This window comes from Cervus canadensis, chromosome 17, assembly GCF_019320065.1.
Source record: "Cervus canadensis isolate Bull #8, Minnesota chromosome 17, ASM1932006v1, whole genome shotgun sequence".
In the NCBI taxonomy this organism is placed as follows: domain Eukaryota; kingdom Metazoa; phylum Chordata; class Mammalia; order Artiodactyla; family Cervidae; genus Cervus; species Cervus canadensis.
In genome coordinates, this window is record NC_057402.1 from 45,612,874 (window position 1) to 45,754,955 (window position 142,082).

The following is a 142,082-nucleotide window of genomic DNA, read 5'->3' on the forward strand; positions in this document are numbered from 1 at the left end:
GAAGTTTGGGGGAGAACAGATACATGTATAGGTGTGGCTGAGTCCCTTCACTGTTCACCTGAAACTCTCACAACATTGTTAATTGGCCATACCCCAATATAAAATAAAAAGTTTGAAGGAAACAAAAATAATACAAAGAAATGAAGTTGGCATGATTGAGACATTTTCTTTTTTTTTTTTTTTGAGATAGTCTCACTTTATGTAGAAGAAAAGTCAGTTCAGAGAACTGAACTGACCATTCTGTAGTAAGAGGATTTCTTGGGGTGGTCAAAAAAGTTACACTGAAGACTTGGGACAATTGCACGGCCAATTGATCCATCAGGCCCTCTACCCAAATGGTTGTTTCATGGAAGAATTAACCTTCTCTTAATTTAAGGGAGTAGAGGGGAAAACAGTTTGCACATATTGACAAGTTGTTTCTGACAATGATCAACTTGAGGCATTTTATGGTGTATTTTCTCATCTATCGGTGTTTTCTGAGAGATGACTTCAAAATATCTGCCTAAAGAAAGAATAGATCTCAGTATTTCCCCGGTGGTCCAGTGGCTAAGACTCTCCCTTCCAATGCAGGGGGTGAGGGTTTGATTCCTGGTCTGGGAACTAGATCTCAAATGCCACAACTAAACAAAAACAAAAACAAAAAAAACAGTGATGCTGCATGCCACAACTGAAAGATCCTGGGTGCCACAACTAAGACCCAGCAGAGCCATATTAATAAACAAAAAGAAAAAGAAAAAACAGACTTCATTTCTTTTTGCCAAGTTCCCACATGCAACAAAAACAAAGTAAACTAAAACCAAGCCTTACGCCAGAGGTGACTATGTAGTTGCATGGTCAGGTCACAGGCTCCAGCCAGGGTGAGGGCTTTGGTGAGCAAACTGGGCACATAGGCCCCAAGGTCAGGACACAGGGCACAGACCTGTTGCCACACCAAAGTCACAGCCCCAGAGGTCACACCAAAGGCGGTGGAGAGAAAATGCCAGGGTTCAAGGGCATTTCATAGACCAGGAAAGGACTGGAAAAGCAGATCTGAGCAGACAAGAGGTAGCTCCCTGACCTAGCTTGAGAATTAAGCTCCCCATGCACACAAATGCAATTTTAAATTATCTGGTAGCCATCTTAGGTCTTCCCCAATGACTCAGCTGGTAAAGAATCCGCCTGCAATGCAGGAGACACAGGAGATGCAGGTTCGATCCCTGGGTCTGGAAGATCCCCTGGAGAAGAGCATGGCAACCCACTCCAGTATTCTTGCCTGAAAAATCCACTGGACAAAGGAACCTGGTGGACTATAGTCCAAAGGGTTTTGAAGAGTTGGGCATGACTGAGACATCTTAAAAAGTGAAAAGAAATAAGTGAAATTAAAATTAATGCATTTTATTTAATTCAATATATTAAAAGTGTTATCATTTCAACTTATAACCAAGAGAACCAATAGCTTACATTTCTTTTTTCTCATCCTGAGTCTTCCAGGTCTAGCACGTATTTTTTACTTGCAGTATATCTCAGTTTAGACTGACCCCGTTTCAAGTGCTCCATGAACCTTATATCATTAGCCCTGGCTTAGAGAAAATCATACTCAGCATTATGACATTGAAGTATTTTGTCTATATATTTTTCTTTTCTTCCATTTTTTTTCTTTCTTTCCTTGAAAACATGTTAAATTAGGTAGGGCTGAATTGTGAAGGAAGTGAGTAAAAATTCATATTCTGAGACCCTCTAGTTTGAAATTTTAAATGTTTCAGGTACAGCTCTCCTGGAGGCTTTCCTGGTGGCTCAGACAATAAAGAATCAGCCTGCAATGCGGGAGACCTGCGTTCCATCCTTGAGTTGGAAAGATCCCCTGGAGAAGGGAACGGCTACCCACTCCAGTGTTTTGGCCTGCAGAATTCCATGGACAGGGCAGCCTGGCAGGCTACAGTCCATGGGGTTGCCAAGAGCCGGACATGACAGAGTGACTTACACACACACAGCTCTCTGAGTCGATTTTCTTTCTATCCCCGAGAGATGGCTTTAGTGTTTGTTTGTTGTTTGCTTAGCCCCAAGGTGCCCAGAATCCCTTGGGAAGCTAACGAAGCAGGGAATGCATGCAGGCGCCAGCTGCCAGATGTTCATTCCTTCTGTTCACTTGTTCGTTTCTTTCTTTTTGCTCTTAACAACAGTTACTAAACATCAACTATGGGTCGGTTGTGCCATGGGCTACTTTTACAGGCATATCCCCTAGCTTGTGAAACCTACAATGGTGCAGAAAAGCCAGGCAAACAAGTAAAATATTAATCAAATGTAGTAAATGTTGTGATAGGGGAAATATGAAGGGCTGAGTGGCTGCTTTCCCCTCTCAATCGCTCAGTCTTGTCTCTTTTGCATCCCTATGGACTGTAGCCCACCAGGCCCCTCTGTCCATGGGATTCTGCAGGCAAGAATGCTGGAGTGGGTTGCCATTTCTGACTCCAAGGGATCTTTACTTAGTAGAATAATTGGAGCCATCTTGGAGAGATAAGAGAAAGCCTTTGGGGTGGAGGAGGGGATAAAGATTGCCTAAAGAATGGCTAGGAAAAGGGAGAAGAGAGGGCTGGAAAACACTCGAGGCAGAAACAGCAGAGGTAGGGAAGGCCTGGCACCCTTCTATGGAACTGAAAGAAGTTGGGCACAGCTGGGTCCCCCAGGGTGAGAGGTAAGGCTGGTATGGCGCATTTTTCTCTGGGCAGTCTAGTTAGCTGCTGGAAGGAGTTGGAAGGCAGGATGTTGACAAATCTGGAATACGGCAGGCCCAGCCCAGGAAGTACTCTACCCCAAAAGTATTCCTCCACCCGTTCAGTTCAACTTTCCTAGTTACAGACTCACGTGGGTTAACAATCTCTTCTTTAAAAAAGCAAGAATTTCTCCTGCAGTGACTATTCTTTTTCCGGATTATATCAGGCCTTGAAACTGTACATTTGATTCAGATAATTGGGCATGATTGAAGTTCAATGTACCAAAGGACAGATAAAAGGACATATAAAATACGGCAGTGGAACTAATGAAGGCATGTTAATTCTGCCCCAGGGAGGTCTAAGCAGGCCTCACAGAACAGATGACACTTAAACAAGGTCTGGAAGAAGCAGGAGCTTTTCAGGCCTCCACGTGGAAGTACATCCTAACAGTGATAATTATTTATTATCAAACCAGTCACTCCCAAAGGAAATCAACCCTGAATATTCACTGGAAGGACTGATGCTGAAGCTGACTTTAGTTCAGTTCAGTTCAGTCGCTCAGTCATGTCTGACTCTTTGAGACCTGATGGAATCAGTTCTTCACATTAGGTGGCCAAGGTATTGGAGTTTCAGCTTCAGCATCAGTCCTTCCAATGAAGAGCAGACTCGTTGGAAAAGACCCTGATGCTGGGAAAGAGAGAGCAGGAAGAGAACGGGGCAGCAGAGGATAAGATGGTTGGATGGCATCATTGACTCAATGGACATGGGTTTGAGCAAACTCCAGGAGATAGTGAAGAACAGGGAAGCCTGGCATGTTGCAGTCCATGGGGTCAAAAAGAGGTGGACACGACTAAGTGACTGAACAGCAACCATTTATTTATTTGGCTGCACTGGGTCTTTGTTGCTGCATGTGGGCTTTTCCTAGTTTTGAAGAACAGGCTTCTCATTGCGGTGACTTTTTCCTGTTGCAGAGAGTGCAGGCTTGGTAGATGTGGCACACAGGCACCTGGGGAAATCCTCTCAGACCAGAGATTGAACTGGCGTCCCCTGCATTGCAAGGTGGGCTATCAACTACTGAACCACCAGGGAAGCCCCAATAAATATTATTTACTAAGTGTCAGATACTATTCTGGGGCTTCCCTGGTGGCTCAGATGGTAAAGAATCTGTCTGTAATGCCAGAGACCTGAGTTTGATCCCTGGGTTGGGAAGATCCCCTGGAGAGGGGCATGGCAACACACTCCAGTATTCTTGCCTGGACAGAGGAGCCTGGCGGGCTGCAGTCCATCAGGTCGCAAAGAGTCAGACACTTTGAGAGACCAACACTTTCACTGTTCTAGTGGTTTACATTAGCTCACTTGACCTTGTTTTTGGGTTGTGCTGAGTCTTTGTTGTTGCGCTTGGACCCTCTCTGGTTTTGTCGAGCAGTCTTCTCACTGCAGCGGCTTCTCCTGTCGCAGAGCATGGGCTCTAGGTGCACATGCTCAATCGTTGCAACCTCATAAGCTTAGCTGCCCCATGCATGTGAAATCTTTATCTTCATAAAAAAAAAAAAACAAAACAAAGACACACCTTGATACCACAATCCCTGTTTACAGATAAGGAAGCTGAGGCACAAAGAAGTTAAAATAACTTGCCTATAGTCACGTAGTTTGTAAAAGGTAAAGCAGTTTGGTCCAGAACTCACTTCATTAAGTGCTCTGTGATATTCTGGGGCAGCAAGTGTTTGCATAGGCCTGGATTATAGGGTGAAGGATTGGCAAGGAATCAGAGATGAGGGAGGCAGTGGCCAAAGCATACCATGTTTCAGCACTCACAGTAGCCTTTAGGTTAATGTTTTTTAATGCTTGAGTGCATGTAGAAATGATTGCTAATGATTATTTCTTTGCATGTGGTTACATTAAGTGAACATTATATTCAAATCCAAATTTACACAAACCACATTTCCAGTGGTGATTCATTGCCTCAATGGATTCCCACAGGATCCCTAAGGTACCAAGAGGAGATAACCCCTGTCATTAGCTACAAGATGCAAAAGCTCTAGAGATAATTCATCAGTGACAGAGGGGGTGGAAGCCCCAGTTAGAGGGAGGGGCTACGGTTGGCTCCCCCAGGCTACTCTTGTCGCTTCACACACAGGACCTCCACGTTCACAACGTAGCAGGACTTCCTTGGTGGTCCAGTGGCTGAGACTCCATGCTGCCAACGCAGGGGGCCTGGCTTTGATCCCTGGTCAGGGACTGGATCCCACATGCTGCAACTATGAGTTCACATGTCGCAACTAAAGATTAAAGGTCCTGCATGCCACAACTAAGACCGGGTGCAGCCAAATGAATAAATATTTTAAATGTGTGTGTGTACATATATGTATATATATTTATATATGTGTGTGTGTATATACATGTATATATATGTGTGCTAAGTTACTTCAGTCATGTCTGACTCTGTGACTCTATGAATTGCAGCCCACCAAGCTCCTCTGTCTGTGGGATTTCTTAGGCAAGATACTGGGGCGGGTTGTGGTGCCCTCCTCCAGGGGATCTTCCCAACTCAGGGATCGAACCCAAATCTCTTATGTCTACTTCGTTGGCACACGGGTTCTTTACCACTAGCACCACCTGGGAAGCACATTTATATATATAATAAAAAATTAAAACAAAACAAACAACAAAAAACCCATGACTTTCTCCTCACTAAGAACTAAAAAGCAAACAGCAAGGCCCCTTTCTCCTTTTAGCCAAAGCACAATGGCCAAACAGGAAATTGATGCCCCCCACCCCCCACCACTTGCACACACATACCAATCCGGAAAGCCAAGCTTCCTTCTCCCAGCTGCCCCTGCAGCTGTCCAGGACTTTTTAAAGAGAGCTCTCTGAAACTCACCCAGGGAGACTTGAGTGACCTTAGTAATACTCTCTACCCAGAAGACACCTTTGATTTGGGGGAGTGATACTTCTTCCTGATGCCTCATGTTATACAGAGCTACTTCATTACTATTTTTTAAAATAGTTACATTTACTTTATTATTATTATTGTTCATTTCTTTGGCTGCACTGGGTCTTAAATGCAGCATGTGGAATTTAGCTCCCTGACCAGGGATTGAACCCTGGGGCTCCTGCATTGGAAGCAGGGAGTCTTAGCCACTGGACCACCAGGGGAGTCCCAGCAGACACTTTGAAACCATAGTTTCTCATGTCTGTAGCCACTGGGTTGGTGGGCAGAAAGTCCCATTTCTTTAGCCTCTGACCCGATCTTGGGGCGGGGGGTGGATGGGTCCCCCTCAGCAAACCCAGATAGATCCTTTTGGGAGGTGGCACTGAGGAAGAGCTAGACATCCAGTGTGACCTGAGCACTAGCCTACCCAGTATGCCCGGGGCCACTTCCTTTCCTGTCAGGGTCACAGGGAGACCTTCTCCTTCTACCTACCACTTCCTTCACTGGGGGATGGTCAAGGAAATGTGGGTGAGATCATAGCATTTTTTTTCTTGAATAGAGTTTTCCAAAATGGCGTCACCTTTGCTTCTGCTGATAAACACCGTTGATTTGTATAGACATGACTTGCTGCTGCTGCTAAGTCACTTCAGTCGTGTCCGACTCTGTGCGACCCCATAGACGTCAGCCCACCAGGCTCCCCCGTCCGAGGTTCAGTTACACAATGACAGGCTTTCTTAGGTCTGAGCATTTGGATATCAGCTGAATCCACTTCCTGTTTTTAATAATTATTCGCATTTATTGCCCACTTACCATTTGTCATCCATTGTGCAAACAGCATTAGCAACATGTACGATCTTGTGTAATCTTCGAATGATGAAATGATTTTTATTCCCCATCTTACATGCCAGAAAAGTGAGGATAAAAATAGTTAATTGACTGGCCCAAGATCACACAGCCAGTGAGTGGATTAATTTGTGATTCAAAGTCAAGTGGATCTTGGACTTTTCTGGTGGTCCAGTGGCTAAGACTCTGCTCCCAATGCAGGGGGCCTGGGTTGGATCTCTGGTGAGGGAACTAAATACCACTTGCCAAAACTAAGAGTTTGAATGATCCTGCATGCCGCAACTAAGATCCAGTGCAGCCAAATAAACAAATAAAACCCCCCCAAACCAAGCAAACAAAAAACTAAATTGGCCTGACTTATACCCTATAAGGTGTTTCCTTCAGGCAGGCCAGCAGGATATATGTAAAGAAAAATACCAGACATGCCATTGTGATCGATGGGGTCCAGAAGACTTATGTGTTTGGAAAGATTGGCAGTCTGGTGAGCAGAGAAAATAGCAAGTCAGGGACCCGAATTTGGAAAAGTTCATTCCTGAGGCTTTACATCTTTATGTAGTGTGGTATCACCTGTCCTAAATATCTGAATTATTTTCATAAGAGGTACTGTTTCTATCCCAGCACTGCAGGGAAGCCTCATTAAGCCTTTCCAGATCCACCCAGTTTATATTAATCTCTCCAGGTCCTCTTCCTTCCTAACGGATTCTTTTCATCCCAATTATTTCTTACTGAGCCTCCCTTTTATTCAAAATGGTAAGCTCCCAAGGAATGAAAACTGGGAGTTAGCCATCCCCCCCCACCTAACCCCATTTCTAACCTGTGCTGGACATTACGCTTCCTTTATTACAATACAAAGCTGACCTAGCTGTGGTCCAGCTTCCCTCAAGAATTTCCTTTGACTAAGGCCGTGCCTGAAAGAGTCTTTCTTCTATGAGTTTCAATAGCATGTATAGGCTAGCAGTTATATCTAGCTTGTTTCCTTTCATAATAGATACCTTCTTCTTTCTCTGCTGCAAATCATACTGAAAACCCTTCAAGAACGAAGGCTATATCTTCTGTTTTGTTTTTTGTTTTTTTTTTAGCTATGCCATGTGACATGTGGGATCTAGCTCCCTGATCAGGGATGGAATCTGTGCCCCCTGAAGTGGAAGTGCAAGAGTATTTGGCATTTTTTTTTAGCTTTTTAATTTAATTTTATTTTTTTGACTTTTTCTTTTCTATTGGGGTATAGCTGATTAACAAAAAATGTTGTGATAGTTTCAGGTACACAGTGAAGGGATTCAGCCATACATATACGGAAGCATGGAGTCTTAACCACTGGACTACCAGGGAAGTTACCTATATCTTCTGCTTTTTATTTCAATAAATTCACTTTCAGCCTTGAGCACACACTGTGAATCTGAGGGAGGGTAATCCTATCCTTAAAGTTATCCTTGATCCCTCTGTCTCTGGAAGGGCTGGGCCTCCATTCATTCATTTGACAACCTCTCTTATGTGTTTGTTTCACATAAGAAGTTGGGAGTAAAAAGATAAGTTTTAAAGCTCTTGCCCCCAGGAAACTCAGAGTCTGGTGAGAACAACAGATACACAATGTTCAACTACACAATACACAAATGATGGTAAGAATGCAAATAGGAGAAGTGCAGTGAAGGCTTCCCAGAGAAGGTGGTGAATGAGCTGAATCTGAAAGGCAAGGAGGAATAAAAAGTGCTGGGGTGGGCTTCCCTGGTGGTTTAGTGGTTAAAGAATCTGCTTGCCTAATGCAGGGGACACATTTTGATCCCTGGTCTGGGGAGATTCCACATGTCCCCAGAGCAACTAAATCCATGTGCCACAACCACTGAGCCCCAGCTCTAGAGCCCATGCTCCTCAACAAGAGAAGGCACCGCAATGAGAAGCCCTCCTATGGCAACTAGAGAGTAACCGCGAATCAACGCAACTAGAGAAGACCCAGCACGGCCGAAAATAAATTTTAAAAAAACTTAAAAAAAAATAAAGTGCTGGGGTGAGATGGAGGAGGCATCTCTTTTCAGGCAGAGGCAACTTACACAAAAGTGAGAACATGTAGCATTCAGGGAACTACATGGTCTCAAATGCAAGGGGAGGGAGAGGGAGGCAGGGGCCAGATCACAAAGTGTCTTTTGTAGTATGCTAAGGAATTTGACATATCCTGTGAGTCAGGAGGATCTACTGAAAGATTTTATGTAAGAAAGTAAATCACCAAATTAACGGCTTGGATAAATCACTCTGGCTGCAGTGTGGAGGGTAGATTGGAGTAAGGCAAGACCTGGAGCAAGACTGCAGGTCGGAAAACAGATTAGGGCTTCACTGCAATAATCAGGATAAGTGAAAGTAGCATGAACCAAGGTAGTGACAGTGGGAATGAAGAAAGTGGTCAAAGAGAGATATTAAGAATGTAGGGAACTTCCCTGGTGGTCCAGGGGCTAAGACTCCACGCTCCCATTGTAAGGGGCCCTGGTTCTATCCTCAGTCAGGGAACTAGATCTCACATGCCACAACTAAGACCCAGCGCAGCCAAATAAATGAATTTCAGTGCAAAACCCAGGAAAATCAGGATAAGTTGGTTATCCTAGTCTAGATTCATTTTTTTCTCTCTTGGATCATTCACTCTGATAGAAGTTAACAGCCATGTTGTAAGCTGCCCTAAAGAGAGGTCCACATGGCAAGGAGACCTATGGGAAACAGCCAAGTAGGAACCAAGGCTTCAATCCAACAGCCCAGAAATAACCAAGACCTACCAACAATTACATGAGTGAGCATGGAGCAAACCCTCCCTCAGTTAAGCCTTCAGATGAGACGGCAGCCCCTCTGGATAGTTTGACTATAACTTTCAGAAGGACTTTGAACCTAAACCACTGGTAGGTGAGGGCGGTCTCAAATTTCTGACCCACAGAAACAGAGATAACGTTTCTTGTTTTAAGTTGCTAGGTTTGGGGGTGATTTGTTATACAGACATAGATAACAAACTCATCAGCTCAATGAAAACAAGGGGAAAGGGGTGTGATAGATTTCTAGGACCTACCATAGTAGGATGACTTTCTCTAGCAGCCCTAGGCAACTCTAGACAATGTGTTTGTCTACTTTATATGCCATGGATATTATGCAATGTCCAACAGCATCTGTTTCTTTCAACAATATCTTTTGATAAAGGAATTTTGCCAAAATCTTAGTTTTCTTACTGGGCTTTTAATCATTAACACTGTGACTGACTTTAAAAGCTTTTTGGCAAAAATGTGACCTGTCACTGTTTTGGCTATAAAAAGCACAGCTTCAAAGTATAGCTTTATAGTTTTGATCTTTAGCGAGAAATTTTATCAAAGTTATATTAGATAGTATTATTTTGTGGGGTTTTCTTCCTCTAGAAAAAATTTTTTTGATTATCAGATTGGCCATTAAAAAAAAAGGGACTAAAATCTCAGACTTAGTTGATACTGTTTTGACCAAATTTCATAAGCTATGGAATGAACCACACGTATGCACTGGGAACCAGGGGCAAATAGACAACCAGTTATCTTATTTATTTTTTAAACATTTTCATTAGAGTATAACAAAAATGTAAAACTTAGAGTATAGTTAATTTACAATATTGTTTGTTTTAGGTGTACAGCAAAGTGAATCCGATATGCATATACAACATACCTGTATCTACTCTTTTTTAGATTCTTTTCCTATATAAGTCATTAGAGTATTAAGCAGAGTTCCCTGTGCTATACAGTAGGTCCTTAGTAGTTATCTATTTTATATATAGTAGTGTGTACATAGCAATCCGCATCTCCCAATTTATCCCTCCTCCTTTCTTTTCCCTGCTTGTAACCATACGTTTGTTTTCTACTGCCAGTTTAATAAAACACACTTCTTAGAGGCTTATCACATGTCTATTAGCACTGTTCTTTTTCAGCTGCTCATCATAATTCATTACACTTGTGGGTTACCCAGTCCCAGTGCAGTCAGATTCTCCCAGTATATATATTTGCACTGGATTCCTGGGCAATATTTCATTTACAACTTTTTTTCTGAGTTTGAACATATTCAGCATCCTGATTTAATTAACTTTCAACTAACTGATTTGAATTAATGATCCATTTTTGTTAGTTGAAAATAAAATGTAATACAGTGAAATTTCAAATTTAACACATAAACTAAACACTTATGAAACAATACATTACAGTAACGGCATCCTAACAACTGAACATTAGCTGAGACAAACTATAGAGCCAACACAACCTAAAGAGTGAAATGACTATTGAGATGTAACATGATTTCTGAGAAAATCATAATTAGTCTGACATTTAAAGTTTATGAAGTAGGGGACTTCCCCAGTGGTCCAGTGGCCAAGACTCCATGCTCCCCATGAAGGGGGCCCAGGTGTGATCCCTGGTCAGGGAATTAGATCCCACATGCCGTGGGACAACTAATCCCCTATATTACAACTACTGAGCCCTCGTGCCCTCGAGCCCATGCTCCGAAACTAGAGTAGCCCCTGCTGGCTGCAACTACACAAATCCTGTGCCCAGTGACGAAGACACAGTGCAACCAAAAATACATCAAGTAAATAAATTAAAAAAAAAAAAATGGAGAAAGTTAGGTATTGTTAAGAAAGCTGGGGAGAGATGAATGGACAAGAAAAGGTCCTTGCCTTCAAGGAACTTATGTCTATTTTCCTCCACAGGCCTTTCTAATTTCGAGAAATCAGGGATTCATATTTTGACTCAATAAGTGTGGCTTACCTATGCACAATAGTTGGAGATTCCCAACACACACACATTTTAAATTCAACAAATATTTGTTGGGTGCTCAATGTTTGTCAGGTTGTGCATTCGCCACTGGAAATTTAACAATGAACAAGAAGTCAATGGTTCTTTTTTCTTTTTTGTAACAGCTTTATTGTGATATAATTCACATACCATACAGTTCACCAATTTGAAGCATACAATTCAGTGGGTTTTTTTTAGTATAGAGTTGTATAACTATCACCACAATCAATTTTAGAACATTTTCAACACCTTCCCCCAAAAAGAAACCCCATACCCACTAGCATCACCTCCCACTTTACCCAACCCTCCCAGCCCTGGCAACCACTGCTTTCTGTCTTTATGGATTTGACTATTCGGGACATTTTACATAAAATTCATGGTCTTTTGTGATTGGCTTCTTTCATTAAGAAGCAATGTTTTAAGAATCTAATGTTTTTAAAGGTTCATCTGTGTCACACTATTTCTTTTTGTTTTTAAATAATATTCAATTGTATGGATATACCACATTTTGTTCATCCCTTCATCAGTTGATGAATCCATCCGTCATCCATCAGGTGCTCAGTCGTGTCTGACTCTTTGGGACCCCGTAGACTGTAGCCCACCAGGGTCCTCTGTCCATGGGGTTCTCTAAGCAACAGTGGAGTGGGTAGGCTTTCCCTTCTCCAGGGGATCTTCCTGACCCAGGCATCAAACCCAGGTCTCCTGCATTGCAGGCAGATTCTTTACCATCTGAGCCACCAGGGAAGCCCCAAGGTTTGGCAGTTTTCTCCTCTTGTCTCCCTCTCACCTCTGGGTTTGGTAGTTTTCTAATCCTACCAGATTTCCTCTGTAACTAAGAGCTTCTTAAACTCCTGAAAGCTTCAGGCAGTGCTCTGAAAGTCACAGCCTCCGCCCTAACCCAACAGCACTTATGGAAATACCTCAGTGGTCAGTTTCCCGGAGCTCAGGACAAATCCAGCGCCACACCCAGACTCGCGGCCCCGGCTTGAACCGAGGCGGGCCACTCAGGGGCCGTTTCTGCCCCGCAGAGACACGGTTCCCTATTGGCCAGGCGTGAGCTAGGTCCCGCCTTCCGGAGGTTGCAGGGCGGTCTCCTACCTAACCCTGAGCGGCCGCCACAGTGTGGGGCCGCGAGGATGAGCGCGGGAAGTGGGCTTCAGTCGGCTCTCAGCAGACGAGCTCCAGGAGGTACGAGAGCCTCCTTCAGCGAGGCCAGGCCAGGAGGTTGGACTAGGACGGCCGGGAGTCCCTTTGTCCCCGTGTCGCGGCGAGGGGGCGGGGCCGCGCCGGTTCCACCCCGGAAGCGGAAGCGCGGGCACCGCGGGGTCCTGTCCAGTGTGCGCTTGGCCCGTGCGCCAGCCGTTCCTCCCGCCGGTCACATCGCGCCCTTTCTTCTTCCCGTGTCCACTCGCCGGCCCCGCCATGCTGTCTCTAGATTTTTTGGACGATGTGCGGCGGATGAACAAGCGGCAGGTGAGCTTGGCCGCCCACCGTTCCCCTTGTACCTTCCACTGTTGCCCCGCGTACCTCTGGGCCCCAGTATGAGGGCCTGAGCGGGTCTGACGCCTGGACTCTTCCATCTCTTTGTGGAGTCTGTGGCCAGAGATAGCTTTATCCACTCGCTGTTTTAGCCCTTAGTTGAGACTGGGCCTTCTCCGGGCGGAGCGGGAAGCCTGATCGTCACGTTCCATTGCCCATAATGAGGCAGGGAAGCAAGTGGAAACCGTGGGGCTCTTTTTAAGTGGGAGTTGGGGCTGCTTATTGTGTTAGACTGGGTAAGGCGGCAAACTTCAATCGCAGTGACTTCCGATGGATTGTGGCAACTGGGTTTAGCAGTCCACTGCTTCTCAGGCTTCTGGGATGCTCGGGGAGACGGTTATAGGCCCCACAAAAGCCATTCTACTTTGAGCCCGTTGCAACCTTTCTAGTACAGCTGGGCCCCAGCGGTCTGTACTGACTTCCTGGAACTACCTTCGAGTTCAGAGTTGAAACAGTTACTCTGCTTGCCCTCGAGTCCACTTCAGCGTTAGGGTGTACCTCAGAATATTAGTGGTACAGGGATCTTGAAACTTACATTTCCTGATTTTTGTCCTTAAACCTTATTCCATCCTGAACTTAGAGATCATATTCCGGATAGTCCTGTTGCAATTATTTGTTGTTGTTGTTTAGTTGTTTCTATCGTGTCCGATTCTTTTGCGACCCCATGGACTGTAGCCCTCCAGTCACCTCTGTCCAGGGGTTTCCCAGGCAAGAATACTGGAGTGTGTTGCCATTTCCTTCTCCAGGGTATCTTCCCGGATCAGAGATGGAACCCGTGTCTCCTGCATTGGCAGGCAGATTATTTATCACTGAGACACCTGGGAAGCCCTGTCATTGGGAAAAGTTGCTTCTTTTTGTCTTCGAGTTCAGTAGTGTCTGAAGAGCCTAGTTTTGCTTGCCTCGGACCTTTTTTTACAGTGTTTTGCTGTTAAGAAGGATCCTGATGTCACTATTAAAGGTTTTTCTCTTGGACTTCTGTTTTGCAGTTTATAATTACCATTTAGGGAAGAAAATATGCACCCTCCCCTTACTCCCCTTCAGACCTCAGCTAGCTCAGACCTCAGCTAGCTCTTAGAAATGTTTCCTACTTCCTTCAGTCATAATTGATCTTTCCTTTTCAAATTGCACGACTTTTATGTCTTTATAACATTTAAAATTCTCACCTGTATAGTGTTTTTTCATCCATATCTGAATTTCTAGGTGCCACAGACATTTCTCTGGAGAAATTCTTATTTGGGGCCTCTATTGTTCCCTGTGCTAGGTTCAGTGAGAAAAATGCAAAGATAAATAAGAACCACTTAGACTCTGGTCTAAGCAGGAGCATCAGTATGTAGAAAATGACTAAGGCAGAACAGTAACTATTTTGACCTCTTGCTATATATGGAGTGCATTATACACCTGTGAGGTAGGTCATTTTATGCCCATTATACAGGTAAAGAAAATGAGCACCCTACCAGAAATTGTTAGGAGGGGATGGGAAGGATTGGATTGCATGGGGATGGGGGTGAGGAAAAGTTAGAAATGAGGTTTTACCTGCACATAGTATCTGAGGAAAAAATTGATGGTACTGACTATAGGTACTGAGGGGTTTCCCTGGTGGCTCAGTGGTAAAGAATCTGCCTGCAATGCAGGAGACTAGGGTTCGATCCCTGGGTTGGGAAGATCCCCTGGAGGAGGGCATGCCTACCCACTCCAGTATTCTTGCTTGGGGAATCCCATGGGCAGAGAAGCCTGATGGGCTACACAGTCCATAGGGTCACAAAGAGTTGAACTCCACTCAAGTGACTAATTATGCACACATGCATTTGTACCGAGAGCTTACTAGATGAAAAGAGGGAAACTAGAAGTTTCATCAAATGTTTGATTAATTTGAGTTGTAATTATTTTTTAATAGAGGAATACTTTAATACAGTAAACTCCATCCATTTAAAGTGTATCAGTTGAGGGAATCCCCTGACAGGTCAGTGGTTAGGGATTTTCACTGCTGATGGCCTGGGATCCATCCCTGGTCAAGAACTAAGATTTCAGAAGACACCCGGCAAGGCCAAAAATAAAAATGTATCAGTTGATAAGTTTCTACAGTTATGTACATACATTACAGTCAAGATACAGAACATTTCTATCACCCACGAGATCCCTTGTAGTTCATCTCTCTAACACTTGGAAACTACTGATTTGCTTTTTGTCGGTATTGATGGGTTTGTGTTTTATAGAAATGGAACCAGAGTATGTATTCTTTGAGCTTTGAGTTTTAATTGATTTTTAACTTGCGTGTGCTAAATTGCTTCAGTCACGTCCAACTCTCTTTAGCCCTATGAACTGTACCCCTCCAGGCCCCCATGATTGTTTACTGTATGTAATTTTTTTTTCTGTCTGCTTCACAATTTTCAGAATTAAAGTGTTTCACTACCTTCATGGCATCCAATAAGCTGTTGCCAGATAAATGTCTTCTCTCCTGTCCTCAAACTTCAGTAGATCCTATTGTAAGTTAAAGTCCCAAGCCCGTTAGAATGGTGTTTGCAAGAAGTCTTAGTCATTTTACAGTCTGCTTTTTCTCTCTCTCTCGTAAACTGGGGTTTAATTTTCTTGCCTATTTCATTTCACTGTGTGTATGAACATGGTTCTGTTCAAACTTTGTGTACTTAACTGTCTTGAGAATGCCCCTTGTATTATTTTTGAGCCTTTGTGTACCGCCCTAGACTATTAGGTGATCTCTAAAGCCCTTTTAGCTGTTATATACTGTTTTATTTGTCTTCTCCTCTTTACATTGTGGCTCTTTTACTGTAATATCAGAGCACAGCTTTTCTGAGGCTTTCCTTAATCCACAAAGCCCTGATTTATAGTTTGCCCATTTCTGTGGTGTAAATACTTCCAACATGACCAATTTCAAGCTCCTGACATGACATCACTGAATGTTGAATTAGGAAGAAATGTAGTAGGCTGCAACTATAATTTCCACCTTACAAATAAAATTTAAAAAATAATCTCAAGAACATAGATAATGGTAAAATGTAATAAAAAAGAAACTGATGAATTTAGATTATTTGTTAACTTTGTTTTTAAAGTAATTGTACTAATTTTTATAACTCTTTGTTTAACAATCAGCTTGCAAGATTCCTCAGAATTTAGCAAGTTGGTTCCATCACTCCTCTGGTTGTAGGTTAATTTCTTGATGCCCATTGAGATAGCCTTTGTGTGCAGAAAAGCCTATTTAGAATTCTTGTATTTGGAAAAAAAAACACCTCAATTTATAAAGTCTAAAATTTAAAAACTCAGTTCTTAAATCTTTTAGAATCAGTTTTCAAATCTTGTCCTATTGAAAGTCTAGCAAGTTTTTTTGGCACACCATGAGGCCTGTGGGATCTTAGTTCCCTGACCAGGTATTGAACCCGGGCACTTGGCAGTGAAATCACAGGGCCCTGACCACTGGGCTTCCAGGGATTTCCCAGGTCTAGCAAATTTTAAGAGTCACTTTTAAGGGCCTTTGAATATTTAGGCTAATTTGTAAACAGACATCTTAAAAGTATTAAATTTGATTTATAAATTTAAACAATTTCCTTTTTAAGAAGGTTAATCAACAAACATCAGTTCATGCTTATGTAATTTTTATAAATTTGAAGCTTAGGTTCTCTCACATGTTTCAGCATTTGAATATAATATATAAATAGTAAGTTTTCTGATTAAAATATAAATCTATAATGATTGTACATTTTGAATTAGAATTGCAAACCTGACCTACTTTAATAGGTCAGATTCTCTTTAAATGTTACAAAAACTTAAGATTCCAAATATGCACAGAGTCCTTAACATAAGAGTCCTGGAGTGAAAAGATGCTTATTTGCTAAATAAGTATGTTATGCCAAATAATTTTTCTATTACTTTTATGTGTAATTCTCTGTTTGCTGAGAAGTTTTTGTTTTTTGCTGAGAATTCTTTTTTTTTTTTTCCTTTTTTTTTCTTCTTTTTTTTTCCTTTTCTTTTTTCTTTTCGCTGAGAATTCTTAATGACCAGAGGACTTTGGCCAGCCTAACTGGATCCGTGTTTGAGCCCTGATGGACTAGCCTGACTGTCACAGAATTTTCTCTTAGTGTCTCCTTAGGTCTTTTCCTTTACTTGATTGAACTTGGCATTTCTTTGGATTTTAATTATCTGTATGTTTTCCTACCAAAATCTGAAGACTTTAAGACTTGGCACAATCCTTTCTTTTGTTGTCTTTCTATTTAAAAAAAAATATTTTGGCCGTGCCCATGAAGCATGTGGGATCTTTGACGAGGAATTGAACCCCTGCTCCCTGCAGTGGAAGGGCAGAGTCTTAACTACCGGACCACCAGGGAAGTCCTTCTTTTTATATCTATCTCTTAGGATCACTTAACTCTTAATGGCTACTGTAGTGATTTCTGATTGAATTCCAGATATTTTTGTTAACTTTTTCTTTTTAATAAATTGGCTCTATAGTGAAGCACACAGAAGCCTAGATTCTTCTTAGACTTGAACCTAATATGAGCAAGTGTACTGCAAATAGGACGTATATACAACACCGAGGACAGCTCCATTACTTTTTTTGATTATTGAAAGCTAATCTGGTCTTGTTTAGGATTGGGAAAATCTTTATCACTAGCAGGGTATTAAATATAGAGAGTTGTCAACTGGTTAAAAGATGCTCAGCCACTAAAATGGGTAAAAGAGGACTCTTAAGGGGTTTAGAAATAGTGTGTACAGAAACCAGTAATTATGCCTTCTAGGTTAAGGGAGTCAACAAAGAACTAGCAGAATACCTCCCTCCAAGCCCCTTCCAATAACCTGAGATAACAGGCTTCTTTGGAGAGGGTGTGGCTGCCACAGGGACATGTAGTGACATTTGCCAGAGCAGTGAACTGGAACTGGTCCATAGAAGCGGCCTACTGAGAGGCTGAGAAATTTGCGAGTGTGTGTGGGCAGGAGCCAGTCTGTGATGGTCTCTGAGGTGTGCTCTCGCAGACCTCCTGTACTCAGATCTACTGGCTACCTGGTGAAATACAAACACTCCATGGGAAGAGAAGCCCTTCCCACTCTCTGTCATCTTGCAGCGGCCCTGCAGTGCCTTTGTTAAGAAAAACGTACATCCTTGAGGCAGTGGGAAAAGGTGCCCTTGTTTACAGGGCTCAGCCTAGTAACACAGAAGGATGGATTTGGTGCCGAAAGACAATAAATTTATAATGCCTACTCTTCCACTGTTCTCTCAGGCCAGCCACTTAAGATGATAGAGGACACATGCTGCTGCTGCTAAGTCGCTTCAGTCGTGTCCGACTCTGTGCGACCCCATAGACGGCAGCCCACCAGGCTCCCCTGTCCCTGGGATTCTCCAGGCAAGAATACTGGAGTGGGGTGCCATTTCCTTCTCCAATGCATGAAAGTGAAAAGTGAAAGTGAAGTTGCTCAGTCGCGTCCGACTCTTAGCGACCCCATGGACTGCAGCCTACCAGGCTCCTCCATCCTTGGGATTTTCCAGGCAAGAGTACTGGAGTGGGGTGCCATTGCCTTCTCCGACATATAAGACCAGTGAAATTCATGACTGTGTGCCCATGTGACTGTTGTGCTTTATTACCTGTAAAATAAGTTTTCTGATCAGAAGCAGTGCTGTATGGAATGTCATGATGAGTCATAAAGGCATTCTGTAAGTTCATGGGTGCTGGTTTTGATGGAAATACTGAAGACAAGGAAGACAGATCTGCGGCTGTGGTGGTTTAATTGCTAAGTTGTGTCCGACTCTTTGTGACCCCATGAACTGTAGCCCATGATGCTCTTCTGTCCATGGGATTTCCCAAGCAAGAATACTGGAGCGGGTTGCCATTTTCTTCCTCGGGATCTTCTGGACCCCGAGATCAGACCTAGGTCTCCTGCACTGCAGAGAGATTCTTTACTGCTGAGCCACTAGGGAAGCCCTCTGTTTCCAGAGTCTATTCTAGAAAGAAGAAATTACTGCCCCTTCCATGATGGAAGTAATCCAGCGTCAGGAATGGTGGCATTGTTGGTCTTTGCAGTTGGCAGTCTAGGCACTCATCACTGGCTAGAACCAAGCTGGTCCTGGTGAGTGAAAGTCCACGTTGCTAACCTTCATCTTGGCTGCTATAGCCATTTGACCATTAGTCCATTGGTTAAGAGACATGAGTGGCTAGGGAAAGAGGCTGACTGACACCGTGATACACTGCATTACAAGTTAAATTATGGTCTGAATCTAGAGAATCACTTCAGTGAGAAGAAAGGAGAGGACAGCAAGAGCCAAGCCAGACCATGGAAGGCCCTCTGTGCTTAGGGGTTCAGAAGTTAGCCTATAGGTGGTCAGAGAAGATTTTGAGAGGTGGTAAGAGAAGATTTTGAGCAGACAGCTCAATAATTTTATTTTCACTTTACGAACAATAATTATATATTGGTGCATGAATTAGAAAGATGTACTAGAGATAGAACTGTCAGACTGCTTCAGTAGTCTGGATAAGTGGAGATAAGATGTGAAGTAAGGCAGTAGTCATAGAAATAAAGCCAGTGGGTTGGATGTAAGAGATGTTGGGAGGGTAAAATTTAGAAGACTTACATGCATGGTGGGACTAATCACTAAGCTAGAGTATATGGAGGGAGGTAGAGGAAAAGGATTGAGTTCAGCTCTGTACGTGTTGAATTTAAAGTGTCTATGTAACACCTAGGTGATTTTCAGTAAATAACTGGATATACTTACCAATTGGATAGAACTGGTCTGGTCTGGAGAAGAGATTTGGGTGATATATGCTGATATTTGATAATTGAATCTATGAATAGATAAGACTGCAGGGTGGAAAGAGAAAAGGACAAAGGTTGAACTCCTAGAACACTTGCATTTAACTGGATATCAGAGAAGAGGTCAGGGTCTGAGGTTGGTGACACAGAAACCGAGAGATCAGGGAGTGAGAAAAAGATGATCAAGTGCCAAGTGTCTCAGAAAAACAAGGTAGTTAAAATAAGATCATGGACTCCCTCCTCCTGGTTTTTAATGAATAGTTTAAATAGTTAATATATTTACATTGTTCTCCTCCGCCCCCCACAAAAAGTGAAAGTCACTTTTTCCTATAGTCTTGCCAGCATTGTGTTTTCAGACTTTGAGATTTTTTCTATTCTAATAAATGAAAAGTGGTATATCAGGACAGCTTACTTGTATTTTGCTCATTATGAGTTTGGTTGAGCATATTTTCATGTGATTTTGGAGTTTATATTTCATTTTCAATGAGCTAGCAGTTCATAACACTTTGCTTATTTCCCTTTTGGATTGTTGTTATTGATTTGTAGGATCTCTTTATAGGACGATTAGTCTTTTGTATATATATAGTAAATATTTTCTCCCAGTTTGTCATTTGTGTTTTGATTTAGCTTACAGTATAATTTGCCATGCATAGTTGTTGGGTTTTTGGGTGTTTTTTTTTTTTGGTTATTTGCTCTTTAATATTGTTTTGGGGAGTCAAATTTACCATTTTTTTCTTCATGGCTTCTGGATTTCAGGTCAATTTAAAAAACTTCCCTTACTCCAAGGCTTTCGTACTTTTTTTTTTTTTTTTTTTTGTGGGTTTTTTTTTGTTGTTTTTATTTTTTTTTGGTGTGGACCATTTTAAAATCTTTATTGAATTTTTTGCAATATTCTGTTTTATTTTTTGGCCACAAGGCATGTGGGATCTTAGCTACCCGAAGAGAGATCGAACCCACACCCCCGTATGGAAGGTGGTTAAGCACTGTGTTAACCCTTGTGTTAACCTCTGGGCCTCCAGGGGAGTCCTGGCCTTCCCTCCTTTGTTTTCTTCTGTTACTTTTGTGAATTTGTGCCTTAAAAAAAAAAAAAACCACTTTATTGACGTATAATTCATAAAATTCACCCATTTTAAGTGTATAGTTCATGGGTTTTAGTAAATTTATATAGGGTTGTGCACCTATCACCACAATCCATTTTTAGGATATTTTCATCATCCCAAAAGATCCTTTGTGTGCTTTCAGTCAATGCCCATTTCCACTCCCTCCCTGCCCCAGACATCCACTAATCTATTTTGAATCTCTATGATTTACCTTTACTAGATATTTTTTTATTTTATTTAATTTTTTATCAGCAATTGGCTTTTAGTAAGTCAAAGCAGACATTGTACTTAAATGGAATCCTGTAAAATTCTACAAAATCCTTTTGTAGCTGGTTGCTTTCATTTCACGTAATTTTGTAAAATTGTGGTGAAATACACTTAACAAAATTTTCTATCCTAACCATTTTTACTTTGTTATTTTTTTTTTAATTGAAATGTAGTCAATTAACAATGTTGTATTAGTTGCAGGTGTATAGCAAAGAGATTCAGTTACACACACATATATATGTCTTCTTTTTCAGAGTCAAATTGGTTTGTTTTTCTTTGCTGTTTTTCTGTCTTCTATTTCACTTATTTCTACTCCTAATTTTAGTATTTCTTTTCTGTGAGTTACTTTGGATTTCATTTGCATTTTCCTAGTGTTTTAAGTTGGAAGCTTAATTTGGGAAATCTACAAATATTTGAAAATTAAACAGTGCATTTCTAAATAACTCATGGGTCAAAGGAGAATCACAGGGAAATTGCAAAATATTTTGAACTGAATATAAACCAAAACACAACTTGTAATTTGAGACCTTTCTGTTTTTCTTAACATAGGATTTACTGTTATAAAATCCCCTCTACATACTACTTTCAGTGCATCCCGCAGATTTTGAAATGTTGTATTTTTATTCTCTTTTGATTTCTTCTACCATGGGTGATTTTAGAAGTATCTTATTTGATTTCTAAACATTTGGGGCAGTTTTTCAGGTATCTTTCTGTTACTGATTTCTATTTTCTTTCTTTTTTTTTTTTTTTTTTTTTTTTTTTTTTTTTTATTTCTATTTTCATGCCATTGTGATTGGAGAATACTCTTTGCATAATTCAAATTCCTTTCTATTTATTGAGATTTGTTTTGTGGTCTTGAATATGGTTTGTCTTTCTGAATGGTCTGTGTGTACTTAAAAGGAATGTGTATCTGCTCTTGTTGGACAGAATGTTCTATAAATATCAGTTAAGTCAAATTGTTTGGTAGTGTTGTTCAAATCTTTTCTATGCTTATTGTTTTTTTTTTTAATTTTCTTGCTGTATCAGTTATTGAGAGGGGATATTGACATTTTGGACTATAACTGTGAGTTTGTCTATTTCTTCTACTCTTTTCCATTATGTTTTATCACAAGATATTGAATATAGTTCCCTGTACTATACATTAGGACCTGGTTGTTTATCCATTCTGAATGTAATGGTTTGCATCTACCAAGCCCCAAACTTCCAGTCCATCCCTCCCTCTCCTTCTGCTTCTTGGGGGAGAGTGTGTTCTTTATGTCTGTGAGTCAGTTTGTGTTTTAAATAGGTTCATTTGTGCCATATTTTAGATTCCACATAAAAGTGATATAATTTGATATTTGTCTTTCTCTTTCTGAGTTACTTCACTTGGTATGATAATCTCCAGTTGCATCTTGAAATAGTGTTTTATTACTATGACTTTAGTTTCACTAAACTTGTCTTTTGTGATGTCTAATCTGCTGTTATTCCATTTTGTGTGGTTATCAGACAAGATTCGGCACATGCAAGGCGGTATGGCCATAGCCAGCCTGTGTGGTTTTCATTTCAGATGTTTTCTTTTTCATCTCTAGAGATTTGAGTTGGGTCTTGGATATATTTTCTATCATCAAAGTCTCTAATGTGCTCAGTCTTTCCCCTACCATCTTCTTTGTTTTTAATTCTGGCTGAGCCACACAGCTTGTGGGATCTTAGTTCCCCAACCGGGGGTTGAACCTGGGCGGCAGCAGTGAAAGCGCTGAGTCCTAACCACTGGACCACCAGGGAATTACCGATTCAAGGCTTTTTAAAAAGGCTTTGTTAGGCAAGTCCACAGCAGCCTTTAGTCCACGGTTAATTTTTCACCACAACTAAACAGTAACTTTTGAGTATGCTATCCAAAGCCAATGTGTTATGAACATTTCCACTCTGGCCAATGGAAACAAATTATTCCTGCCCCATATGAGCTTTTAGAATTGTTCTGTTGCTCCTTTTAGATGATTCTTTAGATGATTAATTTCCCTTAAATGCATGTGCTAATCCTTGCTGATCATCACGCAGCTGAAGACTTGAGAAGAGAGGCTGCATAGATCTTTATATAGTTCTCATTTCTGTAATGCCTTACAATCAAAGCTGCCTTCGTCTCCCCAGACTCCCAGTTCTTTGTCATCAAGTCAGGAGACTTGTAGGCTCTGGCTACATTTGCATTTTGCCCTGTGACCTGGACACCATCCAGTCTGTAAGTTGGGGCAATTGTAGGGCTCACCTTGTTTCTCCTTTCATAATCCTATGCTACCTGGACACCGTCACATGTCCAGTGTCTGAAAACCTTTGTTCATATATTTTATCTAGTGTTTTAATTATTTCAGGCAGGAAGGTAAATTTGATCCCTTTTTCTCCAACTTGGCCTGAATAACATGTTTCTTTTTTTTTTTTTTTTACTTTTTTATTTTGTATTGGGGTATAGCTGATTAACAAACAATGTCGTGATAGTTTCAAGTGGATGGCAAAGGGACTCAGCCTTATATATACACGTATCCATTCTCCCCTAAGCTCCCCATCTATCCAGGCTGCCCCATAACATTAAACAGAGTAAATAGCGTATTTTTGAGATTCATCTATGTTGTGTGTTTCAATAGTTCATTCATTTCTATTCCTGAGTGGTTTTCCATCATTTGGAAATAATGTTGTAATTTATTTATTCACCTGTTGGTGGACATTTGGTGTTTTTTTTTCCAATTTGAGGCTATTATGAATGAAACTACTATACAAGTGTTGCATGGATATGTTTTCATTTGTCAGATTTTAAAGAAATTTAATGGATTTTTTAAAATGAAAGTCATCTTATGCCTGTTTAGACAAATCAAGAATTTTTGTTGTTGTTATCATTTAAGACCCTCACTGGGACTATCAGTGACTTTATATATTGGACCATAATAAGTGTCCATTCTAATTATGCTTCGGTTTTTCAGTGCTGTAAATTTTACTGGTAGCTGCTCTCAGTGTATCTGCTTCTAATACCCTAGTTTTTAATTGCTACTTCTATGAATTAGAAACCAGGGGAATTGTGATTATGAATTAATAAGTCTCTTAAGTTTGAGGTCTCAAAATAAGTGGAATTTAAGACTTAAGCCAACTGCTATTTTGTAGCTCTCAGACACATTTTTGCTTCCATGGTCATGTTTGTCTTCACTTGAGATTACTAGAAGTCTGAACTCCTATGAAAATACTCTTTGTTGAACTTCAAGTATCTCTTACGAGAACAGGAAATATAATAGTGTGTTTGATAACTAATAAGTGCAAGTATATAACTTCCAAATTTGTTGTTGTTTAGTCACTAAGTTGTTTCTGACTCTTTTGCAACCCCATGGACTGTACCCACTAGGCTCCTTTTTCCATGAGATTTCCCAGGCAAGAATACTGGCGTGGGTTGCTATTTCTTTCTCCAAGGGATCTTCCTGACCTAGGACTTGAACCTGCATATCCTGCATTGGCAGGCGGATTCTTTACCATTGAGCCACCTAGAAGCCCCAACTTCGGTATTAGAACTTGTTAAATTATAATATTTAAACTTACTATCACTGGGAAGACCCATAGGGATGGGATGGGGAGGGAGGTGGGAGAGGGGATCAGGATGGGGAACACATGTAAATCCATGGCTGATTCATGTCAATGTATGGCAAAAACCACTATAATATTGTAAAGTAATTAGCCTCCAACTAATATAAATGGAAAAAAAAGAAAAACAACAACTTACTATCAGCTTTATTTTGCTGAATTTTCTGTTGTAGGTTTTTCTCAAATTCTTGTTATTTATTACTTACTGTGTATTTTAACTTATGTAGATTATTCTAGTCATGGAACTTTTTTGGGAAGTCTCCACACACTACTTCCTAAAAGTGCAAAAGAAAAATAGCACACATAAAGCCTTATGCCATAGCTACCAAGAGATATTACATAGAGCTTTGACTGGTTTTTAATAACATTCTTTAACTTTGAACACTGAAGAACATAATGTTCCAGTCATTTCTTAGAAAAAATAATGGGGCTATTCAGTTCTGTGATTGTTACTCTACATATGTCACAATGTCCTATTAATAGCTTGCTTTGGCCAAATGGTATGAGGTTAGGTAGCTGCCACCTTATTTCTGTCAATACCCAAAATACCTCTTTCTCTACATTCATTCTGTACATTCATTAGCATTTAGATACAGTGGTGAAGAAAGCAGGGGCTTTTGAGTAAAGATTTTTGTCATGAAAAAGGGGAGAAGAGAGTGAAAAATACGGTACTTTCAAACTTTTGCTCAGGTAGAGTATTTGTTTTCGCAGATATGTGCTTCTGTCTAGGTTTTGACAGACAGTCACACACTGACTTAGAAGTGTACAGGCCGGCATCTTTTAAGGAACATTTATACATAGTGAGAGACTCGGCCTCTTTCTCTACTGTTGAGGTTGCTCTTGATGATTGGATACATGTCACAACAATGATTGTGTAGTTAAAATAGGATTACATGTCTGAGGAAAAAGAGAAGAATAATTGTAGTGACCTCCTTGCAGGAACAGAGAAAATCAAGATTTTTTAAATCTTTCATTTTTCTTTTAAAGAACACCTACTTTAGGGACTTCTGTGATAGCCTAGTGGTTAAGAATCTGTCCTCCATGGCAGGGGGCACAGGGTCCATCCCTGGATGGGGAACTAAGATCCCACATGCTACAGGGTGCAGCCAAAAAAAAAAGGAAAAAGCCCCAACCAGTTATTTTATTAGCTGTCTCACACCTGTTCTGACAATGCTACATCTGTGCCCTTCTGAAGACAGCTTTTCCTCAGCAAAACAGATTTGAACTGACTGACATGTAGCTATTTTTAGCTTTATTTATTTCACTGTGTTTTTTATGTTTTGTTGCAGAAATATTAATAGGCTTGACTATAGGATATTGCCTGCTCAGAGTGTTATGTACTATATGGTATGTTCCGGTATTACCTTTTCAAAATCTGGCAAATTCTGAATTATGAAGCCTTTCTGACCCCCAAAGGTTTTAAAAAAGAAATCATGAAACTATGTTTTGTAGTTTTTATAAGCCCCACAGCCCTTCCTTCAGTGACTCTGGATTGGGGCCCTTAATAATCTTTTGCCCTAACCAGTAGTATATATAGGTGACTTTCTTAGCATGGTAAGTTTGGAAAATAGAACCTCTAGCTGAATTCCTTCAGAGAAGGCAATAGCACCCCACTCCAGTACTCTTGCCTGGAAAATCCCATGAATGGAGGAGCCTGGTGGGCTGCAGTCCATGGGGTTGCTAAGAGTTGGACATGACTGAGCGACTTCACTTTCATGCATTGGAGAAGGAAATGGCAACCCACTCCAGTATTCTTGCCTGGAGAATCCCAGGGACAGGGGAGCCTGGTGGGCTGCCGTCTATGGGGTCGCACAGAGTCGGACACGACTGAAGCAACTTAGCAGCAGCAGCAGCAGCTGAATTCCTGACTGCCGATCCACAAGCGGACCACAATCACTTCTTAAAAGCTAGCTTTTCTATCCTTATCCTCTCTGACTCTGCTTTCTTAAATCTGTCTTTGGAATAAAAAGACTATTTTTTGTCTTTTCAAAAAATAATATGAAACAAGCGGTTTGGCTTTGACAAAGTCACTTCCTCTCTCTGAGACTGTTTCCTCACCTGTAAAATGAGGGCTCAGGTTAAATGCCATTGAATAGCCTGTAATTATCAAGGGCTATTTATTGTAGAAAAGTAAGTCCTAGAGGAGTTTCGAAGCACAGGTACATTGCTGTTGGCTGGTATGTGCCGTGAATGTGATGGAATTTAAGCTGAATGGTTGTGAAGCCCAAATGAAATAATTTATATGAAAAGTTCTGAAAATAATGTTAATCATATGAATGTAACGTGTTTTAGCAAACAAAGCAGAGCAGGATTCTTTGGGTGGCTTGAAGGGCTGTACTGGGATGTGCTCATGGGGTAATTACACGCACAGTTTGAAAGGCAGTCTCTGGGACTTCCCTGGGGTTCAGTGGCTAAGACTCTGCGCTCCCAGTGTAGGGGACCTGGGTTTGATCCCTGGTCAGGGAACTAGATCACACATGTCACAACTAAGACCCAGTGCAGTCAAAAAAATAAATAAAATTTTTAAAGGAGTTTCTGAACTTCAGGTGCCCTAATAGGACTACTTGAAACTTTAAAAAATTGATACTACTCTCGGTTGCTTTCCTCAGTCGGGCTAACTATGGATCTGATTTCTTCTCTTGTTCTTACAGCTCTATTATCAAGTCCTAAATTTTGGAATGATTGTCTCCTCGGCACTAATGATCTGGAAGGGGTTAATGGTCATAACTGGAAGTGAAAGTCCGATTGTAGTGGTGCTCAGGTAACAATTAATTTTTCTTTTCAAAGTATGGAGTTGCATGGCATTACTTGGGAGAGAAACTGAGATGTTGAATAATGGATATATCATTCCTTTAGACATTACTGTTGCCCAGAAGAGGACCTGGAAGAAAATTTGTTTTTCTTTCTCAGTTGTGAGAAATTCTCAACTTTGTCAGGCGCTTTCCATTCAGATCCCAAAGGGCTCCTGACTTTTCCATGAAATGTTTACCATATGAGCTTTATTTTTGGCACATCTGTTAAGGAAGTGTTTCAGTTTAGTTTATTTTCCCGAAATCTTTCTGTCTTATGTTTTTTTACTTTAGTCTATCAGGGCTGATGGTGGTTTAGTTGCTCAGTCATGTCCGACTCTTTGTGACCCCATGGACTGTAGCCCACCAGGCTCCTCTGTCCATGGGATTTTCCAGGCAAGAATACTGGAGTGGGTTGCCATTTTCGTCTCCAATCAGGGCTGATACTTAGTTGTTAATTTACAAGATCATATATCATCTTCATAAATTAAGAATTCTTCTGCAACATGTTCTCAGTGTCAGTACAGAAGCCTCACTAATTATTTCCATGTTTCATGCTGACCTTTAAATATCACTTCTAAATAGACTTCAGGAATTTTGAATATATTAATGCCATCTCTTAAAGTGACAAACATACTGATTTTTCCTTCCCTATCCTTGTACTCATATTCTTAATGATTTTAAAAACTTAATTTAGTAACTCATTATTGGAGAATTAACACTTAGTTATTTAATTGAATCATTATAATTTGGTCTTATTTGAAGCTTAATTATGTAAGCTGTCTCAAGTATTTTCTGGGGATAATAGAGTATAAATATAAAATAAATTGAATCATTAGCATTACCTAGAGTCTAGATAATAGTACATTAGTCTTAACAAGAAGAATTTGACTCTGACTGTTTACTAGGCTTTACTTCCATCAGTAAGTGGTTGGAAGCACTGGGTCTCCAGTATTTTCCTCCTCCCTTACTAATACTCATACGCACACCCTCGATCTGTCTTTATTACTAATCAAATGCAATTGTGATTTTAGAGATCCAGTGAAACGTGGATTTTGTTATTGGGGAAAGCACTTGATGTATTGTTCTAGGAGTATGGAGACTTGGGTCTTTAGCTCTTTCATTGTCTAACCTACAACCTTGGGCAAGTCTCTTACAGACTGAATCATAGCTTCCTCATCTATAAAATGAAGGCTAGACCTAGATGTTCCAGGTCTAAAATTGTGTGGCCCTAAGTTCCTGGACAGGTTTGAATTCAATGAGTGTTCAAACACTAGTGGAAGAAGAATCCACACTAATTGTCACTGTGGGGAAAAGCTGTAGAGAGAAGGCCCAGGGAGGCTTCTTTTGGAGATTCTTCTGGGATTATTTCAGATTGAGTTCCATTCAGTGGAGATGCTTAAGGACAGTCTAATTAGCTTTAAATTGGAAATGATAGAGTGAGTAGGGGATTGTACTAAACACCTGCTCCACACTTTAGTGGTCCTGAAAATATCAGCTGGGATTTAAAAGGGATGTTTGGATAAGTTTTTTTGGTAGCTAGGTTATTCATATATTAAACTTTTCTGATTGTCAATGTGGAATAAAGAAAAAAAATTAAAAGAGACCAGGTCAAGAGAGCATCTGGTTGAGACTGGTGGGAGTAGTCATTAGAGAAAAGGTAACTTACGTGATTTCATGAAACTTCAAGGAATATAATTTTTGCCTAGATCCAAATGTACCTCCAAGGACTTAGGCCACCTGAAAATCCACTTTTAAGACTTTTGTGAAACTATTGGGAATAAAGACAAATAATTATTATTTATTTTATTTACTGAAGTTTCAGGGAACATTCAAAACATTTCCCCCTTTGTGACACTGAAGTCAGTTTTATTTTTATTTATATATAAAATATGTTTATGGTTATGCTGCATGGCCTTCGGGATCTTTATTCCCTGATGGAGGATTGAACCGAGGCCCCCTACAGTAGAAGAGTTCTATCCATGGACCTCCAGGGGATTCCCCAGTTTAATTTGTATAAATTATATATGACCTCTTACAAAATTGATGATGTATCATATTTAAAAGTATAGTTTGATCAGATAATAAATAGTAAGAAGTCTACTAATTATTTAATTTTTAAAAAGTTTCTTTAATAATTATTTCTTTAATAATCCTTTTCACCACATGCTTTTTATCTGTTTTGAATTGCCATCTGTATCTGGATTCTTAAATCTCTTTTTTCCTCATCCAACTTTATCCCTTGAATCTACACTCTTGTTTTCGTCCTACGCTAACATCTTTACCTAGATGTTGACCAGGCACTTGAAGCTCCACCAATAAAAGTGAAATGCATCTCCCATTCCCAAAAACCTGTTCTTCTTCCTCCTAGTTCTGTGACTGTCACGACCATCTGCTCAGTTGCCAGTGTTAAAAACCTGAGTCATTCTTGTTCCCCCTTCTGTCATAATCCAACTGACCATCAAATTAGTTGTTTTCCCTCCCTCTATTCTGACCTTTTATCGCTATCCTCCCTGCCGTTTTCTGTTTCAGGCCCTCTTCATTTCCTGCTTGGGCTATTGTAGTGACCTTTAAAAAAAATGCTTTTATAATAAAAATTTTAAAAAAACTTAATATATCTTCATTATATGAAATTTTGAAAACACAAAAAATCTAGATGAAACTAAGTCACCTATAGTTCTGGGATATAATCACTATTAACATTTTAGTCTCTTTTTCATGTATATTATTTCTTACATAATTGAGGTAACTCTGCATGTATTCTTTTTTCAGTCTTTTCCCCTTATCCTTATTTTCCAGTGTGCATGTTTTAATAAAACTTAATAATTGCCAAGTATTCAGTTGTAGATAATACCCTGGACAAGTGGTCTCCCAATTTACCTTCTCATCTTTTCCATCTATTCATGAATTCAATAAATATTTGAATGTCTTCTGTAAACTCTGTAGCTTCTGACGTGATCTTTTTTTTTTAAGTGCAAATGTGATCATGATAACTCCCCACTTAAAGTTCTAGAGTATCTCAGAGGCAATTTAGCACAGTGAGAGTAGACTCCTTTGGTCTAATTCCCTCATTTATAATTTTTTTTTTGTTTTGCTAATAACTCTAGGCCAGTCTAAGCCTCAGTCTCCTTATCTATAAAGTTAGGATAATTATAGTACCTACATCATAGAATTGTTCTGAAGATTGTTTGAAATAAAGAAACACCACTTAGAATTAGCGCTTTGCATATAAGTGCTCGATAAAGCTGAGTTATTGAATCAGAATAACTCAACTTTTATGTTTTATTTATATAATTTTCAAGCAAGGTTTTATTTGAACCAAGGATGTCACTGATTTTTTTAAAAATCAACCAAAATAAAAACTTGAAAATTTCATGTCTAGAATACCTTCTATAATGTTTTCATCGAACACGTGTTTCATCTTTTGTCTGAACACCTTCCAAGAAAGGGAATTGATTGCCCCATGAGGAAGCTTAACAGAAGTTTTAAGAATAAACATTGTGCTGAAAAATCTATGTTTCTAGTGAGCCCCCAAATTTGCTCATGTTTGAATCACCTGGGATCTTTACAGACTATTGGTTTGATGCCTACTTCTCATCCTCAGACATTCTGATTTAAGTGGTTTGAGACATGACCTGGGCATGGGGATTTTTAAGTTTCTCAGATGATTCTTGTGTGCACCAGAGTTTGGGAGCCACTGCTATACTCCCTTATAAATATAGAAGACCAGAGTCTTCAAACAGAAGTGTTTGAACCTTGTCATTGTTCTTGTGTTGAATTTTATTCCTTGTCTATCCATTTTTTCCTTATTAAACTTACAGTTATTGAAAATTAGAGCTTGAGTTTCTGAAATACTGATGCACTATTTCATTATAGAAAAAAAAGTTTCATCAAGTAGTGCAAATATCTTAGGACCTTTGAAGGACGTGGTAAAAGGTAGAACAGGTGAAAGGTAAGAAGACACTCTAGAAGTTTGTAACCACTAAGTACCATGAAATTGAATTCTTTGCTCATTTTTGAAATTCTTAGGCAAAGATCTCTGCTTTTGTCCTTGGTTTTCTTTATTGTTTCTCTTCTTTAAATAAATCAATTGATAGCACAAGCATTATCTCTGTTGCTGACTGTCCTTGACTTGATGAGCTGTTTTTCCTTCTTGTTGGATTGAAACCATAAGGTCATCTTGCTCTGTATCTTTATAAATGGCAGAAGAAGATGATCCGGTTCTCATTTGAATATTTGAATATCTTTAGTGTTTTCAGATGGAGAATAAGGGCAGGGATTATAAAGTTCATTCTTTTATATTCTGTTTTGAAATTTTAAAAGGTTAAGGAATTAGTAACATTGCCCTTTTCAAAATTTAAGCTCCTTTGAATAGTAATGGTTGCAATGGAACTAGTTAACTAAAGGAAACCTTTAGTATAACTAATTAGTATAAAGAAACCTTTTTTGGAGGACAGTACACATGTTTGTTGATATATTTGTTAAGATATGTATATTCCAAAGGTGATAACTTTTGTTGAATATCTAACTTTGAAAATAAATTTAATCTCAGACACTCTTGTGTTCTTATATTCTTTTTTCCCTCCCAGTGGCAGCATGGAACCTGCATTTCATAGAGGAGATCTTCTCTTTCTAACAAATCGAGTTGAAGATCCCATACGAGTGGGAGAAATTGTTGTTTTCAGGATAGAAGGAAGAGAGATTCCTATAGTTCACCGAGTCTTGAAGATTCATGAAAAGTATGTGCAAACTATATCTTCTCTATTTTAAAATATGTTTGTGTTTTAGTTTTTGCAGTATTTCATTTTGATAGCCCAAAGATTTAAGAAATGGTGGGAAACTCCTAGGTCCTTCTTCCAGTCCATTTTTATGAACCTCTTTTGGTGACATTTGGAAAACTAAATACTTACTAATTCATCTATTTCTTGAGGGCTTTTCTGGAGGTTTTTCTTGGATCTCTTCTACGTCCCAACCAGATCAGTGACCCTATATATCATCCCAGAAAAAAAGGTCACATAAAGATTGATCCCAAACAAGGATCTTATACAATGGATGAGGTAGCCCTAATCTTTCAAAAGTAAACCTTTAAGGCAATCTCACAGACGTTGTAAGAATAAATTTATCAACTTTTTCAAAATTCCAAAGAAAACTATTGAAATCTTAAAATTATTTATTCTTGTAAATATAGAAGGATTTTAGAATTGAAAAGAACATATGTAAGACCTTTAGAATTCACTGGGGGTGGAGGAGGGGTGTAACAATGAGCAAAAGCTGTCACGTCCCAGGTTTCAGTTTCCCTGTCTGTGACAGAAAGAAGTTCAGGAAGATGAGCTCTGGGTTCTTAGCCTGTGCCCACTGTGCAACTACGTATCCTCACCCGTCCCTTCCAAATCTGTAATGTTCCTAGTTAGAAGGGAAAGACAGAAAGAAATGGAGGAAAAGGGAGTGTCCTGGAAAACATGAGAGGGAAGTAAAGCAGTGGGAGTGATGTAGGTCCTTGAGTATGAGGAAGCCCTAAATAAATCCTGCCTCATTCTTAAACCCTCTCAAATAGTTTATATTCTCCACTTACAATAGAGGGAACCGTCGCCTGTTGCTTTTTGAAGATCATTGTAAACATTCTAGCTTAGAAGAGTTCTTTCTTCATTGATGAAATAAAGATCTGGCCGTTCTTCTTTTTCTATACCTCAACATATTGAGAGATTATACTTTTTTGAAAGTATTTTTATTTATTTGGCTACACTGGGCCTTAGTTGCAGCAGGTGGGATCTAGTTCCCTGACCAGGGATGGAACCTAGACCCCCTGCATTGGGAACACAGAGTCTTAGCCCCTGGACCACCAGGGAAGTCCCAAGATTATAATTTTTAAATGGCATTCTATTAGTGACTTGGAAGGAAGGAATAACTTAGTTTTATTTATTTATTTTTTTTAAGAATCATGAAGGTTTATTCAGTACAGATAGTGTTTTCCAAATTCTCAAAGTGTATTTGTGTATTTTGTTCTCAGCACCGCCTTTTGTGAACAGATCAGGACCAACTTTCCCCCAGATTTATCAGAAAAAATCAGACCCTGCTTTGGGTAGAGCACAACTTGTACATTTTTATATGTGATCCTTTGAATGGAGTTTTTTATTTTAAAAAAGTTATCTTGGGTGGGAGGTTCTAGAGGAAGGGAGTATACATATACTTATGGTTGATTCATGTTGATATATGGCAGAAACCAACACAATGTTATAAAGCAGTTATCCTCCAAACATAAATAAAATTTTTTTAAAAAGAACTAAGAGGATAAAGCATGTGGAAACCCTTCTTGATTAAGCACTGAAGACAAAATCCTGAGGAAACAAATTAAAGAACTTAGAAATGCAAAAGTCATATGAAGATTAAGGATTATCATGGAATCTATAAAGGCTGTGTTAAAATTTGTGGAAATTATATTTCAGAATTAAAGTTGAGAATTAAAAAAAAAAAACACCAGAGATGTGCATGCAGGTAGTTGTATGTACTGTCATTTCAATTCAATTCAGTTGCTCAGTCGTGTCTGACTCTTTGCAACCCAGTGGACTGCAGTACTCCAGGCCTCCCCGTCTACCACCAACTCCTGAAGTTTGCTCAAACTCATGTCCATGGAGTCAGTGATGCCATCCAACCCTCTCATCCTCTGTCAACTCCTTCTCCTCCTGCTTTCAATCTTTCCCAGCATCAGGGTGTTTTCCAATGAGTCAGCTCTTTGCATCAGGTGGCCAGAGTATTGGGGAGTTTCAGCTTCAGCATCAGTCCTTCCAGTGAATGTTCAGGACTGATTTCCTTTAGGATTGGCTAATTGGATCTCCTTGCAGTCCAAGGGACTCTCAAGAGTCTTCTCCAACACCACAGTTCAAAAGCATCATTCTTTGGCACTCAGCTTTCTTTGTAGTCCAACTCTCACATCCATACATGACTACTAGGAAAACCATCACTTTGACTAGTCAGACCTTTGTTGGCAAAGTAACGTCTCTGCTTTTTTTTTTTTATGTCTCTGCTTTTTAATATGCTGTGTAGGTTGGTCATAGCTTTTCTTCCAAGGAGCAAGCATCTTTTAATTTCATGGCTGCAGTCACCATCTGCAGTGATTTTGGAGCCCCCCAAAATAAAGTCTCTCATTGTTTCCACTGTTTCTTATCTGTTTGCCATAAAGTGATGGGATGGGATGCCATGATCTTAGTTTTCTGAATGTTGAGTTTTAAGGCAATTTTTTCACTCTCCTCTTTACTTTCATTAAGAGGCTCTTTAGTTCTTCTTCACTTTCTGCCATAAGGGTGGTATCATCTGTGTATCTGAGGTTATTGATATTTTTCTCTTAGCAATCTTGATTCCAGCTTGTGCTTTGTCCAGCCTGGCATTTCACATGATGTACTCTGCATATAAGTTAAATAAGCAGGGTGACAATATACAGTCTTAACATACTTCTTTCCTAATTTGGAACCAGTCTGTTGTTCCATGTCCAGTTCTAACTGTTGCTTCTTGACCTGCATACAGATTTTTCAGAAGGCAGGTCAGGTGGTCTGGTATTCCCATCTCTCTCAGAATTCTCCACAATTTGTTGTGACCCACACAGTCAAAGGCTTTGGTATAGTCGATAAAACAGAAGTAGATGTTTTTCTGAACTCTCTTGCTTTTTCGATGATCCAGTGGATGTTGGCAATTTGATCTTTGCTTCCCCTGCCTTTTCTAAATCCATCATGAACATCTGGAAGTTCATGGTTCGCATACTGTTGAAGCCTGGCTTGGAGAATTTTGAGCATTACTTTGCTAGCGGGTGAGATGAGTGCAATTGTGCGGTAGTTTGAACATTCTTTGGCCTTGCCTTTCTTTGGGATTGGAATGAAAGCTGTGGCAATATGTAGTGTGGCAAACTGCAAAAAAACATCTTAATCCTTCTTAATCCTTAAATTCTTCTCATTCCCTCACCTGTTTCTTGTCTTCCATGTATTAGGAAAGAGGAGAGAGTGAAGTTGGTTTTTTAATTTAAAAGGTGAAAGGTAGCTATTAAATGTTATCAGTTGACTGAATTCTCTTGGATAGCTCTTTGTATTAGCCTGTGAGCAATTCTTAATACATTTTCCCCACTTATAAACTCTTTATCTTATATAGCCTGCTCTAATATGTATTTAGTAAGTTCAGCCTGTAGGTAGTATTATAATTTGATGATATTGAATACTGGCATGTGATAAAGAGTTTAGAAGAATCTGCCATGGGGGTGACTTAGTCCTTACTCTGCATTTTCGTGATGGTCTCTTGCAACTCACTATCCCCACCCCCTCACACACCTGTTTTCTTTTACCGTCCAGGATTTTTCAAACATTCTTTCACTTACTGAGTTGTCAACTACAGGTTATTTTTCTCTGTATATATTTGCATTTTTTATAATTGGAATCTCATTTTTAATGACACTGTTTGCACTTGAATGTTTTTAGTGTTTGCAACACCTCCAATTTAGTTCTATCTGCTGATGATTTAGTGTCTAGTGAGCCAGTTTCTGCCTTAGAATCTAAGTAGGTATTAGTGTGTAGGAGCTGAAGCTATTTTTCTTCTTTCTAGTTAAACTGTTAACTCAAACTCATTTGAGTTAGTTTTAAGATAGTCTTTGTCAACTGTAAATTTCTATTAATTTTAAGATTACTAGAAGCCCCATGGTTCTTTAGTATCACTATTATTATTTTTTAATTTATTTCATTTGTATGTGTATGTGCTTAGCTGCTCAGTCATGTCCAACTCTTTGCGACCCCGTGAACGGCAGCCTGCCAAGCTCCTCTGTCCTTGGGGATCCTCCAGGCAAGGATACTGGAGTGGATTGCCATGCCCTCCTCCAGGGGATCTTCCCAACCAAGGAATCGAACCCAGGTCTCCCGCATTGCAGGCGGATTCTTTACCATCTGAGCCACCAGGGAAGCCTGGTTCTTTAGTATTATTAAACTAATAATTGTCTAATCAAGTAATATGATGTTTATATAGACCCTGGCTTGTAAAAGTAGTATATGTTTGTTGGAGAGAAAACTTAAAACCCTATAGATAGCTGCTGTTCACACCTTGGTCTATCATTTTAGACCTTGCTTAGTATTTTTCTTTTTCAATTTTTCTTTTAATATGAGGATTTCTAGCATTCACAAAAGTAGACAAAACAGTATAGTGAACTTCCATGTATCAATCACCTAGTTCCAATAAGCTATAATTAGCAGCAGTTCAGTCAGTTCTGTCACTCAGTCATGTCCGACTCTTTGCGACCCCATGAACTGCAGCACAACAGCCCTCCCTGTCCATCACCAACTCCCGGAGTTTACTCAAACTCAAGTTCATCGAGTCAGTGATGCCATCCAGCCATCTCATCCTCTGTCGTCCCCTTCTCCTCCTGCCCCCGATCCCTCCCAGCATCAGGGTTTTTTCCAGTGAGTCAGCTCTTTGCATCAGGTGGCCAAAGTATTGGAGTTTCAGTTTCAGCCTCAGTCCTTCAATGGACACCCAGGACTGATCTCCTTTAGGATGGACTGGTTGGATCTCCTTGCAGTCCAAGGGACTCTCAAGAGTCTTCTCCAACACCACAGTTCAAAAGCATCAATTTTTCGGTGCACAGCTTTCTTCACAGTCCAACTCTCACATCCATACATGACCACTGGAAAAATCATAGCCTTGACTAGACAGACCTTTGTTGGCAGAGTAATGTCTCTGCTTTTTAATATGCTATCTAGGTTGGTCATAACTTTCCTTCCAAGGAGCAAGTGTCTTTTAATTTCATGGCTGCAGTCACCACATGCAGTGATTTTGGAGCCCCCCAAAAATAAAGTCTGACACTGTTTCCACTGTTTCCCCATCTATTTCCCATGAAGTGATGGGACCAGATGCCATGATCTTAGTTTTCTGAATGTTGAGCTTTAAGCCAACTTTTTCACTCTCCTCTTACACTTTCATCAAGAGGCTTTTTAGTTCCTCTTCACTTTCTGCCATAAGGGTGGTGCCATCTGCATATCTGAGGTTATTGATATTTCTCTTAGCAATTTTGATTCCAGCTTGTGCTTCTTCCAGTCCAGTGTTTCTCATGATGTACTCTGCATATAAGTTAAATTAGCAGGGTGACAATATACAGCCTTGACGTACTTGTTTTCTTATTTCAAACCAGTCTGTTGTTCCATGTCCAGTTCTAACTGTTGCTTCCTGACCTGCATATAGGTTTCTCAAGAGGCGGGTCAGGTGGTCTGGTATTCCCATTTCTTTCAGAATTTTCCACAGTTTACTGTGATCCACATAGTCAAAGGCTTTGGCATAGTCAATAAAGCAGAAATAGATGTTTTTCTGGAATTCTTTTGCTTTTTCGATGATCCAGCGGATGTTGGCAATTTGATCTCTGGTTCCTCTGCCTTTTCTAAAACCAGCTTGAACATCTGGAAGTTCACAGTTCACGTATTGCTGAATCCTGGCTTGGAGAATTTTGAGCATTACTTTACTAGTGTGTGAGATGAGTGCAATTGTGTGGTAGTTTGAGCATTCTTTGGGATTGCCTTTCTTTGGGATTGGAATGAAAACTGACCTTTTCCAGTCCTGTGGCCACTGCTGAGTTTTCCAAATTTGCTGGCATATTGAGTGCAGCACTTTCACAGCATCATCTTTCAGGATTTGAAATAGCTCAACTGGAATTTCATCACCTCCACTAGCTTTGTTCGTAGTGATGCTTTCTAAGGCCCACTTAACTTCACATTCCAGGATGCCTGGCTCTAGGTGAGTGAGCACACCATCGTGATTATCTGGGTCATGAAGATCTTTTTTGTACAGTTCTGTGTATTCTTGCTATCTCTTCTTAATATCTTCTGCTTCTGTTAGGTCCATACCAGTGCGTTCTCTTGGCAAAACTCTATTAGCCTTTGCCCTGCTTCATTCCATACTCCAAGGCCAAATTTGCCTTTTACTCCAGATATTTCTTGACTACCTACTTTTGCACTCCAGCCCACTATAATGAAAAGGACATCTTTTTTGGGTGTTAGTTCTAAAAGGTCTTGTAGGTCTTCATAGAACCATTCAACTTCAGCTTCTTCAGCATTACTGGTTGGGGCATAGGCTTGAATTACCATTATATTGAATGGTTTGCCTTGGAAACGAACAGAGATCATTCTGTCATTTTTGAGATTGCATCCAAGTACTGCATTTCGGACTCTTTTTGACCATGATGGCTACTCCATTTCTTCTAAGGGATTCCTGCCCACAATAGTAGATATAATGGTCATCTGAGTTAAATTCACCCATTCCAGTCCATTTTAGTTCAGTGATTGCTAGAATGTCGACATTCACTCTTGCCATCTCCTGTTTGACCACTTCCAATTTGCCTTGATTCATGGACTTAATATTCCAGGTTCCTATGCAATATTGCTGTTTACAGCATCAGACCTTGCTTCTATCACCAGTCACATCCATGACTGGGTATTGTTTTGGCTTTGGCTCCATCCCTTCATTCTTTCTGGAGTTATTTCTCCACTGATCTCCAGTAGCATATTGGGCACCTACTGACCTGGGGAGTTCCTCTTTCAGTATCCTATCACTTTGCCTTTTCATACTGCTCATGGGGTTCTCAAGGCAAGAATACTGAAGTGGTTTGCCATTCCCTTCTCCAGTGGACCACATTCTGTCAGACCTCTCCACCGTGACCCGGCCGTCTTGGGTGGCCCCACACGGCATGGCTTAGTTTCACTGAGTTAGACAAGGCTGTGGTCCTGTGATCAGATTGGCTAGTTTTCTGTGGTTATGGTTTCAGTGTGTCTGCCCTCTGATGCCCTCTCGCAACACTTACCATCTTGCTTGGTTTTCTCTTAACTGGACGCGGGGCATCTCTTCACGGCTGCCCCTCCTGACCTTGAACGTGGGTATCTCTTCACGGCTGCTCCAGTGTTTTCCTTTGCTCTTGGTATTTCCAGAAAGTTGGTGGTTTGTGTTTGTTTTATAATTAGCATGCTTACATCTAAAAAAATGAACAAATGTTTCTTTGTATTATTAAGTTTCCAATCTTTGTTCACATTTCCAATTGTGTCTTAACTTTTTTTTTTGTGTGTGTGTGTCTTAACTTTTATCAGCAATTTGTTTCAATCCAGATTTAAAGGACGTCCTCAGTTGCGTTTGGTTAATATAGCTTTATGTCTTTTATTTGATCTGTAAATTCCTTCTCTAACTTTCTTTGTTTCTTGCGATTTATTGGTTAAAGAAACTGGGTCATTCTGCAGTTTACCATTGTCTTCACTTTGCAGATTATATCCTGTAGAATAGTTTAGTGTTTTCCTTTGCTATTGGTATTTCCAGAAAGTTGGTGGTTTGTGTTTGTTTTATTATAAAAATAAAAATATAAAAAATTATCCTGTACATACTATTTTGTAATATTTTTTACCTTAATAAAATTTGTATGCTCTTCTAATGTCATTAAATGTTTTTCTATATCATTATCCTTAATGCTTGTATGGATTTCAACTCCTGTTAGCCTTTTAGCTTGTTTTCAGTTTTTTCCTGTTATAAACAACACAGCTGTGAACATCTTTTGGCTAAATAATTATTTTTGTATTGGGAATGATGATAAAATACCACAGTTCCATAGGAATTTTCAGTTATCATGAGCAAATTTTGTACTTTGAAATGGCATGAAGGTATTCGATGACTTGGATTTCCCTACTCTTTTAAGGCAAAATGGACATATCAAGTTTTTAACCAAAGGAGATAATAATGCGGTTGATGACCGAGGCCTCTATAAACAAGGACAGCATTGGTTAGAGAAAAAAGATGTTGTGGGGAGAGCAAGGGGGTAAGTATAGAGGGGAGATTAATGACACATTGGCTATCTCATTTGTATTGGCTGATCATACACAATTGAATGTAATGGTGGTCCTGTTTTGGTCAAATTCATCTTGTATCTTTTGAAAATGTACGCTTCTTAAAACACATCTGTAACTTCAGGTTTATTGCTCCAGAGGGGAGAATGTGGACTGATGAAAAAGAACAGAATATTAGTGATGAGGATGAATTAGAGTGACAGTTTTAAAAATTCATTTGTTTAATTCATTTATGAAATGTTTTAGTGCACCTCCCATGTACTCTGATGTCTGTTCTGTGCTAGGCTCTGGGGATCCAGAGTGATATTAATCCTCCTTGTTAAAACTCATGTTTTGTAAGTATTTACTGAGTCAGCAACTGAAAGTGTTCATCTAGATTAATTTCATCACGATAATGTATTCCATACTGTTTTATTTCTAGTTGTGAAATTACTGAGGTCAAATGAAATTTTAAAGTTATATTAAGCCTGTTTATTTCAGATTTTATCAGGAGAACAGATGAGTGGAGGACAGGAATTGTAAGTTATTGGTATGAGGAAATATGGAATTATTACCACCTTCATGTTATTAATAGTATTAACAATAACTCACATTTACTAGGGCTTACTATGTGCCAGAGACTCATCCTAAGTGCTTTCTTGACACGAATTACCTCATTTTAACCTCAGAACAACCCTAATATTTCCATTCTACAGATGAGGAAACACGGACGTTGTGAGGTTGCTTATCTAAGATCACACTGATACTAAAAATGGCTGGCTGACTCCAGAACCCACTGTTTTAACCATCACCCCCAAATTGCTGGTATAACACTTGAGATGGGCAGCACTTGTTCTCACTATTTAGATGCCTGTGGTACTCCCCTCCACTGTCAGGACACCTGCTCCTAACCTAGAACAGACGCGGTGGATTCAGTGGTCCCATGAGCCAACAGTGGAACTGATGAACCGTGTTCCCGTAAACAAATAAGTTCAAGTTGTTAAGTAAAAGTTACAGTGTAAGAGATGTTCCGTTTGGGGCTAAAGACAATGGGTCAGAAAAAGCACCAAGGTGTTTTGTCTTCAGCAGAGCTGGATTTTGTGTATGCCTCAAGTTCAAGGGAACCTGATTTCCTAGGATGGAGCCAAACATACTTTTGTAATTCAAATTAGATACATCAGGGCTTCAGAGAAGGCACAGTCCCCATTTCCCTCTGTTCCCAGGGTGTTGGTAGTATCAACTTCTTTGAGTCTTTTTGTGTTTCCTTTAATTGCAAATGTACAAATTCTTGTAGAAACACAAGGAAATAACAGACATCAAAAAGCAAAATCCCTTCTCTCCTTTTCACTCCCTCCATAAATATTTAACTTTTTGGTTCATGTTCTTTTAATCTTTTATGTATAAAGATGCAGATCTTAATATGTAAGTGTGTATACAGACATAAACACATTTTGTGTATGGGGAAAGAATGGTCACGCTGCTTATAACCTCTTTTTTATCCCCCAATATTACTAGTAGTATCCACAGATCAAAAGACTTATTTCCATATCATCATTTTAATATCATCAAAGTCGTATGCTACTCCACTATGTGGAAAGACCACATTTTTATTTAGCCAACCTCCTATGTGTTGGGTGCCTTCGACTGTTGTCTTTTTTTAAAATTGTGAACAATGTTAATGAGGAACATCCCTGTTACATGTCTCATTGGCTCTGCCCAGTGCTTTTTTCACAGTAAATTTTTAGAAGTGGAGTGACCTGGTGAAACAGCGTATTTTAAGGCTTTTGGCAAGCTTTGCTGTACAGTTTTATTTATACTCCTACTGGTATGACAGTGTCCCTTTATCTAGATCTTGATTGTGAGGTGTTTCATGCTGCTCTGTCTGCTCACTTTGGCCCCATTTGGGGTAAAAAATGCATCATCCCATGAAAAGGGGGAGAAACCAGGCTTTCTTTTTCTCAAGTAGCTTGTCATTCTGAAGATTTTTTTTTTTTAATCCTTACCTGTATACAGTGTCATTTCTAAAGTCCCAACGTTGAAAGTTATAGACCTTTTTCTTGCTTTTAATACAAAAAATGTTATGGTCTGGAACTCTCTGAATTAAGTAACCTTCCCTGAAGTGTAAGCACCTGGGATGTGAGAGGCAGTAGCACAGCCTTAAGTATACAAATTCACTTTCTGTTGATCCTGTCACCACTTAACCCTGACACATAATGGGGCACATCACCTCCTTTTGTGGAAATTGTGTTTATAAAACACTAAACTACATTTCAGAGTCAGACTGTACCCAAACCTTGGAATTATTATTTTTTTTCTCAAACAGCTGCACACTGAAGCCTAAGGCACTAAATAAAAACAAGTTTAAAACATTTTTTATTGAGCTATAATTCACATATATTGGGATATAAAATTTATCATTTTAAAGTGTACAATACAGTGGGTCTTATTATATTCAGAAAGTCGTAAAACCGTCACCACTATTTAATTCCAGAACATTTCCACACCCCAAAAAGAAAACTGGGTATTCATTTGCAGTCACTCCTTGTCCCCTTTTCCTTGCAGCCCCTGGCAACCACTCATCTACTTTCTGTCTCTATGGATTGCCTGTTCTGGACATGCTGTATAAACAGAATCTTATAATATATGTTTGTTTGTTTTTAAATATGTGGTCTTTTATGTCTGGCTTCTTCTACCTAGCATAACGTTTTCAAGGTTCATTCATGTTGTAGCATGTAATAAAACAATTTTAGAAAGTGAAACTAATACTGAACCTACTAAGAATAGGGGTGATTCTTTCTAACTTCAGGTAGTTGAAAAACACAAGAGAAGCTGTTAGTCTCAGAAGGGTAGAAAGCAACAGGAGAAAAGGAGAAAGCCTGGCAGAATATCAGGAAATAGAAAAATATTGACAATGGTAAAGAGAATAAAAATAAAGGAAGGAACAGAGTAAGTGAGGTTTATAAACCAGAGTAATCAGAGTTTTAAGCCAGAGTAATCAGGTTTATAGAGGAGGCTTTCAAAATGTACTTTTTACTTAACTTGAAACAGATCATTCCGGGATAGAAATAGTGATCCTTCTTAAGTCAGCTACTAGGGCCCAGACTTCCCAGGCATAGACCTCTCTTGACATCTGACAGATTATTTTCACCCAAAACATCAGCAAATGGTTCTTCTTTCTTCCTCCTGAGGCTCCTTTCATAGCAGCACCTTTGATACCGAGAACTCCTGGGAATACGTATTAACCCTATACTCTGACGTCTAGATGTTAACTTGCCACACTGTCTGGTGTTGAAGTTGGCTTTGTGAATGGCATTTTTTTTTTTAACTTATTTTAAACTTTCGCTTATTATCAACTCTTCTTCAGCAGAGTTTATCTGAGTTCAGTAGGAAAAAAGTGCAAATGATTTGAATTTAAGATGACTGATGATAGCAGCTCTTGTCTGTCCATGGAGGGAATCAGTGGTACAAATAACGAAATTTTCATTTGACTTTGGACTGCCTGTCATATTCTGGCAACCTTATATTTTACTTCTGTTACTCTTAAAGATCAGGTTGCTTCTATTTCACTTATGGTAAGCAAGATAAAACCACCTTTAGGGGAAAAAAATATTTCCACGGATAACCTATATGCAGACTGTGTAATCATTGGTTCTTTGAGCATAGATATCATTGCATGGAGGTGACATTGGAAGCCTCTACCCCTGAGAATGGCTGCTGATTGCTCATCAGGCCAGAATTGGCAGCCTGATCATTGTTTTCATGGAAGTCACAGATGCTTTTATAACTTTTAATCTGCATTTTACTGAAAGGCATTTGCCTTTATATTCTTAAATTAGACGATTTTCTTTCTGAAAGACTGGAAACTGTTGCTTATTTGAGATGTTATAAATGAGACAAAAGAAATAGAGTTGTTGCATTAAAAGGAAAAAATATATGTATTAAAAATATAGAAAACCTTTATCTACCCTCCTAGAGCTTTAGCAAGGCCATTCTGTAGGGACTGTTCAGTTCTTAGAGGTCCCAGGGGTCGAAACTAAATCATGGTCCCTAAAAGAGGAGGCTACTGTCAGTACACACCTGTTCCATACATCTCACTGGCTGAAGCTGTGCTTCTTGCACTTAAATGTGCAGAAGTGTCATTTGGGCCCGACCTTCCGGAGGTACGTACGCTGACTCAGTAAACCTGGGAAGATAGAGCATCATAACAAGCTGTTCAAGTGATTCTTACAACAGAGGTGTAGGTTTTAAGAAACATCAACTTACAGGAATGGGAGTCTGGGAAGGAGGAGAGATGGGTCTGGATAGTACTGCCAGAAGGGAGAAGGGTAGGATGGGGGTGGGGACAGGAAACAGGAAGTAAAAGGAGTTCTCAAAAGGAAGTAAAATGCACCCCAGACAAAACTTCTGTTTTTCAAGACTGCCTGAGCCTTTGATGGTGGAGGTGTTACATAGGAGGTCATTTATGTTTGTGCACCTTTGGTGTGTGCAACAGTTGTGAGTGCCCTGAATAAAAATGTCTGAGATACTTTGAAATAGGTGAAGATCAGCCTCCCTTCTCTAGGATGGTATCACCCAGTCCACTCTGGAATCCAACAGGAGCAGAGGAAGAAAAAGAAAGTTGTACATTTCTAACAGCTGTTTCCTCCCACATCTCTCTCTCCCCTGAATTTTTTTTTTTTTTTCTCCCCTGAATTTTTATGTTGAGGAGTCTTTTGTTTTGAGGGGAGAATTGAAGTCCTGGGAGGAGATGAGATTCCCCAGGGAAAGAGAAAAGACGAGGCCAGGACATCCCAACCTTCAGTCTGTCAGTCTTTGCTGGAAGCCTACTGTGTGCCGTGTATATAACATGTTTGGCCTTGAAGATACAGTGGGGAGCAGATTGCCATTGGTTTTGCCCCTGGAGAGCTTAGATTCTAGTAGGGAAGACAGATACTGTCCAGTTAGTTAGGCAACTAATTCTGTAATTAAACTCATGATGAAGATTTCTGAGAAAATACATGAGGTGCTATGAGATTATTTAATATGTGGTTTTTACCTAGTTTGAGGGCACAAACTTTAGGGATGACAGGAAAGCAAGAACTAGTGAAAAATAAAAAAAACAGGTGTTGCAGCCAAGAGGTAGTAGGTGGAGGTGGAAGAAGAGACTGGTGTGTTAATGGAACCCAAGGAGAAAGGTTTCATGGGCAGGTTTCAGGTCATTAAAAGTCAAATGCTGGAGAGATGAAAAGGAAGACAGAAGCTGCGATGGACCTTCTGCAGGCAGTGAAAGTGAAAGTTGCTTCAGTCGTGTCCTACTCTTTGCGACCGCATGGACTATACAGTCCATGGAATTCTCCAGGCCAGAATACTGGAGTGAGTAGTTGTATTCTTTCCTTCATCCGGGGATCGAACCCAGGTCTCCCGCATTGCAGGCAGATTCTTTACCAACTGAGCTACCAGGGGTTTAGACTATTCCAAAAGAAGTTTCCGGGTGAAGAGAGCCCAAGTCAGATTACACATGGTTATAAAAGGAGAGAGTGGTGAAATCTTAAGTACTATAATAGAGCTGTTACACTCACTTTTGGGACACTTAACATGAAGTACCTTGTAAAGTTCTGGCTGTGTTTGCCTGATCTCCCCAGCTAGACTGACAGCCTTCCCAAGGTTATAACAACAAGCCCAGCCCCTGACACTGAATAAGCATGTGGCATTAGGGTCACCAACTAGAGGTCAGATACCTCAGATCTGGTACTGGTTCTGCCATGTACCTTGGGCATGAACAACTGTTTCCTCATCTATAAAATGGTGATATCGCTAACTTCCCTATCACATGGGCTGTTGAAAGAGTCTAATAGAACAGTATATACAAGTGGACTTTGTCAGCCGAAAATTAGTATTCAATGGAAGATAGAACTGAGAATGTTCCGTAAATGATAATAGCTACTTAGAAAGTTCTGTGATGCTCAATCTCTTGTTTGTTTGTTTGTTTAGATTTGTTCCTTATATTGGGATTGTGACGATCCTCATGAATGACTATCCTAAATTTAAGGTAAGATCTGATACTTTGTGTTTCATGAGTTTTGGAAACTATTAAATGGATTACAGTTAAAAGATGAAAGGCCAGTTGGATGATTTAGTGATTTATCATGGTCCCAGAGGCCAGTTAATTAACTGAGGCTTTGTGAACTTTTCCAAGCTTCTCTGACTTGTGCTTCTGTGTTTATTTTCTAGTACGCTGTGCTCTTTTTGCTGGGTTTATTTGTGCTGGTCCATCGTGAGTAAGAAGTCTGCCTTGCTGTTCCTGGAAGATGCTGTACTTTTTGTTACTGAATGTTTGGAGTAGATGCCGATCTGTGGTTGGTGGAATGGAGAACATATGTCGGCGCTTCTTGGTAGCACTGGTTTGCATTAGTTTATGTTTCCACGCCAGAGCACGTGTGGGCGGGTGTGTGTGCACCACCACGTGCACTCAAGGGGACTTTGAGTCACAGATTTTCATATGTTGTCACTGTCACACTTCGCATTTTTGTACATCAGTGAATTTTTTATATTAAAAGGTTGAGCCAAAGCCCCCAGTGTTTGTATTTTGAAGCCAAGCTTCACTTCTAAAGTGCCTACAGAATTCTGTAAATGAAAATACAGCTCTGCCCGAGTTTGAAACTGCCATTCCCCCTTCTAATGGGAATGGCGTATACTGAGGTGGTCATAGTCTTAACTTTTCAAAATTTTAAATAAAAGACTTTGCATATTGAAACCCCTTATCCCTGACTTGTGTTTGTCGGGAAAGCGTTTGAAATTTGCTTTCCTGTGCTGGTTCCTAGCGCCCCTTGGGGAGGTAAAGGCTTTGATGGGAACAGTTCTTCAGCCAAGAAGTTTGTCCTAATGCTGACAATTGGTTTTTGTCTGCTTGTTTTTGTTTTTGTGAAGCAGAAGTAGGATCTCTTAGTCATAAAATTGACTCTTCACGAGGGTGTGGCTCAGATGTGTATTAGCCCTGCTGGTTGCTGAGAGGTTCAGTAACTCTCACTTTCCTGTAGACTTGTAACCTTTTCTGCACTTGAGACCTTCTCAACCCTTTCTACAGGGTGGCAGTGAGTTTTAGCATCTGGGGGAGGCATGAGGAAGGTGCTGGAGGGCAAGTATGCTACTTGTTTTCTTTAGACTCTTAACTTGCCTGAATCTGTTCTCCTAAGTGCCTGGCTTTGCTTTTCTCTGATGCAGACTTACAGAAGGCAAGGTTTAAGGTGATGAAGGCAAAGCCCAGTTGCTTTCTTTTTTTTAATACTGAGACAGTAAAGGAAATAAGGAGTATGTGGTAACTGGTGGGTTTTAAGCACAAAAGACTCTTAATCCTTTCTGTTCTCTCTGTATTAGTGTGAAATCTCAATACTTTGCAAAATAGTGGGCTAAATGAATGGTTTTTATGATTCGTTCAACTGAGGTGGAAATCAGCCCATACTTTAATTCTAATGGAATGAGAACAGGGACATTAATCTTCTGAATGTCAGAAGATCAGCCATCCTAAATCCATTCTCTAGGCTTTAGCTTTCAAACTTTGCATACAGACTCTTAAAGATATCAACAGAGTATGAAACTTGGCAAATTACTGCTAACAAGAGCTTCTTTGAACCTGTCTTTGAGGCTTACATAGTGTTTCTATTTTCTCATGAGCCAAGGAGAGTGCTGAAATGTCCCCCCACCCCCACCCCACCTCCATGTGTAGTAGAAAATTGCTGCTTACTCCCTTTTTCCTTCCTGACAACCTAAAGATGGCGGGGTTAACTGCGGAGCCAGTAGTAACTGGCTGTTTTTGTACCAACCTTTCTGAGACTTCTCTGGGGAGAAGTCATGTGTTCTGCTGGCAAAGGTTGGGATCTCAAAGTTCTTTGTGATCCTAGCTCGTCAGAGTGTAAACATGCTTGTACTTGTATCCTCCGTGATCCAGGTTCCTCCTCCTTTTACACTTACTGGGAGGGAAGTGTTTATATTTTCCTCACTTGCTTATTTTCATACCCAGTCTTATAAAATTACTGTTTTTCCTCCTTTACTGGATGCCATAGTTTGAAGCAACAGCTAAATTTCTCTGAAAAGTAATCAGATCATTTAAAAATATTTGATTCACTCTAGTAGCCAAAAATAAAAAAAAAAAAAACATTATTTGTGGAATGAGGTACCGTGTTCCCAGGTTTTATATTTTAGTGCTAAAATATAAGACTTAAAACTGGGAGATTTTATTAGTAAATATAATGTGGTTTTTTTTTGGTCACACCACAAGGAATGTGGGATCCTAGTTCCTTGAACAGGGATCACACCCGTGCCCCATGCGTTGGAAGTGCAGAGTCTTAACCACTGGTCCGCCAGGGAAATCTCAGTAGATGTATTTTTAAAAGCTCTTTGGAAATGTAAGAAATGCCATAGGTGCTTGATTCATTATTTTAAGGGAAGTATAAGCTCTTTGAGATTTTACAGGGCTAGTGGGAAGTTAGGTGGGTTTAACCATTGTGAGTGAAGAGAATCGAAGAGGAATTGAGAAAACTTCGGATGAGAACATGATAATGGATTATCTGTTGGCTGTGAGTCATCACCTCATCAGTCTCCATGAGTGTCTCCAGTCCTGTTTCTGCTGTTCCTGCAGGACTCCTCCAGTCGATCGTCCTGTCTTTAAACTGAAGCTCATGGCAGTTCGTGCAAACTTCCCCTTCACATTTCAACTTCTCTTTGAAGGCATACTTGCCTGGATTTGTCATTTTCTCATCATATTTAGTCATTTAAAAGCCAGCATTTATCCATGTCATCCCATTCTCATCGCCATCCCTTGAATCCAGAAACATAACTCATGACTGTTGCTTGCATGACTTTACGTCCAGTTTTCCTGTAACATGCTGGTGTGCCTATTTTAGATAATTTCCACCTGTTAGTTCATTTTCATACCCCTTTTACCTTTTAGGAAGTGTCTCTTTTTAGACCACAGATTTTGTATTTACCCTCGTACTTCCTACGTGTGAAGTTCAGACTTGGAATTGTGCTGACATGAAGCAACCTTGTGCTGTACCACCATGTTCTCACTTACTTTGTATCGCATTTCTGCTTACCCGAGTCTCACTGTTTTCACAACGTAATTATTCCTTCTCTGTCATTCCGTGTTTGCAGGCTTACACTATTTGTGTATCTTGGCGGCTGTGGACTCAAGTTCCCCTGTCGGACTGTAAGTTCCTCCAGTGCAGGAGCCCCGTTTTATAGACACTGTGCTCTGTTTTCCCAGTAGCATCCGGCAGCATATACCAAGTGTTTAGTATAATCATGCATTGGAACCAGAAGCAGTAACTAAGGGTAGCATCACTGTTGTGCTGTTATCCTGGATCGGAGCATATGAATCATTAAAGTGATTTGTATTTGCCTGATATTTAGTGAGTACATTATCTTAGTCTTGCCAAATTTAAATCAAAAAACTTTATCTCCCAACGGTTCTATTGAAAATGACATGTTCCCTTTCTAGAATATTTTATGTTAATCCTGTTTTCTTCATTTTGTTTGTGTGTTCTTGGTCTCTTCCTGTGTTCTCTTTCTCAGTGGGAGAAGTATTGGCTTTTGTCAGTTTTCTTAGGGAGTCACAGGCTTCTCAAAGAACCTAGGCTTGGAATAAAGTCTCTGTTATCCCTGACTGTATTTCTTGGTCATTTGCATAAGGATGTTACCAAATGCTAATAACCTCTCAGGTGTGGGAGCTCCCCCTGGTTCTGAAGGTACCTTTCTTATGACATTTATCACCCTATTGAGCTTCAGAAATTCTAGCTGGCTGAATGGATTATCCACCTTCCTCAGGATGCCTCAGTTTGTTGTTCAGTTGCTAAGTTGTGTCCTACTCTTTACAACCCCATGGACTGCAGCACGCCAGGCTTCCCTGTCCTTCACAATCTCCCAGAGTTTACTCAAATTGAAGTCCATTGAGTCAGTGATGCCATCCAGCCATCTCATTATCTCTTATCCCCTTCTCCTCCTGCCTTCAATCTTTCCCAGCATCAGGATCTTTTCCAGTGAGTTGGCCCTTCACATCAGTTGGCCAGAGTATTGGAGCTTCAGCTTCAGCATCAGTCCTTCCAATGAATATTTAGGACTGATTTCCTTTAGGATTGACTGATTTGATCTCCTTGCAGTCCAAGGGACTCTCAGGAGTCTTCTCCAGCACTACAGTTAGAAAGTATCAGTTCTTCGGTGCTTATGGTCCAGCTCTCACATCCATACATGACTGCAGGAAAAACCATAGCTTTGACTAGACAGACTTTTGTCAGCTCCTCATGCTGTTTCCTGGCCAGGCATGTCTCTGTCCCCATTGTCCCTTATTATAACCTCAAGTAATACCAGAGAAGTTTCCGAAATAAAACAACAAATTTAACCCTTCACACATAATTATGGTGAATCTGGATGTAGAAAGAACTCTATGTAACCAAAAAGTGTTGGGAATTAGAATATGCAGAGGTTATCAGAAACAGCGAGGACATTGCCTTCTAGGTCCTGTAGCATCCCAGGCCCGCAGGGTTTTTCTGACCTCAGCTCTTAGCAGACCCCAGGTTCTCATAGCCTTGACAATGGTCTCACTGTATAGATATGCAGTCTTTGTTTATGCTGGGTCGCCCTGCCTGGAGTGCCTGCTCACTTCTCTGCTTACTAAAAGCTTTCTCATTCAGGAGACATTTATTGAGCATCTACTCTGTGCCAGCTTTGGGGCCAGGCCCTGGGGAGACAAAGATGAGTGAGGCAAGGTCCCTCCTCTGCCAGGAACTCAGTGCCTTAATTGGGGCAATGTGTAAACAGATCTTTCCACATAGGATCGTAAGTGCAACCTTAAGAGATGCACAGGGAGCTCAAAGAGAGGTGTTTCTAATTCACCAAGCTCTCAGGTATACAGTGCTTCCTTCTTGGTGCTGTCTCCTCAGTACTTTGTTCACTGTCCTCAGAGTGGTTTGTCTTATGTGTGTCCAGCTCTCCAGCTAGCTCCTTGAAGGCATATAAACAAGACTAGCCTGTAATTCATTCTTGTGTATCCCCTAGTGCCTGTCACAGTGTTTTTCACATTTTAGATTTATTTATACCCTCTCTTGTTCCAGAAAGGATTTGGAACAAAGTGGCTCATAAAGATACTTCCAGTACTATGTGATATGATATAAAACAGTTGAAGAATTTGGGGTTGAAATAAGCATGGGAGGAGGAAAGGGTAAAATGGGAGGTGAGGTTAGTAACTACAAGACATGTCAGAAGATCCTGCTGTCTGCTGGAGAAGATCCATCGCTTTGGTTCTCAGCTCCTTAGGGGCTAATGTGAAGAGGGAAAGAATCATATCTATGGTTCATGGAATGGATATAAAGTGGGAATTTTTTTAAAACTTGTAATGACACTCAGAAATCTAGAAACTTCTCTTCTGAGACCTCACTGCAAGGACACTGTGTAGCATTATGCAATAATCTCTATATTAATTAGCCTAATGATTTTCATAGAGCTGTTCCTGAGAATGTTCAGGTATAGTTTGGCCCCTTCTGCAGAAAGCCACCTCGCAAAAAATCAGCTACCCATCTAATCAGCCAGGAATCTTCCTTCAATTAGTTTTCCTGTAAAGCAGTTTTCCTTAATCTTTAAAAACTCATGGTTTGTTTTTTTTTTAATCAAATCATGTGGCATGCAGGATCTTCCTGATCAGGGATTGAACCTGTACCCTCTGCACTGGAACTGCAGAGTTTTAACCACTAGACTGCCAGGGAAGTCCTTATAAACTCATGGTCTTTTTTTAAGAAACAAAAATTTCATACCTCCTCTCCATTCTGATAAACCTCTTTTCAGGTCTGTTATATCCAGCCTCTTATCCTTACCAGCCAAGAACATGTTATCTTGCTTCTTCTTAAGTTTGTACTATAAAAACAGTAGTTACTCATCTGTCATATACAGTTATATTCAAGGCAACTTTCAAATTATAGATCCTTGTTCTGTTAATTTTAGGAGTTTCTGGAATGCCACCTACTCTCCATCAAGAATCATTTCTGTAAAGCCCTTATTTTAACTGGCCAGTTTATTTAGATGGCTAAGCTGGTTCTAACCCAGGTCTTCTGCACTGCAGGCGGATTCTTTACCATTTGAGCCAAATCTGGAACCCTTTCAAGCTGGTTTCCAGCTTTCATTCAAGGAATCGAGTTAAAATAATTTATACTCAGGACTTTGGGCAGGCAAGTAAGGAAATCTGCTCGCATGATGCTTTGCTGAGGGTTGTCAGCTTGACAACTTATTTAAGCAAGAAGAGAGAATGCCATATAGAACATGTTCCTTGGAATTGGTCAAAAGTTGAGGCAGGTATGCTAGCATTTGTTTATCAAACAAGTGACGATGTATTAGGCATTTTGCGGACTGACTGTTGTGTCAATGCCGTGGCCTCACCCGCTACCCAGGGAGGCTTTTCCCCCTGTAATGGGCTTCAGATGTAAGGCAGGCTTTGCTTTTCCTAGGATCCAGCTAATAATAGTGAGTACTCCAAATTCTCCAGTGCTTGGCCAAGTGCTTTTGAATTTATAACATTTTTTTTTCTCCTTTAGTCCTCAAAATAAACTCCATTTTACAAAAGAGAAACTGGAGGTGAAGAGATTTGCCCAGGATCTCCAGACCTGTGGGTGGCAGAGCCAGAACTTGAATTCTGGTTATGTTTACCAGGCCACAATGTCATAACCCAGTTATTCTACCTTTATAAACTCTCATGAGATTCATTTATCTGGAATAAGCCCCACAATCACAAGGCCCTTGGGTGTTCTTTCATAGAAGCCCTAGGTTGTTCTTCCATGGATTTCCTCAGTAAATCGCCTAGAAATAGTGAAATTCTCAGGTAAACTTCCAAGTATTTAAACCTCTTTGGAGTTAAAAGAGTATTTATTTCAGTTACTGAAATGCCCCCTGAAGTACCTATTACACCCAAATCATCTTATGAACACGGGTCCTGGGGCTTCTCACTTGGTTAGGGTTGTGGTAACTTTCCTGAGCATTTGTGCCATTTAGCTGAGCAGCAGCTGCTTAGCTTTCTTAGCCATTCTTGGCATTCTCATCACTTTCTCATTACATGTATCTTCTCTATTTTGTTTTTGAATATTGTCTTGAAAAATTGTTGTATTTTGGCAATTTCAGTTCCTGAAATAGTTCCTTTTTAATGGTTAATATTTTGATATTCTAGCTAGTTCCTATGTGTTCCCTCTGACTTTGTGAAATTGTATCAAATATCCCTGATTCTTTTTCTTCCTCTCTTAAAGATTATGCATTTCTCCTGATTCTACAGCCCCTTGCCCATTCTGAACCTAAAGAGCAGGACCTGAGATGTCCCAAGATGTTTCTCTTTCTCTCCACAACCCATGCATATGGGATCTGTGCTCAGAGATTTGCCAGAAGACTGATTTTACACCATCTTATTCTGAGCATCTCTGTTTGTCACCCTTCCTTTTTCTCTAGGCTCATTTATGTCTCATTTAAATTTCTGCTTTTTATTTTCTCTTTTGTCCTCTGTACCTTTCATGTGTTTGAAGTCCACACTCAGGATTTCTCTGTTTGTTTAGCTTCTGTGCAGCTAACTTGTGTTTACTTGAGTTAACTCATCTATAAAATGGACATAGTACTAGCCTTTACTGCATCAGAGTAGTGTTGGTGATCAAAGGAGTGTGCATGCAAGTGCTTTGGAAAACAATAACAAAAAAAGATTTGGCTGTGAAAAGATGTTATTTGTAATTAATTCTAATTTAATGAAACGTAGCAATCAATACTATATATGTTCTTTATTTTAAGCAATCTTTGATTAAAAGCATGATGCAGTCTAAATATTTGGTTGGTGTTGGTTATCAGAGGATTTGCCATATATCTTTCACCCCTTATTCATCTTTTGGGTGTCCTTTGAATCTTCTCTGCATTGTCTGAAATCTCAGAGGGTCAGAGTGAGCTCTGAAGAGCTTCCCCTGGCAGTTCCATGTGATTCACTGTCTGTCTTCCCCCAGGGAGAGAGGACTTAGGAACAGGCAGTGTGCAGTTGAGGTCCTCACTTTAAACTCAGCCCAGCACTACTCCCTGAGGGATCTGACGTGGAAGTGCTGTCTTGGGCAAGCCCCCTCTCTGCTGCACATTCCTGGGATACAGTGGCTTATAGCTGGCTGTGGAGCTGCTGCCCTGCTTCTTTCTCTGAGGTCCTTGGAAGCCCCTCTTTTCCTGTGCTCATCTGATAGATGAAATAATCCCCAGGGACATCGGGGATCATTCTCACAGGTGTGGTTGGAGCTGTGAACACAGGCTATGTCAGAGGAGGTTTGCCTAACTATAAATGAACCTGTCAGAGCAGAACCAAGGTGCCAAGGTCACCTGTAGAAGAGAGGTGAAACTCCGTCAGTCAGTGCCTGCTCCCTCGCCCCCTTTAGAAATCCACACCAACCTGCTCTTTAACCGGATGGTGCAGCGGGAGTGGGCGTGGCTCAGAGAAAGCAGCATCGGTTCCCGGTGGCTCTGGGGGCCTGAAGGAGTGCTCTGAACAGACCTGAAGTCTTGATTCCAGCGTGACGTCTGGGCAAGTTTCCAGTCCGAGCCTGCTTGCAGCTATAAAATGAGGAGAGATAAACCTGCCAAATAAGATTCCTTCAAGCATCTAAGTGAGGCAGCACTCAATACCACCTCCTAACTTCTATGACTGAGGACCAGAGAAGACAGGATGGGTGTGTGATGCAAGCAGAGGGAGGGGGTCGAAAAGGGAACGATTATAATGGGAAGGTGATGAGAGCTATATCTGTACACTATGGCTTAAGCAGTGACAAGAATACAGAGAGGTGTAAATGCCAGGGTGGGAGATGAGAAGCAGGGAGAGTGGGAAGAAAGCCTGGGCCGGAAACCGAGTGTCCTTGTCTTGCCTGTCATGCTTTCTGGTAGCTCAGCATGACAATCCGCTTCTTGTACACACTTTCCCTTTTAAGATGGTGATCCACAGAGCCTTGCTGAGCTAGACATGGCAAGAGTAATAATAGCAGGTACCATTATTGAGCCAGTCTGGGGAGTAGGTTCTCTCACAGCCACACTGCAGTGTTTCTGAGAAGAGTCCAGAGCCCAGGGGTTGGTTGGTATCCTGCTCCTCTCTCATTGACTGCTTTTGTACTCTGTCTCTCCAATGAGATGGTCAGCTACGGTGGAAGCAGATGTTATCTTTTGTCTCCCCTCCTGTCCTTAGCATGGTGCTCTGAATGTTGGTGTTTGGTAAACATTTAAGCAAAAATAAATGTATTATTCTGGAGCACAGCGTCTTCTCCTGTTCATTAAATGTTGCCACTGACCTAAAAGTTCTTTCCAAGACAAGCCTGGACAGCTCCTTGAGAGGAGAGTGCTGACTTTGAGAGTCCTGTAGGACTGCTGCTTCCTGCCACAAAATAACTGGGCTGAAAAGACGTAAAATTATTAAAAATAGGGCAGCAGGGTTATTCCCATTTGACAGTTGAAGAAGGTGAGGGTCAAAGAGATAACACAGCTTGTATATGGACTCCGGGTCCAGTGCTCCTTTCACTCCCCTGACCCAAAGCTCTGCCTCCTGGCCGAGTGAGAAGCCAGGCTCTCACCATTTGAGTTGGGTTGAGGAGGGCTCCCCTTCCATCCTTCTGCACTCCCTTCCGGAGCATGTGCTGTGACTTCTGCTTACCTGGTGAGTGCTGGCTGGGAGAGAGAGGGCATAAAGATAGGTGGGTGAGCAGGTCAGATGCTCCAAGAGGGAGGGGCCGACTGGCAAGCTCCTCTGGCGCCCGGCACTTTGCAGGGCACAGTAACGCCTATGTTACCCAGGAAGGCGGCGTCCTCGCCCCCTTTTCTACCTTGAAGAAGGACCGAAAGCAGTTGGGAGTGGCGAGGAGGGCCAGGGGAGCCGGCTTTGCCCCCATCCTCAGCTTGAAGCTGGTGGGCTTGGGCCCGGACACCCTGAGGAAGCCATGCACACGTCGGGTCAGGAGTGCGGCCGTGGGGGCGGTGAAGGGGGTCCCCGACCCTGGCCCGGGCCGACTGGAGACTCCGAGAGGGCGGGGCCGGGGCGGCCGCGAGCGCGCCGGGGGCGGGCTCCTCGGGGCGGCTCCGCCCCCAGCGGCGCGGGTTTAAAAGGAGGGAAGGCACGCGCCCACGACCGGAGCCACCGCCAAGTGCACGTAAACCGAGGTGTCGCCCGCGCCCAGCCATGACCCTGCGGGCAGGGGGCGCTCGGCTGCTCGGCGGCCTCCTGCTCTTCGCTCTGCTCGCGGCCGGCGCCGCCCCGCTCGGCTGGGATCTCCCAGAGCCCCGCAGCCGGGCCAGCAAGATCCGAGTGCACCCGCGGGGCAACCTCTGGGCCACCGGTGAGTCTTCGGGGTTCCGGCAAGCGCTCCCCGTCCCTCCCACCTTCCTTCTCTGGCCTCTCCTCAACATGGACACTAGTGTCCAGGCTAGTGGGGACCCTGGAATTCATCTAGTAAGATGGGGGAACTTGAGACCCAGACCCAGTGACTTGGTTTAAATCATTCACTCAGCCGGTTTAAAGCAGAGCTGAGGCTGGATCCTAGATCTACCTGCCAGTCTGTGCCTCTTCCCTTAGACAAGACTGCACTGAATCTTCCGACCTCTAGTGTGTCTCCTCTCTGCACCTCCACCTTCCAGACACCTCTTGTCCTCACGTCTTTCTCTGCTGTTTCCCGTCCCTCTTCTAAGCAGGCAGCACAACTGGCAGAGTTTCTTCCTGGCCCTTGGAGCCTCCCACCGCCCCTTCCAGCTGTGCCATCCCCTCCACCCACCTCTACCTACTCCGGAAAAGCTGAGGTGCAGGCTTTGCCCCACTGGGGGTTCTTTGTCGGTTTCCGGTGACCAGGAGGAGAAAGGCTGTGTGTGTATCTTCCTGCCAGGAGAACTGAGACGTGGGAGAGATGGGGACTTGCCCACTGGGATAGCATCCTTGCTCCCTGACTTCCCTGTGCCTTGGCACCTCCTTTCTAGGTCACTTCATGGGCAAGAAGAGCCTGGAGCCCCCCAGCCCATCCCTACTGGGGACAGCTCCTCACACCTCCCTGAGGGACCAGACACCACGGCTGAGTCATCATCTGCTCAGGGTCCTCCTGCAAAAGAAAGCTCTGGGCATGACCCTGAGTGGCCCAGCACCTCACACCCAGGTGAGCCAGGAGAACTCAGCCAGGGCTCCTCCTGGATCCCGCATTGGGCTTAGGGTATGAGTGCCCAGCCAGGGCAGGAGAGGCCCAGGAAAGCCAAGGATTCTAGGCTCTCCCTGTGATCCAGAGCTCAAAGTGGGAGGATTCCAAAGAAAGGGAGCTGACCTTCTCAGCAAACCCCGAGGGACAAAAAAGTAGGGGAAGATGCTCCTCCTCACCCACTGCCCAGTCTAAAGGTGCAGCCTGGGCTTATCCAGCTTCTTCCAGCAGGACCTTCCCCCCACCCCTCACCCCCTGGTCTATGCAGACTTGCCCCACCCCTGCTGTCCACCTTTGTTGTGCCCTGTATGTGCTTATTGGGACCCTGGGGCCCACAGAAAGGATGAAAAGAGTGAATCAGCAGCCAGGAACAAGTCTGGACCTTGTTCACTTTGACCAGTGCTCTTCCCAGTTTCTCATCTGCCTCAGTGACCACTGGCAGGGTTTCTCAATCCCAGCACTCCTGCTCTTCTGGGCGGGGTAGTCCTACATTGTGGGGGCTGTTCTGTGCATTGTAGGAAGTTTAGCAGCCTCCCTTGTCTTTATCCACTGGCATAGCCTCCCTCTATGCCCACAGTTATGACAACTAACAATGCTCCAGACACTGCCAGAGGTCCCCTGGTGAGGGGTCATGGGAGGGAGCCAAAAAAATCACCCTTGGTTGTAAACCGTTGACCTATGGGGTTTGGGCGGGGGGGCTTCCAGGTGGTGCTAGTGGTAAAGAACCTGCCTGCCAATGCTGGAGATGTAAGAGATGCAGGTTCGAAGGTCCCCTGGAGGAGGGCAGGGGACCTGGATGAGGAAGGTCCCCTGGAGGAGGGCATGGCAACCCACTCCAGTATTCTTGCCTGGAGAATCCCATGGACAGAGGAGCCTGGTGGGTTACAGTCCATGGGGTCCCAGAGAGTCGGATACAACTGACGTGATTGAGCACGCACACACATAGGGTTCAAGGCCCCAGAGCTGGAGCCAAGCCAGCCTTCGTCTCCAGCCTGGCAGAGGGGCAGCTCATCCATTCTCTGCTCCCGGCACCTCCCCATCCCACACACCCTCCCTGGTACTTTGTTGCTCTGTAAAGAAGGCAGTAAGGTATAGTAGAATGTGGACTCTCGTGACAGCATTCTGGGCTCATAATCCAGCTACTTGGTAGCTGTGGGACCTTAGAAATGTCATTTAGCCTCTCTAAGCCTCATCTTCCTCAACCCTAAAATGGGAATAATAGTGTCCCTCTTCCCTTAAATGAGACCATTTATGTCACATGCTGAGCGTGATGCCTAATGCATAGAAAACACTTAGTAAACAGAACCTGTTAGCAGTCTGGGAGCTCCCTGGCAGCACCGGTGGCTGACTTAACTGTGTGTCTCCCACTGTGCCTAGCATATAGTGTATGCATTGTGAAAGGGGGGGGGGGCATTCCCTAGAGAAAGTTCATCCCCAGCCCCAGTCAACCTTGACCCTCCTGATGCACAGAACCACCAGCCTGGTACTCATCTGGCAGTCCAGTAGTTGAACTCTTTGCTTCCACTGCAGGGGACATGGGTTTGATCCCTGGTTGGGGAGCTAAGACCTCACATGCCGCGCGGCCCCTAAAGACTTCAGGTGTAAGAGCTAGGTACTCAAGCTGGCTTGGTCTGAAGGAAGACTATGGCCCCTCTGGGTCCACTGGTCTTGAAGGCCCAAAACATGAAGACCAACTCGAAAATCTCAGAGGAAGCAGTACCTAGCCCTGGGGGGTCGGACTTCAGAAGTGAGGTCTGGGGCAGAGCTGGAGGTCAGGGAGTCAAAACACTGTCTGGCCCAGGACTGGGCCTGGTGCTTGGACTTTATTTCTAAGATCTCCATTGACTGTCTCTGTGAGGTTGAGAAAACCACTGCCCTGATCCCTCCCAGGCCCTTCAGGGAGAAAGGTACTGGGTGGGGTGGGGAGGCTGCCCCTGCCGACCTCTGTGGGTGCCCTGCACTTAGGAATGGCAGGATGCCCCTATCATTTGCCCCACCCCTGCCCAGTCCAATTCCTCTGTGTGTTCCCCTTCAGCACAGGAGGCTGCTGGTGCAAATGTTGCAGAAGTGATGCTATTAATCAGGAAGACACGACGACATGGCTGAGATTGTGCCCACCCAGGGAAGGTGCTGCATGGGACCCATCTGGATGTAAATCATGGGCTCAGACCTCTGTCACTCCACTACTGTGATTTCTGGTTGGGCTGTCAGGAATATTGCCAGTGCAGATGCAAATGATGTCCCTGCCGTATTTCTTGCTTCCCTGTTGAAGTTGTGAATAAAAACCCTGCTCTTTACGTAGACTGTCTGGTCCTCTCCTTCTACCTGTGCTGGGGGGGATGGGAGGGGAAGGAGACTGGAAGACCTGGTGTTCGCTGGGATGGGGCTGGCCCCAAAGAGCCCAGAACACTCCGTGGCACCAGCCTGGCACTGATTCTGGGCTTCTGCTCATCCACTCATTCGCAAGCAGGTACTCGGTGCCTGCTGGGATGCCAGGTCCTCTGCCAGCCACTTTTCTACTCTCGCCGCTGCCACCTACTGGCAGAGGCAAGTCTCTCCTGTTTCCCACCTGTAAAAGAGAACTGCCTACACTACACGGGAGGGCTTCGCTTACCTGATTTTATCTACTCGCCAAGGTTTGAGGGGAGTGCCCAGCGCTTACAAAGAAGAGAGCTGAGCTGGGATCCAGACCCCAGTGTACGCTTACTCTCTTCTCTGGCCTTGTGGGACTGACTGTTAGCAAATAAACATACAGGACACTCCGTTATAGTCGAATTTCAGATCAACAATGAACAATGTTTTCGTATAAAAAGATATCCTAAATATTGCGTGGACTTAACTGTGTGTTTTTGTTTTTGGCTGCGCTATGGCACAACGGGGTCTTAGATCCCAGACCAGGGATCAAACCCTTGCCCCTGCATTGGGAGCACGAAGTCAACCACTGCACTGCCAAGAAGTCCTTGCATGGACATACTTAATGAAAAAGTATGTCCTTGCATGGACATAAATGAAAAAAAACTACTCTCTGTTTTACATAATATTCGAATTTAACGGGGCGTATTTTATCGGGCCTTTTCCTCTGATCTGCAAATACACGCTCATAAAACCAGCGTGTATTTGATCCCTCAGGCCCCGTCTGGAACGGACATCCTGGGAATCCCTGACTTGACGTCATTTTTCCAGGAGAGTTTATCCGGAGAACCCCAGACCGAGCGCGGCAAAAGAACGGCAGGTCTGCGCCTGCGCTAGGGCATCTCTGGGCCCCACCCCCAGGTCAAAGCAGGCCGCACCCACTCCTCGCGAGAAGGCCGCGCCTGCCCAGGAAGATTCAGAGGCGGAAATAGGATACCGGAAGCGACTGTTGCCATGGAGCCCGCGGAGGACTGGCTGGTGGAGTCCTTGCGCTTGTAAATTGTGTGGGCATGGGACGTGGAATCGGCCCAGGGAACTGGCCTGGGGGCCGACGGGCGCGGGGTGGAGCATGCGGGGAATCCTGGTGTGGGGTGGGACCTGTACGGAGGACTCCGTCTGAGCCTCGGCTCCCGCTTCTGGGAAATGGCACCTTTCTGTGTGTGCAAGTTGTGTGAAGTACTGGTAGGAGCCGTGCTTGTGGGGGATAATAATAGCATAATTTTTGTTTTATAGTGTTAGTTGCTCATTTCTGTCCAATTCTGTACGACCCCATGGATTGTAGCCGGCCAGGCTCCTCTGTCCATGGGATTATCCAGGCAAGAATACTGGAGTGGGTTGCCATTTCCTTCTCCAAGGAATCTTCCCAACCCAGGGATCCAACCCAGGTCTCCCGCATTGTAGTCAGATTCTTTACCATCTGAGCCACCAGGGAAGCAAGTGACCATTTATTTTGCACCAGCCTCTGAGTTAAACCTTAAACAAAGATTGTCTCGATTCTGCACACCAACCTTGTGAAGTACTCTGGGAGTTCCATTTTACGCATGAGGACAAGGCTCAGAGAAATTGTGACTGGCCTGGTCCCAGTCACACAGAGGGTAAAATATGTAACAAGATTTGATCCCAGTTCTGCTTGATTCCAGAGCTTGGGCCCCCAACCACTAAACCATGCTGACATCTCATCTTGAACAGTTGTAAAAGTGCCATGCATCAATATGTGACATCGTGTCTCTGTCCTTCAGGTACCAAGATTTCCATGCATTTGACCTCTCAGGAGCCACTCGAGTGCTTGAATGGATTGGTGACAAAGGTGAGATGCCCTTCGTGACCCTGAAGGAGACAGAATTCCACTCCTGAAGCTGGGACTCAAGGAGCTCAGCCTAGAGGGACCCAACCATTTCTGAGAACTTGAAGACCTCTTGCTAACTTGCAGCAATTTCTTGTTCTGTCAGCATTATATTTCTATCTAGCTCTCTTCCAGTCCCCCGATACGAGGCTGCATACCAGTGGCAAAGGAGTTTATTTTTGCTTTGGGAGATATGGCAAAGTGTCTAGACCCAGCCATGGCTCCCAATCTTTCTAGCAGTTTGTCCCAGTATATTCTGCTTCTTTTTTCCAGGAATCTTGGTTGCTGGCTATGAAAGCCTGAAAAAAAATGAGATTCTTCATCTCATCCTGCCTCTCAGACTTTCTGTAAAAGAAAACCAGGTAACTTGAAATATATGTGCTGACTGTAGTGTCTGCTTCTACTCATTTATTAAACCTTTATGGAGCTCCTATTGTCTACTAAATATTTTCCTGGGTACTAGAGAGAGAGAAACTGTAAGCACTGAGCCTGCCCTTATAGTCTAATAAAGAGAGACAGATATGCAGAGAGGTAAGTGCTACAGAAAGTCCTGTGATTTACAGAGGGCTCCTAGAGCAAGAAGTCAATTATACTTCATCAAAAATAGATTGAGGGGGAATTCCCTGGTGGTCCAGTTATAATTCTGTGCTTCCACTGCAGGGGGCCTGGGTTCAAACCCTGGTGGGGGTAACTAAGATCCTGTAGGTGTGAAAAAAAAAAAGAAACAGATTTAGGGAGCCATTAGACTATCAAGGGTGGTTAAAACTTTAGAATGATTAAGATCAACTCAGAATGTGTAGTGTATAAAGAGTAAGAAGAGATGATGGCTAAAGACAGAATCCCAGGGAGGACATTTGAAGAATGGGTAGAGGAAGGTGGATGCACAAGGAATACTGAGAATGAATAATGTTCAAAGTAGAAGGCATCTCAGAAACAGCCAGTGATCCAGAAGCCAGGAGAAAAGAATGTGTGATGAAAAACGTTGATGGTTGCCTAATGTCACTCTGAAATCACTCAGACTCATCGGCTAGATCAGTTCAGCCTTTGCTGTCCTCGAGTAAATTTCTTTCTAGCGCTCTTGTTTTCCCTCATCTCCACCCCTCAGGAGACAGGACCACACCAAAATCAAGCCTTGATAAGAGACCTGATTTACCTCTCACCTCACCGCTGGCTTTTCCTCTTTTCTCTCTCTTTTAAAAAAAAAAAATTTGTTTATCTGGCCACGTTGGGTCTTAGTTGTGGCACTTGCGATCTTTGTTGCATTATGTGGAAATCTTGTGGCATGTGGGCTCTGAGGCATGTGGGATCTTAGTTCCCTGACCAGGGATTGAACCCACATCCCCTGCATTTCAAGTCAGATTCTTAACCACTGGACCACCAGGCAAGTCCCTCCTCTTTTCTCTTGTGGCCACCTCCTTTCCCCTGCCTCTGATTCCTCATGTGGAGATAGTAGTCCAGCAGCTAAGAGCATGGACTTTGGTTAGACAGACTTGGGTTCAAATGTGTAACATAACCCTTGTGTGACCTTAGAAAAGTTGCTTAAGCTCCCTGTATTCTAGCTCTGTCATTTTAGAATAAGGATAATTATACTGTCCACCTCACAGGGTGGTTCTAAGAATTCAACGTGATAAAGCACTAAATAAGGTGACTGGCACAGTGAATACTGGTTGATTGACGGTTGTATTTTTACTGCTGGAGGAACCCACCTAACTTCTGGTGGGAGGTGCCAGGAGGAATGGGGCTGAGTTTGTCCGCAGATACATTCTAGTTATTTCTCTGATACACTGTTAAACCTCTGTGACTCCCCTAAGCAGGCTTGGAATGTAATGCTTTTGCTATGGAGAAAGGTTAGAAGAAAGGCTTTGGATGTGTAGGAAAGAAAGCCATCTCTGTAGGCAGCTGAGACCAACATTTATTATACAAGTAACATGCCCAGAGGCCCTGCTCAAGAAGCATCGTTACCACCTGAGCGGCTTCCAGGGTTTCCTGCCAGGCTGGGATATGGCTCCTCGCCTGGAGCTCCTCTGAAACACTCCTTTAGAGAGCAGCCCTCTCTGATTGGCCACCTCTTTGTATTTTAGGGCTTATTCCCCGAAAGAGATTTCAAGGTACAGCATGGAGGATTTTCAGACAGGTCTGTCTTTGATCTGAAGCACGTGCCAGACACCAGGTAAGGTCAGCTCTGTCTGTGACTCAGATCTTCCGTTCCGGATGGAGTGGCTGCAAACGGCAGGGTGATCCTGCCTCTTTATCCCCACCCCTCCCCCTCCGCCCTCAGCACAGGGGCACATGGACGGGCTGTGCGCACGGGCTGTCTCCGGAATACAGAGACACCAGCGCTCAGTGGTGTCTTGGTCCCTCACAGACCATCTGACTACTGTAACCCACAGATCAGTGGTGTTGCTCTAGGGCATAATGCAGAAGCGATGCTGTTACTTTCTCAAAGAGCCGATGGTGGGTGGTTGGGGCTAACAGCTCAGTTGGCAGAGGCCGAAAGCCTGTGGGTGAGGGTTCTGTGTTCGGGATCCCTGCTGGGTCCTCTTGGACACGTCATGCCAAGTGGCAGCCAGGGCTCAGTCCCACAGCTGTCCCTGGAGGGGATCAAGCCTGCCCCTCATCTGTTAAATGAGGGTGACTGGTCTTGATGACCCTCCTTGCTATAAGCTCTCCCAATCTGGGGAGTGTGGGACCCCACGCTGAGTGCGCTGGAGAGGGAGAGGCTGGGGGATGTGGGTGAGCTCCCCACTGTCTGTGCTGAGGTTCCCTGTCCATCCTAATAGGTTGCTGGTGACCAGTGGCCCTCCCGGGTGTAACCTGCAGGTGTGGCAGCTCGCAGAGGACAGTGGTGAGTGACTGAATTGGTGAGGGATGGGGGTGTGGGAAAGCCTGTTTCTCCCACACCCCCAATCCCTGATCTGAGCCGGTTAAGAAGCAGACTCAGAGCCAACTGGGAAATAAATGGAGAATCTATAGACACTTCCCACAGTGTTTAAGATCTAGTGTTTAAGACTCCATGCTTCCACCACAGGGGACAGGATCCCTGGTCGAGGAGCTAAAATCCTGCATGCCTTGTGGCCCCCAAAATTTATTTTGAAAATGCAGTATCTACTTTAACACAGCAGAGATGAATTAGTAGCCAGAGCAATGCACACAAGCCCCTCATGGAGCTTCCTACAGCTTGCTTCAGGAATGGAGCGCGCCAACCCAGTCAGAGGCAGGGCACCTGGTGAGCGGCGGGCCTCTCCCGTGGGCAGGGGCGGCACGAGGGCAGCAGGGAGGTCACCTCTCGTTCCAGCCATGCTGCTCTCTGGGAAGGAAAACAGAGCGAGGAAAAGGCCGGGCTGACCTGCAGGAGACGGAAAGGCGCAGGAAGCGTCTGTACTGTTCCTGTGGGAGTGGAGGGGGTTCCCTTGGCGCATCCCCTCCAGCGGCGGGTTTCTGGTTCCCGTCAGGCAGGCACCAGCCCCTCCATCCCTCCTTGGGTGGGAGCATTGCGGGCCAGCGTGGACTCAGGCCCAGAGGCACAGGCAGCCTCCCTGGGAACTGCCCCTTGGCTCGTGTGGTCTGCCTGCGGTTCCCACGCTGCCTGTCTCGGGTGCTTCCCAGAAACCGCTGTGTGCTCCTCCCCCAGCCCCACTGCTGCAGGAGGCAGTCCTGGTCCTCGTTTGGGTTTGGGGCACTGACCCTGTGGGCCCTCCTTTGTCGTCTCTTCCTTCTCAGTTGTCTGATGCTGTAGCTTCCAGGTGTCTGAATATACTTCTTTATCATTGTGATTATTTTTTTCATAATGTTATTGAAATTCACCCATTTTAAGTATACAATTCAGTGATTTTTTTTTTTGTAAATTTAACAAGTTGTGCAACTACCACTGTAAGTCAGTTTTAGAACATGTTTATGTCCTCAGTAAGATCTGTCCTGCCAATTACTGCTAATCTCCTTGCCCACACCCTGCTTTCTGTCTCTATGACAGATTTGCCTTTTCTGGATGTTTCATATCAGTGGACTCATACAACATGTGGTCTCTCCTGGCTGGCTTCTTTCACTGAGCATAATGATAATACTTCTGTGGTCTGCCATGTGATACAGTATTGTAACATGTATCAGCAGTTTGTTCCTTTCTAAGGCTGAACAGTGTTCCTTCCTATGATGTACCACATTTGTCTATCCATTCACCAGTTGCTGGATCTGATTTCTGGCTATTAGGAATAATGCTGCTAAGATCATTCATGTACAAGTATGTGGACCATGTTTTCATATGTCTTGAATAGATATTAGGAATGAAATTGCTGGATCATGTGGTGAATTTACGTTGGGTTTTTTAGGGAACTCCCAGACTCTTCGAGAATGGCTTCATCATTTACATTCCTACCAGCAGTGTATGAGGGTTCCTGTTTCTCTATGTCCTGCACCAACATGTGCTATTGTCTTTTTTATTAAAGCCATCGTAATGGATGTGAAGTTGTATATCACGTGGCTTTGTCTGCAGTTTCTTAATAACTAGTAGTGTTGAGCATCTTTTTAATGTGTTTACTAGCCATTCATGTATCTTCTATGGTAAAATACCTATTCAAGTCTTAACGAGGGTGTTTTGTTATCCACTCCCTGCCAGCAGGCTGAGATAATATGCTGTCATAGGCCCTTTGATATTCTAATTCCATTGTACATTTTCTTAGATACTTGTTCACATTACTCAACAATCTGTAAGATGTAACAGTAATCTTAATGAGTGTATGTTATATTCCAGTCACTGTACTGATCACTTTCCATGTGTGAGCTCATTAAATTCTCATGAGTCTGAGAACAAACTGTCCAGAGAGGCTCACTTGGTCAAAGATGGTAACAGAACCAAGACTTAATTCTAGTCTGATTTCAGAGTCTGCTTATAATCATGCCTGGTGGTAACTATGAATTGTTGTTGTTTAGTGGCTCAGGCGTGTCTGACCCTTTGTGATCCAACATACTGTAGCCAACCAGACTCCTCTGTCCATGGGGTTTCCCAGGCAAGAATACTGGAGTGGGTTGCTATTTCCTTCTCCAGGGAGATCTCTCTGACCCAGGGATCCAACCTATGTTTCCCACAGTGGCAGGCAGATTCTTTACCACTGAGCCACCAGGGAAACCTGCCCATTTTTTTTTTTTTTTGGTTGGCTATTTTGTCTTTTTTGAGTTGTGAGAGCTCTTTGTACATTCTGGCTACAAGTTGTTTATCAGATGTATGTTTTGCTAATATTTTCTCCTTGTCTTTCATTTTCTTAATAGGGTCCTCTGAGGCATAAAATTTTAAATTTTAATGAGGTCCATTTTATTATCTCTCTTCAGAATGGTGCTTTTGGTGTCATAACTATCTTACCCATAGATTTCCCCCATGTTTGTTTTTTTTTTTCCCCAAAAGTTTTATTGCTTTAGCTCCAACATTTAAATCTCTTAGAGTTCACTTTGGTGTGTGGTATCACTGAAGAGTCTAAGCTCATCTCTTTGCCTGTGAATGTCAGGTTTTCCCAGCACCATGGGTCAAGAAGCCTGACCTTTCTCCACTGATCTGCCTTGGTGTGTTTGTTGAAAATCAGTCAACCGTGAATGTAAGGATTTATTTCTGGACCCTCCATTCTGTTCCCGTGATCACTGTGTCTGTCCTTATGCCAGGAACTGATCATTGTTTTTTATGTTTCTCTAAGACTAGGCAGTGTGAGGCAGCGGTGGTTTAAAACTGGGGTGGGGGGCACCTTTGGAGCTGCCTCCTGTTCTGACGCTGCCTGGGTACCAGGTGCCACAGAGAAGCCGCAGCCCCAGGCCCCCGGGAGCTCAGCCCGAGGAGATGTGCCCTGACACTCTCATGTGCCAGTAGGAAATCAGATCATTATCTTCCCCTGGATATTAGTGCAGAATAGTCCATAATCTGGGCAAGTCTGGCCAGCTGTTTTTGTAGATACCTAAAAGTGTATTTTCTAAGGTCCAGGTTTTGACCCGCAGCCGATTTGGTGAGCACACCCAGAGTAAATCTAATCTGTTGGTAGGGCTGGATGTGGTGACCAGACCCGGAGGACTGCTGTATAAACCAGAATGCCGTTTTATTAGTTTATAATGAAAAAATAAGTATCCCCAAAGATGAAGTATTCCAGATCCTTATTCTTTTCCTATAAAAGACCTAACCTAATCTCAGGCTGTGTGGTAAACATAAGCATGGCAAGAAGAACCAGCTCAGAAGCTTCCAAATGATTATAAGCTCTTCCAAAGTGGTTATAAGCTCTCTGTGAAAGTGAAGTCACTCAGTCATCTCTGACTTTGCACTCCCCTCGTCCATGGGATTTTCCAGGCAAGAATACTGGAGTGTGTTGCCCTTTCCTTCTCCAGGGGATCTTCCAACTTTCTTTTATTGCCCAGTTCTTGGAGGTGCCTCACAGCATCTTTTGCTTTGACTTCATAGTAATTTTTTCTTTCAGTTGGTTTGGAGAGGGTGGTGTGCTTTCCTAGAGCACACCCAGGTCTCTTAGAGCAAACCCAGGTCTCCCGCATTGTAGGCAGATGCGTTACCGACTGAGCCACCAGGGAAGCCCAAGCTCTCCAGAGGCAGAGTATAGACCTTGTGAAGACGTGGCTCCCCAGGCCTAGGTGCTGTCCAGGCCCCTGGAGGTAGGGTCTGTGGCCTCTCCTCTCAGCTCTGGGGCGGAGGAGTCTGCTGAGGATGTCTTTAGATGAAGACATGTCTAACAGTGTCAGACAGCTCTCTGCTGAGGCCTCCACTGAAGTTAAAACCTTCCCACCCCTCCCCCCACAGTGCCTTGGTGGCTCCACAGCGCCCTCTCATGGCCACCACTTTCCTTTCAACCTGGTAATAGGTTTGCTCAGTATCTCGGGTCTGGAGCCATTCTGACTCCTGAAGGTCGCTTACAGCCTCTGTGACCTGTTCTACTGGTTTAATCTTCAGACACAACCTTCTTGCTTTCTTCTTTTCAAATAATATTTATTGATTTATTTTTGGCTGCACTGGGTCTTAGTTGTGGCATGTGGGATCTGTGTTGCAGTGCCCAGCCTCAGTAGTTTAGGTGCACGGGTTTAACTGTCTTGCGGCAAGTGGGATCTTAGTTCCCTGCCCAGGGATCGAACCCGCATCCCTTGTGTTGGAAGGCAAAGTCTTAACCACTGGACTGCCAGAGAAGTCCCAACTTTCTTTTATTGCCCAGTTCTTGGAGGTGCCTCACAGCATCTTTTGCTTTGACTTCATAGTAATTTTTCCTTTCAGTTGGTTTGGTGAGGGTGGTGTGCTTTCCTAGAGGGGGTATTTTTCCCCTGAGAGAGGGGAGGAGGAGGAAGAACCTACATTTCTTTCCTCTTGTTAACTGTGGAGTGACTGTCCAGTCAGGAGCTCCAAAGCTTTTGTCTTCCACTGCATCTTTGAAATCGGCCTTTGATGGTTTTCCCTCAGCTGCCCCCTTCCCTGCTGTCAGGGGACAGATCCCACCTAGAACCCCTGGCTCTGAGCAGGTCCTGGGGGATCCCTGCCAGGCTCCCTGGAGTCTGTGGAAGGGGAAGAGGGAGCCATCTAAGTGAGGCCCGGGAGAGTCAGGCGGGCTGGGCTGTTTGAATCTCGGCCTCACTGGTGCCCCCAGACACATGCTGAGGCTGTCATGAGGCCTGAGGCTCAGCTGTGGTGTCTGCTTCAACCTCCCTGCCCCCCCGCAGTCCCTGGGGCAGCGCAGTTATGTTCGGCAAGTCTGCACCAGGGGCACCGAGAGCCTGTGGCTTGGGGAGCAGGGCTCGGGGGGCCTCTGCAGCCAGCGCGGCCATGCCGCGCCCTCTGTGACTCGTGTGTGTGTGTGTGTGTGTGTGAGTGAACTGTCACAAGGCAATAGCTGTCGCATGTTCGCTTGATCAGCCGTGCTGGTGTTTTTTCTTTCATCAATCCCTTTCTCATCTAGAATGTAAAAATACAGCTCTCCATTTTCTTTAGAGAACCTGAAAACCAAACAGTAAACCCTCTCTAGGAGCAAGAAAATAGAAAATGGAAAACGTGTGTCTCCCGTCAAGTAACAGTAGTGTGCCTAGCAAACTGCTTGTTCTGAACTGTGTTACACGTGGAGATGGCAGAGGGTGGGAACCTGCCTGCTGCCCAAGAACGCTGAGGCGAACAGAGCTAAAGTCTGATTTAGCCTGAGGTCAAGTGTGTCGATGTTCAGTGTAAAAAAGACGTGGACTTTCTTGCCCTATTTATGTTTGAAGGCATCTGTGTTGTAACCTTCACCTGTTGGGCTTCAGTAAACAGCTTGAGATCACGGGACATGTTTTTGAAGAAATAACGTCACTGCGTGAACTGTTCCTGTTACAGACGACAGTGCTGGTGTGTGCTTTCCTCTTCCTTATTTGTTCTCCGCAAAACTATAAAAAGCCAGAACTGCTGGGCGGGTTTGGACGTGGCTGCTGTCATTCATTATCTCCAGTCTGTGAAACAGTTCACAAGACAAATCATAGAGAAATGACAGTGCCCTGACAGTTCCAGAAGTGGAAACACAGCACGGAGTTATTAGGTCTCCACATTTTCCCTCACCGACAGGGAGCTCCTTTTCTCCCCTGACCTTCTGCCTGGCCCTTACCATGGAATGTTCCAGACCTGCCTTAACATTCTGAGCCTCTCCTGCTTCCCGCCAGATGTCATCAGAGCTGTTAGCACCATGGACGTGCACGAGAGCGACGGCCCTCTTTGGCCCAGGGTGGCCGTTTTCCCATCGGTGGCACCCGGCATCCTCCACGGTGCGAGGCTCAGCAGCCTGAAGGTGGTGGATCTGGACTCACAGAAGACCACGTACACCTCAGGTACCGCAGTCCCTTCCAGCTCCTCTGCCTCCCAGCTCCACTCAGCCACACTGGAATCCAAATTCAGCCCTGTGTGCCCGCTGCTGGGGAAGCGAGATGAATGAGAGGCAAGGCCTGGCCTCAGGGGCTCCTGTTCTGGGTGTGGGGAGGTGGTCCTGAGAGCAGCACCCAGCCGGCTGAGTGCACCTGTGAGACGAGGGGCACCGGGGACGTGGTTCGCTCTGCCTGGGGCTGGTGGGGAGCTTCCCCGAGGAGAGGACTGGCCACCCGTCGGCCGGGCCCACCAGCCCCATCTGATTGCAGCAGCTTTTCTCACTCGCCCCGTTCTCCAGGTGTCAGTGACGATGATGTGCTAAGTAGCCTGCAGGTCCTGGACACGGACACCTTCGCCTTCTGCTGCTCCTCAGGCCGCCTGGGGCTGGTCGACACCCGCCAGAAGTGGGCCCCGTCAGAGAACCTCGGCCCGGGCCCTGGGTCTGCTGGAAGGCGGTGGTGTGCTGAAGCTGGGGGCCGGGGCCCTGGGCCCAGCATTGCCCGCCTTGGCTCAGACGGGCAGCTCTGTCTTCTCGACCCCCGGGATCTCTGCCAGCCTGTGAGCTCAGTCCAGTGCCCCGTGTCCACACCCAGCCCTGAGCCAGAGCTGCTGCGAGTGACTTGGGCCCCTGGCCTGGACAACTGCTTGGCCATTTCAGGTACTGCTGAGAGGACTTTGTCACTTCATCTCTCTCCCAGGGGACTCTTAGGTACTCAGGAGGGAGCCCACAGCCGCATAATAAATCTGGCCCCAGAAGGTACAGTTGTCACAGAAAAACTCCTAGTTCTCCAGGTTCATGAGGGATGGCCCTTCCTCATCCTGGCTACCAAACTTCACACATGGGTAGCGGGCCTTTCCTGTCCCAGCAGGAATTCAGTTCTGAGGTTTGTCTAGAAGCCTGCAGGTGGTACAGCACCAGAACAGCCATGGGCTTAACCAGGGAGAGGTGACAGGATCTGAGGTGCCTCTCAGGCGACTTGCTTTTAGAATTACAGCAAGCCAGTGAGGTCAGCAGACTCCTGGGTCTGGCCTGGCAGCATCGAGCTGAGTGAGGGTGTGTAATGAGGTATCTTAAAGCCCATGGAAGAATCCTCTGAGTGGGGAGAGGCTGAAAATAATTGAGGGAGCAGGAGAGGCTCATTGATAACAACTGGATCCAGAAAGAACAGGAGACATGAGCCAGGCGGGGGTAATTCTCTCTGTAGGCGTCTCTGGGGTATTTCTCTCTCTGTAGGCTTCTCTGTTTCCCCCATCAGGTAGGAGACAAGGCCATCTGCAGGGAGGGACCCACATGTGGGGGGATTAGAATTGGGGGTTAGCAGAAAAGGTTTGACAAGTCTCTACCCTCAGTTTCTTGGGGAAAATAATAATAACCTATTTCATGGGAACTTCCCTGGTGGTCCAGTGGCTAAGATTTCTTCCTCCCAATGTAGGGGGCCTGGGTTCGATCCCTGATCAGGGAACTGGATCCCACATGCTGAAACTAAATACATAAACTTAAAAAAAAAAAGTCCTACCTACTTCATATAGTCATGAGGGGTGAAAGAGAGAGAATGCAGGGTTAGCCTCGGGCCTGGCACATGATAGACAGACCACACATGCTCATCAGCATGTGCTCTGTGACGTCATTAGCTGCTGTTGACGTGGCTGACGTCACATGTCACATGCCCTTCGGTTGGTCTTTAAGTACCTCATTACTGTTTGATTCCTCACCCTCCAGCCTGTTTTGGTTCCACAGAGCAAATTATAAAGACAGTTTCAGAGATACAGCGTCAACACTCTCTTCCCTTGTTCTTTCTCAGGGTTCGATGGGACGGTCCAGGTCTATGATGTCACATCTTGGGCTGGAGTGGGGCGCCAAGTAGAACCTCTCTTCACTCACAGAGGTCACATCTTCCTAGACGACAGTGGGATGGACCCTGCCCCGCTGGTCACCACCCACACCTGGCACCCCTACAAACCAAGGACTGTGTTATCGGCAGCCAGTGATGCCTCTCTGCATGTGTGGGACTGGGTGGACCCTTGCGCTTCTCACTGACACCAGCATCTTTCAGCCCAGGCCCTGGGAACCTGCTGCAGAGCAAGGAGACGGATTCAGGATTCAGGCGACCGCAGACGGCCCTGCTACCAGCTGAGTGGCTGAGGGCAAGTTAACCAGCCTGTCAGCCCACCCCGGTTTCTTTATTTGTAAAATGAGGCCGGTAATAACTACCTGGCAGGGCTGTTGGGAAAGTTAGAAGTAACATATTTAAAAATAACTGCTAGGATGCATGGCACAATAAATATTTGGTAACTGCTCTTAGCTCTGGATGCCCCATTTCTCCGAGTGCAGAATGGCAGTGTTTTACCCCGTCCGTATTCACAATATAGAGAATCTGAAGAGCTGATAAATGTAAACAGGTTTTGTGAATTCTTTTACTGAACTAAGATGTATTGTGGTGTTGTGTTAGTTGCTCAGTTGTGTCTGTCTCTTTGTGACCCCAGGGACTGTAGCCTCCAGGCTCCTCTGTCCATGGATTTCTTCAGGCAAGAATACTGGAGTGGGTTGCCATGCCCTTCTCTAGGGGATCTTCCCGACCCAGGGATTGAACCTGTGTCTCTTTAAGTCTCCTGCACTGGCAGGCAGTTTCTTTACCACTACCACCAGATGTTAAAGAATTATCATCAGGGCAAGATCTAGATACAGAAAGAAGGAAGTGACTATTACTTTTAAGACAAACTATCAATCTTAGTGTCAAGGAAAACAGTGCCTTTAATACCTCAGCTGTGGCCTACCTTAAACAAGAAAGGAGGTTTGGGCAATATTTTGCAGGCTGATGACATTTTTTAAATATTTATTTTTATTTATTTATTTGGCTATGCCCGATCATAGTTGCAGTGTGCTAACTCTTAGTTGCAGCTGGTGGGATCTAGTTCTCTGACCAGGGATTGAACACGGGCTCCCTGCATTGGGAACACAGAGAGTTAGCCACTGGACCACCAGGGAAGTCCCTATTCTTCAGTTTTGACAGCACATGGGAATCATCTGAATTGGTCTGGGACATGTACCTGTTTTGCGAATTAGTCCACAATAGTTTAACCCTACCTTCTGCCTTTCCTACCAACCAGGCCTAAAATCGGTGCCCACACCTTACCTGCTGGGACCAATGATGTCTCACTCATGTAAGGAGCAGTGTCACAGGCTTTGCTGTGGAGTTTTACAAAACCTGCCAACAAGGTGCTTCTTCCCTTTGGAAGTGCCTATTGAGGATCCCACAGATTCCTGTGCTCAGCTTCAGTTATATGCCACACCCTCCCAGGGAAAGGAGCTGTACCCTTTTATCCCACTTCCTATAATCAGAGGAGGTTTCATACCCACCCACGAAGGGTCCCTTCTCCCTCACTCCCTCCCACTGCTGCTGCTTACTGCTCGCTCTTGTGGGAGGCTCCCAGTTCTACTTTGTGGCTGCGATTCATTTGGTCTTCTGATCTGGCTGTGACATCATCACCATGACCTGGAACAGAAACATGGATTCTGTGTTTGCTTCAGATGGATGTTTAGGGAACCCAGTACTGATCCTGAGGATTCCTTCTCTGAATCCCTGTTAAGGACTGGAGAAGGTCAAAATTCTGTAGGCACTAAAAAATCATCCCAAGACATAAAGAAGCAAAGAAGTGGGAGGGCTTCCCTGGTGGTCTGGTGGTTAAGAATTCATGTCAATGAAGGGGACATGGGTTTGATCCCTGGTCTGGGAGGATTCCATATGCCACATAGAAACTAAGCACATGTGCCAAAACTACTGAGCCAGCACTCTAGAGCCCAAGAGCCGCAACTACCGAGCCCCTGTGCCTAGAGCCCACGCTCTGCAAAAAGAGGAAGACTGCACACAGCAACAAAGACCCAGTGCAAACAAAAATAAATGCATTTTTTAAAATCTTAAAAAACAGAGGGGGAGCTCAGTCTTATGCAGATCACTGCAGAGGCAATGAGGAGGGTGGGTGTGGAAGACACCAGAGAGATAATATCTGGAACCCAGACCCACTGCAGTCTGTCCATCCAGCTCTCCTGGGGCTGCTTCTGCTCACTTCAAGGCAAAACTGACAACACAGAGATGGCCAGCAACAAAAAAGCTATTTTGCAACAGGACCCAAAGGTTCAATGAAGTTAGTAAAGCCTGGTGAAGCCCCTTGCTTCAGGCTGGCTCCTGCTGAATGAGAGCTATTCTGCAAAGAGAAAATAGCTTGTGCATGCTCCTGTATCAGAGAGGTGCTCACTCTATTTTAAGCAATTTTCTTATTTAACGGCAGGGACCAACACTCAAGAGTACCCAATATTGTGCATTCTCTGAAGAGTCGGTCTGAAAAGTGGAAGGGACTTCCCCAGTGGTCCAGTGCTAAGATGCCATGCTCCCAATGCAAGAGGCCTGGGGTTCGACCCTTGGTTGGGGAACTAGATCCCACATGCCGCAACTGAGAGTCTGCATGCCGCAACTAAGAGCCAGGACAGCCAAGTTAATTAATTAATTTAAAAATGTTTAAGGAAAAAGAAAAGAAGAGTCAGTCTGAAAATGGAAGGGAAGCTGTAATGAGCAAATTCCACATTGATACCAAGAGAAAAGTCTACACATCATCCATATACTGCTGGCAACCGAAGGTGGCGCTCTCACGTTCCTCTACTTTACTCAGAATTAAGTTCCCGTATCTCACCTGCTGTCTTCCAGGTTCTCTTTGCAAATCTTCCACCAGGGCCACTGCCTCCAGTCTGCTCTCTGGATGCTTCTGTCTAACCCAGATCTGGATCTCCTGGGGAAGGACAGCCAGGAATGGTTCCAGGACTAGCGACTCTAGGAACTGCTCTTTCAACTACCTCTCTGGTCTCAACCACTGATAACCAAGCTTCCAGAGTTGGATGAGGGACTCCCAGAGTCCTGCTGCTTCTCAATAGCAGAAATGCCAAAAGCACTGGCAGGAGGTCTCTGGTCCAGGGACATTTGCTTGAAGGAAAATTTCCTGCTCCCTGTGGGAATCTTCTTCCAGCTTCACTATTCGAAGCCCTTCTTGTACTTAAGGAGTGTGGATTTGTTCGTCCACAGCTACAGCCATTGTTCAGATCAGAGAGAAACCCTGCAGCTCTGCTCTGAACTTCAAACCTCTTCCTTCACTTCAGATAGGAAGAAGCAGAACTTGAAATTCTAGAGCCAGAGACATACATTACAAAGTGAATTCTAGTGAAAACCACAAGGTTAGCCCAGTAAGACTGAGGTGATGAAAATAGTCTTCCTGTTCCTCCCCACACCCCCACCCCTGCCTGTGCCATAGCCTGATGCCCCGTGGAGTCTGGCCTTCTGTCACTGGCTTCCCCTCTGGGGAGGCAGCTCCAGAAGTTTGACAGGAGGGGTCAAGGGCTGGTGATCTGGTTGGAAAGAAGGGGAGTGTGAAGCTGTTTTTGTATAGCAATTTACACCAAGAAAATGCCAGTTATCCACACTGAAGAATGAGAATGGGCGGATGGATAAAATAGGAACGAAAAACTGCCCGCTCTCCCAAGCCACTGGTCTTCAAAGTGTTGCCAAGTATGTGCGGCCCAAGAGCCATATGGGCACCCAAGGTGGCAGCACCTTGGAGAGCAGCGCCTGAATGGAGCCTGCTCTAAGCTTTGGAGGTTCAATAGTTCCAACCCTCAGCTGTCCTTCCCACAGGCTGGGTTCTCAGATTTGGAGGGGTGGGGGGCGCCCTCTGGGGATTCCTCAGTCCCAGCATCATAACTCTCCCAAACAAAGAGAATTACCCTGGTTATTAAGGTTGCAAGATGTGAGAGCAAGGATATGTGATCACAGACTCAAAAGATGTTACAGTTGGAAAGAAAGTTGAGATACTCAGGCTTCCACCCCCTCAAAGCTGAAGCAGTCGTGGCTCAGAGACCGCCGGGACCTTGCCGGGGGACACAAAGCTGGCTGGAGATGGGCAGTCCGGTGACGGCGGACGGGGTGTCTGACCCTCAAGAGCGTGACTTTCACCGGAAAGCTACCCTGCTCCGCGGGCGACCTTCTGGAAGCTCTATGGGGTAAACGCAGGCTCTGCGGACGGAGCTGCCTCGTTGGCTACGGAACCAGAGTCGTCTCCGCCGGGCCTGGTGGACAGCGAGAAGGAGGGCGCCGCCAGCATGAGGGGCGCATCCTCCCCCGGGTTCCGGACCGAAGCTGTCGGACTCCGGGTCTTCGCCTGCCTGGTCATGCCCAGCCCGTGTGAGCGGCTTAGACCTGAGTTGAGACCCGCTCCCGTCCGTCGAGGCCCTGCGACCACCACCGGGGGCCTGACTCCGCGGCACCTTCTCTTTGGCCACACACAGTCCCTACACGACATTCCCACCCCAAGCAAGGACCTCAAGTTACCACTTTCGGACAGCGACTAAACGCCGGAAGTGGAAATGCAAACTTCCGAAGGACTCGGGCTGGCTAAACTACATTTCCCATAGGCCTCCGCCAGCGTCTGCCGACTGACAGCAGCATTAACCAATGATCTTTCGGAGTGGCTTGGGCGCCGTTTATCGATGCGAATCATCGATGACGGGTGGGACTTTCCTACACGGAGATTCGGGGTTGCTGAGCCACAGCTGTAGTCCACGCAAGTTGAGAGGTTGCAGTCCTGCCTCGCTTCTCCCACCCCCGTGGGAATTTGGGGAGGTAGCGGCTTCTCGCCTTACTCCGCCTGGGGGCGGGGGGGATTTACTGAAACAGAGGGACCTTGGCAAAGCATTTCCCTTACAGCTGAAAGCGGGTGTTTATCCCTGTTAATCCCTATTTAATCCTATTATACAGGTGAATAAGCCCTGGCAGCTTGGACCCAGTTCTCAGGGTGGCGCTGAGACCCCAATTCAGATGTTTTGCCATTTAAACAAAGAGCTTTTCTGGCTGCCCACTGTAGTAACGCTTCACTACTATCCTCCCCTTTGCTCCTCTCGCCCCATGGCCCTCATTTCCCCAGTGCACAGTCCTGGGTGATTCAAGATGACTATCATTGACGCTATTCATTTAACAGACCATTGTAGAGCATATACTTTGGGCCAAGAAAAACACTTCCTCCTCTTGAATGCAAACTGGCAGAGGGTGCACTTTCTAAAGTGGAATGGTGAACAACCCAAGGAACTTCAAAGCGATAAGATTAAGTGCTAAATGGAGTAGCTTTCAAAGTAAATGACTGGAAGGAAGTACTAGAGAGCAGCTGGGAGAGCCCAGGAGGAAAGAAAGTGCACCCTCAGGGAAGAGGGTGGGGAAATTATACTTTATACCTTTGTTATTTGTGGCCGCTTTGCATGGCATATGGGATCTTAGTTCCCTGACCAGGGATCGAACCGGTGCTCTCTGCATTGGAAGCATAGAGTCTTAACCACTGAGCCACCAGGGAAGTCCCTCTCAGCATATTTTATCTGATTTGGTTCTGACAACAAATTTTGTGTAGTATGTCTCACTCCCTGTTTAACACATAAAGGGTCTTAAATTCAATGGAAGGTGGGTGAAGATATGATTCCCCCTAGGAGGGACAGCCTGTGGTGGGGTATAGGACAAGAGGGGCTCTATCTGTAGAGCCCTAAATCCAGCTGCAAGTCTGGGTCATGGAGATTTCTTCTAGCCTCTTGGATCTTAAGAACAAGATTTCCAAGAGGCCTAATGTGGAAAACTCAGCCCAGCTCTTTCAGGGTGCACACACACCTAGCTTTCCAACCAGCCTAGCCTAGAAGTTCCACAGAACTGCCTCAGGGACCAGGAAAGAGGGGCAAAGACCCAGCCCAGGAGAGAGCTTTGGTTCCCACCATCCAGTCATTAGAGCATCTCTGCTTTTACCTGTTCTTTTTTTAAATAACCTTAAAAATTAATTTAAATTTTAATCTGGGTCTTCATGGTGGCACTCGGTATTGTGCGGCACTCTAGTTGCTGCACAAGGGCTTCTTGTCTCGGTAGCTGCATGTGTAGGCCTCTAGTTAGGGCTTGCGGGCTTAGATGCCCAAAGGCTGTGGCTCCCTGCTCCCCACTAGGCTCTGAAATCTTCTATCTCAAAATCTGAGCATCACCCATGCAATTCTACTACCACTTCCTCTATGGCCATGTGCTATGTTATCAAGAGGGTGAGAGAAAGCAAAGACTTTAATATCTATCCAGAGATTTGAAATAGCTTCACAAGGTCAGGCAACAGGGAGGTTATAATGGCCCTACATTTGAAAAAAACTCCAGGTCTGTCTTTGAGAGACTATGGGAGGGGGCAAGCCCAGCACATGGGGCCCCCACCCAACTCTCTGGTTATGAGACAGACTTCCCATTAGGGATAAAGAGTTGAGGAGAGTGACCCCCAGTGATGGGCAAGAAAGGGTCAGTTACAACAGTGGATCACCTTGACACTAGGGGAGAAGACTGGAACGAGTAGCCAATATGCCGATTTTAATGTTTCCTTGTTCTTTCCATTTGTTCCTGTGGGATTTCTTTTGGCTTTAATAATGCAGTGGGGGGACTTCTCTGGTGGTCCCGTGGTTAAGACTGTGCTTACAAGGCGGGGGCTCTGGTTCAATCCTTGGTTGGGGAACTAAGATCCCACCTGCCATGTGGCATGGCAAAAAAAAATTTTTTTTTAATGCAGTGGGGTTAATTGACATCAGGAGTAGAGTGGTTAAGCGACAGGTGCTGGGCAAGTTTGGAGAAGGCAATGGCACCCGACTCCAGTACTCCTGGAAAATCCCATGGACGGAGGAGCCTGGTAGGCTGCAGTCCATGGAGTCGCCAAGAGTCAGGACTGAGCGACTTCACTTTCACTTTTCACTTTCACACATTAGAGAAGGAAATGGCAACCCACTCGTGTTCTTGCCTGGAGAATCCCAAGGATGGGGGAGCCTGGTGGGCTGCCGTCTATGGGGTCGCACAGAGTCGGACACAACTGAAGTGACTTAGCAGCAACAGCAGCTGGGCAAGTTACAAACTGAACCTCTCCTCTGGGTCTCCAGATCCTCATCTGTAAAGTGGGGATAACTTACTACCTCACAGGGTGGTTGTCAGGATTCAGACCTGCATATAGAGCTGATTAGCATGCTGCCTGTGCAGAGTAACCTTGCCATAGACTGTGCAACTCTCAGCTATCATGGGTTACTGCAAGCCAGAAGTGCAACTCACAGGGAAGTAGAAGTCCATGGAAAACAAGAGGTCTCATGATGACCTGCCTCAAATTGTAAAATCTCTAATAATAAGAGTGAGGGTGTGTGGTTAGTGGCACAAGTGTGCCCAGAGCCAGGTCAGTCCAGCTCTCATCACTCCACGGGCGCTTGTATTCCCAAATGGCTAAGAATTTTGTAGGGCCTGGTTCCCAAATGGCTCTAAGGGATTGGAAGGAGGAAGTCTTGGGTGACTCCCAGGTTTCCAGGTTGGGTGAGACCTAGTGGATGGCGGTGCTACTCACAAAAAGGAAATTCACCTGTCATCAGCAGGCTGGTCACAGGACATCAAGGGAGGCAGGTGGGGGCGGGAGCTCTGAACTTGCGAGTCTGAGGCTCTAGGAACACTAGAGGTAAGTTGCAGGAAGAAGCCAGTAGAGAGGGACAGACTAGAAATCGAGGGAGAAAACCGCAGAAGAGCAAGGTCCTGAGCTCTGCGTGGGGGTGGAGGCGAGCGGCAGGTGGACAGACAGCACTGTGAAACCAAAAGTGCATCTCCAGGCTGAGCCCTGAGGTGAGGAAGGGGCGAGGTTCAGAGAAGTTTGCTGGTTTGGGGGCGGGACGCTGAGGGAGGCCACACCAGGCAGAGGCAGGTTCGAGGTTCTCAGAGGTGAGCAGAGGCCTGGGGGCTGGCATGGGCCAGAGGGTAGAGGGTGGTCATTGTGGGGCCACACTGAGGGCAAAGCAAATAAGCCATTTATTGTAGGTTTTTAATTGTCCCAAGGCTGTTCTCATGAACTTAGAAACAAACTGGTAACAAAAAACTTGGTCCCTAAATATATGTACCTTGAAGAGGAGATAGTCTGTTACAGAAACACGTCTGGCAGAGGTAGATCTGCCCAGGGGGTGGGGGCTTCTTGATGTTTTTCAGGGGAACAAACTGTGTCCTTCCATCCAACATTCCTGCCACACAGACCCCTCTGCAGACCCCCTTTAGCTGCAAGCAGGACAGGAAGCCAGGGGCTCTCAACCTTTCTAAAAAACCACCATCTGTCATTTTCCCAACCTGGTTCCTGCCTGATTGATTCTGCAATTCTAGCTAATCTCATTTGCTTTTTATTCCCAGGATATTTTGTGTCTCTACCAGGTAGGGAGGAATAAAGAAGGAAATTTACTTAGAAAAGTTTAAAAAGCTTAGTATCCATTGTTTTCTCAAGGTGAGACTTAAAGAGAGCCACCATCTTCTACAACCCAAATTCCAGGGTGTCACCGAGGAAACCCTCTTGGCCCCTTTCCCTTAAAGGCAGGGCAGATCTTGTCTTTTCCCAGACAGATGGGAATCTTTGCTCCAGTGAAGCAGCATGACGATGCGTGACAGAACTTCTTGTTCACAGCCTTTCCCCAGCACCCAGCATGGCGATGGTACACACGCCCTCAGTACACGCTTTCTCAGTAAGTGAAGGAATGCAGTCAGCGATGGGGATCTCACAGCCTAGTGGTTTGGTGTAACAGCTGCTGCTGCCTAGAGCTTCCTGTGTCTTACTTAGTCGATTCTGGATGGAGAGGATACCTCCTGGGGAGACCATCTGGCACAGGAGCCAAAGCTGGGGCTCCAGGCGTCAGCTGACAGGCTGGATGCAGCGCTGGCAAAGGGCAAGTGGAGAGGTGTGTGCGCTGGTCGAACACATGGGACCAGGTTTGCCTTAAAGCTGTGCCCTTTGAAGCAAGTGACCTTTTTCCCTCTAAAGGTCTTGGACCACTTCTGGCCTGAGGCAGGTGGTGAGCAGGTGGATGGAGTGGGGAAGTGAGACGTGGGTTTGCTAACAGTCAAGCTTGGGTTTTTAACACATGTAAAAAGACAGACTTGGGAAAAGAATGGGACTCGACTTTATTAGGCGATTTGGAGCAGCCACCCTGTAAAAACCAAGGTGCGTTCTGAGTGCAGACCCCATGCGTAGGAGAGAAAAGCCTGTTTTTACCATCCTCTTCCCTCCTAAAAAACCCCTTCACCTGCTATCATCCTGTCTTCACTGTTTCACGGCCGAGAACAAAGCCCTGGGAGCGTCTCAAGATTAAGGGAGACACTGTATCTTGATTCAAGCCCAGATCTCTCCAGGCGACAGACGATGTGGCCTCAAAGTGAACACCACCTTAAAAAGAATGCTCTTTGTACACAAATGCTACCAGACGGAATTCTGGATCTGTGTACGTAAGACAGAAACGACGAGCGCACAGGGTGACAATTACGGGGCCGCGGATCTGGCGGGTAAAGATGCGAGGCCACCCTGCATGCAGAGTGCAGGACGATCACTCTGAATGAGAGAAATACCATCCACCAGGGGGAGGCAGCTGGGGGCTTTGATGACACCTCACACTCAAAAACCGAAACCCTGCAAGAGTAAGTGCGTCCCCAACTCCCACAGCCAACTTACCCCAGGACAGTGAGCAGAGACAAGAGTAAACACATCACTTCTCCGTTTATGCCTTCCCTGGCAGGCCCTGGGCAACCTCCTATCAATGGAAAGTTTCCGGGCCAGACACCCCCGTGTTTCCGTGTTCCTGATACTTTCTAGAACTAGGAAAGGACTTTACCTTCATGCGGATGACTCAGAACAGGAGAAGCCCCTCCGCCTTGACCCGAAATCCAAACCCAGGACCCAGGGGCAGGAAGAGCCAGTTCTGCCAAGGCAGGGGGCCTGGGATGCTCGCAGCTTGGGTGAAGGGACCTTAGCCCAACAGTGGCAGCAGAAGGACCAGGTCTGGGGCCTCTCTCTGAAATGAGGGCAACGCTGGCTTCCATTGCACAGAGAACTATCCCTCCTGTTCTATCAAAGGGGAAACTGAGGCACAGAGGATCAGGAGAGACGGAGCCAACCGAGTTGAGAAGTGTCACAAGGAAAAGTACCAAGCTTTCTGAGCTTCCATTCCTAAGCTCGGTTCTCAGGGTCTGACTGTGACTGCCAATGTGACAGGATCCCAGGAGTGAGGGTGAGCAGGGGTTAAGATCCTGGCAACATGCCTTCAGGAGGAATGGCTCCTCTAAAGACACATCCCTGCGTGGGGGCAGGGTGGCTGGTCCCTCTCCAGGCCCCCCCCCCCCCGACCCTCACGCTCCCTCCCTCTCTGCTCTTTCAGTAGAGCTTCTCCTTCAGGTGAGTTCGCTGATGGGTGATGAAGTTGGAACTGTTGCTGAAGCCCTTGCCGCAGTCGGGGCACTTGTAGGGCTTCTCGCCCGTGTGGATCCGCTGGTGGATGATGAGCACCGAGTTCCAGCTGAAGCCCTTGCCGCACTCGGGGCAGCGGTACGGCTTGTCCCCGCGGTGGGCCCTCTGGTGCATGACCAGGATGGAGCCCCGGCTGAAGCTCTTGCCGCACATGAGGCACTTGTAGGGCTTCTCGCCCGTGTGGGTCCGCTGGTGCACCACCAGCTGGGAGCGCTGGCTGAAGCCCTTCCCGCACTCCCCGCACTTGTAGGGCTTCTCACCCGTGTGGATCCGCTGGTGCTTCAGGAGGTTGGAGCTCCAGCTGAAGCTCTCCCCGCACGTCCGGCACTCGTAGGGCTTCTCGCCCGTGTGCGTGCCCTGGTGGGCGATGAGGCTGGAGCTCTGGCTGAAGCTTTTGCCGCACTCCCCACACTTGTAGGGCTTCTCCACCAGGTGGGTCCGGCGGTGCGTGGCCAGGTTGGAGCTGCGGCTGAAGCTCTTGCCGCACTCGCCGCACTGGTAGGGCTTCTCGCCCGTGTGGGTCCTCCGGTGGGTGATGAGGGCCGAGCTCTGGCTGAACCTCTGGCCGCAGTCGGGGCACTTGTAGGGCTTCTCGCCCGTGTGGATCCGCTGGTGCCTGATGAGGTTGGAGTTGTAGCTGAAGCTCTCGCCGCACTCCTTGCACTCGTAGGGCTTCTCGCCCGTGTGGATGCCCTGGTGTGTGTTCAGGCTGGACCGGTTGCCGAAGCTCTTGCCGCACTCGGGGCACGAGTAGGGCTTCTCGCCCGTGTGGGTCCGCTGGTGCGCGATGAGGTTGGGGCTCCGGCTGAAGCTCTTGCCGCACTCGGCGCAGCGGAAGGGCTTCTCGCCCGTGTGGATCCGCTGGTGGGTGATGAGGTTGGCGCTCCGGCTGAAGCTTTTGCCGCAGTCCCGGCACTTGTAGGGCTTCTCCCCGGTGTGCGTGGTCTGGTGCCTGCTGAAGTTGGAGCCGTCACTGAAGCTCTTGCCGCACTCGTCGCATTTGTAGGATTTCTCGCCCGTGTGGGTCCGCTCGTGGGTGATGAGGTGGGACTTCCGGCTGAAGGTTTTCCCGCACTGGGGACACTCGTAGGGCTTCTCGCCCAGGTAGGTGCCCTGGAGGCCGATGAGCTGGCCAGCTTCCCTGCCCGGGGCGGGCACCACCCCGCGGTCCTTCCTGGGGGTGTTTCTCCGGGGCCCCTGGGGGTTGCAGTCTCTCTCCACGTCACTTTCCCAGTCGGACTGCGGGATGCCTTCCCCATCCGGCACGTCTGAGAACATCTCATGGGACTCGACGTCCTCGAACATGTCCTGGCTAGAGCTCTCCCCATTTTCACTCTGGATCTCAAAATCTGAAACAATGAGGGAAAATGTGCAATTTGTACTCAATTTCCTGTAATGATGAGAAAAGAAAATCAAAGGGGAGGGGCTTCCCTGGTGGCTCAGCGGTGAAGAAATCCTCTGCCAATGTGGCAGACACAGGTTCAATCCCGGATCCAGGAAGATGCCACAACTCCAGAGCCCCGAGGGCTGCAACTGCTGGAGCTCTTGAGCTCGAGAGCCTGTGCTCTGCATCAAGAGAAGCCCCTGCAGTGAGAAGCCCACGCACCACCACCAGACAGGAGCCCCCACTCGCGGCAACCAGAGAAAAAGCCTGCACAGCAATGAAGACCCAGCACCGCCAAAATAAACACATAAATAACACATATTACTTACTAGAAGAATTCTGGAATCAGTTTTAAAGGAGGTCAATGCTCAAAAAGGCAGAGAATTCTAAACATGATTCAATTTTTTAAGGTTTTTGGTTTGTTTTTTTTTTTTGACATCTTTATTGAATGTGTTATGATATTGCTTCTATTGTATATTTTGGCCTTTTGCCCTTAATGCATGTGGAATATCTCAGTTCCCAGACCAGGGATCAAACCCGCACCCCACTCATTGGAAGGCGAAGTTGTAACCACTGGGCCACCAGGGAAGTCCTACTATTCAATTTCTGATGGTCTCACAGGCTACAGAATAGCATCTCGATTTAATGGGTATTTCCCTGGTAATCTGTAAAGCTGAACATCTTTTCTTATGGATATAATTCATTTTTATTCATTTCTAAATTGCCAGGTCATTATCTTTTACCTTTTATTCCACTGGGTTGACTTTTTTTATGAATTGTAGATGCTCTTATAGAGCAAGATTTCGACTCTTATCTGCTACACTGCAGGCTTTTTTTCCAAATATTTCCTCCCAGTCTCTGCACTGGCTTTGAACTTTCTTCACAGTATCTTTTTAATATAAAGGACTTTTGTTTGTTTCCATGAGTCCAATCTAGTTTGATGACTTGTTTTAAAATCAAGAAGTCCTACCCCACTGCAAGATTCCAAAAATACTCTACTATAGGTGATTTCAGATGGTTTACAGTATAGATCTGTAACTCATCTGAATTTATTTCAGTGTAAGTTATGAAGCAGAGAGCCACTTTTAGTTTTTTCAAAAGGGTTGGACCACTGTCCAAATACTACTGAATTGCCAAAGGACCCTTATTGGTTAGTAGACAATTACAACTCATCCTAAACCAATGGTTCTTGCATTTTCCTACCCTGACCCAGGCTCTAGGCTCACATAGAATTCAGAGGGCCACGTGTGCGCCCCTGCCCAGCCAGAGGCCTCTGCTTTCTCTCCCATACTAGAAAACGTATCAGAGTAAGTGTGGAGAAATTTGCTGTCAATACGGGGATAAGCGTGCATGTGCTGTAAGTGAACAACGAGATCACTGGTCACAGACTTCGGTGCTTTAGTGTGTGTTAGGCTCACAGTTCTTGTAAGGTCCCTCCCACCTGACTGTGACGTAATGCTGGGTCTCACTCAATACCACGGTCAGAGCCACTGGTTTGAAATGCAGAAGTGGGTCTCTAATTCTGATACAGCTGATGCCCCAGTGGGATTCTCCCCATCAGGGTGCTGCCTTGGTGAGCCTGGTGGGAACCCGATAGCACCTAAGTGGCTTGGACCATTGTTCCCCCTGAACTCTGACTGCTTGAAAGACGAAGTGCTGGTAAAAACAGCAAGGAGCTGTTATCAGTTTAAATGAATGACTGCCAAACAGTTTAGTAAAAACATTACATCTCAAGAGCTCTGTGTTGTATACATTTCAAATATTTAAATGAATTAAAAGTGATGTTGTTCTGAACCTGAGAATCGTGGCTTTAAGAAGACATACCTTTATAACCCTACACTGCTCTCTACTCTTCTTATTGACAAGAGAGCGTATGGGCTCCCTGCTGGCTCAGTGGTAAAAAGTCCACCAACCCAATGTAGGGGACATGGGTTCGATCCCTGGCCAGGGAAAATTCCATGTGCTGCGGGGCAACTTGTGTACCACAACTACTGAGCCCGTGCTCTACAGCCTGGGAGCCACAACTATTGAGCCCACATGCCTAGAGCTCGGGCTCTGCAACAAGAGAAGCCACTGCGATGAGAAGCCCTTGAACCACAACTAGAGGAAACCCACACAGCAACAAGACCCAGCACAGCCCTAAGTAAATAAATAAATAAAATTATAAAAGTGTATTTGTTAATAGCGTAAAAGATGATAATACCCATTGAGTTTTCTAAATATAAACAAAGAATTAATACAGAGCTTCCAAGAGTGAAAACCTAAGAGCAGGTGCTCTCGGGGTTTCCCTGGTGGCCCAGTGGCTAAGACTCCGCGCTCCCAATGCAGGGGGCCTGGGTTCAATCCCTCGTCAGGGTACTAGATCCCACATGCCACAACTAAGAGTTTTCATGCAACTAAAGATCCTGTGTGCTGCAACCGAAACCAGGTACAGTCAAATAAATACCTAAATATTAAAAAAAAAAAAAAAGCATAGGTCCTCTCTGGCTGAACTAAGCTGCCTGGCCTGACTTGCCTCCTGGCCTGAGAATTCTCCCAGTTCTTACCCAGTCTCCCTTTTGAGATTTTGGAATATCCTGGGCTATGTTCTGCTAACTTTGGGCTTGATGCCATTATGTTTTAAAACACAAGTTTAGCTTGGCTTTCTCAAGGGAAAGGCAGATAAGCCTGGAATGATGAAGCTATCCATCTGCCTCCTTTATTGACCCAGCAGTTCTTTCTCCACACAGGAAAGATTCATTTTTCTCACTCTGACAGTAATGAGTCTCCACTATGTGTAGGGCACTGTACTGGGTACTGTTTTTAAAAAAAAAAAAGGAAAAGAAAACAGGTTCCTTGACTTTGGGGATTTTATAGGCTCCTAGAAGAAATAAGATGAGGACTGATACAAACAGAAAACAAGAGATTTCCCTGATGGTTTAGTGGTTAAGACTTCACCCTCCAATGAAGGGGGTGTGGGTTCCATCCCTGGTCAAGGAACTAAGATCCCATGTGCCTTGCGGCCAAAAATTCAAAACATGAAACAGAAATAATATTGTAACAAGTTCCATAAAGACTTTAAAAATGATCGACATAAAAAAAAAATCCTAAAACAATATATGATACAAAGCCAAAAGAGAAGAATCTGAATGTTCTAGGGGCGATGACTTCAAGCAGAGGTGACAGAGATGCTCTCAGGTGGTGGATCTAGGGACGGGGAAGAGAGGCCGGAAGTAAGGATGGCTTTATGGAGCAGGTGTCCAAAGCTGTGTACTCAGAGGATGACCATCACACAGGGATGGAATAAGGTCATTCCAAGTCACAATTCAGCAGCGCAGGTGAAAGCTAGCAAGCACAGGCTATGTCCAAGGAACAGCAGGATCTGAATGGAGCGAGGGCTGTGGGGAGGGGATCAGGGGAGGACCACCCAGGGGCCACCTGGGCCAGGCCACACAGGGCCATGAGTGCGAGCAGAACAAAGAGGTCGTGCTTGATCTGGAGACACTGGGGGACTAGAGAGGATGTGTAGCAGAAGTGTCCCATCGCTCAGGTAGGACTGCAGCAGCTGCCATGCAGGTGGAAGAGGCTGAAGGCACGGTCCCTCTGGAGGCTCCTGCCAGAGTCTGGTGAAATAGCAAGAGCCTGAATGAGGCTGGGAATGGAGTTCACGGCAACCCACTCCAGTATTCTTGCCTGGAGAATTCCATGGACAGAGGGGTCTGGAGGGCTATGGTCCATGGGGTCGCAGAGTTGGACGCAACTCAGCAACTGAACATGCATGCGTGGAGATCAAAAATGTCCTTGGGAAACGCAAAGAGAGATGAGCTTTAGCTCATAAACTACTAACATAAGGGACTTCCCTGGTAGCCCAGTAGTTAAGAACCTGCCTTGCAACACAGGGAACTCAGATTCAAGCCCTGGTTGGGGACCTAGGATCCCACATGCAGGGGGGCAACTAAGCCAGAGAGCCATAACTACTGAGCCCGAGTGCTCTGGAGCCCACGTGCCACAATTAGAAAGTCTGCCCACCGCAAGGAAGATCCCATGTGCTGCAACTAAGACCCAATGCAGCCAAATTAATTAATTAGTTAAAAAAAAGAAAACATCTGTTTGTGAGTCAGGTAGCAGGTCCTCACCAGATCTGATGGCACTTGGAACTTGGACTTAAGAGCCTTCAGAACTGTGGGAAATAAATTCCAAAACTATTAACACAGGTCCAGTCTCAACCGAAATGCAAGATATTTGATCTGAGAACAGCCAGAGGTGCCTGCTAGTCAAATATTAAACAACATGGTCTAACCAGGTCTTAAAAACGTGCTGGGTAAAACATGTGACCAAAGGTTCCGGGCTGGACAAAGAGACTAGAGGTCAAGTGGTCTTATCCTGAGGACGTGCTTGACAAGGGATGGAGATCACTGCAGAGGTTCCTCTGAGCAATCACCAGGCAGGTCAGGAACACATGTTGAAGAAACAAAAACCAATGAAGATGACCTCAGAGGCAGAAATTAGAGCACTGACAAGCTGCTCAGTCTGGACATTCTCCATCTGGGGCGTCCCATGAAAGATGAAACAAAGCCAGGTGGGGAAGGCGGTCACTGTGGGGGCCAGTCATTGCGTCAGAGACACCTGGTGACCCCCTGCTCTGTGACTCCAACTCACAATAACCCAGGGGCTTCTCCTCAGCCCTTCAGCCCTCTGGCCTCTCTTTAGCGTCTGACTCAAGAGCCTGACATTCATCACAGACTTGTTACATCTGTCAGTAAAGTAAACAAGGTTTTTAAAAAGGATGAGAGGCTTTTGCTTTTTTTAAGCAGGAAGAGTAAAATTTAAAAAGTTATTTTTCAGGGTCAAAGACCATCTGGGACTTTGCTTCAAATAAAACCTGGGGTAGGGACTTCCCTGGTGGTCCACTGGCTAAGACTCCATGGCTTCCCAGTGAAGGGGGCCCAGGTTCTGTCCCTCGTCAGGGAACTAGATCTCGCGCGCCCCAAGTAAGAGTCTGCAAGCCACTTCTAAGAGCCAGTGCAGCCAAATAAATGAATAAATAAAAATAAATATAAAAAAAACAACCCTGAGATCCCCCCAAACACATGTGGAAGCAAACAGACTAGAGTTTGAATCCTGGTTCCACCACGAACCAGCTCTCAAAGAGCTGGACTTTGCTGAATGTCCATGTCCTCATCTGTTAAATGGTCCCACACACTTCACGGGATTATTAGTGATGGAGGTGTAAGGTGCTCAGTGCAGGCCTGGGCTCACAGTGGAACCTCCATGACCACCCTCTTCTCCAAAGCACAGCTTTATTCACACCTCCCAAGTCTCTGGGCATTGTTACAACTTCGCCCCCAAACCATCTTCCCTTCCCAGTCTTTCGAATCCTCCAGACTAGATGCCTCTGAATTAGTCACCTTTGTCTTTAAAAAAATTTTTTTTTGGTCATGTCTCACAGCATGTAGGAGAAGGAAATGGCAACTCAATCCAGTATTCTTGTCTGGAGAATTCCATGGACAGAGGAGCCTGGTGGGCTCCAGTCCATGAGGTCTCAAAGAGTCAGACATGACTGAGCAACTATCACTCACTCACGGCATGTAAGATCTAGTTCCCTGACCAGGGATTGAACCTGTGGCCCCTGCATTTAAAGCAAAGAGACTCAAACAATGGACCACCATGGAAGTCCCTAATCACCTACTGACCCTACAGATGAGTCACCTACAGTCCTCATCTGTAGTCCCTCTTTCCAATACCCTACCAAGAACTAGGACTTTGCATATCATTTGTGATGAAATGATTAAGAACATGAGTCACACCCTCAGACCCCTGAGCCGGCATTCTTGTTCAGCCTCATACTGGGGGCATGATCTTAATGGAGTCACTTATCTTCCCCAGTGATGATAATCCTGCCAATCTCTCAAGCTGGTGACATCTATGTGAGTTTTGCATATACGATGCTAGGCACACTGCTTGGCCCATAAAGAGGATCCATCAGTGCTGACTGGTGTTACCACGAGTTCTCACATGTCCCATCTCCTCCCCTTCCCTTGCTGTCCCCACCCTATCACTGCACACCCAGCATCCAGGCGGCTTCCCAGCTGCTCACCCACCTCCAGGATAAAACCTGCATCCTGTCGTTGAGCTCAGCTTCCTTCCCTGCCCCTGGGGCCCTTGTTACAACCTGCTGAGGCCAAAGCCTCACCCACCCTTCCCCCAAACCCTACTTCCCACCACTTCCTAAAACCACACTTTCCACTCCAATCCGCCAGTCTTCCTTATGGTCGGTCACCCAAATGGTCACCCGAATGATCCCACGCGGGTCCACTCTTCCAGGCCTCTGCTTAGCACAGCTCCTGGAATGCCACAACCTCCCCCTCCCTCCACACCTTTCCAAACCCCCCACCAGCTCAACCCCTGCTCAAGGGTCCATCATTCACGAAGCCTTCGCTGACCTTGCCTCTCCTCTCCCCTCCAACCCCTCTCTCTGAACCTCTGCAGCTCTCAGCAGAACAAAGGTCGCCGCGTTTCCCACGGTCCGGAAACAGTCCTAGGGATACAGGTGGTTGCTGTTGTTCAGTTGCTAAGTCATGTCTGACTCTTGCAACCCCCGAGACTGTAGCCCACCAGGCTCCTCTGTCCATGGGACTTCCTAGGCAAGAATACTGGAACAGGTTGCCACTTCCTTCTTCAGGAGATCTTCCCGACCCAGGGATCATGTCTCCTGCATTGGCAGGCAGATTTTTTACCACTGAGCACCCAGGAAGCCCAGGGGCACAGGCAGATCTGCAGTAAACATTTGGTAATCAAGGCAGCCCAGTTTACAGCTGAAGACCAGAAAGGAGGCAGGGTGGTTGAATGGCATGCATGGGTCCCACAATGTCATAATAAAACTAGAGACAAATATATTAAGTTGCAAAAGCTCCAGTTTGGAATTACTCTTTTAAGAGCCCAAGATGACTTTATACCAGAGACTAAGTCCCTAGTTATTAGCTGGCTTACTCGTCATTTATCATGATTTCATAAAAAAATACTCACTTTAAAAAAATAGGATTTGGTTTCCCTAATTGCTGGAACTTAAACTATCTGGATGTGTATTGCACAACCAGGTGAAAGTGCCAAGAGGTGGTCTGTAGGGTCTTCAGTCCCTTCCTCATCACCTCCATCAGCTTCCCAACCATTCCAACTACAACGCAAATAACAACTGTGCTAACTATGTAAATGGAGCTCCAATGGTAGTCCTGGGCTTCCCTGGTGGCTCAGTGGTAAAGAATCCCCCTGCCCATGCAGAGGATATGGGTTTGATCCCTGACTGGGAACATTCCACATGCTACAGAGCAACTAAGTCCATGTGCCACAACTACCAAAGCTCTTGTGCCCTAGAGCCCGTGCTCTGCAACAAGAGAAGCCACCGCAATGAGAAGCCCGTGCACCACAATGAGAGAGAAGCCCCCGCTCGCTGCAACTACAGAAAAGCCTGAGCAGCAATGAAGACCTAGAATAGCCAAATAGAAAAAAAAAAAAAAGTCCTCTAAGCCCTAAAAATTACTCTTATTACTTAAAAGAGTAATATCTTATGCTGAGATTCTGGAACTGTCACTGCAAACAACCAGGGCATTTGGGGTGACAGCGTGCTGATCGCTTGCAGACCGACTGGAGGGCAGGGGCTGACAGGGACTCAGTCCTGGATGCCGCCTTTTCCTCCTCTGCAAACACCACACCCCTCCATTTTGGGGTCGGCGGGGAGCTCCCACCCTCTCCCAGTGAGGCTCTCCATCTCACCACTGTCCCGAAGGGTCTGGGTCAAGTCCTCCACCAGAGCCACTGCCTCCTCGCCACTCTCGGGCCGATGCTCCTGCAGCCAGGCCTGAATTTCCCGGGGCAGCACGGTCAGCATTTGCTCCTTGGTGTGCATCTCTGGCCTCAGCCAGCGCCGGCAGAGCTCTCGAAGGCGGCTGAGTGCCCCCTGCGGCCCTCCGGCCACGTCCTCGTGGGGGCTGCCCTTGCCAGCACCCTGGGGAAAGGGCTCGGGCTCAGGGCCGTCTTCCTGCAGCACAGCTTCCTGTACCCAGGAGTCGTCCTCCAGGATCATGGTGGCCACCTCCTCCTCCTGGTCGTCTTCCTCCCGAGGGAGGCGGACTACGGGGCTCTGCGGAGCAGTTACTCTCGGCCCCTCTGAGGCCATCATCCACGTCCTTGAGTTGGAATCACTCAGGCTTTTGATCTTGACCTTCAGTCTTCTCCAGGCAGGCTCCCTGAGAAGACAGCACCCTTCTCCAGTTTCAACAAGTGGTCTGGCTAAGAATGAGAGAGAGAACTAGGATCAATAAGTAAAAGCTCCTAAAAGCTCCTAACTCACAACAGCCCAGGTCAGGCCACCAAGTGATTCTTACATCCGCAAATCAGAAGTTTCCTGTTCCTCTTAAAGGAAAAATGGCTTATTCCTGAAAGCATCTCTGTGGCAAGAGAAGAAGAATCACGAGCACAAAATACAGTGCTTTTCTTCCCAAAAGACCAAAGCATGAGTATGAGAAAATTCAAAGCCCTCGCAAGAACCCAGGACAGAGCTATCCTGCTCTAAGTCAGTTCAGACTTGCTGCAGAGTCAGTGACCTTGACCTAACATACAACTCAGTCATATAACCTCACGGACTACCTAATAAACAGATAAGAACACCCATCCTACTAATCTGAAAGGAATGTCTTAAGAATTTACAAAGGATCAGATGTCAAGGCACTCTAAGCCTCAGTGAAAGGAAGGAAATATCTCAACTGCATTATTATATTTTAAAACATGATGTTTTAAAATGTTCATATTCTTAGATCCAGCCTTGGCCCCTCAGGAATTTATTTTTTAAAATAACCATCTTTGCAAAGAGAAATTTACTAAATATTTGCAAGGACACACAACATTGTTTCTAATTGCAAAAAAAATTGATACCTTAAAATCCAGCAGCAGGAGAATGGCTAATTATGGCACATCCATATAGTAAAATGTACTAAAAACTACGCTGATGATGTAATAATGGCTACTTATGGGGGGGGGGGTGGAGGGTTGGGGATATGGGGATATTACTGAGAAGGGGCTCAAAGGAGCTGGACATGTTTTATGTCTTGATTTGGCAATGGTTGCATAAGAGCATACATATGAAATTTAAGATTTGTGTGCTCTGATGTATGTATTTTTAAATATTTTAAAAATTATGCTGACAATAATTATTAATCATTGGTGATTTAAGATAATCCTCATAATATGAAAACTAATGAATAAAAACAAAACCAGCAAGATAGGAAAAACCACAGATACAGTATGACCCCAATTCCTTTTAAAAATGAACACATACACAAGGAAAAAAAAAACCTGGAGAGAAATTCTACAAGAATGTTGAGAGCAGTTATTTAAAACAAAGATTAAAAGGCAATGAAGTTATTTTTAAAAATCATCACTACAGCATAAAGACTCAGAAACACTCCCGGGAAAACTTTTTAAAAAGAAGAAAAAAGAAAAGCCGGTGGAAACACTAAAGCTCTCAAACTGTATTCACCAAATGGCTAGAAGAAACAGTTATAACACAATTCTTAACTTGGGGGTGAGGAGCAGGAAAACCGTTCCCAGACAATTTAAGCGTTGTCCCACCTGGGGCCAGACACGCCCCCTCTGAAGCTCAGTTTCCCCATCTTTAAAATGAGCTGCGCGGGACGTTGTCCACTGTGCCTTTCAGTCTAAAGCCTGCGCCCCTGGCTGGATGTACAAGGAGCTCGCCGCTAGGGAGAAGAGTTCATTCAGGTCGGCTCCCAGAGCCCGACGGGGCGGCTAAACTCGGACAGCCGGGGGCCCGCAGGACACGGACACGGCCCCCGACGCCCCTCCCCCAGCAGGGCTGCCCGTACTGGCTCCAGGCCCGTTATCCCCTGGCCTCGGGCCGCTCCCCGGGCCAGCGCGGCTCCAGCTCTGTGTCCCCGGGCTCACCTCTCCAGAGACCGGATGCCGCTTCCTCGGTAGCTCCACGCGCTAAAGCGCCCCCGGGCACGGTCCGGCCCCTCCGGAGTCGCAGCGGCTCAAGCCCGAGGGGCACCGAGAACAATGGACGGGAGAGGCCCGCCCCCCAGCCGCGCTCATTGGCCACCAAGAACGGTCCCAGGAAACTCTGCTTTCCCATTGGTGAATACGGACCCAGCCTGGCGGCGGGAGCGAGGCTGGGCCGAAGGCATTGTGGGAGATGTAGTCCCCACTAGCCGACTGCGACCTCGGGCCAGGGAGCAGAGTTTGGGGATTTGATAACCTGCGCAGTGCGGAAGGAACCGAGGCGGGAAAATCCACCGACTGGCAGTCAGGGCCCCAGAGCTGTGACCCGGGACAGATCACTCCACTTCTTTGTGTCCTCCAAATAGTGGTCTATAAAAAGGGAAAGTTGGATGGAGGCTCCCTTTCAGCTGTAAACTGTGTGGCAGATAATTTTGTTAGGCCCTTCGACAGCCCAAAGCAGCCCCTGAGTAGGAAAAGAAGCCGCATGGAGAAGTCCCTTCCCGCCCAGCCCGGCGGCCCTCCCACAGCCTGCCCACCCGCTCGCACCTGGCTTCTGGACACCACTTTGTTTACGCACGTGGTGTTCCTGGGTCAGGAGGAGAGCTTTGTCCCGCCTCTTCTGTCGCGGACCTCCCATTCTTTCCTCCGTTTCCTCCTGTAAGGAACCTGCCTCATCATACCGCCCTAGTCGGAGTCTCCGCCCCCAGCACACCTGCTCCATGTCTCCCTGGTATTAATAGTTATCCCAGCCTTACTTATTGTCAATCTCGGCACTGGGGGGGAGCTGAGAGTGACAGATTGGCCTCTCTTGTGGGGTTTCAGTGGCTGGCACTGTCCACTAAAAAATTAGTCGCAACCTGAAAATAGAGAATGTTTTGTTCAGTTGGGAATGTTCAGGACTCCAAGCCCGGGAGACAATATCTCAGCCCTAAGAAATAGCTCCCAGGAGGCGGGAGAGGGAGTCAGGCTATATACAAGTTTGTAAGGAAGGGAGCAGGAAGTCTGTACATCAAAGATTATTGTTCAGTAAGAAAAACCAGATATCAAGTTAAGGAATTTAGTGCTTTTCTGTGTATCGGAAGGTGCAAGAATTTGGGATATTGAAGTAATTTCTTTCATATGCATCTCAGCTATTTGGGGCCAGCATCCTGCATTTTCCTTTAGGGCTCACCAGCTGATATTGGAGCGCTGGCTGCAGTCCATGGGGTCAAGAATTGGACACGACAGAGCGACTAAGCACAGCACAGTCACTGATGACTATGACATCCTTTCCTCATGTAGGGAGTGGTGCTGCTTATTGGCATAGCTCAGAAATTCACATCTGGAGAGAGAGAATCGCAGATAGCTATAACACTTCTTGCCCACTGATATGGCGGGAAATATTTCATTTCACAGTGCTCTTAAAGAAATGCCTGTCGTTATCAATGTATGACAGCAGGTGGGTAACTGCCTGGAAATTCAAGGGGGAAATACAAGGCCAGAGAGAAAGACACTCCTAACATTATTGACTAGGTGATTTTTGCAGAAACTAACACCGATTTGTTATGTTAGTGAATATTGAATTGTCTCTGATCAATAATGTTTGGGTAACAAAAGAGGTATTAATCCATCTAGTCAATAATTAATGGCCTGTGATAGAACAATGGTATATTTTTGTACAAGGCAATTATTGGGAGCATGTGCAATCAAATGACCACATTTGTTTTAATTTTTATTTAAATTTCATTTTCATGAAAATTTACTTTTCATTTCATGAATGTTTGAAAAATGTTTCATGATTATTGGTGATTTTAATCTCATTTTCTATGAACTGATTTTTCATATCTTCTTCCCATTTTTAAAGTTGAATTTACTTGTAAAAGCTCTTTGGGCTTCCCAAGTGGATCTAGTGTTAAAGAACCTGCCTTTCAATGCAGGAGAGATAAGAGACTCTGATCCCTGGATGGAAAAAGCTCTTAGCTAAGAAAATGATTCCTTTGTTTGTCACAGAAGTCTCTGCTGTTTTTCTCATTATGCTGTTGATTTTTGCTGTGTTTTTTTTTTTATAGAAATTTGACATGTTTATGCTGTCAAGTTTATCATTCTTGTCTTTTTATAGCTTCTGAGTTTTATGTCACTCTTGGAAAGTTCTCTGCACCACTCCAAAGATTATTTGAATTTCACCCATTTTTCACTAATTAACCTCTTTAAGTATAAAGATGCAGAGAGAGGTTCAGTTATTAAATGCTCTGTCCCTGGTAGGGTAGCATCTTAAGTTATTAGTCCAAAGTGACCTCATGCAAACAGCGCCACTCCAGGCTGGCCTGAGAAATCTGCACTAAGTACCTGCAGGCATGATTCCCAGCCGCCACCTCTGCAGTGGTCAGAACTCTTAAAAAAGCAAGATCTCCAAAATGACTGAGGATGATAATTCTGCACTTGATATTGTACTCACAAAGCCTGTATCTCCACTTTTTCACCTCCACGAGGAATGGAAATTTACACAAAAGGGAAGATATTTGTTTGGCTGGGGCAGGGGTTTGGGGAGGTGGGATACAGCTGAAACTTCCCAGGAGCCTAAGGATTCATTTCCCTCTACTTCTCTCCCAAGACAACCCATGAGGTCAAGAAACTGGCACCGTCTTGTCACAGGAGAATCTAGGACCTAGCCATCTCTGTGCCATGCCTGATTCTCTGAGAAGTTGGTCCTGGCCAGTGTCAACTTACCCTACATTTAGATAGAGAGCAAGTCACACTTAAGTCCAATTTGGGGCATAATGGTCCTGGTACCCACGCCAGTGCCCTGGACAGTGAGCAAGCCCAGAACAAGTCCAGAATAGTGAGCAGGGTTGCTTCTCCCAGTGATTCCTTTTCTCCATCCTCCAAACCACAGGGATGACAGAGGCTCAGTTCTACAGTGAGTGCTCTTGGTTAGAAGCTTCAAAGGATGACTCTGGCTAACTTAAAAGGGACTTATTGAAAGACTGTAAGGGAACTTACAGAGTAAATGGGAACTGAAGTATCAGGCTTGAAAATAGTCAGGAAACCAAGAAAAGGGAGTCAAGTCCCCCAAACCACAGCAACAATCTCTTAGCAAAAACAACCCAGGCTGCCCATCCCGTGAGCTCTGGTGATGCTCTAGCCATATCTGTTTGCCTGTCTTCCACTCAAGGTTCCAAGACCAGGAAAAGAGTACTTGGTTGTTTGAGTCTGAATCACATGGCTGGGACTTCCCTCGTGGTCCAGTGGCTAAAAGTCTGCTCTCCTAGTGCAGGGGGCCCAGGTTCAAACCCTGGTTAGGGAACTAGATATCTCACAAGCTGCAACTAAGAGTTCACATGCCACAACTAAAGATCCTGAATGCCACAACTAAGACCTGGCACAGCCAAACTAAAAAGTAATAATAATAAATAAATAAATCATATGACCACTCCAGATATCTACCAGGGGAGAGGTGATTGGCTCTAGATTTCCTTACTAATACACCCCACAAAGGTGAATTATCCAATCTGGAGATTGAAGGCCTCTAGGACAGGCAGAAACTACACATGTCACTACTTGTCTTTAGATGTTGAGCAAGAAGGAAACTCACCCCAAGCAATGCTCAGCCTAAAGCCTTTGGAGAGCACCCAGCTCATCTCAAGTAGATGGAGGTGATAGAGATGGGGATGGGCAGATCCTGCTTTCTATAACACCTAGTGACAATCAGAGCCAATGACACCTGAGCAGGTGAGGTCTAGGCATTGAGGCAGAGGGGCCTGTGGGCCTTGAGGGTCCAGGAAGTAACTCCTCCTACTCGAGACTCCCAGCATTGCTTACTCCAACCTACTTCCTTGATGACAGAGTACGAAGGGAGACTGCTCAGATTATGCAAAAGGTATGTCACCTTTCTGCTAGTTATGCCACAGAATCCTGCCAAGTGTGACTGGGAAAAGATAATTTAAACATTTTTTGATGTGAACCATTTTTAGAATCTTTATTGAATTTGTTACAGTATTGCTTCTGTTTTAAAATTTTTTGGCCTCAAAGCATGAGGGATATAAGGTCCCTGACCAGGGATCGAACCCATACTCCCTGCATTGGAAAGTGAAGTCCTAACTCCTGGATCACCAAGGAAGTCCCAGGAAAAGATAATTTAAAGGGACAGTGTTGTAGGATGCTGCAAGACTGGCCTAAAGAGAAGGAAAGGCCGAAAGAGGGGATCATTGTAGGAACGCCCAGACAGGAAGAGAAACTAGCAAATGGAATCAGGGTAACATTTATTTTATAGACAGAGGGTGAAATTCAGTTCAAGGAAGTGTCACTGAAAAATTGTGAAATTAAGTATCACTTAACACATACTCATGTAAAAAGAGCTAGAGCAGGATTAAAAAAAATTTTTTTAGAGTGAAATTTTTTTTTATCCTCCAAGACCAGTATCTTTCCCTGTTTTTTTTTTTTTTTTTTTTTTTTTTTTTAATGAATGGTTTGCATTTAGTGTGGCAGAAGGAGGCTCTTTGCTTTGGACCTTGAGTTGCCCCTCCGGGAATGTTGGCTTTTCTCTTTTTCAGCTGTCCTGTGCCTGCCTGGGCTTCTCTAGCCCCTTTGTGCCAAAGAGAAAAATGGATTTACAGCCTCTGGCCAGTTCCCATGCCCTGTGCTGAACTGCTCTATTCAAGGACATTTCTGGGAAGACACAAGGGTGCTCTGGGCTGGACTGAATGACTCGGGAGGCAGCCTGGGTGTGGGTGATGCTTGCCCAGACACAGAGGCACGGGTGGTGCTGGAGGTGGCTTGAGGGGTGTTTTAGAGGAGATCTGGCTCTGGAATCCTCAGTGTGTCCCAAGCTTTTACAGGTAAAGAGTAGTTACCAAAATAGGATGAAAAAAAGGAAAAAAATTAAATACATACACTTTCATGCACAGGGAAACACACCAGACACCCCACACACTACACACACTAGTGTATCCCTAGCCTGCTTAGTTCATAAGAAGAAAATTATCACCAGAATAGTTGACCATTGAAAAAAGAAAAAAAAATTTTTTTGGAGATATTTAGTAAAAGTTTCCAAGACACTTGGCAGGCGAAAGAAATGTCAGAGCCTGACTGGCTTGTCAGAGCCTGGCTGACCCTAAGATTTGTTGTTGGTCATAGTTATAAGTAGTGTCCGACTCTTTTACAACCCCACAGACTGTAGCCCGCCAGGCTCCTCTGTCCTTGGGAATTCTCCTGGCAAGAATACTGGAGTGGGTAGCAGTTCCCTTCTCCAGGGAATCTTCCCCACCCAGGGATTGAACCCATTTCCCCTGCGTTTCAGGCAGGTTCTTTACCATCTGAGCCACCAGCGGAGTCCTTACCCCTGAGATACTCCTTTACAAAATTACTGAAGCCACTGACTATGTTATTTACTGAGTCACATGGCCTGGGAGGTAGAGACTTCCGAAAGGAATGGTTTGGTGCCATAAACTTTCTGATAATGGGCTTTTACTATTGTGTTTGATATGCTTTACACATACACACACACATACGCAAGCAACTTGAATTTTTGTAAATTTTAAAACTAAGGCACTCAGAAATCAGGAAGAAATATAAATTTGAAAACACAAAAACACCTGCAAACCATAATAGTCCATAAATGAATTCAGAAAGAAATGACAAAATGGGGGAGGTATTTGTAACAAACCAAGGGTTAATTTCTGATGTACTATGAATTTATGCAGATGCGTATGAAAAGGACCAAGAACTCAATAGGAAAACAGATAAAAGATAAGGATAAGAATAAGCAGCTCACGGAGAGAGACAGGGGCAGTGGGGTGGGGAGTGAGCACTCAACCCCACTTTAAAAACATTTGTAATAAATATAATTATTATAAAATTATAGATTGTAACTATAAAATTTTATAATAATTTAAAAAATGCAAATAAAAAAGATAGATGCCATTTTTTCTCCTATTATTTGTTGTTGTTCAGTTGCTCAGTTGTGTCCGACTCTTTTTGACCCCATGGACTGCAGCAGACCTGGTTACCCTGTCCTTCACCATCTCCCGGAGCTTGCTCAAACTCATGTCCATTGAGTCAGTGATGTCATCCAACCATCTCATTCTCTGCATCATCCCTTTCTCCTCCTGCTTTCAACCTTTGGCAATTTAAACAATTTTTTTTTCTTGTGATAAGAACTTGTTTGGTTTTTTTTTGCCATATCTTGCAGCATCCTAGTCATCCAACCAGAGATCAGACTTGTGTCCCCTGCATTGGAAACACAGTCTTAACCACTGGCTCTCCAGGGAAGTCTCAGCAAAAAAATTTGAAGTGTGATAATACACAGTATGTTGACAATGAGGAAGATAATTCACCCTCCTACTGTTGATGGTAGTACAAATTGGTGCAGTCATTTTTAGAAGGAGAGCCAGCAATTCTATTGCTAGGAGTACATCATATAAATATAATAGTAAAAATACGTCAAGATAGGTGTAAGAATGTTTATTACTGAAGTATTTATAGCAAAAGAATGAAATAATTTAAATGTTTATAGATAGAGGCCTCCCCTGGAGGAAGGCATGGTAACCCACTCCAGTATTCTTGCCTGGAGAAGTCCATAGATAGAGGAGCCTGATGGGCTACAGTCCATGGGGTTGCAAAGAGTCAGATATGACTGAAGTGACTTAGCAGGGCACACACAGACAGAGGCCTAGATAAATAGTGTTTGGAGTATCTTTCCTTGGAATGCTGTTGCCTTTTTAAAAATGAGGTTGATCTCTATATGCTAATGCAGAAAGATCTCCAGGTGGGGTAAGAGGCTGTGCACATAGTATGATACATTTTGTGAAAAAAAAAAAAAAAAAATGTAAAGAAACATTTACTATATATGCTGAGAGATACCTAAAACATTTTGCTTGTTGCATACACAAGGAAGTGTGAACGGTGCTAAAGTCTATCAAGAGGTACTAGAAAACAGGAGGGAGACTTTTTTACTTTTAATTTCATAGATTCCTAAAATATATGACACTTTACCATGTGTGTGCATTTATTTGTTTTTTCAATAATAATAATGTTGAGGAATTTTGTGTATTTTCCTCTTAAAACTTTTTGTATTAAAATAGACGTACTGGGACTTCTCTGGTGGTCCAGTGGTTAAGACTCCGCCGCTAATGCGCAGGGTACAGGTTCAATCCCTGGGCAGGGAACTAAGATCCCACAGGCCACATGGCCAAAAGATTTAAAAAATAAAAGAGTGTTGATGAGGATGTGGAGCAAAATAGTACAGTTACTCTGGAAGATAGTTGGGTAGTTTCTTATGAAACTAAACATATTTGCTTTACGACACTATTAGTTTCTGCAGTACAACGAGGTGAATCAGTTATGCATATACATATATCCGGTCTTTTTTGGATTTCCTTACGATTTAGGTCACCAGAGAGCACCGAGGAGACTTCCCAGGGCTGTACGGCAGGTTCTCGTTAGTTATTTGTTTTATACACAGCAGTGGATACATGCCAATCCCATCTCCCGCTTCATCCCACCCCCCTTGGTAACTGTAAGGTTTGTGTCCACACCTGTGACTCTCTTTCTGCTTCGCAAATGAATTCATCTGAACCATTTTTCTAGATTCCACGTGTGAGCCATACTATATGGCACTTGTTTCTAACTGTCTGTCTGACTTCACTCTGTATGACAATTTCTAGGTCCATCCATTGCACCTTCCTTTTAATTTTACTATGAACTTAAAGCTCTTCAAAGGAATTCCCTGGCAGTCCAGTGGTTAGGACTCTGGGCTTTCACTTCCGAGGTCTTGGGTTCAATCTCTGGTTGGGAAACGATGACCCCACAAGCTGCACAACACTGCAAAAAAGAAAAGACAAGAACAAGCCAGACGAAAAACTGTTCTAAAAAATTGTCTTCAAAAATAAAAATAACTAAAAATTTAAAAATCACAGTAGTATGCCATGTACACCATTTATGAGAAAAACAAATATTTCTGTCAGAACAAAACAGCGAACTGATATATACTTATTGTTGAAATTTTGGAACATACAGAAACCTTTAAAAAGATAATAAAAAATGTGTATAATCTCAACCCAAATATAAACTGTTACCATTTTAGTGGATTTCCTTTCATTCTTTTTTTCTATGCATATGAATGTGGACAATCTGGATGTCTTTAAACATTTTCCAAAGCAAATGAAGCTAAAACTAACTCTAGCCTCAAAACTCTAATATTTTGGCCACTTGATGCGAAGAGCCGACTCATTGGAAAAGCCCCTGATGCTGGGAAAGATTGAAGGCAGGATGAGAAGGGGACGACAGAGGATGAGATGGCTGGATGGCATCACTGACTCAATGGACATGAATCTGAGCAAACTCTGGGAGATGGTGAAGGACAGGAAAGCTGGCACGCTGCAGTCGATGGGGTCACAAAGTCAGACACGATTTAGCGACTGAACACAAGCCTCTAACCACTAAATTAGCCAATTACCTCCTAGTTGAAGCTCGCCCTTCTCCTGGACTGCCCAGAGCCCTGGGGTTTACACAACCCACAAAGAAGTCCTGTGGACACTGACACGGGTGGGAGAGAAGCCCAGACCTCCAAACCCTGGACAGCGGCTGTTCCTGCAGTTTCTCATCACTACCACAAGGTGTCACTGTTTGATGCTCCTGCGCATTCCCACCAAGGTGACCCTGCGGGCCAGTCCTTCAGACTCAGGCCTGTTAGGTGATTTCCACTCCCTCAGCAGAAGGAGTCTTTTACCAGCTCCTAGGGCTTCATTTTTAGTTCTCAATCCTTGCAGCTCCCTCTCCTTGAGTCTCAGCGTATTAATCAGCTTTTAATTTTATTAATCATGTTTTTAATGGTCACAAGTTTTGTGAGTTTAGAACTTTCTAAGATTAAAAATATTTTTAACTGAGATAAAATTTATATACATGATGAAATGCACAGATCTTAAGTACACATATCAAAGGGTTTCAACAAATATATATGCCGTGATGTACACATTTTAAATTTTTATTTACTTAGATTTTTTGGTCTTCTCCTCCCATGGTCACTGTTAGGAAAAAGTGAAAGTCTGAAATGAACAAAAAAAAAAAAAAAAAAAAATTACTGGCTGCCTTATCTAAGGCAGTCTTCCATATTATCTCTGCTTTTTATTGCCTTTGATCTATTTTACAGTTCTGTAAGTTGTAGAAAACCTTTGTTAATACAAATTATTCTTGTTCATAGAAATTCAAATTAGTCATGTTTGGTAGAAAGCAACTGTTGATTGCCCTGTGGATAGATATACATTTGCATCTATTTATAAATTAATTTTAGCATTCCCTTTCTACCTGTGTGTTCGTGTGTGTTCTTTGAATTCTCTTGTGAATTAGTTGTAACATCTTACTGGTTCCCTGGTTAATTAATGAGCTAAATTAAAATCCTTGACATGTGTTCATTTTTAATCTGTGTGAGAGTCATGATTATGTCCTCTTCAAAAATTATCTTTATTGAGACATATACACTACCGTGTGTAAAACAGAGAGCTGGTGGAGAGCTGTATAGCTCAGGGAGCTCAGCCTGGTGCTCTGTGATGACCCAGAGGGCTGGGGTGGTGGGGGTGAGAGATACATGTGCATATAGCTGATTCACTTTGTTGTGCAGCAGAGAAAAGCAATTATATTCCAATAAAAATTATCTTTAACCATCACTCATATTCAAAGCATGAGTTAATAAGTTACAGTCTGGATTCATTCTGGAACCAGTTTATTTTCAAGGTCCAGCTGAGTTTATTTAAAAAGGCTAGGACAAGACCTAACAGTTCTTTAACTATGAATCAACAAGGAAAGCTAGAATTCCTTCTTGTGCTTAGAAAACATTAAGAAATATATTCACGAGGAATTCTCCAGGCAAGAATACTGGAATGGGTAGCCATTCCCTTCTTCAGGGGATCTTTCTGACCCAGGGATTGAATTCCGGTCTCCTGCATTGCAGGCAGATTCTTTACCATCTGAGCCTCCAGGGATGCCCAGAAAGCATAAAGAAATATATTTGTGTACATTTCTAAATTTTCAATAAAATAGGGTGGAGTCCACACATTGTAGTCTTTCTGTATTTTTTTTTGTTTTTCACTCCAGCGTCTTATTGAGGTCTTAAAACTCCAATGAACTTCTAAGGAGTTCCTGGAGGGCAAGCATGTCTAGTAATAAGTTGACTCAAAACATTTGTGAAATTAAGCAATTTCCCTAATGACATGAAAGTTTTTATACAAATTTAAGGGAAAGTAAAGAACCTGCTTGCCAATGCAGGAGACATGAGACGTGGATTCGATCCCTGGGTTGAGACGATACCGTGGAGGAGGGCATAACAACTCACCCCAGTATTTTTGCCTGGAGAATCCCATGGAGAGAGGAGCCTGGTGGGCTACAGTCCATAGGGTCACAAAGATTGACATGACTAAAATGACTTAATACACACAGAAGGGAATTGTACAGGCCTCAAGGAGGAAGAAGACAGAAGACACCCCCTCACCCACCCACCCAGGCGGGCAGCCCAGAACACTGAGGCCCTGATGTTTATGTTCCTCCCTTGTCTCCCCATCTCCTTCCCGCTCTGCAGGCCAGTCACATGGCAGAACCCAGGACTCCAGGAGGAAAAAGAGTGACAGATGGAAATGGGGTGGGAGGACAAGCCCCTCTAGCTAGGCAGTGTGGCGGCCACTTCTGCCAGACCTGGAGCTGTGCAAGTACATGACAGGAACCCCCGGATGTGGGTGGATGAGAAAGTCGAAAAACAGGAATTCCAGGGCACCAGCAAGAACATGATTAAAAAGCCTACCACAGGGTCTAGACTGAGTAGGAGGCTGAAAGGGAACAATAAGCAAGGAAGCGAAAGAGGCAGTGGTGAGGAGAAAGGGCAGATCTGGTTACCATAAGGGGCAAGGAGAGATGGAATAAGGAGAGAGGGGCTGAGGTCCTGAAGTGGAAGCAGGTTGCGACATGGCCAGGCCTTCGGAGGTTGATCAGATGGGGGTGGAAGGCGCTGGAGCAGAGTAGGCGAAGGGACCATAAGCACAGGTGATGGACATGTGATCAGTGTTGCTTCTGTAGCCACTGAGGGCAAGGGCCAGACCCAGGGATGAGAGGAGCTGGGGAGCCAGGTCCCAAAGCCATCCATCAGCGAAGCTTGCAGCATGGCCAGGAGCAGAGGCTCCCAGCTAAGCTTGGCACCCATGCGGTGTGGTCCTTTTGAGGCAGGAGAGAGATGAGCCCCAGGTTGAGTAGCTGGAATTTCTCCTCTGCGGACAGATGCCCCAAAATAGTAGGAGCGAGAGAGGAGCTGAGTCCTGCCCAGATACAAGATAAAAGACCACGTATTCCTCATTCTTAAGGGTATCTTCCCGACTACACGTGTGCAGAAAGGCTCCTTGAAGGTCAAAAGAGGGGGGCACCACCCCATAGTACTTGTCTCTCTTTGCTAGAATCCATCTTGGCTAAGAGATGCAGGTGCACACAGCGGGGATACTGCGATGTACCAAATACAGACTCAGAACCAGGCAAAGCAAGACGATTGGCCAAAGGAAACCCAGAAGAATTGCTCCATATAAGTGATTCAAACTACCACGAGGGCATGACTCTCTGAGTCCATTTATGTGCCTATACACACCTACTCTTTTTCCTTTTAGTAAACACTCGACTTGTTTCACTCATTTCAGTCTCGAGGTGGAAATTCACTGCTACACAGCAGGCCGGACAGGGCCTTGTCACTGACCACTGCTCCCTGATGGTCTAGTGGCTAGGATTCAGTACTCTAGCTGCCTCGGCCTGACTTCAGTCTCTGGCTGGAAACCTGAATCATCATGCTGCTGCATGCTCAGGCCGCCTGAGATCAGTTTCTTTTTAAAGGTTCTTGTTTTTAATTTAATTTATTTATTTTTGATTGCTCTGGGGCTTCATTGCTGTGCAGACTTTCCTAGTTGTGGTGAGCAGGGGCCAGCTATTCTCCAGTTACGGTGCATGGGCTTCTCACTGTGGTGGAGCATGGGCTCTAGGGTGTGTGGGCTTCAGTAGTTGTAGCACTGGGCTCCGTGGTTGTGGCGCACAGGCTTAATTGTTCCAAGGCATGTGGAATCTTCCCAGACCAGGGATCGAACCTGTGTCCCCTGCATGGGCAAGTGGATTCTTAACCATTGTACTACCTGGGAAGTCCTACCCAAGACCAGTTTGGGAGGGATGTTGGGGCAGCATGGTCAGCATCAGGAGCTGTGTCGTGCCGCCATCCATGGAACAGCTGCAACCCGAATCTACATGGCAGTGCTCGGCAGGGCAGAGATTGGCGGGTGAAACTGGGGAGGTCCTGTGGTTGTTCTTCTGGTATGTCACTATTGCAGGAGTTTGGGGGTGGTCATTAAACAACTCCCCTCTTGCCCTCCCCTGAATTTAGCATTAATTGAGAGATGGATTCAGGTGGAATTCATTCAGATAGACTGCTCTCATTCAGCAAATATTTATTTTTATTTATATGTGCCAGACTCAATGGACTTGAACTTGGGAAGACTCCAGGAGATGGTGAAGGACAGGTAAGCCTGGTATGCTGCAGTCCATGGGGTTGCAACGAGTTGGATATGACTGAGGGACTGAACAGCAACACTGAAGGATGTGCCAATGACTGAGCAATGGATAAAATCACAAAATCCCTACCCTCATTGAGCTAACATTCTGGTTGAAAGAGATGAACAATGAATTTTTAAAAATTATAAAAAATTTTAAACAATAAGTAAAGCACATGATGTGTGTGTGTGTTTATTTGCTCAGTCATATCCAACTCTTTGCAATGCCATGGACTGTAGCCCACCAGGCTCCTCTGTCTATGGGATTCCGCAGGCAATAATACTGGAGTGGGTTGCCATTCCCTTCTCCAGGGGATCTTCTGTACTCAGAGATTGAGCCCAGGTCTCTTGCATCTTCTGTATTGGCACATGGTAGGTAAGAATAAACTAAAGCAGAGAAAACACATGGAGAGTGCTGGAGGTATAATTGTGAACAAGATGGTCACAAAAAGGCTTGCTGATAAGATGAGAAATAGAGAAAGACTGGGAGAAGACAAGTGACTATATGCCTTGCTGATACCTCAGGGAAGAGCATTCCAGGCAGAAGACTGTAAGTGTAAGGCCCCTGGGTCAGGATTGGAAGGCCTGTTCCAAGACTCTAAGCCAATCATCCAGTATTCTTGGCTAGAGAATCCCATGAACAGAGAAATATGGCGGTCTACAGTCCATGGGGTCACAGAGTCAGACTGAGTGACTAACACTTTCACTTTCTTTTGGGAGCTTCCCTGGTGGCTCAGACAGTAAAGAATCTGCCTGCAATGCAGGAGATCCAGGTTTGATCCCTGAGTTGAGAAGATCCCCTGGAGAAGAGAATGGCTACCCACTCCAGTATTCTTGCCTGGAGAATTCCATGGACAGAGGAGTCTGGCAGGCTATAGTGCATGGAGTTGAAAAGAGTCAGACACAATTGAACGACTTTCACTTCATTTCACTTTAAGCCAATCTTTCTGATCCTGTTTTCCTTCCCAGTGACTGGTTTAAATGGTGAACAGTGACACAGTTCTGACCTGTGAGATGAGAAAGATAATCTGCATGAGGGCTCCTGGGAACAGTTTCCATACTCTGAAGAGATGGTCCCGTTGTTTCCATGGATTTTTCCTGGCTGATGTGGTGTCTGCAACTGTTGCAGCCATGACATGGCAAGAGTAGGAGGCAGCCTTAGAGGGCAGAGCATAAAAACAGAAAGAACCTAGGCTTTGGGTGACATCAGGAAGCCATTGACAGTGCTCAACCTAGAGCTTCCTGAAGACCCATGCAATATATATGGAATTTAGAAAGATGGTAATGATGACCCTATATGTGAGACAGCAAAAGAGACACAGATGTAAAGAACAGTCTTTTAGACTCTGGGAGAAGGCCAGGGTACGATGATTTGAAAGAATGGCATTGAAACATGTATGTTTTCATATGTGAAACAGATCGCCAGTCCAGGTTCGATACATGAGACAGGGTGCTCAGGGCTGGTGCACTGGGATGATCCTGAGGGATGGGATGGGGAGGGAGGTGGGGGGGTGCAGGATGGGGAACACATGTATACCCATGGCTGATTCATGTGAATGTATGGCAAACACCACTACAATATTATAAAGTAATTAGCCTCCAATTAAAAAAAAAAGACTCATGCAAGACCATGTCACCCAGGCTTCTCTGTCCATCACCAACTCCCAGAGCCTACTCAAACTCATGTCCATTGAGTCAGTCATGCCATGTCGTCCCCTTCTCCTCCTGCCTTCAATCTTTCCCAGCATCAGGGTCTTTTCCAATGAGTCAGCTCTTCACATCAGGTGGCCAGAGTATTGGAGTTTCAGCTTCAGCATTAGTCCTTCCAATGAATATTCAGGACTGATTTCCTTTAGGATGGACTGGTTGGATCTCCTTGCCATCCAAGGGACTCTCAAGAGTCTTCTGCAATACCACAGTTCAAAAGCATCAACTCTTCAGCGCTCAGCTTTCTTTATAGTCTTTAGGGGAGAATGGATCCACATAGATGCATGACTAAGCCACTCTGCTATGCACCTGAAACTATCACAACATTGTCAATTGGCTATACTCCAAAATGAAATAAAAAGTTTTTAAAAATTCTGAATCCTCAGATATGTAATACTAATAATTAATGATTAAATAAAAAAAGAGCATAGACTCAAAATGAAGTTACTTTTTCTAAGCCCATGTCACCAAGCCAAAACTTAGTACCCAACCTAATTGCAATTTCAATCTCCTGCAGGTGTGTCACCTTAACCAGTCAGTCTTTTTTTTTTTAAATATTTTATTTATTTATTTGTCTGCGCTTGGTCTTTGTTGCTGCACGGGCTTTCCTCTAGGTTGTGGCAAGCAGGGGCTACTCTCTCGTTGTGTTATGAAGGGCTACTCTCTGGTTGTGGTGCTCCGGCTTCTCTTGCTGTGGACCATGGACTCTAGGGCACTCCGGACTCAGTGGTTGCAGCACGTGGGCTCAGCTGCTCCGAGGCATGTGGGGGTCTTCCTGGACCAGGGAGTGAACCTGTGTCTCCTGCATTGCAGGCAGATCATTTGCTATCTGAGCCACCAAGGAAGCCCTTAACCAGTCAGTCTTAAGAATTTGATGAATTCTTGGAAATTCCTGGTCAACAGTAGTGTGGTAACCTGCCTAGTAGACACCTCGGATCCCCTAGAGGTCATCCACTTTTTTCCTGGTCACTGCCCCTTTTGTCTATAACAACCTTGCTCTTCCTGCAGCTCTCTGGAGCTCCTTTCTGGTGTCTAGATGGAATGCCACTTGATTCATTCATTGTTGAATAAAGCCAGTTTGATTTTTAAATTTACTCACTTGAATTTTGTTTCTTAACAACATCATCATGTTCTATAAAGCCACTGAAAAGCTGAATTAGCAAATACAGGACCATTGTTCTTACCAGAAATAGGTTAGGTTCCTTGGGGCATCTAACCACATTTTCATCAACCCATCAATTATATATGGCCTTCGAGGCGGCACTAATGGTAAAGAACCTATCTGCCAATGCAGGAGACGTAAGAGACGCAGGTTCAATTCCCTGGGTCAGAAAGATTCCCTGGAGGAGGGCATGGAAACCCATCCAGTATTTTTGCCTGGAGAATCCTATGGACAAAGAAGCCTGGTGGGTTATGGTCCACAGGGTCACGAAGAGTCAGACATGATTGAAGGGACTTAGCATGTGTGTATGCATCAACATATAACCTTGTTTTGTGTGTGTTTCTATTTAAAGTCACCTTATTTAATATATATTTCTAACAAATAATTGAACACATGGTCTTTCAATGATTTAAAGGCAAGACTTTGGAGGCCATTTGTGTTGTGTGGGTTCATTTGCCAACATCCTTATAAAACAAGTTTATTTCATCAGCATTGTAAACTTACTCTTCCATATAACCCTTTTTCTGTATAACACTTAGCAGGTTTAAAAAAAATTTTTACCATAGCCTCTTGATCTGCACAGCCAGCCTTGCCTGAAAATTTAATATTTTTCATGCCCTTACTGACTTTTGAAATATTTGAGCCAGCCAGCACTTGCTGAAAAGATTTAACATTTTCCTGAGTCAATGTGACTATAAATTTCTTTATCTTTCAAACCTCACAACAGTGCTGTCACTGTGCTATTTTACTGCTTGTCATCTCATGAATCTATACATTTAGTCCATCTTTTCTATAACTTTATCACACACTATAAATGTTACTTTAGCACTTTTTGGAGCAGCCTCATATACAGGTCAGCTAAGTTTCTCTTCCTTGTTCTAGGTGTAAGGTATTGTTGATTCATTAGCATGGAACTCACAACCAAGAACACTGTGACTCATGCCTGAAGGAAGCTTACCTAACACACATATTTTCTCCATAAGACACATTCCAGCCTTCTGGATCCCAGAAACAGTACACAGCACGTCAACACTACATTTGGGAGCCATTTAAAAAGTGAAATCAGGAGACTGTCTCAAAATGGCAGAGTAGAAGGACATGCACTCATCTCTTCCTGCAAGAGCACCAAAATCACAACTAGCTGCTCAACAACCACTGACAGGAGGACGCTGGAACCCACCAAAAAAAGATACCCCACGTCCAAAGACAAAGAAGAAGCCCCAATGAGACGGTAGGAGGGGTGCAATCACAATCAAATCAAACCCCATACCTGCCAGGTGGGTGACCCACAAAACTGGGGAACAATAATACCAAAGAAGTTCTCCCACTGTCGTGAAGGTTCTGAGCCCGATGTCAGGCTTCCCACCCTGGGGATCTGGTGAAGGGAAATCAACAACAAAAACCACAAAATACAACAACAAAAAAAGTGGCATTAAATGAAACACACAAAGGATATTCGTTTGCAATATGACAGCTGAAGCTGGAGGCAGAACATGGCCTTGTTCAACCTCAGCTGGAACACTCTCGTCAAATGATTCAAATTTTTTGCAGTTCTGCACATGTCTGCAAATGACCCTAGAAGTGCAATGATCATTGACGTTGGAATTACAAATAATTTTTGAGAATAGGTAAATTTTCAAGTACGGAATCCATGGACAATGAGAATGGATTGTACCTAGTAAAAACAGTAAGATCAGACTTCCCTGGTAGCTCAGTGAATTAGAATCCACCTACCAATGCAGGGGATAGGGGTTCGATCCCTGGTCCAGGAAGATGCCACGTGCCATGGAGCAGCTAAGCCCATGTTTCACAACTGCTGAGCCCGTACTCTTGAGCCTGGGAACCACAACAAGAGAAGCCACCACAATGAGAAGCCCACACACCGCAACAAAAGAGTGCAGCTAGAGAAAAGCCCGAGCACAGCAAGAAGACCCAGCTCAGCCAAAAATAAATACATAATTTAAAAAAAAAGAATAAGATATATCAGTATGTATTTGCAATGCAGGATGCCCCTGGGATGTTTTTAAGTGAAAAAAGAGAGTTACATAAAAATAAAAATAAAAGAGAGTTACAGAACAATATGTATAAAGGTTAAAAACAAAAAAAAGTGAATGCTTATCTGGGCCATGCAGGTAACATAAATGGTGGGGTGAACTAAGGGAAGACATCTGGGAAGACGGGGGGCTAGGAAGAGGAGCGCTCACCCCAGCTGCAGGGGGCAGCCCATTGCTCAGCAACAGTCAATTGTTTTCAGGCAGAAGTAGGCACCCAGTGATGACTTATCTCCAGGTTTTTAAGATTTTCATGAACTATCCCAATTTAAAATGTTGACGACTATTTCCAGTTTTCTTTTATTTTTAATATTTATATTATTTATTTATCTGGCTGCACTGGGTTTTTTTTTTTTTTTTCCCCATTTCTCCTTTATTTATTTATTTATTTATTTTTTCCAGTGGGTTTTGTCATACATTGATATGAATCAGCCATAGATTTACACGTATTCCCCATCCCGATCCCCCCTCCCACCTCCCTCTCCACCCGATTCCTCTGGATCTTCCCAGTGCCCACTTCTGGGCATACACACTGCACTGGGTTTTACTTGCAGCATGTGGGATCTAGTTCCCCTGCTGCTGCTGCTGCTGCTAAGTTGCTTCAGTTGTGTCCAACTCTGTGCGACCCCATAGACGGCAGCCCACCAGGCTCCCCTGTCCCTGGGATTCTGCAGGCAAGAACACTGGAGTGAGTTGCCATTTCCTTCTCCAATGCATGAAAGTAAAAAGGGAAAGTGAAGTCTCTCAGTCATGTCCGACTCGTAGCAACCCCATGGACTGCAGCCTACCAGGCTCCTCCCGTCCATGGGATTTTCCAGGCAAGAGTACTGGAGTGGGTTGCCCTGACCAGGTATCAAATCCAGGCCCCCTGCATTGGAAGTGCAGAATCTTAGTCACTGGACCACCAGGGAAGACCTCTATTTCAAATCAAAAAAAATTCTGTGTGAGTCAAACAAAACCCATTATAGGCTATATTTGGCCTACAAGACTATGTTTCCCAGTGTGTGGTACTATATATGAGAAAAGTACACATATAAATAGCGAAAAAGTCTCACATTCACTAAACCAGTCACAATGGTTACCTTGGAGTAGAGAAAAAAGCAGCGTTGTTGAAGGCATGGAGTAGGTATTCAGTTTTCACAAACTGTTTGAGATCTTGGCCATGGAAGTGTAGTAATGTATTATCTACTTTAAAAGGAAGAAAAGAGCCCTATGAATTAAAGGCCAAGGATATTAATCTGTGGCCACTGAGATTGGACATTATCAGTGTTCTCTGCCTTGGATTGCAAAGATTATATTTCTAACTTGCTTTTTTTTGGACCATGCTGTGTGGCATGTGAGATCTTAGTTCCCAAACCAGGGATCAAACCTGCACCCCCTGCACTGTCTTAATAGTCACTGGATCACCAGGGAGTTCCCTCTGACTTGCTTTTTCAGTTACCATTGTTTTACTTATTTAGGGAATGTTTGTTTTCAAGGAATGGAAATCCACTCAAAATAGCTCTAGAATGGGACTTCCCTGGTGGTCCAGTGGTTAATACTCTGTGCTTCTAATGCAAGCAAGTGCAGGGCTTGTAATGGCACAGAGTCCGAGTCTGGTACAGACGAGAGCACCACCATGTTTCACTCACTCTGGAAGGCACACATCTTACCTTTCAGTATCACTGAAATCAGGATGCATCTTCGAGGTGACAACATATCAGAGTGTAACTGGCAGTTTTATTCCCTTTCTCAGAGGTACATAAGTGGCAGGTTAGATGAAATATGTTTATTTCTTTAGGCTGACGTGTATCAACATGTCCCTCGGTGCCCTGGGCTCAGAAATGTTCTCACAGAAGAGGTGCTCCCATCTCCTATGGGAAATACCTGTAACAAGGAAAAGGGATTAGCGAATTCATAAATCAGGGAGGTCAAATCTCCACTGTTGATAAGAAACTTCCCTTAATTATGGGGTTAATATGGGGCTTCACCAATGGCTCAGCTGGTAAAGAACCTGCCTGTCAATGCAGAAGCCACAGGAGATGCAGGTTCAATCCCTGGATGGGGAAGATTTCCTGGAGTAGGACATGGCAACCCACTCCAGTATTCTTTCCTGGAGAATCCCATGGACAGAGGAACCTGGTGGGGTCGCAAAGAGTTGGACACAGCTGAAGCCAGTTAGCATGCACTCACGCATGGTTAATATGACCATCCATTGCTTATAGGTATCAGTAACTGCAAATGTTTGCTAAGGTCAAGTGCAAGGTGTGAAACAACAGTTCTTTCATGTGTTCATGGTGAGTAATAACTTTAAAGAAGGCAGAACTCCATGCTAAAGATTAATAAATACCTCATCAAAAAAGAAAAGAAAAATCCTGATCAGCTTTGCTGAAACAATTGTAACAGCATGATTCAACTCTTTTGTTTTTTAGTGTGTATGAGAGTGTTTAACCAGTATGTTTCAGGTGCATGTTTATATTAATATCCCAAATTGTGATGCTCTAAAGTGTAGTCTTGATTTCTAAATCCTCACTACTCAAAGTGAAGTCCTTGAACCAGCAATATGGGACAACACTTGGGAGTCTGCCAGAAATGCAGAACCTCAGGCCCTACTGAATTCGGATATGTATTTAAAATACAAGCTCCAGGACTGGACTTCCCTGGTGGGCCAGTGGCTAAGACTCCACGCTTCCAATGCAGGGGGCCTGGGTTCGATCCCTGGCCAGGGAACTAGATACCACATGCTACAAATAAGACTTGACGCAGCCAAATAAATAAATATTTAAAAAAAGAAAATGTAAGCTTCCACATCACCTGCTGAGTGGATAAACAAAACATGGTGTATCTGTGGGTGTGTGTGTGTGTGTGTGTGTGTGTGTTAGTCACTCAGTCTTGTCCAACTCTTTGTGACCCCATGAACTGTAGCCTGCCAGGCTTCTCTGCCCATGGATTTCTCCAGGCAAGAATACTGCAGTGGGTTGCTATTCCCTTCTCCAGGGGATCTTCCCAACCCAAGGATCAAACCTGGGCCTCCCACATTGCAGGCAGATTGTTTACCATCTGAGCCATCAGGGAAGCCCTGGTACAACCATACCACGGATTATCATTCAGCCATAGAAAGGAATGAAATTTTGATATATGTTACAACATGGATAAGCCTTGAAAATATTATGTTAAGTGAAAGAAGCCAGGCAAAAAAGGCCACATATTGTATGATTCCCTTCATATGAAATGTCCTGGATAGGCAAATCCATAAGACAGAAAGTAGATTAGAGTTTGCATGGGGAATGGAAGAAGGGAGGCATTGGAATTCCCTGCTAATGAGTAAGGGGTTTTTTTGGGGATGATGGAAATATTTTCGAATTAGGTAGAGGTGATGGTTGCCCAACATTGTGAATATACTAAACCCCACTGGGTTGTACACTTAAATTTTTGGAATGTTACATTATATAAATTTTTATCTCCAAAAAGTTTTAGAAGTAAAGCCACATCACCTGCAACCTTTAAAAAAATCATGTATTGCTTCCTTTTGTTCCCACAGGATAGGAAAAGAAAATGCTGCTTAAATCATTGTATTAGAAAGAAATGTCATCTGATATTTATTGTTCCCCAAGTAGTACAGCTTAAAAATCTTTGGGATTTATTTTGGATCATCCATGTAAGTGAACGTAAAGTAAAAATTCCCCTATAAATAGAGTGTTGTCGTCAATGTCCTTGAAGGAAAAACAATCAAAATAATAAGAGGTGTTTAAAAGTAAAATTTAAAAAAGCTTTCTCCCCAGATGATTCGTATGTATGTTCAAGTTTGAGAGCATTGCTCTAAATCCCGTCTCCTAGACTACAAGACCTCAGAGTCCTTCCCCACCCTCACCCAGGAAATTCTTCCCTTTTTTCCATAATCCTCAGATATGGCACTATTTCTCTTGTTTTGCGGATCCCACATCCTCCTCCTCACCCCGGCCTGTCTGAAACGGCCTTGATTCAGAGGGCTGCTCCATCAGGCAGCATCACCATCGCCCATGGACTAAGAGAGGATCTGCACAGTGATAAAGAGTCCACCTGCCAATGCCAGAGACACACGGGAGAGGGTTTGATCCCTGCATCAGGAAGATCCCCTGAAGGAGGGCATGGCAACCCACTTCAGTACTCTTGCCTGAAGAGCCCCCATGGACGGCGAGCTGCAGTCCGTGGGGTCCCAAGGAGCCGGACATGACTGAGTGACTGAGCAGGTACACACACACACACACACACACACACACACACACACACATCCTTGCTCCAGGTCTGGGTTGCATTGCTTCACCTGTGCCCTGAAGAGAACTGCCAGTGGCCAAGATCAAGGTCAGCCTCTGTGAAACAGTTCTGCCCTTTTCTTGGCCTACTGTAATGGAAGAAAAAATAAAGCAGATACCACACCATTCCTTAAATTGTCTTCCTCGCTTCTCCTCCGCCCCAGGCAACTCTGAGTCAAAAATCTCCTCTCTTATTTGAATAAAAAAAGAAAATACACCTGATGCCCACACACTTAACAGAAAATGCAGTAAGGAAAGAAAGGAAGGAGCCTCCTATTCCCCCCTGAGATATCCAAACTCTAACTTCTGCCCAGCCAAAATTTCCTATCACACACATACACACACACACTCACGCACACACACACACTGATAGGTAGTAAGATATCAACAATGGTTTTTAATGGGTGATAAGATTTCTCTCTTCTCATTGAGCTACATTTCTAGTGTTTCAAATAGTTTTTCATATTACTCACATACTCATAAAAATAAATAAAAGTCCTTTGTTAGAGAAAATAAGAAACTCCCCATGGTGATGGAATATGTGATTTCAACACACATTTTTAAATAGAGAGTTTCTGTCTTGTAGAAGTTAGCCTCTGAGGGTCACAAAGCCCTTCTCAGGTTCACAGTGCACAGAAAAGTCTTTTTATAAGGGCTGTCGGGTTACCAGAGACAGGAAATGAAGTTGGTTTCCAGATCTTGGCAGGGGGTGTGGTGGGGAGGCCCTCTAGAAACCTTGGGCTTCCCTTCAAATGAGGACATGCTGAACTCCATCTTCAGTAAAGAGGGGGTTCTTAAGAGAACTACCCCATTACTATATACCAGTTGGTGATAATCCCTGCCTGATTCTTTTTATCATGTAGACCTAGGCATTAGATGTTTTCTTTTGAATTTCTACCAAGGAGCTGAATTGGTTAATTATCCTGGAAATGATTCGGCTTAAAAGGGTTTAACTTTTTTTTTTTTTACTATTTTTTATTATTAAAAAGGATGAAAGTTGCTCATTTTGTTTCTAATTTTATTCCCTTTTATGTGAGTTATCTGAATCTTTTTCACTTAGCTTAAATGGCTCATTGTAAAACATGGCATTAAAAAATTATTGTATTCATTGAGGAATATTTAAGATGCAGATGAGCAAATGTTTATGTGCATATACATGTGTGTTTGTGTGTCTACACATGCTTGGATATTTTTTTAAATAGAAATGGGGCATTAGTGGGGAATTTTAAAATTTTGAATGCCTAGGGGCCTTCCCTGGTTGTCCAGTGGTTAAGACTCTCTATTTCCTGTGCAGGGAGTGAGGGTTCCACATGTGGTGTGGCCAAAGCAAAATTTCTTTAAAATAATGATTAAAAAAAGAGTCAGGGGTGGGTGGGAGGGAGGCTCACGATGGAGGGGTTGTACATATACTCATAACTGATTCCTGTTGTTACACAGCAGAACCAACACAACATTGTAAAACAGTTATCCTCCAATTAAAATTTTAAAATAAGAATAAAAACCATCAGAGAAGACAAAAAAAAAAAAATTCCTGTGCCTGAACTTTACCATTCAATCTAGCTTAGTCAAGAAAGGACTATTGTTTACTGACTCATAAAAGAAACCTTCAGGGTTATTTCTGGCCTCAGTAACCAAAGACTCAAATATTCTCAGGACTGCCTCAGGGCTCCTGCTCTTGGCTTTCCTCTCTCCGGGTTTACCTCATTCTCTCAGACTGCAGTTGGGCTTGTGAGAGACACCACTGCCCTGCAAATTCACATCTTCTCATTTTCAATTCCAAAGAGGGAAAGGTCTTTCCCTTTTGGTTTTAGCTTAAAAAGTCCCAGGGAAGGTCCCTCATAGGCTCAGCTTGGGTAACTCGCATGTTCCCTGACAAATCATCATGTGAAAAGTGACCCAGTGCTGTGACTGCCTCAAGGCTGGTCAAGTTCCACCTCTAATCCAAACCCAGAGACAGAGGTGGCCTAATAACGTGGCAGTTCCCATCTGAACCACTAGGTGCCGTTTTCTAAAGAAAGATTGGGACTCAGCCGGTAAAGAATCCACCTGCAATGCAGGAGACACCGTTTCTATCCCTGGGTAGGGAAGATCTCCTGGAGAAGTGATAGGCTACCCACTCCAGTATCCTTGCCTGGAGAATCCCATGGACAGAGGAGCCTGGCAGGCTACAGTCCATGGGGTTGCCAAGAGTTGGGCACAACTGAGTGACTTTCACTTCCTTGTGGTCCAGTGACTAAGACTCTGAGCTCCTAATTCATGGGGTGCAGGTCTGATCCCTGATTTGGGAACTAGATCCCACATGTCACGACTAAAAGGGTCCCACATGCTGTAACTAAGACCCAGTGCAGCCAAATAAGTAAATTTTTTAAAAAGAAAGAAAGAAAGATCAGGTGCCATTGCCCATGGAAGGATAGAGTGCTGGTAGACAAATGACAAATACTACATATAAACGGGATTATATTTCAATAACTGTGTTGCCACTCATAAAAAAATTCCATGATAATAGCATTTAATGACAGAATAGTATTTTATTATATTCTGGAATGTAAACATGATGTCTGGAAGTGACCATGAGGATAAGAGCCACACACTAAGTTTGGCAGAGCAGGAAGACAGAAGATGCCAGGATCCTGTTTTTTAAAAGTGTTTGGCCTCACTGTGCAGCACATGGGATCTCAGTTCCTCAAACTGTGCCCCCTACATTGGAAGTGTGGAGTCCCAACCACTGAACCGCCAGGGAAGTCCATGCCTGGATCCTTGATGTCATCCCAGACTTCCTGCACCAGTCCTGTACTTCTTGATACATGAGAAAAATAACCCCTGATGTGGCTAAACCACAGTGGTCAGGTTCCTCCTACCCATGGCCAAGTGCAGTTCCTTATAAAAGGACTTCCAGGCAGCCACTAAAAGTAGGCCAGGGAATTTATCATGAGTGAGGGGGGTGGGAAATGATAATAAGAACCCCAGAGAGGTTGAAAGGGAAGCTGAAACTTGGAAAGTACAGCCTACTTATTTTTTGAACTATTAAAGGAAACTGACTCATAGAGCATCCACGAGGCAGTTACAATAGATGGAAATGGCAGCCACAGGTGAATTGAGCAGAAAGAGGGTTAGAGGTAGCACCCAAGGCTTCTTTAATGCTATGAAGCATGAAGGGTTTCAGAAGTCCCTATGAGCTCCCAGTGAGGCAACTGAGGTAGCTAAAGTTGGAGCTAGGAAGCATCCCAAAGGATCACCACCATACCCAAGACTCCCGGCAGCAGCCGAAGAAGGCAGCAGAGAAAACAGAACTTCAGGCTTGAAGTCATGGGTCAGGCGGGGGTGGGACCAGTACAGAGGCCAAAGCAGACATGTGGTGAGGGGAGCTGTACCTCACGGGAGTGAGCAGGAGCCAGGGGAGAAGGTCAGCCGGAGAACCAGGGTCCTTTCCCCTTGCACAGAAATAACATCTTTGGAAGAAGAAGTGGAGGGAAGAACTTTGGAGGAGACAGTTTCAGAGGGAGTTTGAATTTCAAATCGACTAAGATTTACCCCAAACTGGCTTTTTTTAAACCCAGAAGAGACTGTTAGCTGGTAAGCTGAAGTTTCCTGTAAAGAAAGTCTTCTGAGAAATCTAAGTTCAATTATGTGGAAGTAGTGAAAGTGTTAATCACTCAGTCATATCCAACACTTTGTGATTCCATAGACTGTAGCCTGCCAGGCTCATCTGTCTATGGAATTCTCAGAGCAAGAATACTGGAGTGGGTTGCCATTCCCTTCTCCAGAGGATCTTCCTGACCCAGGGATCGAACCTGGGTCTCCTGTATTGCAGGTGGATTCTTTACCATCTGAGCCATCACAGAGATACTTTAAAAAAAATTTGCACATCTCGCTCATAGTGTGAACATTGTGACCACACCCCACCCCTAATTTCCCCATACGTATAGATCTCTACTATAAGTTTCCAAAAGGGGTGTCACAGGAGTTTGAGATTAGTCACAAGGAAAATGTCCTAACATCTGTTTTAGACTTGTGAAAGCCACAGTGATTCCTACCCGCCCCCACCTTTGGCTGTGCTGGGTCTTAACTGTAGCATGCGAGATCTAGTTCCAGGACCAGGGATTGAAGCCCAGCTCCCTGCATTGGGAGCATGGACTCTTAACCACTGGCCCACCAGGGAAGTCCCTCAATGACTCTCGTCTCCTGGGGTTCACGTGCTGTGTAGTCCTCTTCCACACTGTACCAGGGGTGGTATGTCGCTTCCAAGACCAGGTTAGCTCCTCTTCCTTCCTCTCTTAGATCACTCACTCTGCGGAAACCAGCTGCCATGTGATGAAGACAGGCCTGTCTGAGGAAACAGCTCTATGAGTGATCTCAGAAGCAGGTTCAGCCCCAGTCAAACCTTCAGATAACGGCAGCTCCAGCCAACATCTAGACAGCCGCCTCGTGAGAGACCCTCCGTCAGTGACACTCAGCTAAGGTCTTCTAGATTCCCGTCTCACAGGAACTGTAAGATACTAAATGTTTGTTGTTTGGGGGACTTCCCTGGTGGCTCAGTGTTTAAGAATTGGCTTTCCACCAGATCTGAAAGAGACACATGCACCCCAATGTTCATCGCAGCACTGTTTATAATAGCCAGGACATGGAAGCAACCTAGATGCCCATCAGCAGATGAATGGATAAGGAAGCTGTGGTACATATACACCATGGAATATTACTCAGCCATTAAAAAGAATTCATTTGAACCAGTTCTAATGAGATGGATGAAACTGGAGCCCATTATACAGAGTGAAGTAAGCCAGAAAGATAAAGAACATTACAGCATACTAACACATATATATGGAATTTAGAAAGATGGTAATGACAACCCTATATGCAAAACAGAAAAAGAGACACAGAAGTACAGAACAGACTTTTGAACTCTGTGGGAGAAGGTGAGGGTGGGATGTTTCAAAAGAACAGCATGTATATTATCTATGGTGAAACAGATCACCAGCCCAGGTGGGATGCATGAGACAAGAGCTCGGGCCTGGTGCACTGGGAAGACCCAGAGGAATCGGGTGGAGAGGGAGGTGGGAGGGGGGATCGGGATGGGGAATACGTGTAAATCTATTGCTGATTCATGTCAATGTATGACAAAACCCACTGAAAAAAATGAATAAATAAATAAATAAAAGAAAAAGAAAAAACATCCTTTGAAAAAAAAAAAAAAGAATCGGCTTTCCAATGCAGGGGATGTGGGTTCCGTCCCTGGTTGGGGAACTAAGATCCCACATGTCACCAGGCATCTAAGCCTGAGCCAATCAAGACCTGATCCTGCCAAATAAATAAATATTAATAAATGCTGTTTTAAACTACTAAGTTTGGGGGTAGTTTGTTATGCAGCCATAGATAACAAATATACTCCCTCTCTTAAAAATTTCAGTTATAGCACCTGCCGAAAATCTTCCTCCACGAGATACTTTGACAGTTTCTTTCCCCTCCTCTCAGCCACCTGAGGTACCTGGTCTCGTTTCCTCTACTGACTGCTCCTGTGGACACCAAGTTTCTCTGCTCTCCCAACCCTGTCTTCACTTTTCCCCCACGTATCTGATGCTGGTGACTAAAAGACTTCAGCACAGGGCTTCCCTGGTGGCTCAGGGGTAAAGAATCCGCCTGTCAATGCAGGAGACACGGGTTCGATCTCTGATCTAGGGAGATCCCATGTAACTTGGAGCAACTAAGCCTGTGTGCCACAGCTGCTGAGCCTGTGCTCTAGAGCCTGGGAGCTGCAATTACTGAGGTCCGAGCACCCTAAGGCCCCTGCTCCACAGTAAGAGAAGTCACTGCAATGAGAAGCCCACTCACTGCAGTTAGAGAGTAGACTTTGCTCACTGCAACTAGAGAGAGCCTGCATGGAGCAACAAAGATCCAGTGCAGCCAAAAATAATAAGTAAATAAATTAGTTTTTAAAAAAGACTTGGACAAGAGAGACAAGTCAGAGAGAGAAAGAAGAGGCAGGGATAAGCATCAGCCAGGTTCTGTGAGTCTTCCCTCATCTTCCCTTCACACTCCCTACTGATTGGAGAGCTACGGAATCTCCCCCCACCCCATCAATGGCAGAATACCAGAAAGACCCCTGAGAGGTCGAGAGGTGCCTTTAATTCTCTAGGGCCTGAACAGTGCTTCAGCCCCATGACTCCTGGAAAACTCTTGGTTTCCTGGATGTCCCCTGCTGTTGCTGAAAAGTAAACCCAGCCATTGGTTTATAGTGAACAGAAAGCTCTAAACTGCTATTGTGATTACCTTGCAGATGACTACAATTATGTTGCAGATACTAACTGAATCCCTCTGGTTAAATGAAACAAAGAAGAAAAGACAGAATATTAGCTTCGTATTTTAGCGTCTTGGTTTATCTCCCCTATCAGGCCATGAGCTTCATGAGAGCAAGGGCCATGTGTGATTTCTGTGGGTAACCACAGTGTTCTTGAGCATAGAACACTCCCAGTGAATATCTGTTAGAAGATGCATCATGCATGTTTGCTGGAGAATGGTTGAATTAACATCAAAGGTGTCTTCTGCGGTTAGCTCATTGGCTGGTAATTCTCAGCTTTTTGCAGTCCATCACAAAATGTACTTTTCCTTTTTTTCCCTATCTATTGCTTTATTTATCTTTTTATCATTACTATTTTTAAAACTGAAGTATAGTTGATTTACAATGTTGTGCCAATCTCTGCTTTCCAGCAGTGAGTCAGTTATATACCTATACACATTCTTTATACCTATATATATTTCTAAATGGGCTTCCCTGGTGCCTAAGACAGTGAAGAATCTGCCTGCCATGCAGGAGACTGGGGCTTGATCCCTAGGTTTGGAAAATCCCCTGAAGAATAGAATGGCAACCCACTCCAGTGTCTTGTCTGGAGAATGCCATATCCAGAGGAGCCTGGCAGGCTACGGTCCATGGGGTCACAAAGAGTTAGACATGTTCAGTTCAGTTCAGTTGCTCAGTCGTGTCCAACTCTTTGTGACCCCATGAACCATAGCACGCCAGGCCTCCCTATCCATCACCAACTCCCAGAGTCCACCCAACCCATGTCCATTGTGTCAGTGATGCCATCCAGCCATCTCATCCTCTGTCTTCCCCTTCTCCTCCTGCCCTCAATCTTTGCCAGGATCAGGGTCTTTTCAAATGAGTCAGCTCTCCGCATCAGGTGGCCAAAGTATTGGAGTTTCAGCTTCAACATCAGTCCCTCCAATGAACACCCAGGACTGATCTCCTTTAAGCTGGACTGGTTGGATCTCCTTACAGTCCAAGGGACTCTCAAGAGTCTTCTCCAACACCACAGTTCAAAACCATCAATTCTTCTGCACTCAGCTTTCTTTCTAGTCCAACTCTCACATCCATACATGACTACTGGAAAAACCATAGCCTTGACTAGACGGACCTTTGTTGGCAAAGTAATGTCCCTGCTTTTTAATATGCTGTCTAGGTTGGTCATAACTTTCCTTCCAAGGAGTAAGCGTCTTTTAATTTCATGGCTGCAATCACTATCCACAGTGATTTTGGAGCCCAGAAAAATAAAGTCTGACACTGTTTCCACTGTTTCCCCATCTATTTGCCATGAAGTGATGGGACCAGATGCCAGGATCTTAGTTTTCTGAATGTTGAGCTTTAAGCCAACTTTTCCACTCTCTTCTTTCACTTTCATCAAGAGGCTCTTTAGTTCCTCTTCACTTTCTGCCATAACTGGGTGACTAAAACTTTAACATATTCCTATATATATTTGTTATATCTAATATACCTAAATATTCTTTTCCATAATGGTTTATCACAGGATAGTGAATACAGTTCCTTGCACTACACAGTAGGACCTTGTTGTATATTCATTCTAAATGTAATGTTAGTAGTTTGCATCTGACAACCCCAAACTCTCCCTTGTTTGGACTCCCAAGTTCATCCCTCTCCCCCCACTCCTTAGCAACCACAAGTCTGTTCTCTGTGTCTGTGAATCTATTACTGCTTCAGCGATAGGTTCATTTGTGTTATATTTCAGATTCCACATTTAAGTGACATTGTATGGTATTTGTCTTTCCGACTTCACTTAGCATGATAATCCCTAGATCCATCCATGTTGCTGCAAATGGCATTCTTTTGTTCTTTTTAATGACTGAGTAGTATTCCATGGTGTATACATAACACATCTTTATCCATTCATCTGTCTGTGGACACTTAGGCTGTTCCCATGTTTTGGCTATTGTGAAGAGTGCTGCTATGAACATAGGGGTGCATGAAGCTTTTTGAATTACAGTTTTATCTAGGTATAATCCCAGGAGTGGATTGTTGAATCATATGGTAATTCTGTTTTCAGTTTTCTGCTGATGTACTTTCTTTTTTTTTTTTTTTTAAATTGCAGTGAATCAACAGAGTAGATAGTCATACCTTTTCATTGTAAAGAAAGGCTTTCATTATTTTTTATGTAGTCCCCGCCGCCCCCACACCCCCTCTACACTGGCCCCCAAGGGAACACTGGCTCTCAGGTAAGATCCAGGCGTCTTCACAGTTTGGAACCCGATACCACCTTTCCTAGAATACTTGACGCTCTCGCAGGCTTCCTCTGGCAATAATGGAAAGGAGATTCGCCTTAGAATTGTGCTGCTAATAGAGGGAAGCAGAGTCTGGTTTTCACCTAACGGCTCCTGATTGGGGTCTGTTACGTCCAGTCTGAGTCTGCCCTGAACTTGGCGTCGGGACACACCATTCAGGCTCTGGCCGCCCCGGGTTAGGGCGGGGACCCGGCAGAGGAGTCTGTACCCCAAGGTCGTAGCGCCGAGCTGCTTCTCTGTCTGGAAGGCTAGGTGGCAGAGCGCTGGAGATGCCGTATTTGGTACCGGGCTGCTCTTGCGCCAGTCAGGTGAGGCCCGGAGGTTCGCATCTTCAGATCCCTCTCTGATTACAGTCCTTGGATCCCCTTCTCAGCTCCGAAGAGGCGGTCCTAGCGACGAGGTAGTTCGTGAAGTGGGTTTAGTATACTTGTCACCGCTGGGAACCCGGCCCGGGACTCCCAATACTTTGCGGTCTCGCTCAGAACTACATTTCCCAAAAGGCTCCGCGGTGATTGAAAGCTACCTCAGCCTATGGGCGGGGAAGACTTCTCGGCCTAAAGGCTGAGAGGCCAATGGCAAGAGGACGCGGGCGGTATTTTCCGGCTGCTGGCTGCCTTGCCGGGAGTCCCACCTGTGTCCCCACAGTCCTGTCACGAATCCCGGTCGGGTTCTGGGCAGGACCGCCACGGCGTAGCGGGCCGGCTGCGGCTCGGTGGTGGAGGACCCTCGCTCGGTGTTCCGTCCGGGGCTGGGCCCGGGGGCGGTGAGTGATCCGGGGAAGGAGACTGCGGCTGCAGCCTTGGAGCTGCTGAGGGGCGTGGATAGGGCTCGCCCAGCGCCCCGAGGTTGTCCCTGCCTGGTCCCTGCGCTCGCTTTTCAGAGCCCACGGGTCTTGCTGAGGAGTGGGGAGAGGTGGCTACACTTTTCTCTGCCGGCGTCGGGATGGCTCATCCTCTTAATCTTTCTCTCTCTCTCCCTTTTTTTTTTTGCTCCTCGGTGATGGTCTTCTGGTTTCAGTTTAGCTTTGCGACCCTCTGATCGCTGCACCCAGATTAGGGCCTGCAGCACCGCGAGGGAGGAGAATGGGTCTCGGTCCTAGCGGTGCGGTCATGTTCCTATTAATAAAACCAGGGAACCAACTAGTGCTTCTCACAATGGCACTTAGTCACAGCACCACAGCCTCTAGGGCCTTTGAGGTCACCTGAGGTCACCTGTACAGGGGGCAACAGACTGGGTGGGAAACAGCGTTTGTCTAACCCTAAGAGTTCTCCATCCCGCTGTCTCCTGCAGGGGGGCCCTGCTGTGGGTTTGTAATGGATGTAGAAATAAAATGTTTGCTCAGACTCATTATAGTGTTCACATCCTAATGACAATATATATATATTTTTTAAGGTTTTAAACCAGAGAGATGATATGTATTCCCAGTACATTCTAAGTGGCCAATAGCAATGTCTGTAAATGCATCAGTGTTCCCAGGAAAAGTGTTTGTGTATTCTAGTAGTACCAGGTGCTTCGACAGGTAAGACAAAAGATGATAAAGAGTCAAACTTCCTCACCCCAGTCTAGTCCATTCTGCACTGAAATGCAGAATTCTTTGTAGCAGATTCAGCTTGCTGACTTGTATTTGTTTCTATTGGAAACTCTTTAAGTGGAAAAACAAAAAAAAAACCCAACATTATCTTATATATTTTTTGTGACTCCTACTGCCTTACAGCATATTGATTACTGAATAACTTAATGATTCATCCAGTAACCTGACCATCTCCCCCCAAATAATCTCTTCATGATACTGATGTTGATTTTATTAATGTTTTAATGATTGTTTTCAGCCCCCAAATATTTTGTTTTATGCTTATCCCCATTAAATTTCACTTAATTTTACAGTTTATCCATGTTGGTCTTTTCAATCCATGTCTTTTGAGTCCCACTTCTGACGGCATTAAACCTTGAGATAGAATGATACCTAGAACAGTTCCCTTTGGGCTTCTGCACAGTTAGCCCTTGAAGTTGACACTAAATCTACAAGACAAGAAAAGTCAGCCTTTCTCATAACTAATCTGAGTCTAATTAAGTCAGAAATCTCTTACCTAACTGAGGAAAATGTTGTTGGAGAGAATCCAGTGCTTTCCAGAAATCGAGTTATACCCACACACTCCCTTCTGTTTTTCTTGTCCATTGTGGACAATTTCTTCCTCAAAACATTCATGTCTTCAAAAGAGTGAGGGTTCTACAGATGTGTTTGGAGGCCCAGTCCTCACTTTGTGATGAGAAATTTGGCCAAAGGAATGATTATGTAAAAAGAGAAAAGAAGAGCATCCCTTCTGTTGTTGACAGCATTTGTTATTGTTGTTGTTCAGTCTCTAAGTCGTGTCCAACTCTTTGCAACCCCATGGACTGCAGCATGCCAGGCTTCCCTGACCTCCAGTATCTCCCTGAATTTGCTCAGATTCATGTCCATTGAGTTGTTGATGCTATCTAACCATCTCATGCTCTGCTGGCCCCTTCTCCTCCTGCCTTCAATCTTTCCCAGCATCAGACTCTTTTCCAGTGAGTCATCTCTTTGCATCAGGTGGTCAAAATATTAGAGCTTTAGCTTCAACATCAGTCCTTGCAGTGAATATTCAGGGTTGATTTCCTTTAGGATTGACTGGTCTGATCTCCTTGCTGTCCAAAGGACTCTCAAGTCTTCTCCAGCACCATAATTTGAAATAATCAATTCTTCAGCACTCAGCTCCTTTATGGTCCAACTCTCATATCCATACATGACTAATGGAAAAACCATAGCTTTGACTTTACGGACTTTTTTCAGCATTTACCTCAGAGCTGTTCTGGTTGAGGGGATTTTGTTTGGGTATGGTGGTGGCTGTCTTTCGGTTTTGAGATAATGGTGAGAATGTCTAGAGAACTCTTGATGTATACTGAGATCTCTTGCTTTAGGAACTGATGACCCTCAGTGATGTGGCTGGGGACTTCAGGGACAAGTGGGTTACCTGGACACTGCTTAGAGAGTCCTCTTCAGGGATGCCGCCCAGCACAGATACAAGAATGGGCTCCCAAAGGGTAAGGATGCAATTTTCCTTCATCTTAGCTTTATTAATATAATTTTTAAAATTTTTGGTTGTACTGAGTGGCTTGTGGGATTTTAGTTCCCTGACCAGGGATTGAACCCATGCCCCCATGCAATGGATTTTGGAGTCCTAACCACAGGACCACCAGGGAAGTCCCTTTATCTTAAACACTTTGAGAGGGCCCAGATCTGAGAAGTCTCTGGGGATGTTGGTCTCTTAGAGCTCCAGCTCTGTGTGAGAGTAATTGACACCTCCCTGGCAGAAAAAGAATGACTTCTATTTTTATGGCACTTAGTGGTTTTCAGATTTCTTTGATATTTTTCTGTCTGATTGATATCTTACCATAGCCCTTTGATATATGTATTTTCATTCCCCTTTTCCAGCTGAGGACCCTGAGACTTAAAGTTAAGTAGCAAAAGTGAGCCCAGCCCAGGTCTTTGTGGAAAAGGGAAGGTGCTCTCCCCAGAGATTTTTTTTCCATCACTTAAACAAACAAACCGACCCCTCCAGAGCTCTTTCTAAAATACCATGGCAACTCTGCCTTTTTTTTTTTTTTTTTGGCTGTACCATGGGGCACACAGGATCTTAAATCCCTGACCAGGAATTGAACTCATGTCCCTTGTGGTGGAAGCACGGATCCTTAATCACTGGATCACCTTCTTTCTGGGATGTCTCTCCTTCTTTCTGCTTTACTTCATATCTATTACACAAGTAATATATATTCACTAAAGGGAAAGATAAGCAAAATGAAAACAAAAGTCATCTATTCCACTACTGAAGAGTTATGATCTAAGCATATATACAATTAAAAAAAAAAGGAAATAAAAATAATTGGGATCATACTGAATATTCAGTGGTATATCTTACTTTCTTACACAATGTACTGTGAATATATTTTGACAATAATAAATATCTGTACATTAAAGTAACTACTTAGTATTTTATTATATGGAATACAGTAATTACATAAAATTGAACCATACATTTTTGGGCTACTTTTAACCTATAAACTGGCAATTTCAGATGGCTCAATCAAATGAAATTATTTCTTTGTTGGGAGCTATTTGGGTCATTTTAAATTTTCACTAGTATTGTGATGATGCTCTCTTAACTAACTGCCTTTTTAAAAGTCTTGTTTATTGAAATAATTAGTTAACAGTTAGCTAATATATATATTTTTGCACAATGTCCTTTTTTTGTTTGTTTACTTTTGTTCATTTCTTTAGACTCTCTAGAAATTTCTGGGTTTGAGAATAGATACATTTCTAAGATATTTGGTATTTTTGCCAAATGCCTTCCAAAAAGACGGAATCAATTTATTTATTCCTGTTAGCATTATATGAAGTGTCTATTTCTTCATATTCTATCTATCACAGGGGGTATCATAATCTAAGAGTGTAGGTAAAATAATAGTGATAGCTAACATTTATTGAGGACTTAATCATTTCATCCTCATGACAAGTCTGTAAGGTAGGTCTTTTTAATTAAATGAAGTGTATTTATTTATTTTTGGCTGTGCTGGGTCTTTGTTGCCGCACAGACTTTTTTCTAGTTGCAGTGCAAGGGCTTCTCATTGCAGTGGCTTCTCTTGCTGCAGAGCACGAGCTCTTGGGTGCTTGGGCTTCAGCAATTACGGCACATGGACTCTAGAGTACTCCCAGGCTCGAGAGTATAGGCGCAGTAGTTGTGGTGCACAGGCTTAGTTGCCCCTCGGCATGTGAGATCTTCCCCCAAACCAGGAATTGAACCTGTGTTCCCTGTATTAGTGACTTTAGGGACATAGTAGTTCCATGGCTTGGGGATCCTCCCAGACCGGGGGTTCAAACCCATGTCTCCTGCATTGGCAGTCAGATTCTTTACCACTGAGGCACCAGGGAAGCCCTGAGGTGGGTTTTATCATTATCCCTAATTTATAGATGAAGACGCAGAGACACAGGGAGTTTAAGTAACGTTCCTGAGGTCACACATCTAGTCAGAGACATAGTTAGGATTCAAATTCAGACAATAAGACTCCTGAGTTTGCACTCTTTACCTTTATACTATATTCCCTGTGTGTCATTGTTTTAATCTGAATTTCTTTGGCTAATGATGAGTTAAAAGTTTTTCACATATTTATAGGCTGCTTTATTTTCTTTTGTGAATTGCCCATTCATGTCCTTTGTCCTTTTTTTTTTTTCCCACTACAAGTGTTTGTCTTTTTCTCATGGTTATATTGACTGCTGCCCTTCTGGGAAAATTTAAAAACCAAACATTATAGTTAACTTCCTTGATTCTTTCTAAGGGTGAGGTCATGGCGGCTTTGTTTTGATAAACTTATCTCTCCGCAGGAGTTTAGCCTTGTGCCTTGAGGGATGAGTTATTGTGCTTATTCTAGAGTTCCTATCACCCAAGTCTGATTTTTTTTTTTTTTAAATGGGAAGCAAAGAGCTTTTTCTCAGCCTCTTGGGAGATCACCCTGTTTTATCACGTCATCATGGCTGCCCTTTTCATTTTTATGTATTTATTTTTGGCTGCACTGGGTCTTTGTTGGTGCACACAGGCTTCCTCTAGTTGCAGTGCACAGTCTCCTCATTACAGGGGCTTCTCACTGCAGGGCTCCGTAATTCTGGTTCACTGGCTTAGTTGTCCTGCAGCATGTGGAATGTTCCCGAAACAGACCAGGGATCTAATCTGTGTCCCCTGTATTAGCAGGTGGATTTGTAACCACTGGACCACCGAAAATACATTAGCATTTCCTGGGGTGGTCTCCTTTACCTGGGGAAGAAGAGGGGCTTGCATTTTCTCAAGCCTTATGTGATGGCTCAAATTAACATCCTGTGTTCACCTTCCTTATAGGATTTCGAAACCAAGTGTAATCTCCCAGCTGGAGCAGAAAGAAGAGGCATGGGTCCTTCCACTGCAAAATTTTGAGGCAAGGAAGATCCTGAGGGAAAGTCACACAGGTGAGATGTGTTGCCTGGAGGGTAGAAATCTAGCATTTCAGCCCCTGTTTAGTTAAGGAATTTGGAATGCTGCCCTAGACTTTTAAAAAAATTTTATTTATTTTTGGCTGTGCTGGGTCATCATTGCTTCATGCGGGCTTTCTCTAGTTGTGGCGAGCAGGGGTTACTCTCTACTTGCGGTGCATGGGCTTCTCATTGCAGTGGCTTCTCTTGTTACAATGTGCAGACTTTAGAGCTCGTGGGCTCAGTAGTTGTGGTTCACAGGCTTAGTTGTCCTGCAGAATGTGGGATATCCCTGACCAGGGATTGAACCTGCATCCCCTGCATTGGCAGGCGAATTCTTCACCACTGAGCCAGCAGGGAAACCCTGCTCTCAACTTTGTTCTTGCTATTAGAAGTTTAACTTTGACTTCCTGGACCATCAGTCATTGACCAAATAAAGCCTTCATTTAAATTAAACCTTTCACTTTTGTCTAGACTCTAACATCATTGAAAAAAGTTACCCAGTTCTGACAATATGTGCTTTACTCTTGATATCAAGGTCACCTCAGGGTTCATTGGACCATCTTAAAATAAAAAGGGCTTGGGAATTCCTTCTGTCATGAATGGGAAGCTCAGTGATCTTCAGTAAACTCTTCAGGAATCAAAATGAGAGTAGTCAGACTAAATGTGGTCTGTCGCAAAAACACTAATTTTAATCTTCTTACTGCTTTCTGCTGATCTTTCCTGATTGATGTTTAGTCGCTAAGTTGTGTCTGGCTCTTTTGCAACCCCATGGACTGTAGCCTGCTAGGCTCCTCTGTCCATGGGATTCTCTAGGCAAGAAAACTGGAGTGGGTTGCCATATCCTCCTCCAGGGGATCTTCCCGACCCAGGGATTGATCCTGAATCTCCTGAATTGACAGGTGGATTCTTTACCACTGAGCCACCAGGGATATACTCTTCAGGAATCAGAATGAGAGTAGTCAGATTAAATGTGGTCTGTAGCAAAAATACTAATTTTACTCTTTCTTGCTGCTTTCTGATGATCTTTCCTGAAAAGTAATAACTTCATCCTGTGTTACTTCTGTTAACTTTACAGAATTTAAGCATCAGGTGGTACAACTCGATCAGGACGTTTCCGAAACTGCAGAACCATGTGGAACATCCTCAGAAGGGGCCAATAAAGATATTTCTCCTCCCCCTAGCTGGGGAGGAAACTGGGAGAGGGGTCTTGAGTTAGAAGGGCAGCATGGTACCCTCTTGGGAGAGGGTCAGCAGGGGCCCTTTTCACAGGAGAAGGAATTAAACAAGCTCCTGGAAGGATATATAGGAAAGAAGCTGGTGTGTGTGGAATGTGGGAAAAGCTTTAACCAGAGCTCCTATCTCATAAGGCACCGAAGAACCCATACTGGCGAGAGGCCCTATAAGTGCATGGAGTGTGGGAAAGGCTTCAAACAGAGTTCAGACCTCATCACCCACCGCAGAACACACACAGGAGAGAAACCCTACCAGTGCCACAGGTGTGAGAAAAAATTCAGCGACAGCTCGACCCTCATCAAACATCAGAGAACCCACACGGGCGAGAGACCCCACCAGTGCCCCGAGTGTGGGAAGACTTTTGCACGGAAACCGCACCTCACGGTGCACCAGAGAACCCACACGGGGGAGAAGCCCTACGTGTGCCTTCAGTGTCACAAGAGCTTCAGTCGGAGCTCCAATTTCATCACCCACCAGAGGACCCACACCGGAGTGAAGCCCTACAGGTGTCGCGACTGCGGGGAGAGTTTCGGCCAGAGCTCGGATCTGATTAAGCACCAGCGGACCCACACGGGAGAGCGGCCCTTCAAGTGCCCCGAGTGCGGGAAGGGCTTCCGAGATAGCTCTCATTTTGTGGCCCACATGAGCACTCACTCGGGAGAAAGGCCCTTCAGCTGTCCTTACTGCCACAAGAGTTTCAGTCAGAGCTCGCACCTGGTCACGCACCAGAGGACACACACGGGCGAGAGGCCTTTTAAGTGCGATGGCTGTGGGAAGGGTTTTGCCGACAGCTCTGCCCTGGTCAAGCACCAGCGGATCCACACCGGAGAAAGACCCTATAAATGTGGCGAATGCGGCAAGAGCTTCAACCAGAGCTCTCACTTCATCACGCACCAGCGGATCCACTTGGAAGACAGACCCTATCGCTGCCCCGAGTGCGGCAAAACCTTCAATCAGCGTTCCCATTTCCTCACACACCAGAGAACGCACACAGGAGAGAAACCCTTTCACTGCAGTGAATGCGACAAGAGCTTCCGGCAGAAAGCACACCTTTTGTGCCATCAGAACACTCACCTGATGTAGGAAATAGTCTTTCGTGCTTCTCCTCCCTTCCAAATTTCCGTCGCTGTTGTCTTTGTTTCTGTTTCTTCTTGGCTGCGCTGCAAGGCACATGGAACCTTAATTCCCTGTGTGCATGCTCGGTCGCTCAGTCATGTCCAACTCTTTGCAACTCCATGGACTGTAGCCCACCAGCTCCTCTGTCCATGGGAGTTCCCAGGCAAGAATACTGGAGTGGACTGCCATTTCCTTCTCCAGAGGATCTTCCCGACCCAGGGATGGAGACCAGGGGTCAAACCTTGCATTAGAAGTTCGGAGTTTCAGCCACTGGACCACCAGGAGGTCCCACCGCTATTATCTCTAAGTGCTCCAAATAGAGAAAAGCTGAGCATTGGTAGCTCATGTCAGGCCCTAATCTGTTCTCTTTTTCTGTTTTTTCATGGCAAGGATAAACCTAGAGGGTCCAAACAGTGTTCTAAACACAAAAAGCATTCCTTCAGTGTTTTTGACTGACTCATAGAGAAATGTGAGTTTTGTGGTTGATGCCTGGTTACTAAAAGAGAAGTGAGATAAATGTAGTCATTCTATCATTGTGTGTGTGCTAAGTCCCTTTGGTCCTATCTAACTCTTTGCGACCCCATGGGACTGTAGGTCACCAGGCTCCTCTTGCCATGTGATTCTCCAGGCAAGAATACTGGAGTGGGTTGCCATTTCCTCCTCCGGGATCTTCCTGACCCAGGGATCCAACCCAGGTTGCTTGCATTGCTGGCAGATTCTTTACCGCTGAGCCAACAGGGAAGCCCTAAATGACTCATTATGGGTCATGTAATTAACTCACAGAAAAACCAGAATCTGTCTGCAGGTCTCCTCTTCCACAACATGGAACAGACCAGCTCTGGGATTTGTTAGAGCATCTCTGAGACACCACACAACTGAAGGAACCATATTATGTCCATTAAACCACTCTGAAATTGGAGATGATGTGGGGAGGTAGCCTAGGTTCCCAACAACTTTACAGGGTCCGATGCTGGGGTCCTTGATCCTCATGGAAGATGTAAGTGGGTAAGGAGGGAGTTGAGTATTGAACACTCTGGAGAGAAAAGTGGGAGACTGGTTTTTCTTTCAAGCTTTCCTATGTCAATACAGACTAATAGATCAGCCTTGGAACACTAGTTCTCTTCCAGTATATGGAGTGCCATCTGAGTGCTAAAACAGGGGATAGAACTCAGATGATGACCTAAACACTTTCTTTAATAGATAATTGATCAGGGGGACTTCCCTGGTGGTCCAGTGGCTGAGGCTCCATGCTCCCAATGCAGGGGGTCCAGGTTCTGTCCTTGGTCAGGGAACTAGATCCCACCTGCCGAAACTAAGCATTCAAATACCACAACTAAAGATTCTGCATGCCTCAATGAAGTGCTGGTGCAGTCAAATAAATAAAAATAAGTATTAAAAAATTTATGTCATTTATTGTGCCCATCTTTGCATGAAATGTTCCCTTGGTATCTCTGATTTTCTTGAAGAGATCTCTAGTCTTTCCCATTCTATTGTTTTCCTCTATTTCTTTGTATTGATCATTGAGGAAGGCTTTCTTATCTCTCCTTGCTATTCTTTGGAACTCTGCAAAAACCCAGTCAATCCTCAAGGAAATCAGTCCTGAACATTCATTGGAAGGACTGATGCTGAAACTGAAACTCCAATACTTTGACCACCTGATACGAAGAACTGACTCATTGGAAAAGACCCTGATGCTGGGAAAGATTGAAGGCAAGAGGATAAGGGGACGACAGAGGATGAAAGTTGGAGAGCATCACTGACTTGATGAACATGAGTTTGAGCAAGCTTCGGGAGTTGGTGATGGACAAGGAAGCCTGGTGTGCTGCAGTCCATGGGGTTGCAAAGAATCAGACACGAGTGAGTGACTAAACTGAACTGAAAGTATTAAAAAATAGATAATTGAATGGGAAAAAAATCTGGTTAATTCAGTGCTATAAGTTCATAAAATGTGATCCCTGACCCAGCAGCATTATCATCATCTGGGAACTTGTTAGAAATGCAAGTTCTAAGTCCCCATCCCAGACTTACTGAATTGGAAGCTAGGGGTGGGACCTAACAATATGTGTTTTATTTAAAATTTTTTTTCAAAGATTTTTTTTTAATGTGGACCATTTTTTAAAAAGTCTTTATTGGATTTGTTACAATATTGCTTCTGTTTTTTGTTTTTTTTTTAAATTTTGGTTTTCTCACCCCAAGCTCCATGGGATCTTTGCTCCCTGACCACAGATCAAACCTGTGTTGCCTGCATTGGAAGGCAAAGTATTAACCACTGGACTACAAGGAAAGTCCCACAATATGTGTTTTAATAAGCCCTCCAGGTGACTATTAGGCATGCCCAAGTTTGAGAACCACAGCTTTAAAAGATGGCTCTTCTACTAAAGGCAGCCACAGTACTATTATTGTTCCTACAAAAAATTAACAAGATTTTGTAATACTCCAAATACTAATACAAATACTGCAGTCGGTGTTCACATTTCCCTAATTATCTTATGTTTTTTTATTTTTATTTTTACTTTACATGTCTTTTGGTCGTGCTGAATGGTTTTCAGGATCTTAGTTCCCTGACCAGGGATTGAACTCAGGCAGAGTCCTAACCGCTGGACCACCAGGGAAGTCCCCGTTTTTATTTTTCAGTTTGTTTTGAATCAAAATCCAGATAAGATCTTTGCATTCAACTGGTTGATATGTTCCTTACAGAAGTCATCCCTCTTCTCTCTTCTTTCCTTGTATTTCATTTGTTGGGAAAAACAAAAACAAAAACAAAAAACTTGTCCTTTAAGTGTCTACAGGTCTGTATTTTGCTAATTTCAACCTATGGGATCCTTTAACATGCTCCTCATCATCTGCTTTCCTAATGTTGGTAGTTGGATCTGTAAATTTGATCAGATTCAGATTTAGGGAAGGGTAAGGCAAGAATGGGCTTCCCTGGTAGCTCAGTGGTAAACAATCTGCCTGCCAATGCAGGAGATGTGAGATCAATCCCTGGGTCATTAAGATCCCCTGGAGAAGGAAATGGTAACCCTCTCCAGTATTGTTGCCTGGGGAATAAAAAGATCCTGATGCTGGGAAAGATTGAAGGCAAAAGGAGAAGGGGGAGGCAGAGGATGAGATGGTTGGATATCATCACCAACTCAATGGACGTGAATTTGAGCAAACTCCGGGAGACAATGGAGAACAGAGGAGTCTGGTGGGCTCCAGTCCATGGGGTCGCAAAGACCTGAACATGACTGAGTGACTAAACAACAACAACAATATGGGCAATAACACTCCATAGTGATCTTATGCACTTCTGTCAGGAAGCACCTGATACCTCTTTTTGTCTCTTTTCTTATGAAGTTGGCAACCATTGATAAGCCCTTATTTCACTTGGGTTTGCCAAATGCTTTTATATCTGTCATCCTTCTTCATCTATTAGCTGAAATACTTTTTTTTTTTCCTCATTTTTGCAACAAGCTTTTATTACTTTTTTGAAATACTTCTTTAAAGAGAACTCCCTCAATCAACTATTTGGTTTCCCTGAGGTACAGCTTGTATAGGAACAACAGTTGCTTGGTTAGAACCCCTCTGATTTCTTCTTAATAAAACTATATAAATGTGGGCCTCCATGCCTTAGATTTTAAATGCCTTCCAGTGAGAGACTCTGCTCTGACAGGACATTTATAAATGCATAAGTCTCAGAATAAATTTCTTCTAATGGCCTCTGATGTTTTTCTCCTGCTTATACCCCTCTAGTTTGACTAGGTTCTCCAGAAAGCCATGTGCTAAAGAGCTCAGAAAACACTTGAGTGATTCCTTAGGGATGGACTTGCTAAGTTGCCAATTAATATTGGGTTGACCAAAGAGTTGGTTCAGGTTTTTCCATAAGATGTTACAGTAAAACCTGAAGGGAAATTTTGGCCAACTCAGTATTTCTTGACCCAGGCCTGAAAACAGGAGAGGAAATTACATTCCCATTAGCTGGGAATGGTTTTACAGCCCTTTCATGGTACTATATGAGCATATCATCTTCATTTATCGTATCTATCCAAGCACTGTTCTAAGTCAGATACAATCAGTATGTTAAATAACCAGGGAAGTCCCATATCCTATTTTATTTTCATCAAAGCCCTTATACCTGTCTGATCTTTTCCTGTTTACTTGTTTTGGTAAACATCATGGTAGGAGGGTGGGGAAGATCCCCTGGAGAAGGAAACGGCAACCCACTCCAGTACTCTTGTCTGGAGAATTCCATGGATGGAGGAGCGGAACAGGCTGCAGTCCGTGGAATCACAAAGAGTCGGACACAACTGTGCAACTAACTTTCAGTGGTAGGTGGGAGCCATCTCTCCTACTTGCCATTCTTTCCCTGGCACCTAAAACAGTGCCTGGCATGTACTAGGTGCTCAGTAAACATTCATTGGATGAATTCTTGGAGGCATGCTCATAGGCAAGGAACTCATGCTGGAAAAGCAGTGGTGTGAGACGAAGAGGGACAGATGGGTGAGAGTTACACCAGGGAGGCTATTAGTTGCCAAACTGAGTGTGGATATTATTCTCTGGGGGAATGGAGTGTCTGTCCTCAATGATGGTTTTCCAATAGAGGAGAGGCATGATCATTGTTTAAGGAAGTTTGATTGGGCAGCCATGTGTAAATCACATTCCACAGGGAAAAATGAAAAGCATTGCCTCAATGCATGATATCAAGGGCTTAGTGTCTGGCCCATAGTAGCTCTCCAATAGATGACTGTTAATCACCAAGCACTGTGGCAGGCACTGGGAGATACAGAACAAAAAGGCAAGACCATTAAACCTTCTTTCTACCTCAAAAGAATTCTTCCTAAACCCTACTGTCACATTCCTCCCCTCCCCAACCTTTTTAAACAATTTTGTTTTCTATGTCTGTGAAGACTAACTATATTTTTTAAAACTATTTTATTTATTTATTTGGCTGTGTTGAAGCCAAATAAATAGTTGCAGCACAAGGAATCTTCACTGGGTCATGGGAATCTTTCCATTCGACACACAGATTCTCTCTAGTTGTGGTGCAGGGGCTCAATAGCTCAGCAGCACATGGGATCTTAATTCCCCAACCAGGGATCAAACCTGTGTTACCTGCCTTGCAAAGTGGATTCTTAACCACTGGACTACCAGGGAAGTCCCCCTCTCCTTTTTGTCAAACTTCCATTAATATGTATCATATTCTCAGGGCTATCATGTCCAGGCTCTTTTAATTGAGCATCTCACCTCCACGATACCTTTGGCTTAGATTTCTCTTTCCCCCTCTTTCCTGTATTTTGCTGGTGCTGAGTCATGGAACTTGTCTCCACACTGCCCCCCACCTTTTTAATTGTAAAAGCACAATGTGCTTTTTGTAAAATTCTCCAAACAGTACAGAAGCGCCCACAGTAAAAAAAAAAAAGAAAAGAAAAGAAAATGCCTCGATTTTTCCTATTCCTTCCCACAATGTCACTCCCCAGAATTCACCCCTGTAATCATCTGGCATCCCAAATCTTGTTCCTAGCTCCTGTTTTCCATCCACACTCCAGCCTCTAAACTAAAGAGATGGTTTTTCATCTGTTCTCAATGATATTTCTCTTCAGTTCAACTAAAAAAATACCAAAAATTTATTGAGTGCTATACACCAAGTATCAATAACCTCAGATATGCAGATGATACCACCCTTATGGCAGAAAGTGAAGAAGAGCTAAAGAGCCTCTTGATGAAAGTGAAAGAGGAGAGTGAACAAGTTGGCTTAAAGCTCAACATTCAGAAAACTAAGATCATGGCATCTGGTCCCATCACTTCATGGCAAATAGATAGGGAAACAATGGAAACAGTGGCAGACTTTATTTTTTTTGGGTCCAGAATCACTGCAGATGGTGACTGCAGCCATGAAATGAAAAGACACTTGCTCCTTGGCAGGAAAGTTATGACCAACCTAGACCAACAAAGGTCCGTCTAGTCAAGGCTATGGTTTTTCCAGTGGTCATGTATGGATGTGAGAGTTGGACTATAAAGAAAGCTGAGTGCCAAAAAATTGATGCTTTTGAACTGTGGTGTTGGAGAACACTCTTGAGAGTCTCTCGGACTGCAAGGAGATCCAACCAGTCCATCCTAAAGGAAATCAGTCCTGGGTGTTCATCAGAAGGACTGATGTTAAAGCTGAAACTCCAATACTGTGGCCACCTGATGAGAAGAGCTGACCCTGATGCTGGGAAAGATTGAAGGCGGGAGGAGAAGGGGATGACAGAGGATGAGATGCTTGGATGGCATGACTGATTCAATGGACATGAGTTTGAGTAGGCTCCGGGAGTTGGTAATGGACAGGGAAGTCTGGCGTGCTGCAGTCCATGGGGTAACAAAGAGTTGGACATGACTGAGTGACTGAACTGATACACCAAGTCCTACACCAGATACAAGAGGTATAAAGACAAAACAATGAAAGAGTTCCACATTTAAAAAGCTGTTACACTTGGGCAAGTTACTCTCTCTGATCCTTATTTCTTTACCTGTAAAGTGGGGATAAGCCTTTATGGGGTCGATGAGGATTAATGAGATGATACATAGCAAACTCTTTGCATAGTACCTGGTATGTTGTGTGTGTTCTGTAAATGTCGATAACAACAATGATAATGATCTCATCTTTGCTTTGTAGGAGTTTATAGTTTAAAGAGGAAATTCAAAGAATAAGAATTATGGAGGTGAAGAGGGGCTTCCCTGGTTGGTCCAGTGATAAAGAATTCACCTTTCAATGCAGGGGATGCAGGTTCAATCCTTGGTCAGGGAACTAAGATTCCACATGTCACAGGGCAACCAAGCCTGCAACTGAAACTACAGAGTCTGCATGTGAGGACCCAGCACAGCCAAAAAAAAAAAAAAAAGAAGAAGAAGAAGAAGAAAAATATTGTTGGAAAGTGGGAGGCAGGCAGTTTAAATAAAATTAAAAGGTAGAGGTAGAGAGCTGGGAGACTAAAAAGTGATAGCTTGGCCTCAACCTCTAAGTGTATTTCTCAAAGCATGAGTCGAAAACTACCTGCATTCCTCCTACTGAGGTGCTTGTTTAAAATGCAGATTTAGTGGCCCCACCTCCAGCAAATATGGTAAATTCACACAGTGGAATTGTTGAATACATCTGGACAAATGAATAAACTATAGTTGTATCTATTAACATAGATAGGCCTCAATAACTCAATATTGAGAGCGAAAAATAAGATGCAGAAAATACATATAGTAAGGACCAAAATACAATACAGATTAAAACAGACAAAACCAAATACTATATTGCTTAAGCAATAAGCACAAACTGTCATGAAAAACAAAGGGTTTATTAATATAAAATTCAAAGTAGAGGTTAATTGGAATGGGGAAGAAGGATGCTCAGGTTTTTTTTCTATTTCTTAAGCTGGATGCTAAGCACAGATATTCTTTTAATCATAGAATTATAATTCTTTAACTTCCTAGTGGTCCAATGGTTAAAACTTCACCTTCTAAAGCAGGTGGTTAGGTCCCATCTCTGGTCAGGGTGCTAAGATCCCACATGCCTAGCGGCTGAAAAACCAAAACAAAACAAAAGCAATATTGTAACAATTTCAATAAAGACTTAAAAAAATGGTCCATCCACATTTAAAAAAATCTTTAAAAGATCAATTAATATGCATTGTTTATATACGCTTGACTTTATAAGATATTTCACAAGAGAAAAAAAAGCAAATAAGAAAACAATACTCTTCCACAAACAAATCTTTTCCACTTAAATCTCATAGAGATGAGTTACACTAAGAAGAGATAAAAAAAAAAAGACAGTCCAGAATGCCTGAGTCCAAACAGACACCAACCAGGAAAATCTCCTCCATTTATTCTAAATCACACACTCACACTTTGTCACTTTTCCTTCAGCTAAAAAACAAACCCTCCCTTTATGTACATCAATTAGTGCAAACAAGCATTCAGAAGATTACAGGCTTACCCTCCTATAAACAGCCAAACTCAGACCCTCTGTTTGAATGGAGGATGACCTGCTATATTAATAATGCTCTTGAGAACATCCTTATTTTTTCCTCTCAGAAAAAAAATATTTCCACATTTTGGATTATTTCCACAGGGTGTGAACACTTTTACAGCTCTCGTTGCTAGCTGCCAAATCGTTTTCTGAGTGAATTGTACCAATTTACAATGCTACCAGTCATAAATGACTGCTAGTTTCACCACACCCTCATCCTTGAAAAACACTTTTGCTAATACAATAGACATGATCCTTACATATTGTTTTAATTTGCATTTCTTTATCAGTGAAATTAAACATTTTTTCCAATGTCAGCTTCTTTATTTCTTCTGTTGTCATTTGTTTATTTAGGATATAGGATCAGAATCAAAGAACTCCACTATTTGACTTTCAGGAAGTTACTTTTTTCCTGTTCCCTTCCCCTCCCTGCTTTATTATTTTTTAAATGTTCATTTTAGAAATATCAGAAAATAGAATTCAGCAAACAAGAAAGGTAAAATCAGCTGCTACTCCACCTACCAGTGATAACCACTACTGTTAATTGGATATCCTTTTAACTTCTTCTCTAACAACCTAAACTTTCTGAGCATTTTCCCCCACTTATAAAATGGGAATACTTGTCTCTCAAGTTGATAATTAAATGAGCTGGTGTAGGTGAAAGTGATTTATAAGGTACAGGATGTTTTATAATTACAAGTTGCTGTGCTTATGATATAAAACACCCTTTACCGTGCCAAATAGAACGGTGGTACTTTGTTCCCTGGATGTAGCCTGCCGGAACATCCTTCCCTCTAGAATGACTTTCTGCTCAATTCTTCTGAATAAACAAGCATCCACTTTAACAAAAATAATTTTATTTATTTATTTTTGGCTGCTCTGGGTCTTCGTTGCTGTGCTCATGGTCTAGTTCCAGAGAGCGGGGACTACTCTCCAGTTGCAGTGTGAAGGCTTCTGTTTGCGGTGGGCTTTCTTGTTGCAAAGCACAGGCCCTGGGGCGGGCGGGCTTCAGGAGTCGCTGCGATGTGGGCTCAGTAGCTGGGGCTCCCGGGCTCGAGAGCACAGGCTCAGTAGTTGTGGCCCACAGGCTTAGTTGCTCCACGGCATGTGGGATCCTCCCAGACCAGGGACGGAACTTGTGTGTCCCATACTGGAAGGTAGATTCTTTACCACTGAGCCACCAGGGAAGCCCCACTTATTTATTTTTTTTAATTAGTATGTAAGCTATACAAAAGGGGAAATTCCCTGGTGGTCCCGTGGTTAGGACTCAGCCCTTTCATTCCGTGGACTGGGGTTCCACCCCTGGTCAGGGAACTAAGATCCTGCAAGCCGTGTGGTAGCATAGCAAAAAAAAAAAAAAAAAAGGTATACA

At 44.1% G+C, this 142,082-nt stretch overlaps 5 protein-coding genes across 15 annotated transcripts; 4 read left to right on the forward strand and 1 right to left on the reverse strand.

The window, feature by feature from the left end:
- Positions 1 to 12,403: 12,403 nt before the first annotated feature.
- On the forward strand, positions 12,404 to 46,818 carry SEC11A (SEC11 homolog A, signal peptidase complex subunit). 5 transcript variants are annotated; one of them, XM_043489969.1, is made up of 6 exons: positions 12,404 to 12,425; positions 27,133 to 27,242; positions 31,860 to 32,009; positions 39,959 to 40,078; positions 46,056 to 46,113; positions 46,296 to 46,818. In XM_043489969.1, exons 2-6 carry the CDS (start codon positions 27,160 to 27,162, stop codon positions 46,344 to 46,346), a joined length of 462 nt encoding a protein of 153 aa, XP_043345904.1. In that variant the 5' UTR covers positions 12,404 to 12,425; positions 27,133 to 27,159; the 3' UTR covers positions 46,347 to 46,818. The 5 variants fall into 5 exon arrangements, with proteins under 5 accessions (XP_043345904.1, XP_043345906.1, XP_043345908.1 ...); XM_043489968.1 differs by lacking the exon at positions 12,404 to 12,425 and adding an exon at positions 12,448 to 12,710; XM_043489971.1 differs by lacking the exons at positions 12,404 to 12,425; positions 39,959 to 40,078 and adding an exon at positions 12,439 to 12,710.
- Positions 46,819 to 50,253: 3,435 nt separating this feature from the next.
- Positions 50,254 to 59,568, forward strand: NMB (neuromedin B). Of its 2 annotated transcripts, none has more exons than XM_043489537.1 (3): positions 50,254 to 56,425; positions 57,057 to 57,229; positions 59,301 to 59,568. In XM_043489537.1, exons 1-3 carry the CDS (start codon positions 56,269 to 56,271, stop codon positions 59,334 to 59,336), a joined length of 366 nt encoding a protein of 121 aa, XP_043345472.1. In that variant the 5' UTR covers positions 50,254 to 56,268; the 3' UTR covers positions 59,337 to 59,568. The 2 variants fall into 2 exon arrangements, with proteins under 2 accessions (XP_043345472.1, XP_043345471.1); XM_043489536.1 differs by having other exon boundaries at positions 59,306 to 59,568.
- Positions 59,569 to 60,564: 996 nt separating this feature from the next.
- WDR73 (WD repeat domain 73) lies at positions 60,565 to 72,664 on the forward strand. Its single transcript, XM_043489546.1, has 8 exons — positions 60,565 to 60,672; positions 61,417 to 61,484; positions 61,794 to 61,882; positions 63,602 to 63,690; positions 64,301 to 64,365; positions 70,164 to 70,328; positions 70,661 to 71,020; positions 72,165 to 72,664. The coding sequence occupies exons 1-8, from the start codon at positions 60,632 to 60,634 to the stop codon at positions 72,398 to 72,400; spliced, it is 1,113 nt and encodes a 370-aa protein (XP_043345481.1). The 5' UTR covers positions 60,565 to 60,631; the 3' UTR covers positions 72,401 to 72,664.
- Positions 71,015 to 94,138, reverse strand: ZSCAN2 (zinc finger and SCAN domain containing 2). 5 transcript variants are annotated; one of them, XM_043489542.1, is made up of 4 exons: positions 94,019 to 94,137; positions 91,832 to 92,343; positions 73,769 to 73,856; positions 71,015 to 71,635 (listed from the first exon to the last, which is right to left on the reverse strand). In XM_043489542.1, the coding sequence occupies exons 2-4, from the start codon at positions 92,235 to 92,237 to the stop codon at positions 71,500 to 71,502; spliced, it is 630 nt and encodes a 209-aa protein (XP_043345477.1). In that variant the 5' UTR covers positions 92,238 to 92,343; positions 94,019 to 94,137; the 3' UTR covers positions 71,015 to 71,499. The 5 variants fall into 5 exon arrangements, with proteins under 5 accessions (XP_043345477.1, XP_043345476.1, XP_043345478.1 ...); XM_043489541.1 differs by lacking the exon at positions 71,015 to 71,635 and adding an exon at positions 72,924 to 73,410; XM_043489543.1 differs by lacking the exon at positions 71,015 to 71,635 and adding an exon at positions 72,926 to 73,305.
- A 30,825-nt stretch (positions 94,139 to 124,963) lies between these two features.
- Positions 124,964 to 134,065, forward strand: ZNF774 (zinc finger protein 774). 2 transcript variants are annotated; one of them, XM_043489544.1, is made up of 5 exons: positions 124,974 to 125,130; positions 125,760 to 125,886; positions 127,305 to 127,427; positions 130,271 to 130,377; positions 131,459 to 134,065. In XM_043489544.1, exons 3-5 carry the CDS (start codon positions 127,324 to 127,326, stop codon positions 132,697 to 132,699), a joined length of 1,452 nt encoding a protein of 483 aa, XP_043345479.1. In that variant the 5' UTR covers positions 124,974 to 125,130; positions 125,760 to 125,886; positions 127,305 to 127,323; the 3' UTR covers positions 132,700 to 134,065. The 2 variants fall into 2 exon arrangements, with proteins under 2 accessions (XP_043345480.1, XP_043345479.1); XM_043489545.1 differs by lacking the exon at positions 125,760 to 125,886 and having other exon boundaries at positions 124,964 to 125,130.
- The last annotated feature ends 8,017 nt before the right edge of the window (positions 134,066 to 142,082 follow it).

Bases quoted from the DNA above. Each gene is read 5' to 3' on its own strand.
- SEC11A (XM_043489968.1), top strand. From the start codon at position 12,660: ATGCTGTCTCTAGATTTTTTGGACGATGTGCGGCGGATGAACAAGCGG. The intron at 27,243-31,859 runs GTAACAATTAAT...TTTCCCTCCCAG, and splicing joins CCGATTGTAGTGGTGCTCAG to TGGCAGCATGGAACCTGCAT. The intron at 40,079-46,055 runs GTAAGTATAGAG...TTGTTTGTTTAG, and splicing joins GTTGTGGGGAGAGCAAGGGG to ATTTGTTCCTTATATTGGGA.
- NMB (XM_043489536.1), top strand. From the start codon at position 56,269: ATGACCCTGCGGGCAGGGGGCGCTCGGCTGCTCGGCGGCCTCCTGCTC. The intron at 56,426-57,056 runs GTGAGTCTTCGG...CCTCCTTTCTAG, and splicing joins GGGCAACCTCTGGGCCACCG to GTCACTTCATGGGCAAGAAG. The intron at 57,230-59,305 runs GTGAGCCAGGAG...CCTTCAGCACAG, and splicing joins GCCCAGCACCTCACACCCAG to GAGGCTGCTGGTGCAAATGT.
- WDR73 (XM_043489546.1), top strand. From the start codon at position 60,632: ATGGAGCCCGCGGAGGACTGGCTGGTGGAGTCCTTGCGCTT. The intron at 60,673-61,416 runs GTAAATTGTGTG...TCTGTCCTTCAG, and splicing joins CTGGTGGAGTCCTTGCGCTT to GTACCAAGATTTCCATGCAT. The intron at 61,485-61,793 runs GTGAGATGCCCT...TCTTTTTTCCAG, and splicing joins TGAATGGATTGGTGACAAAG to GAATCTTGGTTGCTGGCTAT.
- ZSCAN2 (XM_043489539.1), bottom strand. From the start codon at position 92,237: ATGATGGCCTCAGAGGGGCCGAGAGTAACTGCTCCGCAGAGCCCCGTA. The intron at 84,048-91,831 runs GTGAGATGGAGA...TCATTGTTTCAG, and splicing joins CCAGACCCTTCGGGACAGTG to ATTTTGAGATCCAGAGTGAA.
- ZNF774 (XM_043489545.1), top strand. From the start codon at position 127,324: ATGTGGCTGGGGACTTCAGGGACAAGTGGGTTACCTGGACACTGCTTA. The intron at 127,428-130,270 runs GTAAGGATGCAA...CCTTCCTTATAG, and splicing joins CAAGAATGGGCTCCCAAAGG to GATTTCGAAACCAAGTGTAA. The intron at 130,378-131,458 runs GTGAGATGTGTT...TTAACTTTACAG, and splicing joins CCTGAGGGAAAGTCACACAG to AATTTAAGCATCAGGTGGTA.